The sequence below is a fragment of the Anoplophora glabripennis genome, unplaced genomic scaffold, assembly GCF_000390285.2.
Source record: "Anoplophora glabripennis isolate ALB-LARVAE unplaced genomic scaffold, Agla_2.0 scaffold253, whole genome shotgun sequence".
Taxonomy (NCBI): Eukaryota; Metazoa; Arthropoda; class Insecta; order Coleoptera; family Cerambycidae; genus Anoplophora; species Anoplophora glabripennis.
In genome coordinates, this window is record NW_019416337.1 from 273600 (window position 1) to 417778 (window position 144179).

General features: G+C 31.8%; 12 protein-coding genes and 1 long non-coding RNA gene across 19 annotated transcripts in view; 7 read left to right on the forward strand and 6 right to left on the reverse strand.

The window, feature by feature from the left end:
- LOC108912989 (CCR4-NOT transcription complex subunit 3) overlaps window positions 1-262 on the reverse strand; it is a 10616-nt gene extending 10354 nt beyond the window's left edge. Inside the window, exon 1 of the mRNA XM_018718432.1 lies at window positions 55-262. Within this exon, the coding sequence (XP_018573948.1) occupies window positions 55-79 (25 nt within the window). The 5' untranslated portion in view covers window positions 80-262. The remainder of the gene's footprint in view (window positions 1-54) is intronic.
- A 3608-nt stretch (window positions 263-3870) lies between these two features.
- LOC108912976 (protein PIEZO homolog) lies at window positions 3871-5566 on the forward strand. Its single transcript, XM_018718412.2, has 3 exons — window positions 3871-3976; window positions 4426-4523; window positions 5490-5566. Exons 1-3 carry the CDS (start codon window positions 3906-3908, stop codon window positions 5564-5566), a joined length of 246 nt encoding a protein of 81 aa, XP_018573928.2. The 5' UTR covers window positions 3871-3905.
- Window positions 5567-6668: 1102 nt separating this feature from the next.
- On the forward strand, window positions 6669-16684 carry LOC108912998 (uridine-cytidine kinase-like 1). Its single transcript, XM_018718445.2, has 8 exons — window positions 6669-6885; window positions 7032-7168; window positions 7224-7394; window positions 7459-7736; window positions 7790-8113; window positions 10486-10741; window positions 10799-10944; window positions 14401-16684. The coding sequence occupies exons 1-8, from the start codon at window positions 6830-6832 to the stop codon at window positions 14710-14712; spliced, it is 1680 nt and encodes a 559-aa protein (XP_018573961.1). The 5' UTR covers window positions 6669-6829; the 3' UTR covers window positions 14713-16684.
- Window positions 16685-17002: 318 nt separating this feature from the next.
- Window positions 17003-21701, reverse strand: LOC108912994 (threonylcarbamoyladenosine tRNA methylthiotransferase). Its single transcript, XM_018718439.2, has 6 exons — window positions 21603-21701; window positions 21410-21539; window positions 21128-21348; window positions 20227-20648; window positions 19847-20120; window positions 17003-19003 (listed from the first exon to the last, which is right to left on the reverse strand). The coding sequence occupies exons 1-6, from the start codon at window positions 21617-21619 to the stop codon at window positions 18430-18432; spliced, it is 1638 nt and encodes a 545-aa protein (XP_018573955.1). The 5' UTR covers window positions 21620-21701; the 3' UTR covers window positions 17003-18429.
- A 607-nt stretch (window positions 21702-22308) lies between these two features.
- On the forward strand, window positions 22309-27528 carry LOC108912985. The gene is made up of 9 exons (XR_001964597.1): window positions 22309-22357; window positions 22632-22719; window positions 23200-23273; window positions 23542-23708; window positions 24000-24044; window positions 24228-24310; window positions 24648-24705; window positions 26996-27041; window positions 27424-27528. It is a non-coding gene; the product is annotated as an uncharacterized LOC108912985 (long non-coding RNA).
- A 3217-nt stretch (window positions 27529-30745) lies between these two features.
- Window positions 30746-37593, reverse strand: LOC108912984 (tetratricopeptide repeat protein 27). The gene is made up of 3 exons (XM_018718423.1): window positions 36940-37593; window positions 33587-34414; window positions 30746-31760 (listed from the first exon to the last, which is right to left on the reverse strand). The coding sequence occupies exons 1-3, from the start codon at window positions 37508-37510 to the stop codon at window positions 30796-30798; spliced, it is 2364 nt and encodes a 787-aa protein (XP_018573939.1). The 5' UTR covers window positions 37511-37593; the 3' UTR covers window positions 30746-30795.
- A 557-nt stretch (window positions 37594-38150) lies between these two features.
- Window positions 38151-44806, forward strand: LOC108912983 (DNA ligase 1). 3 transcript variants are annotated; one of them, XM_018718422.1, is made up of 16 exons: window positions 38151-38265; window positions 38321-38374; window positions 38513-38584; window positions 38633-38716; window positions 39124-39186; window positions 39238-39458; window positions 40170-40278; window positions 40518-40690; window positions 40901-41124; window positions 41294-41562; window positions 42237-42438; window positions 42495-42698; window positions 43546-43762; window positions 43842-44077; window positions 44138-44335; window positions 44557-44730. In XM_018718422.1, exons 1-16 carry the CDS (start codon window positions 38246-38248, stop codon window positions 44728-44730), a joined length of 2520 nt encoding a protein of 839 aa, XP_018573938.1. In that variant the 5' UTR covers window positions 38151-38245. The 3 variants fall into 3 exon arrangements, with proteins under 3 accessions (XP_018573938.1, XP_018573936.1, XP_018573937.1); XM_018718420.1 differs by lacking the exon at window positions 38151-38265 and having other exon boundaries at window positions 38331-38584; window positions 44557-44806; XM_018718421.1 differs by lacking the exon at window positions 38151-38265 and having other exon boundaries at window positions 38331-38584; window positions 39244-39458.
- A 10080-nt stretch (window positions 44807-54886) lies between these two features.
- On the reverse strand, window positions 54887-101902 carry LOC108912987 (calcium-transporting ATPase type 2C member 1). 3 transcript variants are annotated; one of them, XM_018718424.2, is made up of 12 exons: window positions 101719-101902; window positions 67536-67678; window positions 66704-66949; window positions 64026-64287; window positions 63687-63924; window positions 63311-63603; window positions 62714-63236; window positions 60943-61258; window positions 58957-59098; window positions 58712-58903; window positions 58200-58437; window positions 54887-55195 (listed from the first exon to the last, which is right to left on the reverse strand). In XM_018718424.2, the coding sequence occupies exons 1-12, from the start codon at window positions 101803-101805 to the stop codon at window positions 55074-55076; spliced, it is 2802 nt and encodes a 933-aa protein (XP_018573940.1). In that variant the 5' UTR covers window positions 101806-101902; the 3' UTR covers window positions 54887-55073. The 3 variants fall into 3 exon arrangements, with proteins under 3 accessions (XP_018573940.1, XP_018573942.1, XP_018573941.1); XM_018718426.2 differs by lacking the exon at window positions 101719-101902 and adding an exon at window positions 88894-88977; XM_018718425.2 differs by lacking the exon at window positions 101719-101902 and adding an exon at window positions 73477-73662.
- Window positions 101903-102029: 127 nt separating this feature from the next.
- On the forward strand, window positions 102030-104070 carry LOC108912988. Of its 3 annotated transcripts, XM_018718427.1 has the most exons (3): window positions 102030-102120; window positions 102342-102474; window positions 102538-104070. In XM_018718427.1, the coding sequence occupies exon 3, from the start codon at window positions 102600-102602 to the stop codon at window positions 103929-103931; it is 1332 nt and encodes a 443-aa protein (XP_018573943.1). In that variant the 5' UTR covers window positions 102030-102120; window positions 102342-102474; window positions 102538-102599; the 3' UTR covers window positions 103932-104070. The 3 variants fall into 3 exon arrangements, with proteins under 3 accessions (XP_018573943.1, XP_018573946.1, XP_018573947.1); XM_018718430.1 differs by lacking the exon at window positions 102342-102474; XM_018718431.2 differs by lacking the exons at window positions 102030-102120; window positions 102342-102474 and adding an exon at window positions 102308-102341.
- Window positions 104071-105071: 1001 nt separating this feature from the next.
- Window positions 105072-105564, reverse strand: LOC108912980 (protein anon-73B1). Its single transcript, XM_018718417.1, has 2 exons — window positions 105273-105564; window positions 105072-105219 (listed from the first exon to the last, which is right to left on the reverse strand). The coding sequence occupies exons 1-2, from the start codon at window positions 105420-105422 to the stop codon at window positions 105118-105120; spliced, it is 252 nt and encodes an 83-aa protein (XP_018573933.1). The 5' UTR covers window positions 105423-105564; the 3' UTR covers window positions 105072-105117.
- Window positions 105565-106674: 1110 nt separating this feature from the next.
- LOC108912970 (uncharacterized protein C12orf73 homolog) lies at window positions 106675-107575 on the forward strand. The gene is made up of 2 exons (XM_018718405.1): window positions 106675-106765; window positions 107220-107575. Exon 2 carries the CDS (start codon window positions 107288-107290, stop codon window positions 107453-107455), a length of 168 nt encoding a protein of 55 aa, XP_018573921.1. The 5' UTR covers window positions 106675-106765; window positions 107220-107287; the 3' UTR covers window positions 107456-107575.
- Window positions 107576-110503: 2928 nt separating this feature from the next.
- Window positions 110504-119974, reverse strand: LOC108912974 (protein HIRA homolog). Its single transcript, XM_018718410.1, has 14 exons — window positions 119766-119974; window positions 119531-119707; window positions 118783-119096; window positions 118423-118710; window positions 118083-118364; window positions 116400-116737; window positions 115621-115752; window positions 115383-115563; window positions 114578-114677; window positions 113465-113728; window positions 111942-112038; window positions 111379-111626; window positions 111234-111322; window positions 110504-111138 (listed from the first exon to the last, which is right to left on the reverse strand). The coding sequence occupies exons 1-14, from the start codon at window positions 119800-119802 to the stop codon at window positions 111031-111033; spliced, it is 2655 nt and encodes an 884-aa protein (XP_018573926.1). The 5' UTR covers window positions 119803-119974; the 3' UTR covers window positions 110504-111030.
- Window positions 119975-144140: 24166 nt separating this feature from the next.
- The window catches only part of LOC108912982 (low-density lipoprotein receptor-related protein 2), a 254725-nt gene continuing 254686 nt past the window's right edge, over window positions 144141-144179 (forward strand). The window contains exon 1 of the mRNA XM_018718419.2: window positions 144141-144179. This exon is cut by the window's right edge and continues 289 nt beyond it. The gene's annotated coding sequence lies outside the window, so the exon portion shown is untranslated.

The window sequence follows — 144179 nt, forward strand, 5'->3', positions numbered from 1 at the left end:
TAAAGAACATGAACTAATATTTGAAGACTGATTGTACTAGGTACATTTTGTTACCTTGTAATTTTCTAGTAGCCGCCATGTCTAAAACTTCACTTCATGTTAAAATGTTATGAATACAACCTAGATATCCTTACAACTGAAAATAATATATCCATTCGATTGTACTAAATTACATTCACTTCTATGCCACAGTTTCAACAAAATTTACAATGTTTTAATTAAATATTTATTTTAAAACATAAATAATCTGTCGACTGTCGCTTTTACATTCCACACTAGAGATGGGTCGTTCCTGATCCTGCTGAACACAGTATACTATAGTATACTGTGTTCCTGAACTAACTAGAAAAACGAACGTTCTTTCACGCGAACTAAATGAACAAGTTTGCGAAATGTAAACGGCGGTCTAGTCTAGTTTATTGTGAACGAAACCCTTACAATTTAAAATAATAATTCGCGAACGAGTGTAAACTCATACTAAACATACTAAAATGCAATCGCGCCGCGCCATTATTCTATGGCTAGAAATTGGCCTCAATGATTTGGGATCGAGGGGGATTATCCCTCTTTATCCTGCCTCATCTCGTGTAGGCCTGGACAGCCTTCGTAGGTGGGCCCCATCCGTCGTCTACCCCGACCGCAAATGCGGCCGGTGTAGGCGCTTTGTGGGACCTCCTTTTGTCCTGGCTGGGCCCCGCCGGCTAGGGCCCTTTCTTCTGGCGCTCTTCTTGCTTCGCCGGCTCGTCTGTGTAAACCCCGGGGGTAGTGTCATGTTTATGTGTGGTATGGTTGGGTAGGGTAGTGCGGCTATGCAGCCTGGGATGCGCTTTGCTAAGGTGGCCCTTAGGCTAGCGCGGGAGGGGAGGGTTAAGGAGGGTATGGGGGGTGTGTATGTGTGTGTGTGTGTCGTTGTCTTCGTTTCTTGATCCTGGCTGTCTCTGAAACAGAAAAGGTTAGCGGGCAGGGGGGGGGTCATTGGGGTGGTCACCCAGGGTCAAAAAGTTGGTGTCTAGGTCTTTTGTGTTTGTCGGTCACGTCGGGTACGTAGTCAACGGCTTGCCTGAGGAGGGGATTGTCATGTCTAGCGGCTACGTCAAATCGTTTCTCCGCGTTTTGTCTTATTGTCTGTGTAGCGTTTGTGTATTGTAAGTCTCGTAATATGTCAGTGTTTCTTACGTACCAGGGCGCGTCGGTGGCCGTGCGGAGGGCTATGTTTTCCACAGCCTGTAATGACTTTAAGTGGCTTTTTGCCGCGTGACCCCACGCCGTGGAGGCGTAGGTTAGCTGCGGTTGAAGTACCACCTTGATAAGCGTTCGCTTATTCCTTAAACTGAGGGTGTTTCCACCTTTGAGTAAGGGATAGAGCCTAGCCCTGGTGGTCTTCGCTCGCGCCACCGTCTCCACGATGTGCGGTTTCCACGTGAGACGCTGGTCCATCGTCACGCCCAGGTATCGTGTTTGTCGATTCCAGGAGATAGGTTCCTGGGATAGTGTCAGTCTGTCGAGGTTTTGTGGGATTTTTCGTTTGGTAAAAAGGATAGCCGAACTTTTGTTGGGATTAATTTTGACTTTCCACCTGTTGCACCAGGTTTCAAGTTGGTCTAAGGAGTTTTGGAGGAGGGAGACGGAATATCTAGGATCTACGGATTGGGATGTGATTGTCAGGTCGTCGGCGTATAAGTATATGTTGGTGTTGGGGGGATGTGGGATGTCGGAGTTGTAAATGGTGTATAGGTGTGGGGACAGGACGGTGCCCTGGGGGACACCGGCCTCCATGGGACGGGTGGTGGAAAGGGAATCTTGGATTTGGATGCGGAATTTTCGGTGGTGTAGGTAGGATTTTATGAGTTTGGTAAAGGATATGGGATATTGGTTGGTGAGCATTTTCATCAGTAGGCCTTCATGCCAAACCGTATCGAAGGCCTTTGCGACGTCCAGGAAGACAGCACCAGTGTACTGTCCCCTGTTGAAGGCCGCCGTGATGTGCTCGGTAAGGCGAAGGATTTGGAGTTCAGTGGAGTGATTGGGTCGGAAGGCGAACTGCTCGTCTGGAATGACTTGCAGTTCTTGGGAGTGGGTTCTTAGACGGGTTAGGATAATTTTTTCTACCACTTTGCTCATAGCCGGGAGCAGGCTAATGGGCCGGTAGTTGGATGGGATGGTGTGATCTTTGTTGGGTTTTGGGATAAGGATTATGTTTGCTGTTTTCCAGCGGGTAGGGAAGTGTCTTAGTCTGAGTGTCGCGTTTGTTATGTTTAGTAGGGCCATGAGGCCCTTGTGTGGTAGTCGTTTAAGTGTCGTGTTATGTATATTGTCGGGTCCGGGGGCTTTTCTGTTTTTAAGTCTGCGTATTGTCAGTCTTAGTTCGTCAGGTGTTGCGGGGGGGATTATGTCATTGTCTGGCTCTCTGTCGACGCGTCGGGCCGCGCGCTCAGCCACTATCTCGAATTCCTCGTCTTCGTCGGGCAGCTGAGGCAGTCTACACTGCAGTTCCAGGCTATCGGCGAAAGCCTCGGCCTTTTCCTGGTTCGTGTAAACCACCCCCACACTACCGTGGATTGGAGGAATTTTACGGCGAGCGGTCTGTCGCAGGGCCCTGTGCGTTTTCCAGAGGCTGTTGTCTTGTGGATCCAGCGACTCCAGGTGCCTAGCCCAGTTGTCCTGGGCCAGTTCACCCAGAGCCGCCTTCACCCGTCTGTTAAGTACGTTTAAGTCATGTCTGTGTCGTGGGAGGCGGGTGCGGGTGGCAAGCCGTTTCGCATGTTGTCTGTCACGTATTATACCAGTGAAGTTGTAGATTAAGTACCTATCTACAAATAAAAACATCTTCTCGAGCCGTTAAGTTGTTTATTTATTTATTGATGTAAAATTAATAAACAACATAGACATATCATAGAAACATATATGTTATTTTTAATCTAAATTCTTTTCAGTAAACTAATCCGCGAGAACTAGTTCACCGAAAGAAACTGACACATCAGTAGGACACAGTGCAGATCAGTAGGAACAGTATAGGCAGATTAATAGAGGTAGAATGTTAATTTATTAATTAAATCCGCAAACCAAACAGTATGATCACTTATTTTTAATTTCTACTGGATTTTGAAGTAATATCTATCGAAATCTACTAAATCAATAGAAGAAAATACCAAATATCTATTAGGCCCCACTAAAATCACCAAAATGTTGTAATAGTAGGTAAAGGTGCTCAAAATTTAAATTCATCAGTTTGGTAATTTCAAAATAAGTTGATTTTTTATTTGGAAATATTCCCAGCGGGAAATCTCAAGATTTGAGACAGAAGCAATGTCGTTATTTTCAGCGGACATATCACAATTCTGAAAAATTTCCAAATTTAAAATTAGAATATATTATTCGGATAACCTAGCAAAATTAGTAATATTATTATTTATTTGCTTCACTTTACAAAAGAATTGTTGTCATAGGGTTATTTTCATATATATATGATTTAAAATAAAAATTCTTGAAATTACCACGTAACTTTGTAGCAAGAAGTAAAATTAACTCTCTACCGATGTCGCCAAAGGATTCAAACAAATTTCGCATCCATGTATAACAAAAATATAAAATGTGTAAGAACGGAAATTCGCTAAAAATGTGATTACCCCAGAGATATTATCTCTGCATTACCCCCACAAGCAAAGATACCCAAACTAGCTCTTTCTCTCTCTGTCACTCGTCTACACCGTCGCCGTAAGCATGCTATAAGAAAGTCTCACATAGTGAATTCGCCAAAAATAGCTTATTTTTTAGAAGAGAGTGAAATCGCAACACATCTCTAGTTGGTAGTATCTCCTTTAATTCTATGGCTGACAGTCAACACCATGGAGACTAGATAAGGAGCACGAACTCATACGGAAAAATTGACAAAATTTGTCCAAGAAATGGCAGAAGTTGAGGTGGCGCTAGTGTTCCATATGACCGAAATGAATGTAGCTTCACAAATACGAGTGAAGTAAGCAAATAACCAATTTTATTTTATTTATATCGAGTTTAGTAGATATATTGGGGAGCGGGGAGGTATACTAAACCTAAAAACTAGAAGTCAAGTCAATAATTATTACAATTTGTTTTTATAAATGGTAAATAAAAAGTTTCGAAAATAATTTAAATATGGTAATAGCACATATCTAGTAATAGTATGTGAAGGGAATGACTGTCGACAGATTTAAAATAAAACAGTACGTTTGTGATCTGCATTTTCAATCTGATGATGTCCAGCAGTTCTATATTACAACTTGACCGAATAGTGGGTTAATATTATGGCAAAAGGTCGAATAATTCGGAAGTTGGAAGCAGCTTCTTTGATTCTTAATACGGTAGAGAAATTTTTAAATAGAAAGATTTCATAAGTGAAAATATTGTATAATTGAATGATGCATTGTTTCTTTATATATTTTGCAGCAGCATCAACAGCAAGAGCATCCGCTACACCAGTATCAACAGGTGCAGCAGCTACAACAAGAGCAACAGTTACAACAACAACAACAACAACAAGAACAGCAAGTAAATTAAGAGCAATTAAGTTACGATGAGATTATACTAGAAAGTGAGCATCCTGTCCTGTATAATCTAATAAAAGAAAAGTTCTGTTGACGTGTGATGAGGTCTCGACAAAGCAACTATGAATATGTTCACATAATATTGACAATAGCAACAAAGTATACTTTATTTATTTCTACATATTCTTGTAATTTATATTACGTGCATAAATAATTAAATTCGTATCTTTCATATAATTCTTGCTGGTGACATCGCTATTATCATTACTGAATTGAATAAATCATTTCCAATTAGTTGCCGTTTCTTTCCTGTTAGTAAAAAACTGATTGAAATTCAGATATCATATAAAATTTAAAGAGAGGATACTTGTTTGATGCTGATCGATCTGTATTGGTAATTGACTACTTTTACTAAATATTTAAACGTGGAAATCAATTGCTTCATGAACAAAATGAAATTTTAAGAAGATAGACTGACACGTATTACTTATTTTTAAGTTGTTTTATTTGTAATATATATTTACTTTGTTACTTGTTTGTTATGAATAAATATTTATTTTATTTTAATTAGGCACAAATAATTTCGTTTTTTTTATTCAATTAATAAAACATTGAAAACTTTGGTAGATAAACATTTTATTTTTAATTTTACAAAATATGTAACAAAAATATAGAACATTGCTAAAATATTTCTTTATAATACCTTATTAATTTTGGTCTATACTCTACCTTGAAATAAGTCATGGAACCATGTTACGTTCGAATTAAATCAACAATTTTACGAAAGTAGAATTAAATTTTACAGCAATTTTAAAATATATACCCAGAAAACTAATCGATTTTAAACAGTTATAAAATATTTAGATTACCTAGTTTTTGTGACCTTTATAATGGAGTACCTATATTTTGTTAAAATTTTGGTATCAATTGGTTATGTTGTTTTAAGCTTCTTGACATTTTGAGAAGAGAGCGATATGACTCTCGAAGCATTGAGAAGTCTAAACCGACAACATGGCAATCAGCTTAGAAAAGTCCAACCATAATTTATCGACTTTCCATAGTCAGTTTTCAGTTACACTATAATATAGTATATTATTGGTTATCCAAAAAAAATATGGATTGTGATATACTCTATCTTATATGAATTCCTTTCCCATCAATTATTCCTATAACCTGCTCTGGAAATTCATATTGGGCAAAATATTGTTCGATTACAACTGCCTCATTATCTCGGCCATTCTATAATTTATGGAGACAAGTTACTTAGCAAGTATGTAACTTTTCTGGTTGTTGTAGAGCTTAAGGCAATGCAAAATTTACCAGAATCATGGGTGAAATAATTAGAAATGACAAATTTTTCTTCAATTCTGTTAGCTACTTCCCATATGCTAACACGGAAATGTTAAAAAAACTTGGCCACTATATTCAGGTACAATAATTTCAAAGTAGTTCTTATTTTTTACTCTATCCGTTTCTTAGAATAAATCTATTTCATCATCACTCTCAAGCTGGACAATACGTCTAATAAGTCATCTGAATCACTGGACTCAAAATCGGACATCTGTAATATTTTAAAAAGTTTATTTAAAACACCGAGTTTTTTTATATTCTATTTTTTATTACCACAAGTAAAAATTCCATATTAATAATACAAGAATTACTATTTTTTTAAAGGCAACTTCCTGTATAAAATGTGACTTTTACTAACATTAAACTAAAATCTTTAACAAAGTAATTATCAAAAACATAAACCTTACTTATAGGTTAATATTAACAAGATCACGTCATAAATTCCTTGAAAACTAGTTTCTTTTTACGAATACCAAATTCTTCTCATAAAGCTAATATTTTTTATTATCTATTTAGTTTAATTACAGTCCGCAATGACATATTTTCATGATTTATATAATTCAAAGTAGCTTACATTATTTATTTTAAAATTTTTAACACATTACAAAAATGACATGATTGATTTATAATTCAAACTGCCGCTTTTTATCTCCCCTCTCTACATATGGGACATATGGAACACTAGCGCCCTCTTATTTTTGTAAGATTCTTATTTACATGGAGTTCGGGCTCCTTGTATAGTCTCCATGGTCAACACAACAATAACAAAAGAATATAGAAGTCACTGGTCTGTGGTGGTTGCAGTGGTTGCACTGAATAAGGATTTACATTTGACAACAAATCTTAGTTTAAATAAATATAAACTAATAGATTTGGAATTATCATCAGCTTATCATTTTTGAACATACATAACTGCAAAATTCCTGATATATATTACTTTATTTTGAAATTTATACATGATGGCTGCTAAAATAAATACGTTAGATCCACCGTCATCAGCTAGTTCTGAAAGGTAAGAAAACCAATTCATTCTGTTTGACTAAAAATAGAACGAACATGTGATTTTATTATTTGTTTTTTTAATAATTACACTATTAATTATCAGTGATTTAAAAATCTGAATCTATGATATAAAGTCAATATTAATTTTTTTTGCAGTGATATTGAAGAAATGCAAGGTGACTTCTCAGAGGTGTTTCCAGATTGTGATGTTGACGAGGAAAAAAGCGGCGACTTTTATAATACCCCAGCATCACCTATAACAGTTCCTTATTGTCCCAGGCCACCATCGACAGGTTTTTTGATCTACATTATTTAATTTTTTACTAAATACTAATTTTTTTTAATTAGGGTCACAAAAGTCACCACGGTCTAGAAGGCAGCGAACAACATCTTTAAATCAATCTTCAAAGAAATCAGCTGCAGAATCAATGATTCGTACTCAGCATCGTACAATATATACAGCGGGCAGACCACCATGGTACAACAGCGAAGGTCAAAAAGTTGAACCGTTTGTTATTGGTATGTATTTTAACTTCTTATTGCTAAAATAGTAATCGAAATGTTACCTAAAATTGACATTTAGGAATATGTGGGGGCAGCGCGTCAGGGAAAACAACAGTTGCAGAAAAAATTATAGAATCGTTAGGAGTTCCCTGGGTTACATTACTTAGTATGGACTCATTTTACAAGGTACTAAATGAAAAACAACATGAAATCGCAGATCGAAACGAATATAATTTTGATCATCCTGACGCCTTTGATTTTGATATATTGGTATTGACCTTGCAAAGATTAAAGGAGGGTCGTAAGGTGGAAGTACCTATATACAACTTTGTAACTCATTCTAGGGAATCCCGAACCGTAGGTATTTTTATTTATCATTTTATACCATATTTTACCCGTCGTTGTTACAGAAAACGATGTACGGAGCGAACGTCATAATTTTCGAGGGTATACTAGCGTTTCACAACCCCAAAGTAACTGAAATGTTGGATATGAAAATATTTGTCGACACTGATGCGGATGTCAGATTAGCCAGGAGGTTGAGGAGAGATATAACGCAAAGGGGACGAGACCTTGACGGGGTTCTTAAACAGTATACTTCAATGGTGCAACCATCATTCAATCATTACATAGCACCTCTTATGAGTCATGCTGATATAATTGTACCTCGCGGTGGGGAAAATGAAGTTGCTATTCAACTTATAGTCCAGCATGTTCAAACGCAGCTTCAGTTGGTACGTATAACATGATTTAGTTGATAATGTTTTCGCTTCTTGGTAATTCCTATTAAAAATTTCAGCAAGTGTAAATCTGCATTAATTAAAATTTTTACAGAGTATAAGTAAGTTTTAGTTCATTTATTTTCTAATATGTCTGCTATATGCATAGAACGTAAAACATAGCTATTGTTCTAATTATTAACTATACACAATAATGTTATTGGAATTTTAAAATGACGTCAATTGTTAACGCCCATATTTATTTTTATTTGTTTTAAAGATTTTAAGTAAAAATTTTTAAATTTATTTCATTTATACAAACTTAAAAAAAAAACTTGTCCTATGGAAAAAATGTAAACTTTCTATTATTGTGAAATATTTAGTAGACTTCAAGACAATTGTTTTCCAGTTTTAAATAAATAAAATAAAATGTATCGATTTTGTAATACGAAGATAGTGTTGTGCTTAAATTTTAGCTCGAATTTTAGTAATCATGAATCTCTTAAAACAGAAACTTAACTTTTAGAAAAATATGTAGTTAAAGTACCCAAAGATATACATCATCCAAATAATCAGATGTATTAAAAATAATTTCCAATAATCCAATTTTCATGCACTCGATTGAAAATATCCAGATTTACCCTTATTTGATGGACAGCTTGTGTAACTTGAACGAATATTTTTCTGTTAGGGACGTGCCGGTGGGGAAAACGTCGACGGTAAATGCGTCGAGCCTCTCCATAAATTTATAACATATCGTGATACTCACATATGGTAAACATTTTAAAAAAGCAAGGAGAAACACCTAAGAAAAAAGGAAATAATGATACACAAAAAACACTCCGATACGGTCGAATTCCAGATACCAACTGAATTGCGTATTGCTGAAGAGCTGACAGCTTAGTACCTAGTGTTATCCGCCCAGCCGTTGTCACATTGCTCGATATGAATTTGATTGAATTTTAAATTTATTACAACACTAATTATTTTTTAGAAATAAGCTTAAAGATGTTCAAAAAAGTGATAAACATTATATTTTATGAATTGTATGCACACAGTTATGTCAATATTCCTTAATTAATTGAACTTTTACATCAAATTGGAGATTTTCATAATTTTTTCTTGGAAATGGTTGAGTTTAGGACCCACATCATATAAGGTTTTTTTGGTTATTTTGATGTATTCTATTGTCTGTTAAAATTAAGTCAGTCAAACTTCTAACACCCTTTGCAAAGATGCAGTCTAAAAAAAATTTTAAATCATTCCAAAGTTCCGGATAATTCCCGAGCATTGCCAATAACTCGGCAACGACTCATCTGTCCAATAGCAGGTTTCGGGAGTTTATTATACATGAATTTGAAAAGCATTTTCTGAAAGATTCCTCAGGTTAAAAAATTTACTGCAATTTTAAGAAAAACATCTATTTTTGCCATTTTTTTTTACTTGGATTTTATTACACAAAATTATTCTAGTGTAAGCCTTGTCCTATGGAAAAAATGTAAACAACTATGATTGTGAAACATTTAGTAAATTTCAAGACAATTGTTTTCCAGTTTTTAAATAAATAAAATAAAATGTATCGATTTTGTATTACGAAGATAGTTTTGTGCTCAAATTTTAGCGTGAATTTTAGTAATTATGAATCTCTTAAAACAGGAACTTAACTTTTAATCAAATTACGTGTTTGAAAAATATTTAATTAAAGTATTACCTAAAGTTCACGTCATCCAAATAATCATACGTATTAAAAATAATTTAGGTACTTGCCAAAAAGCAAAATTCAGTAATTTTTAAACGCACAAGTACAAAACAAACTACAACATATGCTCAAAATGTCCACTATTTTCGATACACTCACGACACCTTCGAATCCAATTTTCGCGCACTCGTTGGAAAACGCCTCAAGGAAATACAACGCTGATTATTTTTTTAAAATTAAGCATAAAGAAGTTAAAAAAAGTGATAAACATTGTATTTTATGGTATTCTATGCACGCAGTTATGTCAATATTCCTTAAACAAACTTTTGTACATCAAATTGGAGATTTTGAAAATTTTTTTCTCTTCAATGTATTCTATCGTATGTTAAAATTAAGGCTGTCAAACTTCTAACACCCTGTATATCTCAATTCAACTTCGAACATTGCAGTGTACTCAGTTTTTTTTAATGTCATATTTTTTTTAAGAAATGGCACAAACAGCACAAGGAAAACAATTCTTGACACTTTAAATTTTTTTTTATGTGTTGAATTTTATTCATAACGCTTGCCTAATTTTATAAACCTCAAAATAAACAAAGTTACAAAGAATCCCTACCATTTACCTGCAAATAACTGATACACAAAGAATGAAATTTAAACTTGTTTGCGATATTTATTATCTTTTCAGAGGGGTTTGAAGCTAAGAGAAGAACTGGCACAAGCTTATGCCGTTAACAAGCAACCCAGACCAGACACCGTAAAACTGTTGCCTACAACCCCTCAAATTCGTGGACTGCACACGTTCATCAGGAATAAAGACACTCCGCGAGATGAATTTATATTCTACAGTAAGCGGTTGATCCGACTTGTCATCGAATATACACTTTCCCTGATGACTTTTATCGATAAAACTGTTGAAACACCCCAAGGGGTGTTATATCAAGGTGATTCCGTTTCATAATAGGTGTCGATAAAGTAAAAAAGCTTTTATTAATTTATAGGGAAAAGGATGGCTACAAACAATATATGCGGTGTCTCGATTTTAAGAGCAGGCGAAACCATGGAGCAAGCTGTTTGTGATGTTTGCAAAGATATTAGAATAGGAAAAATATTGATCCAGACTAACCTCCAGACCGGAGAACCTGAAGTAAGTGTCGATGTCTAGATAATTTTATTCTACAATTGGGTTAAGGGCACATATACAATAAGACGGAGGAAAATGAGTCAATTTTTAGGAATTTTTTAAATTAAGAAATATTCATTCTACATTCATCGGACTGTAGGATATTCAAGTACAAAAAATTTTCTTTTGAAATCATTCATCGTCAAAATGGCAGAGCTGTAGTAGAGTCACAGCAAGGTTGCGGCGAGACTTTCAAAATGGTGTACAGCCTAGCTCCCGGTGAAATTCGATCTGCATCAAAATACAAAAAATTTCTTGTTTAAAACATGTAGTTTCTATGTGATGTTGAGAAAAATGGAAAAAATGCAAATGTGAAAAAAGGGCACGCATTTAAAGACAAGAATTGAATTTTCATGTGAAATTTCTACAGAATTTGTATAAAAAAATAGTTTATTTTCAAAATTTTCAATTTCCGTCATAAAGAAAGTAATAATGTTATTAACATTTCTACCAAGAGGGAACTCGATCGGTTCAATAGTTTTTGTGCAATAGTTTCAGAAATGTAGTTTCGAGAAAAACGGTAAATCTGCCTTCCTATTCTATCCTTTGCAGACGGAGTCGTTCGAGAAACGAATGTTGCTGTGGGCAACTATAAACTGTAAAAAAACTTATCCGGCTATTTCCCAAAACTCGTCCGAAAAACGTTAATTCTCCTACAAACATCTAGTCGACGAGTATACCTGTGTGCTCTTGCAGAAGCAGGTAGAAACATGTGGTGTGCGCTCTGAACCTGAACGGACATGCACAATGTTTACGGGCTATAACTTCCAAAGTTTTTCGAATTTCGCTTTGAAACTTTCAGAATATAAAAAAAAATCGATTTTCTGATTGTTGTAATTGTATATATCCCTTTAAGTTCTTTATTCTTTATCCTTAATAATTTTATAAATTTGTCCAATGTGCAGGGAAGAGTGTTACTGATCGATAATTTTACATCTTTGAATGATACGAGTTAGGTTTTGGGCTATTTGACCTATTTTCCATTCGCAGTTTTTTTTTATCCATAAAAAAAATAAAAACACTGGCAATTTAAACATTTTGTTTTCGCGCTGTTCGCGATAGTCGTGCAACAAAAGTACCTGGCAAATTTTAGAAAGTCGCTTCCTTCTGTAGTAGCCATCTGAATGGCATAGTTGGAAGTCAGCGTGACAAATGGAGCCGTTTGCGTTCCGCGTACAACAAAAATATTGTTAAAGTAGTTTTGATGCTACTTATACCAAATTAAAATTGACAATTCATAATTAGAGTGAATTCTAAACGTTTTTGAATTTTTTTTTTGCAAATATTGCATTTCTTGATCTCTATAAATCGTTATTTTATATGTCTGCCATCTTATGAGTGAATTTGTATTTGGACAACATTTTGACATGATAAAAATTACGTACTTGTTATCTATTGATTTCTCCACACCACCATTTGTGAAATCTAGAGTGTTTTATCATCTGGGATCCCAGTTAATCTCGCATAATTGACCATTCAGAATCAGAACAATTGTGAACGAAATCATAGCTAAATAAAACTATTATGTCCATTGCATTGTTCTTTTTGTTTTGATTAATTTAAAAATGTATAACGGCAACATCTGTGACAATTTTGTAGCTGTTTTATTACAGAGATTGTGTTAAACTACTTTATTTTCCGTTGATATTCTCGTAAAAATAAGGGTCACTGCTTGAAAAACACTTTTTATTTTTATTGATTTTCTCGCTATTTGCTTTAATTAAAATATATCTGTAAATTTTCTCCAAAATCCCAATTTTCTTGGAGTTTTTCAAATTCCAATTAAAATCGATCTTTATTTACAAAGTGCTGCCACTGAATGTCCCTACTAATTTTTATATCACCTGTCTGTATAGTTGTTATGATAACAATATGAATCTGTGAATCTTAAAGCACTTCTTTTGAAGTTTCTGCCTATGCTTTAGCCATAATCTGTCTCGTAATTTATACTCAAATAGCCATTGGGTGAGTCCGGTATTGGTGGACCAGTCCGCCTGATATAGAATCGACAGCGGCACGCTGGTCATCAAAAGAAACCTGTATTGGTCCACTAGGTCATAAATAATTTTTTGCATGGTATTCTATAATTAGTTTGGTGTAGAAGGTGGTTCACTTGGCTTTGCCAGTGCAGTGGAGAGCAGTGGTATATTGTTGCTATAATACGTATTATTAATTATTAGTTATTATTTGTTCATATCGTAACCAGTAAAGGGTAATAGTAATTAAAATAAATATATTATATGTAATTATCTAGTAATTTAGCATAGCTTTCTGGAGACTCTTTTAAAGGTAAGATAACGAAATAACCCGGGAAAATCCCCAAATAATCGAACGGATTAGCGAATTAACGAATATATCAAAAACGATAATTTATTGCATAATTAAAGGAGACGGTATTAATCACAGTACAAAGAGGAAACGGAAGAATAGAAAATTAAAGAATATTGACGATTTTACGAGAGATGTAATACGGGGCAAAATAAAGTTGCTACTTTTAACATGATTCGAGATAAATTAAGCGATTATCCTGATTATAATTATATATCTTCAGATATTTTACTACACGTTTTATTACAATGCGATTTTAAACATAAAAAACTTGACAATTGTATGGTAATTATGGAATCACGACGTATAGTCGCACTTCGGGAAGACTATTTACAAAAAATTAGAGAATATCGACATCTAAATAGGAATGTAGCTCGGAATATACTTTATGTAGACGATAGGATCATAGAATTTATGAGTTAAGTGTTTTTATGCGGTTCCAATTGAGATTGTAACAGCTATACCACCTGTGTCATATGTTTGTTGGTTTTTTAATATCTACTGGAGCAAATTTAATTTGCACTGTTAGATATACATTCCACCATTCAGAAAAAAATTAAAATTGACATGAAAAAATTAAGTAATTTTTTCAAAAACGTTGATTATAAAAAGAAACTATAGTAGGATCATATTTGATGTAAAGTAATAAATCATTACCTGTCAAGGGATCCAGTGCAATACGCTTTTAAGGGTTTTAGAAATTGAATAATTTCTTTATACATTATGAAGGGACGAAGGGATCAGTTCACGTCTGGCATCCTTGTTCCTACAAAAATTCCTTTATTCTCATAAACTATTTATTTTAAATGCAATTTATTATAAATCCAATTTTTTTTTTAAATTCCACATATGTACTACATTTTACCTTTGTACGCGCCACTGTTGTTTACTTGTATTTTGGAGGCACTCTCTGATTTACGACCAAGCTCGCCAGGTTAGTATTTGACGTATAACCAACCACTTTATACACTCGATGCACCTGGGCGACTACAGCTACTACCAGAACACAGTGCGTATGCAGCTGTTTTTTTTTTCAGTTGGACTTCAAATGACCCTAAACAGAATTAATATTTATATATATTTCCCTTTCAGTTATATTATTTACGACTTCCCAAGGACATAAAGGACTACAAAGTAATCTTAATGGATGCAACTGTCGCCACCGGAGCCGCCGCTATGATGGCGATAAGGGTTCTGCTGGATCACGACGTGCTCGAAAATAACATCCTGATCGTTTCGTTGCTTATGGCGGAGTCTGGTGTGCAGTCGATCGCATACGCTTTTCCTAAAGTTCAAATCGTAACTACCGCTATCGACCCCGAAATTAACGATAAGTTTTATGTACTGCCCGGCATCGGTAACTTCGGCGACAGATATTTTGGAACAGAACCTTCTGACTGTTAAATTTTTTTGTTTCGTTATCGATTTTTTATAGGGAGTCCGGTTTTTGGGATCGGGATTCAGTCAAAAAGAAAAGAATAATTGAATTCATTTTCCAAGTCTGTAAATTCAAGTTAATGGTATATATTGGGTTAACAGAATGCTTTTGCTATAGAAGTGACATCACCGTCACTTAGAAGCTAAATACAAAAAAAGGTAAAACCAAATACAAAACACAAAAAATAAAATACAAGAAAATATACAAAAACAAATAAAAAAATGATTTTAAGACTCCAAAATCCTGGGATTGGACTCGCTAATTTTTTATATATAAGGTTGTTGGCTGTTCCACATTACCCTTCTTTTTTTCGGTAAATATTTTTTAATTTATTGTTATCTGTGAGGGTTAGATTAGATTCTTTTCTAGTCATAAATTTTCTTAAGCGCCTTGCTGCCATATTTCTAACGTTTAACGAAAGGCCTTTATAGATTTTGGAACTGACCCCAGTGACGTCTATAAATTGCCAAATTGAGTATTTGAAGACCAAAAATAGTAACATATTATTTATAAGGGTACTTAAAACTGTGGTTGTGTGACTATGATGTATGTATTTATATTTTCTGGACTCGCTATTTATCGCTTTTATGTTAAAGTTACAATTTTTAAGTAAATGAAGTATTAAGGCAGTTTTTTTGTAGCGATGTCGAACTTTTTCGAACCATCGGGTGTTGTCTATATCCTAGGAGCAGTTCGTGGCAAAGCATTGACGAAAAAATTCGTTTAGTAAAAGTGGCCAAGAGAAATCGCTGGAAATTTTTTTTTAATTCATGGCTTGATAACGTAATATGCTTGAGCATCGATATTTCATACATATACATTTTTTTATGTAACTCTTCAAATAAGAGCAGAAGGGAAGGTAGAACATCGTTTGAAAAAAAATGGCTTCAGTAAACTTGTAAGTTTGGTCCCATTAGAAAGAGATGTTTATTATATAAAATTATTTTGGCTTTCCCAGTTCATTAAAAGTTGCATATATGTTGCTTAGTTAAAAAAATAACGAAGGAAATGTCAGTAAAAACGGCAGTTTGATATCTTCATTTAGAAAGAAAACTGGAATATACAGTGGCCCAAAAAATAAAATACTTAAAATTATACAGAAGAAAAAGATAACAAGGTGTTCAGTAAATATCTCTTTTAGCAAGGGGAAAAATTTTAAGCAAAAAGTTCCATTTGAACATAGGTCGTAGTTCATTTCTTTTTTGAGATACAGGGTGTTGAAAATAGAAAAAAATCACATTTTCTGAAATCTCTGAGGATGTTTGATGAATCTTTGATTTATCTATGTAGAAGTACAAACTAAGTGTACCTAAAAATATGTTAACCAGTGACGGAGGTACTAGGAAGAGTCGGTATTACTAGCAATGTCAGAATTTTGACACGAATGGGTATTTTACAAATTTGAATGGTCCTTTTTATTCCCAATTGAATTCCTAAGAAAAAACATTTTACATTTTGTCCGAAGAACAAACCGATTTAGTTTAATTTTTTTTTTATATTAAATGAAGTTACAACACAATAATGAAACTAATAATTATTATTAGTTTCAGAAAAATAGTTTGAGAATTTTTTTAATTAGAAATACATTTTAAATACAATGTAATGTGACAAAACTTCAAATAATTATTGGCGTAGAACTAAAAGAATTTCAAAATTTCTCCGCCATTGGTTTTTTGAACTTTTGACACTACGTTGAATTTAAAATTGTATTTTTAACTAAAAACTCCCATAAACAGCTTTTGTGGAAGGAATAGTTATTTTCGATTTACTTAACGCTGTTGTAAGCTCATTTTAGTCTAAGAAAAATCATCTTCCGAGCAAAATGTGAGACTTTTGTCATTACATTTCAGTTGGTAATAAAAAGCACTATAGTAGGATCATCTTCGATGCAAAGTAATAAATCATTGCCTATCAAGGGATCCAGTGCAATATGCTTTTAAGGGGTTTAGAAATTGAATAATTTCTTTATACATTATGAAGGGACGAAGAGATCAGTTCACGTCTGGCACCCTTGTTCCTACAAAAATCCCTTTATTCTCAAACTATTTATTTTAAATGTAATTTTTTCGGTGTATATAAAAACAATCCGACTGATATAATATAGTTTTGCGGTTTTATCCAACTAGTGTGGAAAGTTTTATATTCTGATAAGTCTTACTATTTTTAATATACAGGGGTAGGTTCGTGGAGGGTCAGAGGCAGAGAGTGGTTAGGTGATGGGACGGTGGGGTAGGCAAAAAGGGCCCACTTGTGGCCTAATTGCCAGGCTGAGGCTGCTCCTTTTACTACTACTACTAATATACAGGGTGACATAAAAGTATGGGAACCCAAAAAATCTCGCAAGATATACATTTTCCGAAAAAAACAAATATAGGGAAAGTTAGGATTTTTCCCTGGCTATTCAATGGTAATCATGCCATGATCACTGACCACGTGATTATTATGGGGTCAAGCCAATTTTTTTAAATGGGAACCCTCCTTTTTGACCCCGGAAATGGAAATAGTGGAAAATTTTACGTTCAGATATGACCTTGACCATTTAAAAAATTTCAAAACGGCAAAATCAAGATGGCGGACGAAATTTATGAAAGCTAACCCGATTGTCAGTAAATTTTGTATACGAAGGTTTTCGAGGTTGCTGTTCACGAATTCGAGGTCGGATTTAAAAATCAAGATGGCAGATCCAATATGGCGGACGAATTTTTTAAAAATCATCCGATTTGCACCAAAAGTTTAAAACGTGGGTTTTTGGGGGCGCTGATCACGAATCCGAGGTCAAATTTGCCAAATTCAGGATGGCGGACGAAATATCAAATTTGGTCCACTCTGATTAAATTTAAAAAAACCACCCACCACTTGAATTTTGAAAATCTGACCTCTGATTCATGATCAGCGACCTCAAAAACCTCCGTATACAAAATTTGGTGACAATCGGTTAACTTTCTAAAATTTCGTCCGCCCTCTTGATTTTGCCGCCATTTTGAAATTTTTGGAATGGTCAAGGTCATATCTGAACGTAAAACTTTTCGCTCTTTCCATTTCTGGGGTCAAAAAGGGTTTGGTTTTTCCAGAAAATGCATATCTCGCGAGATTTTTTGTGGTTCCCATACTTTTATGCCACCCTGTATAGGTCAGTAAATGAAACTGCATGAATACAATATTTTCAACAAAAAAAAATTATATGAATTTTCATAGCTTAAAAATTGTAATTTTTACATGCTCTGTCTTCTAGCTAGTGTCATGCCATGGCCATCTAGTTTTGCTTGGTATTTATTAGGTTGTATGTAGTTTATATTAAAATATAATTTTTTTACCTGCCAAAGTCAAGCATTGTTGTATTATTTATTTTCCCCTTGTTCAATTTTTTTTAAATGAAAATGAGGCGTTTCCATAGAAAAAATGTGTAGTGTTTTGTTGAAAAATACTAAATGCTATTCTACAATAAACCAGTACCAACAATTTTACAAGAAGTGTCCTTATTCAAGATGTTTACAAATTTCAAGTTTTTAATCCACTAATAATAGCATTTTTAATAATCGAAATTTTTAAAACTTATTGAGAACTTCTGGAATCGTCCCTAAGTTACATACTACATAAAAAGAGGTGAACCTTTTGGACATAAATGGTACGTTTTTTTTCTTATTCGATATTGTATTTTACTACAAAATAAACAATAAATATATTCATATGAAATTCCATAAAATTCTTAATACAATAGATATAAATAAAAATACGAGAGGAACGATCTTCATCATGTCCCCATAATCAGCCCTTTTTACACCCGATATTTCCCCTCGTTCAAGAGGTTCCGCTAAACCTGGCATTATAATTTCGTCTAACGGCTGCCCCAGCATCGAAAATTTGGTAGAAGACATAATTTTTACTTTAACCAGTTTTCCTAAATACTCCTTCTTCATTGGAATTAACACTTGCTCATAAAATTCATTATGGCCAACGTAATGTTTCTTATCATGCGACACTTCCGTTACTAAAACTTCTTGTACTTCGCCAATTTTGTGATCGTACGGTTGGTAGGTATAAAAGAGTTCGGTTAACTTTTTGGTCCTTTGTTTGACTTCTTGTGTGGGGATCCTTGGTAGCAGGGCTGCTGGTGTTCCAGGCCTCGGAAAAAATTGGTTTATGAATAAACTAGGAAATTTATACTTTTTGCACAAAGACAGTGTTTCTTCAAAGTCTTTTTCTGTCTCTGTTGGGAATCCGCATATAATATCTGTTGCGATGGTCATGCCAGATATCCTAAAAGATTCATCACAGTGCTTTGATACAGACAAATTAAATACATGGAAAAAAAAATTATAAAAATGCCACAAATAAATAATTACAGGCAAAATTGAAAATAGTCTAAGCTATACAGAGTATTATAAAAGACATTCTGAATGAAAGTTATAAAATATGTAAATTTGAAGAAAATTTAAATGGTTTAAATGAGCACCAATGAAAAAAATCGTCTTGACACAATGAAAATTGACAGAGCTATGTGCATTAGAAAAATGGCAAAATTTCGATGAAAATTTTAGTTGCGTAGTTTATATTGGGTATTCTACTCAAACAACACAGTTGTTGTTAAAGTCCAGAGTTTAAAAAAAAAATAATTTTTAACCCCTTGTAGAATATTAAACAGCCACAAATTATTTAACTTTTAGGTCAACCCTATATTAAGTGAAATTGTAATCCCTCGGAAATGATAGGTCTATAATAAACCATCAACAAAACAGGCCTATATTTTAATGATTTGCAATAAATAAAAATATGTTCTATTTAAGAAAAGTACAACTTTAATTCAGTATATTTTTAGTAGATTCTGTATAATTGAAACTATTTTTAATTTGTCATTTGGCTTGCAGCTTGCACACATCCAACGAATATACGAATTTGAAAAAGAAAACAATTAACTCACTATTTTCTTAATCACAGTTTTAAGGCTGCATTCTTCAAATTACTACACAATGCATAAAATATATTAATATAAACGTCCATAACGGACTTAGCAAAAATGAGAAAATAAAAATATTACTTTCAACAAAAAGTGAAAAATATTCCATTGACTAGTATCAACATTATAGAAAAATATAAACTCACCTTGTCCGAAGAAAATCTACAACATGTTCAAAGTCACTTCTACAATACTCCCTTTTCATATCTGCCAGTACCTGGTCACTTCCCGATTGAACAGGAACATGAAGAAAACTATAAACTCGAGGGTGACACATAATTTTTGATATTTCTTCGAGATGTTCAAGAATATATGGAGGATTTGTCATACCTAAACGTAGACGACACCCCTTTGGGATTACTTCAACTAATTGCCACAACAACTCTGGTAATGAAGATCCTATATCTCTTCCATAAGTTCCTGTAACAGAGTTTTTTAAATTTTATTTTGTTTTGAAAATCGCTCGCTGCAAATCTGCAGTGATTTTATTACAATAAATTAAATTTGAGAGTAATTAAAAAATTACCTGTGTCCTCCGATGTCAGCCATATCTCAACAACCCCCTCATCGAAAGCTTGTACAGCACGAGCAACAATATCCTCGGGTGGATAGCTACCTAAGTCTCCTCTAGCATGTTTAGTTTTGCAATAAGTACACTGATTTAAACATCCTGTGTTTATGGCAATGATTTCAATCAAGGGATTTCTCCTTACTTTCGGTAATAACAATGAAGCTCCCCCGACTTTTTTTCCATTTTCCTTTTTTGTGCCCAATAGCTTTACAGTGTTACCTTTCAAAGTTTCTTCGACCACTTCAACCACCCTGTCGATCTGTTGTACTCCAATAATGCTCAATCCCTGTATAAATGACGACTTAGGTGCCCCTTGAGGAACACAACCCGCCACTACAATGTATTTTCCTAGATTTTGTGCAGACTCAATTTCATTCCTATTAAAATAATTTTATACAACAATCGTTTTACCAAGTAGTACAGAGTAGTGGTTATAAATGAATCATTAATATATCTATTCTTAAATCGTCAAAATAACTAACGCTACATTTTTTTCTAAATACAATTTTTAATCAATTACCTACTCAACACTTTAAACTTGGTACAATGCAGTTGCCTATAACAGTTATGTAAATGCAGTAAAACGGCGGAGCAGAATTACAAGATGTTTGAGAGGTTTCGACTGTTAAAAACAATTATCTGATCAGTTAAAATGAATCTACTTTTACAGATTGTGACTATTTCAAACAACAAAAAAATGTATCTTTTGAGCACCAACACAATCTAGAAATTATTGTCCACAAGTGTTTTATACGGGTAGTTAACAAATCCACAATTTATCCTATTTTCCTTTATGAATGGAAACACTATAATATAATGAAGGTATTTATAAGTTGAATAAAAAAATGTAAGTTACCTAAAATGATCCTCAGCAGGACTTTTAACTGTACAACTATTAAGTAGCCAAAGATCTGCTTCATTTTTGTTTTCGGTAAGCTTATATCCATAAGCAGCCAGCTGTCCAGCCATATACTCAGAATCTGAACTATTGTGAGCACACCCCCAAGTTTTAACGTAAATTGTTTGTGTTCCAGGTATATTTACTCCCACTGGAATAGGTACATCATTATTGTCACCCTATTAACATAATAAACATTAAGTAAAAGAACATATACCTGAACAAGTTTTTGGTTCTTACATATCTTTTCCTAGCCTTAACTTTTATATTTTTTCTGCTACTATATCTTTCCTTGGGGGTTATATCTTGTGAAGATATTAGGTCTTCAATATCGTCAATAATATCCTTGCATACTGGTTCAGAAGTTTCTCTGAAATATTTTTTAATGAAACTTTTCTTAAATTTATATTACTTATCGGTGTATAATGCTTACACAATTTTCAAATTCATATTCAAAATGTAATAAAATTTATCATATAATTGATAAATTCAACATCAATCCAACACTCTGCAAAAAATAGGTTATTTTTCAAGAAATTTTCTTGACTTTTAAGACAGTTCGTTGTTCATTGGAGGATTTTCTGTGCACAGAACACTCTGTGGTTCTGTGTTTGTTGGTTCATTACTAGCTGCTTCCACTTGAAAAAGAATGTACTTCGAAAGCACTTCAGGAGCACCTCAGGTCAGGAAACTGAAAGGTGTGTTTTGGTTCCGAGAAACGCGGTTCAAATTAGTTGACCTGTTGATTTGGCAGAAAAAGTAGCTAATATCAACTGAACTGATGATATTTCTTATGCAGGGTAAAAATATAGAAAGTCTGATATTACATGAAATAATTTTGCCAAAAAGATTGACAAAGTTATGGTTAATCTGGAAGACCAGATGCATATTTCTCTTCTTTCTTATTGGTTAAACCAGTTCTTTTACATACTAAACAACAAAAACGAGGAAATACACTAAAAACAAGAGCGCAAAGTTTACATTTGCATTCCACTTTAATCTGTTCTATTTGGAAAAAAAACGTACATGACTGATGAAAACACGGCTAGTGATATTAGTTATTTTTTATTTTATTATTGGCTGTACTGATCGTACCAAATGAATACCATCGTGACGTGGGGGCTTGTAAGTTTTTGCTCTTTCTTTTGCGCTTTAGCTCTTTGAGAGTGTGCATCACGTCAGATTTAGGTAAGTTTCATTACTTTCACCGGTATTAAATTATAATTGATTATGTTTTTATCTTAAGAATCCTGCAGTAGAATGTATTTTTTATTGTCCTAGTTTTGCCAGTTTTTAAATATATTTATGATTTAATTTATAGTTTTTATGTAAAATGATGATTTATTTGTCTCGTTCGTATGAATTTTGTGATTCTATCATTATCGCAAGTCTGAACAAGAAAAATACCTATCACATTTTCATTACCTTCGGCATTAATAATTTAAATCTGTTTTTTTTTCAGGAATTTAACAGCGTAATTAAAGATGGTTTCTATAATCCTGACAAAATTATGGATGGTGGACTTGTGTTATAAAAATTCAATTTTGAAAGTAAGTTGTACTCTTATCAGTAATAATTATATACAAAGTTTACTTGAGGGTGTTAAAATTTTAATAGAAAATTTAGGTCTTTTGAATTTTAAATTTTAAACGATGTTTTTTTGGTTATCATGTTCTCTAAAAGAAATGAGTTTTTTGTGAATTTTTACATTTCTTCCAAGGGGAGGGAGCATGTTATTAAAATTCACCACAAGATTAAATGTCATTATCATACACTTAAAACTACAAAATTAATAGGACCTGTTAATTCAAACTTAAAAGCACTAAAGTAGTAAAGAAGTTTGCTAGAATTTTTCTACTTAAAATATGTAATTATTTTCTTTGCAAGTGTATCTGTATTTATGATGATCTTTTTAAGACAAGCATATGACTGAATATGTGTTGTGTAGATAATATTATTCTGATGCAAAATTATTCCATATATTTTATTTATCGTTCTAAAGGTTTCTAATTATTGTTACTTTGTTCTAGACGCAAAAAGTGTTAGTTGGACTAACAAAATGATCCATAATGTATGAATACGGAGTCCTCGAAATGACTTGCAGGTAAAAAAGCTTTATCCTTAGTGTTAGGTGTATGCTGAAAATTTTTAGAATTTGAATAGTTAATTTCCTTAAATTGATACAAAATAGTTAAAATAGGAACGAAGAAAGGAAAAAAAGTATTTTCCAACTGAAATCAAATTTAAAATTAAGAATTATACATTTACGTCGTTTATAAAAGGGGTAAATAATTGTTTATTTAATCGGTTGGAGTGTTGTAACTTCAACATTAAATATTCCTTAAACTGAAACTGAAGTAATTTCTTTGTAGTCATAACGGTCATATTTGGTCAGACAAAAATCCACACATTACTCGTCCATGCTACGCGATATGTGGTATATGAATCATGGTGCTCCAGCCTATTTTGCTTTTTAGACGAGGAATGCCCACATCGATGGATAGGGAGAGAAGGGCTTGTAAAATGGCGCTAAACAAGTGTAAATATGCGTTTTAAAATTTTTTTAATCATGTATTCGTATTTCACTCATTTTTCTCTATTTTTCTTAAAATTAATGACTTTCTGACCAAAAAAATTCGTATTACACTTTTTTTTAATGCATGATTAAAGAATGACAAGAATTTGTTTTGGACTTTTTTTAACATGATGAAAATTTCATAACGCCTCAGTCAATCTGAAATGCCATGATTATTTATGTTCTGATATGGTTTATTTTTTCTATTTTTTTATTTGAATTATTTTATTTTTGTCTAATTAGGATTTTTTGCAGATTCAAAATCTGTATTGGAGTTTATCATTTGGGATTGAATTACAGGTAATTTCTTTTTTACATTTCAGAGCAATATTATTCATTTTAATCAGTTTATTGTGATGAAAATAATTACCGTCTGATTATCTATGCTTATTAAATATGGCTGCATTTATTTCTGATTTTGCAATAGTAAAATAATTAATATGTTTGAAAATTTCCGTCTATAACATGGTCCTTCTTTTTTAGATTTAACACCGCAAGGGCAATGTTACTAGCACCTAGTAATAAAAACTGCAGTTCCCAGTATTTTTTAATGCAATTTGAATCTTGTAAGTAGACCTATATTGTTATCGTTATAACTCGTTTAATTTATAAAATTAGTATTTACAATTCAATTCTGTAAAGAACAAATCGTCTCTCTTATGACGTAGGGCCGTATAGTCCAAGAAACAGATATACACATATGCCTCTACGTGATGATAGGGATGAAATTTTCAGATTTTTTTTAACGAAACTTGGAAATTTATTTAATATTCTATTATGATGACCATTTAGTTATCCCTGTCATAAATGTAATTGATGATAACATAATATCTGACAACATATTTATGATTTCTTTAATAGTTCACAAACGTTCGGAAAATTGAAATTATTCTGTTGTTTTAGGATTAAGGTCTTTTGATGACTTGAAGAAGAAATTGGTACTCTCGAGAGAAAGAGAAAGGTAAGGAATAAATATTTTTCTTCACAATATTGTTTTTGCGGAGATTCCCTTGTAAATATATTAGTAATTTTATCCCAAATTAGTAAAACTACCTGAATCAATTCCTATAAAGATTTAATATTTTATACAAATTTAACCCTTTCGCTGCGCAATACACCTGAACGTAGCTACCGCGTGCGAGTATACTCGTCTGGAGCAGTTACACTACTTATATTTTCACATAGTGTTGTGATAAATTTAATTAAAATATGTCTAAAGGTTTCAAAATAATTGTAATAGATTAGTTACTAATATTTTATTATAAAGCATCCATCACTACTCAATCTCAAACTCGTCGCCGCTATCACTTCTCGCTAAAATTTCTTCCAGTTCTTTGTCTGTCAATTTTCTAAGATATTTTTACAATTTTATTTTAAATAAAATACAATATATCGACAGCCGTATTAAATAGAAACTGAAAGGGATGAACAATCTTGGCATTAATACCAGTACCTCCTTCCATAAAAATAATTGCCCGCCCGCAGTTTGAGTCCTATAAATTTTTAGCGAATAAACTCGTCTGGAGCAGTGAAATGGTTAAAAATGTACCAATTTCTAATATCACATTTATTTTGATTTGATTTTTTTTATTCAATTAATTTTTTCTTGTGTTGCAAGAAAAAATAATCGCAGTGTACCGAGCCAAGGGACGCGGAATAAGATTAAATTATTTAGATTTTGACTGAAAATAATTATACAATTTTTAAGATTGCACTTCAAAAAAATCAGGCTTGAGATACTATTCATTTGTACACTCGTGCGGCGCAAGTTTTTATAGCGCAACTATAAAATTGCGCATCATGTTTCCATGTAAGCAAAAATATGTCTAAAATTGCTACATGAATTGTGCAACCGAAGCTGCAACTCTTTAATATACGAATAAATTTTCATTATTCAGCATGTTGGTCCATATTTATATTGCGCAAGTCCAGTATCTTGAACTATTCATATGTAGCAATTTTTAAAGCGTACGCAACTTGAAAAGTAGTGAAATTTGTAAAAATTGCGCAATTTTTAAACTTTCAACGTTATTCTTACAGTGCAATACCAAAATGGCGCCATTTTCCAGGTTGTGTAATACAAAAAGTGTACAAGTGTGCCAGCACTTTTAGGATTTGCAAATAAACAAACATAGAATTGTCTCGTTCTGTAAATTATTTATGGTAATTTCTCATTGAAATTCATTGAATTGCATGGCTTCAAATAAGGATAGTCACAGTTTAGAGAATGGTAGAAATACAAGATGAGTGCAGTTGTTTTTGAAACTGAAACACTCGATTAAACATTTCTGTACTTTACAAGACATTATTTCATGTTTATTATCAAATAAATAGAGTTTTTGGTGGCAATTGAATCAAACTTGCCATCACCAAACCAAAATTGCGAAATGAACTCGTACCTTTATGATAAAATAAGAGCTGAAGTCGTAACGCCTGGAAAAAAATGATGAGTACAAATTAGTATAAAATTTTAATTCAGTGTGCAAGGTCGTTATGAGAAAAACCTTGCATTTGTACAGGGTGGGCAAATAAGCGAGGTAAGCGTCTGTATCTCAGAAACTAGTGATCGTAGAGAGCTACGGTAAAATTTTATAGGTAGAGTGGGCAAGGGAAAATGCTGGAAATTATTTTCAAGTTTCCAAGATGGCAGTCAGTGGGCGTTTCCACCATCTTAAATTACATAAAGTTACGTTTCTCACGATTTTCCCCAATGAATGTAACAAAAAAGTATTTGCGTTTTAATAATAACTTAAAGTCGAACATTTTTTGTAAAAACAATTTTTCTCTATCTTTCGAAATAAAGTGGTGGGGGGTATTTGAATGTTGTTTTAAATAAATGCCTGTAACTTCGAAACGGCTTAATGGATTTGGATAAATTCGGTATAATTGAAAAGAGCATTTCTTGGGCTTTTAGGTTTGCCATCACCAAATTTTAATTCTTAAAAACTTATTAAAAAAAAAAACGCTTCTTAAAACCTTGCATTTGTACATTGTTCATTTTCCGATACCAAGGTATTAAATAAAGAAATATGTTGCAAAAATGACTGGCGATTCCTGGTTTTACTGAAACATATTCTAAAATTACGATTATTTTTCCTACAGTCGAGATCCTTTGATGATGATTTTAACATATACGCTATAATGACGGCTGAGCTTGTCTGATTTCAACTTGCCCTCTCTGATTAATGTGTATCTTAGTTGTTAGCATTCCGATAGTTGTAGTTGTACTTATTATTTTTTTTCCTTTTCAGGTAAATTCGGTTTGTACTCTAGTTCATCAAAATGAATTGCATAAAGGTAAGTTTAGGAATCTGTCTAACTTTATCGTAAGACAAACACATTTTATGTTCTTCAACTAAATGACTAATGCAATTTTGGTTTGAAAAATATTAACGGTTTATATATCATCACTTACAAAGATCGATATTTAAATATTTAGTTTAATGTAATCCATAAAATTCCAATAAAATAGTAAATTCCTTCAAATTATTACACCTTACTCTTTTTTGTCAATGCAAATTTGCAGTACTAAAAAATTACAGAAAAGCACTAGTAGTTATAATGATGTAAATAAATATACGCTATGATTTCAATGATTAAAAACTTAACTGAATTATGTATTAATTACAGCATATTCAGATCACATTTTGCAATATAACATTCAAATATTTTCTTTCAGGAAGTTCTTTGTCCTTGATGTTTATTGGAAATCACCTGGAAGTACAGACTGGCATAAATAAGTTTGTGTTGTTTTATATTATTTATTAAAATTTTTTTAAAACATTGTATTTGTTTCATATCCCTTTTGCTTGCATAATGTATACATCGAGTTTCTGCGAAATTGTGTTTTCTTTGAACAAGTCTGTTTTCAAAATTTGGCCACTAGAATAACATGCATCTTAAACGATCAAATTTATTAAAATTATAGAAGTAATATAAAAAACTAAAGAGAGCATTTTTATGTATATTAAGGAATCTACAGAATGCTCTGCCCACATTTCAGGAAGTGTAATTTTGTCTACATTAAAAAACGATTCCAACTTTAAAAAAACGGGACAATGGAGACAATTTCATTTTGAGAAAAATCAACAAAAAAAAAACCTTTTTTAACATATACATGGACATGTCTAGAAATCTTCAAGAGCTGCAACCATGAGCTACATATTTACTAGAGATTAGGTATAGGATTAATTATGATTGATGATTTTTGGCACCAACACTTGGTTTTTGTCAAATGTGGCATATACAGAGTGGACCATTAGTGTGAGAAAGTAAAATAACCCTTGTTATTCATAATACAGAAAAAAGTTTATATGAAAGTTGTACAAAAAACAAAAAAAAAGGACAAAATTAATTTGAAACGGCTGAGTAAAAACGGGACATGCCAATTATTACATTTTTTAAATGGAACACCCTGTATATTTTTAAGCATGGATTTCTGAGAAAATTATATATATGGCAATATTAACAGTTTAGTGCAGGGTTGCCAAGTTATATAGAAAATTCTTCGAATTTTGGAAAAAACGTGACCTCGATGAAGTTGTATTAACTTTCAACTACTAACACTTGAAGCAAAACTGTTTGGCAGAGTTATAGGCAAAGACTCGTATTAGTTAATATAGAGATTTTATGCAGGGCATTTTTTATAATACGATCATTTTAAGAAAGTTTAAACTTGATTTTCTAAAATTTTTCAAATGGAACACTATTTTATTCACATACCAGTCCACTTCAACATTTAGTATGTTCTACACCTAAAGTTGTTAGTTTTTAAGATATAGCAACATTTCCGGAAAAACCTAATTTTTATTATTTTCGGTAATGGTTTTGGAAAAAACTATCACATTGTGTCAACTTGCCAGTTCATAATTTATCATTCCATTTTGAGTTCATTTTATTAGTTAATATTTATTTGTGGTATTCTATAAAATAATAAAAATTAAGTTTTTTCAGAAATGTTCCTATATCTTAAAAACTAACAATTTTCAATATAGAACATGCTTAATAAAAGTTGAAGTGGACCGATATGTGAATAAAATACAAGGTGTTCCATTTGAAAAATTTTAGAAAATTGAGTTTAAACTTTCTAAATATGATGCAGGAAGGGTAGGTAGTCTTGATGACTAGTTAAGAAAAAAACCAGTGATGTGTTTGGGATTGCAGTCAACAGTGGTAATAGTGCTAAGGGCTAGTAGAATAAGAACACGCTGTACTGTTGTCAAGCATTCAGAAAGTTTATTTCCTTTTTCATGATCATTATAAAAAATGCCCTGTATAAAATATGTATATTAGCTAATATAAGAGTATTTGCCTATAATTCTGTCAAATATTTTTGCTTAAAGTATTAGTAGTTGGAAGTTGATACAACTTTTTTGAGATCGTGTTTTCAAAAATTCGAAGAATTTTTTACATAACTTGGCAACCCCGTTCTAAAATGATAACCTGTTTATATTGCTATACCGGGTGATTTAGTTTGATATTCGCGACCCTGTATCTCTTTTATTTTAACAAATACCTATAACGAACCCTATATATTTTTAAATTGCCGCTCAAACTCCAAATGACATTATCAGATCATCTCCAATGTAACATATGTCAAAATTGCTACAGTCAACTGTTATTCAAATGGCACACTATATATTTTTTTATAAATTCTGGAAGATATTTTTTTTCTGCGTTCAGCTATGTAAGGAAGTCTATAGTTTCATTAGAAATATTGCTAGAAAAACAGCAAAAAAGATGAACCCTACTTTTCATAACTTTATTCTAAAAAATGATAACCAGCTGCGGAAACAAGTTATTATGTTTTTTAAAATAACATATTTTGTTTTTAACAAGATAATAATATAACAATTTAAAACTATGCTTATTTCAAATGTTCAAAATAACTTCCATTTGCTTCCAAACACAGAATAGCTCTGTTCATCACTCCCTCTCTACAAACATATTCTACTGTTTCTTCGTTTAACCTCGGACATTCTACTTTTATTCTGTTTTTAAGATAAATATCATTTAGGTAAGGCCAAAAAAGAAATCTATAGGGGTGAGACTCGGGAGATCTAGCAGGCCATTTAACATCTTTATCGAATGTTCTTCATCTCTTGCCCTTCTGGGTTTAAAAACTCTTCTTTTCTTTTGAAAACTTCCATCTGCCGTCAAATTCCTGGCTAACTTTTCGAAAATTTTTTCTGATGGAAGTTGTTTCTGCGGGAAACGATGTTGGCACCTATAAATACCTGGCAGCTTTAGAGTTCTTTCAGCCTTTTCCATAAATTAAAATCGTATCTAGTTTTTCTTGGTTACTGTAAGTATTCATGTTATACCTGTAATTATTAGTTATAGATATAATAGGTAGGTACAAAATGTCAATTATTTTGACAAACCGTTATTTAGAAACGTTAAAATTCAGTTGTTTCCGCAGCTGGCTATAATTTTTCAGAATAAAGTTAATGAAAGTAGGGGTAATTTTTTTTGCTGTTTTTCTAGCAATATTTCTAATGAAACTATAGACTTCCTTATATAGCTGAACGCAGAAAAAAAATAACTTCCAGAATTGATAAAAAAATAGAAAAACAATTGACTATAGCAATCTTGACACATGCTATGATGGAGACGATCTGATAATGTCATTTGATGGAGTTTGAGCGGCGATTTAAAAATATATAGGGTTTGTTATAGCTATTTGTTAAAATAAAAGAGATACAAGGCCGCGAATATCAAACTGAATCACCCGGTATATAGAATTTTCTTGGAAATTCATGTTTTAAAATATACAGGGTGTTCCATTTAAAAAATCTAATATTTGTCGTGTCCCGTTTTCACTCATCGTATGTATAAAATTAATTTTGTAGTTTAGGTTTCTTGATTATGTATAACTTTTATATAAACTTTTTTTCTGTATTATGAATAACAAGGGAGTTATTTTACATTCTCACACTAATGGCCCACCCTATATAAGCTGGAGCCAAAAAAAGTATTTAATAATGATTAAAACATCTGAATCAAAATAAAATGTTTATTAATGCTAATTTAAATATATTAAATATAAAAATTAAGTCCTACTTAGCTTAATATCAGATCCGCTGTTTTTAATTTTTTCCGTGATTTTTTCTAAGTGACCAGACACCTGTTCGACCAATTCCCTAGTTTCTTCCCAATCCTGTTTTTTTATAGCGGATATGGCAGAACTTAGATTTAACTTAATGGAATTGATTAAACTATCTTTCGGATCGATTTCATTGTCCAGGACGATTTCCGCCAGTTTCGTACATACGTACAGTACTTGTTGGCAAGTAGCGGGATTCTTCTCCCACGTGCCCTGGCTATATCCCCTATACGCTCGTTGAAGCCTCTGAGCTCTTAACAACGTAGCGGGAGCTAAGCTGGCATAAAGCTCCCACACGTATCCCTCACCGGGATATATTGCCGTCACCCTACCTAATAATTCCCGAGTTTTTTTAAGAAAACGCTGTGATGGCTGCCCTTCAAAATCATTGACGTCGTTACATACATTATACACTAACACATTCAATACTTCGATATTTAAGTATTTTTCCTTAAGATCTAGCAACTTATGATAAGCCCTGATTACATCAGAAAAATTTGATATATCACAACTAACAACTAGTAGATTTTCCCACACTTTCCAGTTCTCGAAGTTACATTTTAATGCTTCCAAAATAGCTTGATGGGCATTGCGTTTGTTTCCTATTTTAATGTAAGCTTGCGCTAAATTATTCCAAGCCTCGAACCCGTCTGGTTCCAACGTAGTGTACCTTCTATACGCGGTGGCGGCTGTCTGCCAATTTTCTGTTTGTAGAGCAGCAAAGCCGAGACGAAACCACACGACAGATTGTAGAGGGTTGATACTGACCGATTTCTCAAAGTGTGGAATGCATTGTTCATACTGTTTACGCAGAAACAGGTACTGACCCCAGTGCCTCTGTGCTCTATGACTTCTTCGTTTGGACATTTCCCATGCCTTCTCGTAACAAGTTACGTCATCAGTAGCATCACCTGTAACATGAACAAAAAATGATTTCGTTTACACAACGTTTCTGTTACAATCTGTCAAACTGAAACAGATGGTGTAGTAAATAGGAAAGTAGATATTAATAGTTATTAGGCTTTGGTTTTTAATATGGGCAATTGGCAGAGAGCGACCTGCAATTTCGCAAGAGCTGTGAAAGCCCCATCGCCCTACTGCCAACTAAATGAACCATTAGAAGTGTTATTTGGATCTAGGCTTGAGAAACCGAATAAGTCTAGAGTCGTAGGCGAGATTCAGAATAACATTTTGTGTGGTGACTAGCGCGTGTTGCCTTTTGAGGTTAACTTGATTCGGTGACCGCAATTTTAAGATACATTTTGTCAGGAATACTCAAAAGCGTTTGTCAGGCTTTGAATTTTTTCACCTTTATTCATGAACTTTTTCCCATATTCTCTACCAATGTACCAATGACCTGGTAAATATTGTGTTATATAGAATCTGTGTAGTTAGAAACTATCTTCATAAATTAAGATTTTCTATCACCCGTTTCAGTTTGGCAGATAAGAATTGGCATACTTTGTACAATAAATACAAACTGTAATAACAGTTGCTTTCGATTTGACTCTCAACTAAGGAGAAAATAACTGAGGTGAGGTAAATCACTCATCTCACAATTGTTGAGTCAAACGTAACATCAATTTTTGTTTTTATTTTTATGTACAATGTTCTGTATATTAATTTAAGGAGGTTCGATACTGAAAAAAAGGCAAAGTTTTCAAAGCAATTGAAATCTGTTAACAAATATGCAAACTGCCTCGTGTAAAAATATCAGATCGACTGCCAATGTAGTTTTTTTTAACTTGAGCAAGCATTTGCGATCTATGCATATTTTTAATTATTTGTCAAATAATTTGTAATTTCGACTAAAAATGGTAATTAAACTTGTCGGAAGGACAAATTGTATGGAATAGAGATAATGCAACAATTCTATTTCATAATTTATCAGTCTTAAGAGGAAATATAGTAATGAATAAAGTGGTAGAATTAAATTTCTCATGTTTGATTAAAAAAATATTTACTCAAAAGTAAAAATAAACAAAATATTTAATCACATATTCACCTCAAAATTCAAGGGTTTCCCCAACAATTAGAAACAGAAAAGTGTGAAACTGAATTAACGCAATTTTACAATTTTTTGTTTTTTGTAGATAACAACTGGGTTATACATATTGAGATATCATTTGATGTGTTTTCTTATTGATTTTTTTTTTGTGAAACAGTCTTGCTCCTTGCTTCATCTCTCCAAATTTGATAAATTAAAGACGATCATATGACACATCATTAAAAAAATTTGAATATTCAGAATTACAAACTTTTCTAATTGGTTACCACGAAAATGAATTAAAAAAAATTAAATATGTAAAAGGGGTCTCGGCATTATTTCAGATTTTTTTTAAACACCCTGTATAATGTGGAATGGAATACCCATCTGGACTGTTTCAGACTATATTTGATGTATGTAAGTATAAAAATATTAATCAATTTTTTACTAAAATTCTATAATAAGTGAAGTAAAAAGAATTTTCACTATTTGCAAACCGAGTCTTCTACTTTTCCAGCTTGTTAAAATTTTCAAAATCCTTTTCCTTGGTAACCTATAGACCGAATTGTAATTTGCTAAATAGAGAATCAAAATCCCTATGGTTCTATCCAGAAAATCAATAATGTTATAGAAAATGTATTTATTAATTAGATATGAACCGTAGAACATAATGAAACAAATAAATCTGAAGGTACTGAAACTTACTGAAATTTTTATCACTCTGAGTAGTATAATATGGCAAAAACTTACCTAATAAGCATAATAACTTCACAGTCGGTTTAACGTTCAGCTGTTCTTGGATTATTTCCGCAGCCTTGTGTCTTAATTTCAAGATGGTATAACAGACTATGACTTCTTCCCAAAGTTTAATTTTAAGATATATATCAAGAGCATTCTTTACAAGTCCTATGTTTAACAGCACGTCGGCATGTTGAGCTTCAACTTTCCACATCGGGGGCATACCTATTCCAAATATGTCGGCAACCCTGTTAAGAAAATGAGGACTCTCTCTTTTAAAACTATTGACTATTTCTTCACATTGAGCCAAGGACCTTTCTATAGTTCTCCTATTTTTACTCTCTAACTTGCATCTTAACAATAAAGCAATTACTCTAACCGAGAACGAATTTTTCTGATTCAAAATCAAATCTATGAAAGGATGTAGCTCTTCAGTTTGCAATTCATCTTGCGGTTTAGCGATCAACATTTCTTGAACGATAGTAATAAATAATTTCTGTTCTGTGACTGTAAGTGAAACGTTGTCCATGTTATCCTTTGAGGAAAATTCGACAGAATTTAAACGAACATCATCATTTAAAGGTATGTTCTTAGGTATATTTAAATCGCCATCTTCTTCGGGCCTTTGAATCCCATTTTTTCCTTCCACTGTTACTTTGAGAGATAACTGAGCTGTTTCCTTTTCTTGGTGTTTTGTTCGCTTGCCTAATGCCCCTATTAATTTATAATGGATACCCAATATTCCACTTGCCGACATAATGTGTTCCTTAGCTTTCGATACATGGCGAAATAATAAATATAGCTGTGCAACTTCAATATCAAGTAGAGCTTTGACATAATCTGGAAAAAAGTTCATTTATTAATTAGAAAATTGAATTTTAAATGATCGAATATGAAATTAAAAAAATTCTAACTAAAAGTAGGGATCAAAGAGTACGATTTTTATTCACCAATAACAATAATCAACTGATGTCGTTATTTTTAAGGCCATATTTTGGTAAAAAAATGTTTCCAAGAATACATAGATAACAACGGAGATATATACAAGTGGATATGGCAGATGTTTTTTGTGAAGTTTTAAAAGTTCTTTCATATAATAATAATAATAAGCTATTTTCCTCAAGACAAAAGACATTGTATAGGAATAGTCATACAGCAATATACCTTAACCTACTTACTACATACTAAACAATAGTTGCAATTTCAACATACATTAATTAGAAAAAAATTCATTCAATGTATAAAATGTACTGTTTACCAGATATCGGTACAGCCTATTTTTAAAGATTGTGAGACTTTGTGCTCTTTTTATATCCAAACACAATTTATTATAAACTTTTAGGCCCAGATATATCTATACAACAAAAGATGAGAAAAGATTGCTGATGGGTAGAGGTAGGGGATAGGAAATTTCCCAGCGTTCTGATGACAAATTCCACAAATAAATCAATATACTACATCAAATCAACAAACATCTTTAAGTATGAATGATACATTTATATGTTTATCAGATTAAATCCGATAATATGCTCATTCTTCTAGACGTTGTATGATAGACAAGGTGTTCGGCCAAACTTTAATGGCACGTTACACGTAACAAATTAAAAAAAAAGTTCGTTTAAACAAATGTCCAGAAATGTTTAGTTTTCAAGATATAAGGTGTAAAATATCGATGAAAATACATGGTTTATTTCAAATTGAAGGAAATAGATCAAGGAAGGATGTAAATAAATTTTATGTTATTCATGGACATGCCATAATACTTTTAGTAATAATAACATAGTGACATGCAGCAAAAACTTATTTTTGTATAGTCTTTACTGTGCTATATATACATGTATAATGTTTATCGAAATGGAATCAAGCACCAAACTGAAAAAAGTATATAAAATGCATCAATTTGCAAAGGAAGATCTATTTTATTTTGTGTAAAAATAATTCAATCTGATAATTCGATGAATGGTTCCTTTTCAATAAACATTATAATAATAGTTCAATTTGGAATATCTTTTGAGACAAAAAAAAATTGTGAGCAAGAGTTACTGCACATCGAATTTGAATAAAATTATTTAAACCATGATTTATTTTAAAATTACAAATTTTTTCAAGATCTTTAACATTGTGTATCTCAAAAACGATACCTTTCCCGACACATGTTTATAGGAACTCTTTTTGTTAATTTGTGACAGAATCATCCATTAAAGTTTGATCACCCTGTACACAAAATTATTTTTGGGAACGACTTTTTCCTCTAATAAAATATAAGTATACTCATTTATCAGCAAAAGTAAATGAGTGCAACTACATATTCAGTACCTTATTGTGGATTTCTTTTAAACTTCAACATAGTCTGCCCATAAAGGAACCATGTCTTTACATGGTAAGGAAAATATAAAAGAGATGCATTTACACACATCGATGCAATGCCTATATGTATAATTTATAATCTTTCTTTTTTTCCATTTAATAACTATGAAAAACAGAGATACAAGTACAATTTTGTGTCGTAGCCTTAGCAAAATTTTTTGATCACAAGTTATAGGAGTATTAAATATATAAAAACAACCTATCGCCTAATTAAACAATAACAATAGCATAAAATAACATAAAATAGTAATCAGAAAATTCCAAAATGTTTTAAAAATTTATAACTTTAGCTTAATTAAATTACAGAACTTTAAATTACAGTTTTATCATGACCTATTAAGCCATGAAACTTGTTCTTATTAATAAAATATTACAAAGAAAAATCTGCCAACCTCTAACAATATTTCAAGGGTGGGAGAAAAAAATTTGTTATATAATTCACTAAATTTACCTTGGACTTTTTCTCATTTCCACAGTAATGAGACTATTACATTATTTAAGCACACTGCAGATGAACAGTAAGGAATAGTAGATACAACATTTTGGGAATAACAATTACTACACAACCATGTATTAAATGTTATTTAAATATAAAAACCAAACACAAGATTTACAGTTACATCAACTTTTATCTACTGACACTACAGCTGCTGGAGTCATACAGTTGTGAATTGTGAAATGCCTATATTATTCTATTATTCTGATGGGACGATTTAAGTAAAAATGTTTCGTACAAATTCGCGACTATATGAACACCATTTTATTTAAGTAGTGAAAAGGATTTCTTGAGTTTCTCTTAAACGGGATACTGTTATCAATAAATAAAACCATACCATTCTATCGTTGAATTGAATGTTTGGACAATAATTGACAAATCAGGAATAACTTTGTTAACATTTTCACAACTCATTAAAGCTAATAGGTAATTCATAGTCTATACAACAATTTTAGTCCATAATTAATTTCTTATAGTTAATATATACTGTTATCAAACTCACCTTTTATATTAGGGTTTACTTGAATATGTTTATATAGACGATCTGCGTCTGAAAGAAGAGTTGGACTTAATTCATCGAGAACTTGCTGATGAATGATTACTGATCTCCAATACCACCATATATTTATGATAGTGTTGATGGGACACCATTCAAATATTAGTTTTGAGGCTGCTAGAAGCGCAGGGAATTTCGTGTTTCCATTTATATCTTCATTATTTACTGATAATAATTTGCTGAAAGCAATAGTTTTAAACTTATCCCCATTAAGGAATTCCTCAGTCGTTTTGTCAAAATCTGGTCCAGTAAAATTGCATCGGACAAAGTTTATTAAACAACCAATTCCAAATTTAAATATCTTAACACGCTCTTCTTCGGACTTGGAATTAAAATGTAGTTTTATCTGATCACTATCAAAAGATGTATCAAAAAATATTTTCCAATTGTCCTCGCACGCAATACAATCATTTAAATCCCATATATTTTTATCACTTTCCGCTTTATGTCCGCTACATTTTGGTAATTTGTCACATATTAAAAGATATTGATTTAAAAGATTCTCTATATTCTCCATTATGTCTTCTAATAAATGTAAAACTTTATTTATTAGTTAATAAAAACCATTTTAAAATTATTCACTTTTCTGTCACATGTAAATTAAAAACTGATAACCTCACTTATGAAAAAATGAAAGATAAAGGTAGTACGTAGTTCAAATGTCCAAATTATGTAGCGTAGGCTCAATGTATTCATTATTGAGCTGCCTGTTTTAGAGCTTTCGTTTTGGTACGATAGTAATTATTGCTGTTAGATTAGCAACCCAGATCACTAAAAACTGTACTATATTCACTCCAAGGATTAAAATCCTTGTATTCACTCCACAGTAGCTTTAAGCTTTATATTAAATATGTTTATAAACAAACTCGTGTTTAAAAGGTCAGCTTAAGAATGCAGAGTTTAAACGTAAATGTAAAAAAGGGCAAAACACCTCCAGAGCATCTAGAGGTTAATATCGAATTTGCCTTATTTTCATAATTTCATATCAAGTTATATCCTTAGAGCATGTACTAGTAGATGCTCTAAGGTTATATCCGTATATTATGATACCTTTGACACGATTAAGAAAATACACAGAAACGTATGCGGCTACTAAAAGTGTAGGTCTCCATTTAGCGGGAAAATGCGACATTTACTTAAAACTTTGATCTACTAACCTTAAATGTTTTTCTTTTTTATGTGTTTTGAATACTATTTGTTGTGCTAGGTTTTGGTTGAATATAAGTGCTATAAAAGATAACTAAATTCTGATATGTCCCAGAAAAGTATAACGTAAGAGTATTGTTACAACGAAACCATTTTTTTAAATATATATTTCTCGTTACAGTTCGTTTTTTACCCGTATTCCTAAAGAAAATTTGGATAGTTCTAAACAAAACGGGTACGTACTTTAATATTAATTATAAATTATGTATCGCATTTTAAGAATAATAAAATGTACTGTATTTATTAACAACTTTAAAAAGTGCAGTTCAAGTAATATTTTGTACAATAATTATCCTAATACATGTGCATATAGGGTCAATTTATCGGATTCGAGAGAAAGAAAACGAATCAGAACGTTAAGTAGTGATGATTCAAATGAGGATATGTAAGTTTAATATATTTTTTTAAATGTAAATCTAATTGTCAGTTTTAGATCTTCAAAATCTAACGATGAAGTAAAGAGAGAGAGCACCAGTGGTAAAACGGCTATTGGTACAATAAAATTGCCCGAGAATAGGTAACTTCATATTTTATTTATTTTTTTATTTAATAAGGTATTTCGACCATTTACTAGATGTTTTTACTCTTAAGCCTCAGTACTTCATCAAAAATTCTTTGTCTTAGGGGTTAACTTATTACAAATCTGATAAAAAGGTAATATAAAATCGTAAATATAAAAATAATTTTGTTATTCAAAAAATTTATTGAAAACTCATTTTTTACTTGCATTGCGTCAATAAGCATTTTGTTGCTGAAATACAGTAAAGCATATCTTTGAAACTTATAAGACAATTACAATGTTTTTAAATACATCCCCATACATATCTCTACACTTTTGAAGTTTGTATAATCCCTTGAGATTTCAAACGATCGCAATAATCAAAAATATGGTACTAATACACAAATATTTTCCCTCCCGTATAGCTTAAAGAGAAGAAGTGGAAAAAGATCACGTATTTTAAGCAGCGATGAGTCCGATGATGATGTGTAAGTAGAAAAAACATTTTTGAAACGAACTATCCTCTAAATAAAACACAGTTCTAGTTCCAAGCAATTGAATTTAAAGGACGAATGTGTTAAATCAGAAGTTCAATCTCCACAGAAGAGAGATACCAATAAACAGGTAGAAGATGTAAGTCAGGATGAAATAAAAAAAGAAATAGAAAGGCAGGATGATGCAGCGAGAGAAGATTATCAAGATGTTGATAAAAATGAAATAAAATCACCCGATAAGCCAAAGATAAATAATTTAATATTTGGTAAGAGAAACTTTAGCTAATATCATTAAGGAGGTTTATCGGGTACTGGGGTATGTCTAAAGTCTTACGAGAGTTTCTGTAGATTCGCTAGTGACTAAAGTAGTAAGCCTTTACATTTGGCAACGTTGGCTATCAAGCATATGGAGGTTAAGTTAGTCAACAACAGCAGTTTGAAGGAGAATTATTATAAATTATTTTTCTTACAAGTACCTAATCGATTTCTATGAGCTGTTGCGCATTCTAAGTGAAAAGACCAAAAAAAATTTGCGTTCTCATAAGACTTCGTACTAAATCATGAAAAATTATTTTATTAATATCTCGTCTCTTAGGTATCCAATCTAGTCATATTTTTTTTGAGGATTTTCTTCATATTAATAAGCTTATATTAATTTTTTTATGAATATTTGTTTGTCATTTCCAAATCAGATAAACCTCCTTAAGTTGTAAAAAAATTCTTTGAAAGTAGAAGTATGTTGTATACAACTATATTATAACATGGTGTTTCATTTTTTAGAAGCCAGAAAATGTACATTTTTCTTATGGCAATAATATGCTATCTATTATTCCAAAATATATTTTCAATTCTCGTGAAAGTGCTCTTTATCTTGTGCAACATTAAACTATTACTTGTATAATGTCATTAGTTTTAGTAGTTTTATTTTTAACTTAAAAATGAAAAGAAATGGTCTTGTTTAGAAACATTTTTTATAGGAAAACAGAAAACCAGTGATGATAAAAAGAAGAGCACTTCAAATGTATACAATCCCAATCAAGTTAATTATGATCCAATTAAACATGCGTCTTGGAAATATAAGGAAAGGTAAGCATTAGTGTTTTGTCCCAGTTTACTGTTTTTGGTGCCTTATTAAACCAGTTTTCTTTGTATTTTTACATGTATTATGATTTGTAGGTATTACTTATTTAACTTGGGAAAAAATAATTTTCATTAGAATAGTAAAGAATAGTGTCCAACTTTCTTTTGGAAAAAAAAATACATTTTTTATTGATTTCTGTAACTAAAGTTTCAGCGCAATTACAAAAAAATAATTTTTATTTTAGAGTTCCATATAGCGCTTTGGCTAGAACATTGGAAGAAATAGAAGATGTTTCAGCAAGATTAAAGATTATTGAAATATTGAGTAACTATTTTAGATCTGTAATAGTTTTAACTCCTGAAGATTTATTACCTAGTGTATATTTGTGTTTGAATAAACTAGCCCCTGCATATGAAGGTAAGTGATTTTTGTAGAGTGCCAGACGTGAACTGATTCCATCATCCCTTCATAATGCACTTATTCAATTTCTAAACCCCTTAAAACCGTACTGCACTGGACCCATGACGGGCAATGATGTATTACTTCGCATTGAATATGATCCTACTATAGTTATTTATTTTCATTTTATATTTTGTATATTTTTAAATAAAACATTGATCGATTCAGGTCTGGAATTGGGGGTAGCTGAAACCAGTTTAATGAAAGCCATAGCGCAGTCTACTGGCAGAAGTATGGCTCAAATTAAAGTGGATGCGAAAGAAGTGGGGGATCTGGGAATTGTCGCTGAAAAATCTAAGTCTAACCAAAAAATGTTATTTAAACCAGCGAGACTCATGGTAAAGGGAGTATTTGATAAATTAAAAGACATCGCAAAAATGACTGGTCAGTCGGTTAGTATAATTAAATATTAAATAACTTAAAAATTAGGTGAATGATAGTCAGTCTGCTTCAATTAATTAAAATAATTTTTGGATTATATAAAGTGTAAACAAATTAAAATTATCTTATAGTAACATAATATAACAATGCGATATTATTCTAAAAATGTATATATTTTAGTCGCAAACCAAAAAAATTGAGAAGATCCAGTCGATGTTTGTCGCTTGCCAGGATTCCGAAGCTAGGTTCTTAATTCGTTCTTTGGCAGGAAAATTGAGGATAGGCCTTGCGGAACAATCAGTGTTGCAAGCGTTAGCTCTGGCTTGTGCCATGACTCCTCCCGGTCAAGAATATCCCCCTAAAGAACTTAATGTGGCTAAGAAAATGTCTGCGGAATCATTTAAAACGGAATATGACAGTTTGGCACTAATATTAAAAACAGCTTATTGGTAAGTTCATCAGATTTTAATAAACACTGGAATCTAGTACACATAATAAAAAAAGTGATTATTTTGAATTACGAAGGTTTCACCAGTTTTATTGCCCAACATTCGGTTGGCAATGCCCGTTTAATTCATCAAGATTATTTTTAAACTATATCTTCAGTCCAGATATTCAGTCATATGTTTCCATATTTCTATGTTTAAAATTACACTATGGATTTGAAATATCTTACCGATTATTTTTATATTAAAGAAGCTTTTTATTCATAAAAAAAATATATACAGGGTGTCCAATAAATAATATGATGTATGTCTGCTTTTGACGCGGATTTACATAGGTCGGTTGTCTATCTTCTGTCATAGCTCCACGTTGGGCGCCATGACGCGGATTTTGCTCGGTTTCACTAGCATATGGTGGAGTTGACCTACTTTTATCTTCCCGCAGCAAATTAAGAGGGGGGTAATAAACCCTCCAAATGGGTCCAGAAGGAGCTCTGGGACGATTCTGTTGGTAGCTGCGATGTCTGCGGAGCTTCGCGAAAATTTTTTGAAATATCGGTGAAAAGTTGAATTGTTTTCTTATTTTTGGATGAGAATTTCACAAATATTTATTTTTACTCACTGTATAATAAAAATAGCTTATTAGAATTAAATGTGTGTGATGCAGAAATTTGTTTTAGTGAGTGTCCAAGTTACGATAAAATAATACCAGTTCTATTACAACAAGGAATAAAAAAATTACCCGAATTTTGCAAATTGACACCAGGAATTCCTTTAAAACCGATGCTAGCTCATCCCACGAAAGGTATACAAGAAGTTCTGCAACGATTCGAAGGGCATAAATTTACGTGTGAATGGAAATATGATGGTGAACGAGCGCAAGTAATAAAATACTATCGTAATTATTCTTGCTCGTTATTAACATACATACTTTGTAGATCCATATAAATGGAAAGGCTGTGCATATTTTTAGTAGAAACCAAGAAAATAATACAACAAAATATCCGGATGTTATTTCTAGACTTGACAAATGTACGTCAGATGAAGTGAAATCATGTATATTGGACTGTGAAGCTGTAGCTTGGGACAGGGAAAAGAGTCAAATTTTACCTTTTCAGATTCTAAGTACCAGAAAGCGAAAGGTAGGTGTTTTATCCTGCATCTCTATACTTTTCAGAAATTTGAAGGCTATATCAAACTATTATCAAGATATTAAAATAGTATTATTAACCTTATCCTGTAGTAATAATTTCCACAAAATTAGTAACTTAGACGATCTAATTATCTATCTTTCCAAATCAAATTTTTTAATATAAATTTCATATGCTGAAAGAAAAAAGACGAACTTATAAATATTTTTTTTTACCCATTTTGATTTTCTTGTGGTTACCTTTCAACCTTTCTGGATAAAAAGGGGCCCACGTGAAATAAAAATAAGTTTCGCGTTCCGTGGAGTGAAGCAAGAACTCGATCGTCGCAAGCCACCCATATCCGCAAAATTACCAACCGCGAACCTAGAAAAACGCTGAACAACATGGCGCCCAACGTGGGGCTCGCTCCGAACGAAAATATGGCGCCCAACGTGGGGTTCGATCCGAACGAGAACAATATCAACAATTAGACCAAGGGTCGGCAACTGGCGGACCGCGGTCCAGATCCGGACCGCGGAAGGTAAAATACTGGACCGCCAAAAATTTTTTGAAAGTATAAATTACTCAAATAAATTATTTAAAAAATGTTTTTTACGTTTAAGTGCCAATCTTATCATTTTTTCTAGTATTTTACAATTGTGTGAGTGTGGGAGTTCTTAATGGTTAGTAAGCAGGTTAAATTTGAGTCCAAATTAAAATAAAAAAAATAATATGAATTTTTTTTTGGACCTCGTTAAAAATTTTCAAAAGTATCCGGACCCCACACAAAATTACTTGCCGACCCCTGAATTAGACGAACGCTTTTGTCTTGAATATCTAATTTATTGTTGCCTTGCAGGATGCAAATGAAGCTGAAATTAAAGTCCAAGTTTGCATATTCATGTTTGATTTACTTTACCTCAATGGTGAATCATTAGTTAAGAAGCCATTTATAGAGAGAAGAACTTTATTAAAACAACATTTTAAAGAAGTAGAAGGGGAGTGGTTGTTTGCTAAGAATTTGGATACTTTTACCATGGAAGAAGTACAAGAATTTTTAGACGAAAGTGTGAAAGGTAATTGAATTAAAACTAATTTTGTAATTCCCGGTATTTTTCTTGTATATGTATAATATCGACATGTTAACTGTTTTAGGCAACTGTGAGGGTTTAATGGTGAAGACTTTGGAAAAGGATGCTACATACGAAATTGCTAAGAGGTCACACAATTGGTTGAAGTTAAAAAAAGATTATTTGGAGGGTGTTGGGGATACTTTGGATGTTGTTGTAATCGGCGGTTATTTAGGAAAAGGGAAACGAACGGGAACTTACGGAGGTTTTCTATTAGCTTGTTACGATAAGGATAGTGAGGAATACCAAAGTATATGTAAGGTAATTCTGAAAATTACTAAATCTTTTCTAATGGTTAAAGTTACATTGATTTTCTTTTAGATTGGAACTGGATTTAGTGACGAAATTTTGCAGACACATTCTGAATTCTTGAAGCAGCATGTAATTCCTCAACCTAAACCTTATTATAGGTATGACCCATCTTTAGAACCAGACCATTGGTTTGATGCCGTGCAAGTTTGGGAAATCAAATGTGCGGACTTATCGCTTTCACCCGTACACAGAGCTGCACTTGGTATTGTAAGTATCTTTTATTTATGGGTATTGGTAAACCGAAAGCTCGTGTTTGTTACAAAATATTTTAAATTATAATACTCTTCACATTCTGATCGGTAAGTGTTTTTTTTTACACCTTAGATTAATTAAAATGTTGAGAAATCGTCGAAATTGGTTTACCCTGTAGATATAATAATTTGGATTTCTTATGTAAAATGTACTAACAAAATTTCTTTAACTTCAAGGCGGATCCAGAGAAAGGTATTTCTTTAAGGTTTCCAAGATTTGTAAGGATCAGAGATGACAAAAACGTAGAGGACGCAACGTCATCGCAACAAGTCGCTTATATGTATTCCAATCAAGAGCAAGTGAAAAATCAACAGCAAAACGTAAAGTTTACCGAAGAAGACTTTTACTAATCAATTTAAAATTCTTTTATATAAAAAATGTCCATCTGGCGATTATTTTATTTGTAAGTAAACGATTTTTATAAAATTTTAATGTCATTGTTCCTTTATTACAATCTGATTGAACATTGAAAATTATTTCAAGAAAATCTTTTTCATATAAAGACGTGATGGTGACGCGAATGGGGAAATGTCTTGGATTTTGACACTTTTGAGTGGTTGGGGAGGATCGAGGTAACGTGGCATTGTGTTTAAGAGGTTTATCATCCTCAGAAACGGGGTTGGAGGAGAATCGGTCGGTGGAATAGATCAGAGACGTGTGTAACCCCTTCTAGAGTTGGTTCTTCACCATTGGGGGAAGAGGGGGTATTAGGGTGCAGATGGCGGGACAATATGTTCTTGGGTTTATTTATTTCCCTTGAAAATGGGTGATGAGCTAGATGTAGCTTAAAATTTTTAATGCCACGTTGTGATTTGGACAAATTAAAGATGACGGCACTGTATCAATCCATAAAGTATTTACTTTATATACAAATAAATACATATTCGATAACAAGTATTTGAAAACAAATAAATACGATTGTTTGTTAGTATGCTAATGTTTTCTGGGTCACTGCTCATGATTCCGAAGTCAAAATTTAAAAATTCAAGGTGACGGGTCCAATATGGCGGCCAAAACTTTCAAAATCTAATTTAGTTGACAAAATTTGATGGAAATGGGTTCCTGCAGGATTTCGGGGTCATCGATCACGATTTCGAAGTCACAATTTGAAAACTCAAGTTGGTAGATCCAATATGGTGGCCAAAACCTTCGAAATCTGATTTTGTTGACAAAACTTAATGGAAATGGGTTCCTACTGGTTTTCGGGGTCGCCGGTTCAGGATTCTGAAGTCAAAATTTGAAAAATTCGAGATGGCCGAAAAGGTCGAAACATAGAACTTTGTGTAGATTGAAAATTACCTGTTTATCGTTACATTTTAACATTGTTGCGAACTAGATTTTTGAAATAATGCGTAAAATCTTGCAGATCTTTGCCATCGGCATTAGGATAAACGATATTTTAAAATGTCAATGCTTTTAATGAAATTAGAAGATATCATACAATTCTTACAAATTGCAAATTATATTATAAGCTGGCAAATGAACACGAATTTACGAGATAAATTTTGAAAAATTAAAAGGCATTTCATCTCAACTACTAGATTGGATTCCTCAGAAAGGATCTAGTAGTCTTCCTTAGACGCCTACTGCAGATGGTGAACTAACTAACTTCCTGTTTTGATGGAAGATGCAAGTGGAAGTCAGTTATTGCCAGCGATTTTCATCAAGTTTCGTCAAGAAAATCAGATTTCGAAAGTTTTGGCCGCCAAATTGGATCCGCCATTTTGAATTTTCAAATTTTGACTTCGAAATAATGATCAGTGACCCAGAAAACATTAGCATACTAACAATCATATTTACATTGTTTTCAAATACTTGTTATCGAAGATGTACTTATTGTATACAAAGTAAATAGTTTATGGATTGATACAGTGTCACCATCTTTAATTTGTCAAAATCGCCAAGTGGCATTAAAAAGTAGATGTCTAACCAAAAATTTTAAGCCCAAAATTAATTATTTATCTAAAAATTGAGAATGAAAATACCGTTAAATTAAATGTAATAATAATTTGATATTAAGAATGTTTATTTTAAAAATTTTATATCAAACAGTTTATACATTAACATAAACAGTGGTTATTTAACATTTAAAGAGTGGTTTAAAAAACAATGTGCTCACAGCAAATAGTACCAGACATTAACAGAGAACCAACGAAACATTATATTAGCGGCATTCTAAATCGCTTCACATTTTTTTACCTCTTTCTTTGTTATAATCTTTAAACGTTGCATATACAAATGCAGGACTTGCTTCTGTTACTTAATTTCTAAACAGGTATTTTGTCGTCCACTTGATCTGATTGTGTAACGAGCCAGAAGGACATACAAGTTCTCTCGGATTTTAATCGGGAAAATTTTATAGGCGATAGAACTCACAAGAATAAAAGGAAAAATTCATATGAACTTGTACCTATGTTTTAAATCTCTGTTTTCGAGATACGGGGTATTAAAGTTAATAAAAAAATGTCATGTTTTTTTTTAATTAATAAGTTATTCCAGGGGTGGCGCTAGCGCATTCTAAATAGATATTTTAATGAAAAATTTGAGCACGAATGAATAGGAACGATAAACGCATTTAATTTTTTTTTCTCAAAAAGTAAGCAAAATACACAAAACAAATGTTGAAGATAACAAATTATATCTTTCTAAAAGGTAATATCAAACTTATAAAAAAGCAATGGCGTGCTCAAATTTTTATTTAAAATATGTAGTTAGGATGCCCCATCGCCGCCACTGGAATAATTAAACTAAATCTAATTACATCAAATTAAGCCTTTTACTTTTTACTAAAATCTAGCCAAGTTTTATCAAAATCGGCAAAGTAGTTTTTTATATCCAGTGAAAATCGGTTATAACGACCTTCAAGGGACCGTTTGTTTATGGTTGTTATAACCGATAGACGTAATAAGCAATTACATATATTTTTAGAATTTTTATAGAAAAAGTGATAAATGAATGTTTAAGTATGTACATGTACTGCTTTGTGTTCAAAAGACCATATTTGGACGTAAAATTTCCTGCTCTTTCCAAATCCGCAATAAAAAATAGGGGTTCCCATTTAAAAAAACTTAACTTGGCCTTCAAATGACCTTGAAGGCCAAAGTCAAGGTCAAATCCAAAGTCACCATCAGTTAGCCAGGGAAAAATCCTTACACTTTTGTCTGGAACATTTTTTCCCAAAATGCATTCTTCGAAAGTTTTTCTGCCCTACCGGAACTTTTGGATAGCCCTGTATATAAAAATGCGTCGCTAAATCCGAAATCTCGTTGTAAATGGTATCTTAGTAAACGATATTTTTAATATGGTAATTCTTCAGGATTAAATCGGGACTTCCAAATTCCGTCGTTATATCCAATATGTCGTATAAAGCAATGTCGTTATAATCAACTGTATTTCAAAAATAAAAAAGTTTTATTAATTTTAACACCTTGTATTTTGAAAACGAAGCTTTAAAACAAACAAGCTCATTTGAACTTTTCTTATTTCTACAAGTTCTATTGCTTGTTACATTTTCCCGATTAAAATCTGAGACAATGCATATTTATTTCTGAATATTTAGCACTGCCAACATTTTGGCAGAATTCCTTTTCCATGGCTACAACTACAATTGAAAAAAATAACAAATAATTACAGTTTAGAAAACACATTTTGTATCAGAAGATATAATATTTTAAACTAAACTAAAGAAGAAATTAATTTATAAGCAGTGACAACGCGTAAATTAAAGTGATCATATTTTTTATAATGAATTGTGAGACCCATATTGTTTTTAGGGGACGATTTTTAGGCCCACATAGAGAGCCTTCATGGCAAATAAATTTTGAACAAAATTTGCGAAATAAAAAATGAAAATAGCAGTGGCAGATCCTGAGGGCTTAAAAAGGGACTTATTTTTCTTAAAAATTTGAAAAAGTGGGATATTAATATTAAATTAAAATTTGGATATGAAGAAAAATTAATTTTGCAAAATATAAAGCAATTATTTTGCAAATATAATGTACAACCCTTTTTTAGACCTTGGGGTTTTTTTATTTCGCAAACATTTAAAATTTTTCATCCCTAAAGTTTTCTCTTAATTTTCGCGAACCGTTAGTGTCTGTAAGAAGTTACGAATGGTAAAAACAGCCGTCTTTGTGTTTCACAATTTAAAACCCTTTATACTAGAACGGGTATAATTAACCCCTCATCTTTGTTAATGTCTGATGTGTTATACCACTTAAAGCAATTTCTGCTCACGCTACAAATGTAAACGTTACATAAAGTGTATCACAGAACTATCAGAAGTACAAATAGGTATACAACTACAAATAATTTTGGGCACGGAAATGCTGGTACATTATTTAAGAGACACGTACATATTATATCCTAGCCATATAATATGAAGCAAACATTTTATATATTTAAGTGCGTTATGGGGATTTATGCATATAAAAATCTTTGTTCTCAGGAATCGATTAACTAAAATGTAATACTTTAATCCATTTTTGTTTATTAACCTGAAACTGGTATGAAAATATTGAAATACATAAAAGTATAAAATTAATTAACAAACTAGGTGTAATAAACACTCATACTTTTGATCACAATTTTAACATATGTACTATATAGATTACGATTGAATTGTTCACTAATTTCTAGTATAAAACTTTATATTCTAAGTGATATTCATATTTCCCAAGGGGGATAAAAGGTATTTCGTCCGTTTCCAAGCAAAGTATCGAAAATTTATTATACAAAATATTACTGTTAATAAGCCGTTAAGTTTTTTGTTCAGTAGTCGATTCTCTAGGAGTATGAAGATTATAGCCAAATGACCAAAATTTATGTTTAATGCGGCATAACGCATTTTTAAAATGTAGCAGATACGATACTTTGTCTGGAAACCTACAATTTTAACCCGACACTTTTTATGAAGAACAATGTACCTAAATGTGTCGTTTTGGTTTTCCCAAAAATGAAAAAAATGTTAAACAGAATAAGTTATTGAGAAGATTATTTATTATAAAGCATAAAAAATGCTTTTATTTTGATTATTGTTAATTACAAGAAAAAGATTTAGTACCTTTAATGAAGCATAATTTACATTTTGCAACCATAAGATAATTCTGAAGGAAATTGGTGGCTGCTAAATATTGAAGTAATCATATTTTGATAATGAAGCATGAGACCCATACTATTTTTTACAGTAGGTATTGTTTTTAGAGAATAGAGAATTTTTGTTACAAAAAAATTTTAAACAAAATTCGCAAAATGAAAAAATAAAAGGTTTTCTCCTCAAGGTCTTGGAAGATTGCACATATGAGCAAAATATCTTTGTTCGAAATCAACTGATTAATAGAATGAGGTATTTTTATTTGATAGTAACATTACATTTTTCAAACACCATAGCTTCTACTGTTAAGAAAAATTTAAATCTTGTGAAAAATTAGAAAATATATATTTATACAGGGTGTCCCGAAATTAATGCAACAAAATTTGGTCACAGATTCTTAAGACAAATGTGGTCCCCTCCTTTGAAATTACAGCCCCCTGAAATCCGCCCCTAAGAATAGTCTTTTTTTTATATTAGCGGTACCCTGTTGTACGAGAATTATTAAATTTGATACACCATGGTTTTATGACATGTGAAATCTGATAGTGCTATGCTTTTTAGCAGGGAATCCCCTTATGACAATTTTTCCTGGGCCCCGTTTGGAGCCAAAAAAATTTGGTCGTATATTTAAATTTCTTAAAAATTATGATTCCGTTAGAAAGCCAGTAAATTTAGAAACTTTTTTGTCACCTGATACTTTTTTCGTAAAACGCAATGTTTTCGAGAAAAAATATCAAAACGTGATCGAATGCATATTGTGATTCGCCATTTTTCTTAAAAACATTGCGTTTTACGAAAAAAAATATTGAGGAAAAAAAAGTTTCTAAATTCAATAGTTTTCTAGGGAACTAATAAATTTTAAGAAATTCAAATAGGCGACCAAATTTTTTTGGTTGCAATGACGGAGGCCCACAAAATAGTGTCTTTAGGGGGTTCCCCGCCAAAATGCGTAGCACTATCAGATTCCGCATTATAAAACCCCTGTGTACCAAATTTAGTGATTCTTGTACAACAGGATTCTGAGCTTTAGGGGCAGATTTCAGGGGACTGTAACTCCGAAAGAGGGGGCACTTCGCAAAAATAAAAAATATGGGTCCCCTAATTTTATCTTAAGAATCTATGATCAAATTTTGTTACATTAATTTCGGGACACCGTGTATGTACAAGTTGATTGTGAAAAAATAAGTATTTTGCAAATATGTGTGCAAACGTTTTCGAGACCTCAGGATTGGTAGCCCCCTATTTTATTTGCTACATTAGATATACAGGGCAACTTAAAGTGGTCATATTTTGATAATAAAGCCTGGGATTTGTACCATTTTTTTAGGGAATGATTAAATGATTTCTAGGTCCACAAAGAGAACTTTCAGGAAGAAAAAATTCGGAAATTTGTGAAATAAAAAATGAAGTCAGTGGTTGCCTACCTATTTTTTCCATAACTTCATAGGTACAAACAGCCCCTTTTTTAGTTTTCGCAAAATTAATATTTTTTACAAAGTTAACAGCATTACGACATTTGAAAAATAGAATGTTAGTGTCAAATTAAAACTTAAATAGAAAAACAGGAAAAAAACTTAATTATGCAATAAAATTACACAAACGTGTGTGAAACTTTTTATTTTCTTGATAATAGCAAATTTTTTCCACATAAAAGTTTTTTCTTGTGAGCATAGAAATCATTCCCCAAAAAATGGTGTGGGTCCTATGCTTTAGTATCAAAATATGACCATTTTTAATTTTCACTAGTGGCCACTGCTGCATAAGAGGGCCCGACTAATTGTTGACATTCCTGATAGTTTTAGAAGTTAGGCCATCGGCGGTCAGGGGGCAGCACAATCGACATCGTCAGAACTAAAAAAGCATGGCTCAAAAAGAGGCAAATTGTTACTTAAACTGTTATAGGATAATTTCTTATAAATGTTAATGATAAACGCATAATTTGTTATATCTGAGGGCGTAGATGCAGCGCCCCCTGGATCCTGACAGCCCACAAACGTCAAAATTTTTTTACACGAGTCAACCCCTGTATCTGAAATAAGTTTTTTATTTCACATATTTCATTTGAAATTTATTCATGATGAAAGATCTCTCTGTCAGCCTAGAAATCATCCTCAAAAAAAACTACATGGATTCCTTTTTAATTGCCAGTGTTGCGAGAAACAACTATTCTGCGGACTATATGCCCCGACTGGCATTGAATTATACTCGCAACAGCTAGGATCGTTAGTTTAACCCATCAGGCACAGACAAGTTTCGGACTTATTAGTCCTCATCAGTCTGTCATAGGTGAGACAACCGACGAACGATCCACTGATTGAACCATTTCGGCTCCGTGTACTATATGGTTTACACCTTTCATTTTCAAATTACGATTAATTTTCTCCAGCTGCCACCTTTACAAATTTCCACTCAAATACATGTATATAATCTGTCAACAGCACCATATTGCAGGACCTGCATTTGCTGGTGTAGAGAATATTTTCTCATACACAAATGATATCCTGTTACTAATTTTTAAAGTAAAATTTTGCGAAATCATAAAAGTATAAATAGTGCGTAACTAAATTTATTATCTCATAATTTGGTAACTAAAAATTTTAGATTTAAAAATGTGTTGATCTTAAAATCAGATCTGTATTTTTTTACTATACTAATTAGATATTAAAAAATTATTTATGCAAACACTTGGCATTCTAATTATTACTGATATGACGGCTTCCTAAGTGTCTCACTTAAGACTGCAAGGGAGGGAGGGTTATTTGCCACTTTTGAACAAGCGGCAGCGCAAATTACAAATTTCTTTACACCAAAAAGCAATTTGAGTTTCAAACTAAGTCCATTTTATAGAAAATCTGTGTTAACATGGGGGAAAGTCTGTTACTTGTGCTTTAATTCATACTTACAAGGAGAAGGCAAGGTAATCGGATTTTTATAGTTATAGTTATATTTCGTTTGTTCATAATTTTCGAGATAAGAAAAAGAAAGAAAGCCTTAAAAGTTTCTGCTTCCCGTGTTTCTATGATAACTACCATTCCGGTTCATGCCACATGAAGAATATTGCTAGATATACAGGGTATAGCAAAAGTACAGGAACGGCAGAATAACTCGACGGGAGAGCACTTCAGAGAAAAATGTTAAAATACAAAAGTTTCAGGATTTCTCCCTGGCTATCCGATGGTGACCTTGTCATTGACCTTGAAGATCATTTCAAGGTCAAGTGTGATTTTTCAAATGGGATCCTATACTTTTGACCTCAGAAATGAAATGAGCAGACAATTTTACGTTCAGATATGACCTTGAGTGACCCCTCCCATTTGACCTTGGGGCCTCTACAAGGTCAAACTAAGAAAAGTACAGGAACGGCAGAATAACTCGGGGGGAGAGCATTTCAAAGAGAAATGTTCAATACAAAAGTTTCAGGATTTTTCCCTGGCTATCCAATGGTGACCTTGACATTGATTTTTGTATATAACATTTTTCTCTAAAATGCTCTTCCGCCGAGTTATTCTGCCATTCCTGTACTTTTGTTAGTTTGACCTTGTGGGGACCCCAAGGTCAAAAAGGTGGGGTCACAAGGTCATATCTGAACGTCACATTTTCCGCTCCTTTCATTTCTGGGGTTGAAAATATAGGGCCCCATTTGAAAAATCACATTTGACCTTGAAATTATCTTCATGGTCAATGTCAAGGTCACCATCGGATAGCAAGGGAGAAATCCTGAAACTTTTGTATTTAACATTTTTCTCTAAAATGCTCTCCCGCACAGTTATTCAGCCGTTCCGGTACTTTCGCTATACCCTGTATATAAGTAGTTATTATAATATTTCGTTTGTTCATGATTTTCGAGGTGAGAAAAAGAATAAAAAAAACATGATGCGTTTTGAAGGGGGAAAAAAATGTAGCGCAACGAGACTCGAACCAGCGACCTCGTAGCTGTCGGACTCGAACGCTACCAACTAGGCCACACTCCCAGTTGAAAAATGTGTCGCATCTAATGGATTTAGCTGGCAGGTAAAACTTCAAAATCGATTATCTCGGTAATTTATGAACATTGCGTCGAACTACTTCGGAGAATTCTTATTCAAGTTCCAAACTACACGTACCATAAATATTAAAAATTACAAAAATCCGATTACCTTGCCTGCTCCTTGTTAGACAAACTGTGTAATAAAATCTATAACAATATATTGCTGGTTGCCTATTTGCTATAGCGCCCTTTTAACACAATTTATTTGTAAATATCAATTTCCATTTTTATAATTATTTTGATAAATCAGTGATTACAAGCCACATGACTATTGAGCTTAGGCAACCAACATTGTACGATTGGCACAGTTAACTAAAAAAATCCCTTATTTATTTCTCTTTTGATGACGATCAATATTAATGATTCGTTTACAATGAATAATGACAAACCGTTGCATCTATGCTACAGATAATATAATCGTCGAATGCTTGAATAAAATGTTGTGAAAATTACACCAATCACCAGCCGGTGAAACAGACTGTTGTGTTTCTATGTAAACTTGATCTTATTGTTTTAATTTTACTGAAATTTAATTACCAACGTGAAGGAAATAAAATTACTGTTCCGAACAAAATGACTGGTCATGTGGCTTGTAATCATTTATGAAAGTGCATTCAACGAAGGTGAATCCTCGGTATTATAAACACAATGAGCTCTATCTTTTGAGGTGAATTTAAAGTAAACGAGTCAAAAATTAAGAGGGCTCTATAGCAAATAGACAACCAGCAATACATTTTTATAGATTTTACTGCACAGTTTGTCTAAATATGAATTAATGCACAAATAACAGACTTTCCTCCATTCTAACACAGATTTTCTATAAAATGGAGATAGTTCGAAACTCAAATTACTTTTTGCCAGAGAGAAATTTGTAATTTGTATCTTAAATTACAAATTTCTTTACACCAGAGTCATTTGAGTTTCAAACTGACTCCATTTTATAGAAAATTTGCGTTACAATGGGGAAATGTCTGTTATTTGTGTATTAATTCATATTTAGTCAAACTGTGTAATAAAATCTATAAAAATGTATTGCTGGTTGCCTATTTGCTAGAGAGCCCTTTAAAAAGATTCAACAAGTGTTACAGTTTTAAGTAGGACACTGTATATGCCAATAAAGAACGAAATTGTTCTGTAAATCTTATAAATTTAAATTAACAGTCGATCTCAAATTCTGTTCTAAGATGCCACACAACACTCTTGGCAATCCACGATGTAATATGTTTCCCAATGAATTAATTATCATTTAATACCATATTTAATACGATACGTTTAGAAGTAGGAGTTTTATTGTTATCCGTAAGTACCTAATTACATTTTGTTCTTTTAATATAAATAAATTTGACTGAATAACAGTGCAATATGAAAGGAAAAAATAAATACAAAATAAAAATTATAATTTTATGTTGGTAAAATAAAATAAATAACATTTGTATATTAATCACTTCTAATAGAACGGCCAAAGTAAATCGCGAAACATATTACTTGCACATTCTAAGGGGGGGCCTATTACAGGGGCAAAAAAGAAGAAGCAATTAATTGCAGCGGGTCTTCGCCCCTGGCCCCCTGTCCTGTCATACGTATTCTAGTGGCGATCGTTTGCCCTTACATCTCCTTTCCAAATACCTTTCTAACAGTTTCTTAAATTCAGAAAAGATCCATACCGACGATGTTAGCGCCGTCAAAAATGCCATATCTGTAAAAAAATCGTTTGTTAATGTCAAACTTCATGTAAAATCTACTTATAACTAAGGCAGGACATTTTTAGTTCGTTTCCACTAACGTATGGCTGGGTAGGTACGCCACGCCGCCGCGCTGCTAGGAATAACAAATAAAACAGGAATCGGCAATAACCCGCATTCTAGTGACAGCAGTAGATAGGTAGTATCTGGTAGTTGCGTCGCAGCATATCAGATTTGTATTTTGTTCTTTCTTCATCGATGATATTCTTTCTGCTTTAAAAATATAAATACATAGGTATGTCGAAATTAAGTCCTAACAAACAACTGTTTCTGCACGCATTACATTTTGTAACAGAAACAATTCATCGGTGTTACCCAAGTAGTACAGTCATTTCACCTCCGAATTCTTTGAAACTGAACCGATCGACTTGGAATTTCGCAGATAGTTAGAGAAAAGGTCAATGAACATTAGTGACATAGCGCCGATTGATGTTTCCACCCTGTTGGGGGTTGACACCCCTTCTCGGAGGTGGAAATATTTTTTTCAAAAATAACGCTGGAACTCGATAGAGAAACAAATTCTGAGCAAAAAATATTCGAAGAATTTTTTCGAGAAATTAATTGTTTTTTAGTTATTCACGATTGAAAACTTGGAATTTTGAGTGAAAAAAAAAAACACTTTTTTAAAGTATTTTTCGCAAATAACTCAAAAACTAGTCATTTTTTTATTAAAAAAAAGTGTAATGAACAAAAATGTAGCTTGTAAATAAACAAAGAAAATAATTTTTTAAAAAATGGACGTCCTATATAAAGCGAAATATGGTTAGTGGTAGGGGACTTGTTTTGGAGGGAATACTCGAATCGTTGTATTCAACGTCAAATGACGGAAAAATTATTAATTTTACGTGTATAACGCTCCAGGAGTTTTTTTGTAGTACTCAAAAAGACCTTCAAAATGAGCACTTATAAAAGTTAATTAGAGCAAAATTGATGGAGTTATCGTCAAAAACAGATGGGTTGCTCATATTTTTTAAGGAAAAATGAGCAGTAAATGCTGTACCATTTCCATTAGAATTAAAATTAATCATAGACCCTTTAGAATTAGTTTTGTTTCAGTGTTTTTCATACGATCCTGAAGTTAGACCGGTTTAGAATGCATATTTTTTTAATAATGTACGGTAAAAGTTGAAAACGTATTTTTCATTATTCAAAAAAATTGCCTTATTTATATAACTCTGAGACTATGAAAGATGCGTAAAAAATGATAGACAACAAAAATGTAGTTTTTTTTTTCATCAAATATTTTGCTTTTTTTATTCCTATAGCATAAAAATAAAGGAGATATTGCCACGTGAAGTATCCATTTTAGTGAAAAAACGACCTGTCTCGAGCCCTTCGATCCTTTCCCTTTAAAAAATGAAGGACTTAAAAACTCTTGAAATTATCTTTAAAATGCTTTTTTGTAGCATACTATAGCTTCAAAATTAACCGAGTTATGGTAAAAAAACCAATGACATTTTTACGGAGCAAAATAGGCTTTCACATTTTTGGAGCAAAATGTTAGGATTCAAGTACACGTCAGCGTGTATAAAAGTTTATATGCAGCGTAGCAATTTTTTAAATTTTATTTTACATTAATATTGGTAAATGGGTAGTTTATAAGAGTTGAAAATGGCAAAAGTAAAATATTCTTTCATAAATATAAGGGAATTTTTATTTTAAATTATTGCACAATTATAGCATTCCAAGTTTTAAAACGTAATTTTTTATCACAGGGGTGATTTATAAGGGCTGAAGTGTTATGAGATACACATTCTTTCATAAGCAATGAGGGAATTTTTATTTTAAATTGCACCGTTAAAGCAATCCAAGCTTTTAAAAAGTAATTTTTTATCATTTTTGTCAATACAGGAGTGGTTTTTAGGGGCTGAAATTGAAAAATTCTTTTATTAAGTATAAGGTAACTTTTATTTTAAATAATTGCAAATCTTTAAAAAGTAATTTTTTATCATTATTGCATATGGGTAGTTTTTAAGGGTTAAATAAAGGGTCAAAAAGATCAAATATATCATAAAACATGTTCGAGAACATGGAACATTATTTAATCTTTGTACTTGAATAAGATTTTTATCAATAAAACGCTTAAAACTTAATTTTTTCAATTTTTTTCACAGAGGGGTAGTTTTTTCCCCTAAAAAAACAAAAAGCGTCAATCGGGCTTATGTCACTTTTAAACTTGAGCCTAAGATGAGCCTTATTCTAAATTTTCATGCAAATCCATGCAGTTTCAAAGAATTTGGAGATTACAGCTGATTTTCAGCATCATGACTGTACTAAAGGCAGTTTTTCTTAAAAGCCCCGTAAAAGTATTCGTCAATTCCACCACCAGTGTCCTGGCATTCCAGAACCTCCACAATACATTCTTACACAATGGGGGACATGGTTAGAGGCATCATTTTATTTTTTAAACATTTTCAAAAAGTAAAATCCGTAATTTTACAATTCGATGCCAAAGAATCCGCTGTGTATTCGGAAGAGCCAAATAAAATTTCAAGATAATCGAGTTAAAGCAGAGTTGGAAAATATTCACAATAATTACATTCCAATTGAGGACGCTATAAAAATCTTACAAAATACTGCATTATCGTTAGATAAATCACTGCAAATAGTAGATGACATTCAAACAGTGCTATATGCCTTAAGTGACGAGAAAAGTGTTTGCGCCAGACAAGTTTGACAATGTTTTAAGAAATCCAGATTTCTCCAGATTAAGACACCTCCATAGCAATTGTGCTCCCACGGATTCCTTAACTGCTTTTAGAGATTACTTCAAATATGTACCTATAACGTCATTAGATATCGACCAATCGTTTTCGTTATATACAATTTTTTTTCTCCGTTACGGACATCGCTTAAAGAATTATAACCTTGAATTTATTAATTTAGGAAAAAATATAGAAGAAAATTAAGCATATGCAATGTACTAAAAATACTAACAAAAACAATTTTGTTACTTACCCCATGCTGTAAGAGCTTCCGTCTGAAATATTTGCTGTAACGGGGGAACGTATACCACCAGCATCTGTCCAACCACCGACAAAGTGACAGCGATCAAAAACATTTTGTTGGTAAACACCCCTATCTGAAATACGCTTTTTGTTTGTGATCGGCAAGAAAGGGCATTCCACATATCGAAAAACACAAAGCAAGTGAATGTCATCGTCGTATCTCTCGCTGTAAGGCCTTCTGAACTCCTCTGAAATTGTAAAGATTTCTTCAGTACTGAAAAACGAGATTTGACAGCAATGTGTGACATAACTCTCAATGGGAAATGTGCTCGCGGCTAGCACACAGATTTATTTGAGGTTATACATGAAATTATAAAAAAAAGTTAAAAAAAATCCGTTCAATTCAATTAATTCAAGACGGAATTTCAGAAAACACATTTATGCGAAAGTATAAGAAATTGAAAATTAAATTTTAAAATACTGTGATCTTAAAAATTTGGATATAAAATAAGGTGTGCTTACCTCTTTCTGGAAAACCCACAGAGTGCCAGCAATTATGAATAGAGCAGATAGTAACACGTTGACGATAAGTTTCTTGGTAATCATGGGTTCCTTAGTATCTCTTGGGTTTTGTTTGAGGACATCCTCCTCTACAGGTTCCACACCTAAACTTTGTGCAGGCGGTCCATCCATTATAATATTAATCCATAAAATCTGAAAATCGGGCAATCAATAAAAAATACACGCTCGACAAAGCTGTTACGTACTTGCATAGCGTTGAGTGGATTTGGCATGTCCAAGAACGTCGATAGTGCTATCAGAGACAGTGCGGCTATTGATGTGGACAATTGAAACCTGACGAAGTTCCTGATGTTGTAAAATATACTTTTACCTTCTTCTATAGCAGCTCTGAAAAAAAGAATTATAAATACAACAGTTGTAATTTTGATTATACGGTAGAATCTCAATTATCCAGGTCGACCGGGACCGAACCGTTGCTGGATAATCGAAAACACGGTTAATCGAAATAACGCGCAAACTCGCCAATTTTGCAAAAAATAAGAACTTTATTACACACAACCTATTACATACACATGTACATAAGTGCAATAGAAAATAAAAAGGGTGATACATATGTATGAAGAAATTTTGCACGTGCAGGAACGAAATGCTAGAATGCGTAGGAAAATAATACATACGCGACAAATAAGCAGAGATTTGTCATTGTTCTTATTTTTGAGCGCTTTTTTCACCCCGCGCCGGATAATTCGCTCATGGATAGCGGATACATCGCATCACAGGAAGAATTCGCCGCACGGATTAGCGATGCACGGATAATCGAGGCTCTACTGTATTATTTGTTTTTGTCCACAAAGTTGTTAGCTTATAATAATTTCTAATAGAGTGTTTGTCACCTTTATACATATTACAATAAAATTTTATGAAATTATTATTTAACTTGCAATTTAAAAAAAATACAAAACTGTAATGAATTTGGAGGACAACGATCAATATATTATAATATATNTGAAAAGACACCCAAAATGAAGAATTGAATATTACCAATAAATATAAAAGCTATTAGCATGTGAATTTTTCTATCGAATTATTCTTGATACAAAGAAAGATTTATTCTCATGACTGAAATAAGCATGTTGAATTAGAAAATCCACCCTTAAGCGCGCTCAGGGGGTGGAATCATCCCCAAAAATAGAGAATATCAGAAATAATTGTAAAAATTAAAAAAAAAATATATTAAGATAATTCAGGGTTAGGAAAATATGGATTAACTATTCGTAGTAAGTTTCAAGAAAAAACTACCCCTAAATAAGAGTTGTAGCCACCCCATTCTCAAAAAAATACAGCAAAATTCATTCTTATTTTAATTTTCCTATAGAATAAATCTCAGAAAAATTCATACATTTTCATGACTGAAATGGGCATGTTGACTTCGAGACTCTACCCTCAAGAGCTCTAAGGGGTTTTTTACGACAAGTAATTTGTATTTTTAAGTACTTTTTTTAATTCATTGCGATTTGTGAAAAAAACGGGCGAAAATCACAGGTTTTTTGTGGTCACTCTTTATGGAATGAAAGAATCCCATCCCAACTCACCGAGACAAAAAAAGACACATAGGGGCAACATCAATTGTTTTTTTTTTTAATATTTGAGGGGTTATTCATATTGATTAGGTGCCTGAAGGTCAGACTGCTAACCAAGAGTGTTATAAGGTTTTAACAACTGCTTGTAATTAGGGAAAAAAAAGGTGAGAAATGTAGAATTATTCGTGGATCCCTCATCAGTGCAATCCGCCAGCGCACATGGCGTTCTCTATCTAGATTTTTCTGACGAAGCACGGAATTGTCACATTGGAACATCCACCCTACTCACCTGACATAGCTCCGAGTGACTTTTTTTGTCCCCGAAAGTCAAGTCTGTTTTAAAGGGTTTGTTGAGGATTAAAAGAAAAAAACAGCAAAGTTCACGAACGACCTCGCAGAAAAGGGTCTTGCAGTATTACTTCCAACAAAGAAAGACACGTACAGAGCAGTGAAGAGATCGGGCAAGGTACTATATTGAAAGGGATAATATGAATATTAAGTAATTTTGTTAACGATTTTTTTTAGAAGTTCGGTTATTTATAGCCGCTTAGAAGTGGCTCAAAACAATAAATGCTAGTTATAGATAAATGTAATGAGTATTAGTTGTCTGCAAATAACATTATGCTGTAATATACTTTTTAAAAATCTTACATAATTGTGTAGAAATCGTCATCCACTAGAATCATGTCAGCTGCCTCTTTACAAACGTCAGTGCCATTTTTGCCCATAGCGATACCAATGTCCGCTTTTTTTAATGCAACTCCGTCGTTAACGCCATCACCGGTCATGCCAACAATATGGCCTGTTCTTTGAAGAGATTTCACAATGGACAATTTATTTTTCGGAGAAACCCTGTAGAAAACGGTGACTCGAGGAATGGCTTCATCGAGTTCGGTTTCTGTGAACGTGTCCAATTGCTCTCCCGACATTACTTGTGAAGGCAATACTTCAAGTCCTATTAGTTGGGCTGAAAATTAATTACAATTTCAAATGTATTTATGTAAATTCTTTTTCAGGTATTACGCCTTATAAAGGGTGTAACTTTTTATGGTAAGGTAAGGTAACGTAAAGGTTGGGAATAAATTAAATGGTGAATTTTTTTTTTTTTTAAATAAATTTTTATCATATGAGGTTATGCTCTAAGGATTTTCTTTTCCAAGCTATAGGGCGTTAAAAAGTTACAAAAAATTTAGTTTTTCTCCAATAACTTTCGAATATTATAAGATAATGGAACGAAATTTTAGCCTTAGGTTAATTTGATAATCCGCTAGTAACAGGAAAAAGATTCACTTTGTACGTTACTCAGTAGCGTGCATACAGATTGCACTGTAAGGTTTTTCGAAGAAAATTGTGGTAAACCACTGGTAAAAACACTTTTTTAATATTTTTTTATGAACCATTTTTTATTTTAAGCAAAATTACCCTCTTGCGTTTTATTTCTAGCTCTTGTAATTTTTCCGTAAATAAAACTTTTGTAAATATGTACCATTTTTTCCCACTGCTAACTAACATAGGAAAATAAAAATAACAAAAACATTATGAAGTATGCTTTGACTCAGCCACCGAACATGGTCAAATAAGCGTTGAAAAAAAGACTTTTGCATTGAAAATGATATTAAAAAATTAAATATTTTCAATTTTTTTAGTGCCCTGCAGCTTGGAAAAGAAAACCCGTAAAGCAAAACTTTATATGATAAATATTTCTTTCTTAAAATAATTCCGTTTACTTCCAAGTAGTCATTATCGTTCTGAACGGGCAGATACCGAAATACCAATGAAAAAAAAATGTATATTACGCAAACAAGACTTGCATCCTTTCCACATTTAAAAAAATGTACAAAATTTTCAACCAAGAGATCGTGCCAGAAGATTGGGGTTTTGTGAATAGATTAATGCTAATCGTCAACTAGTTCCAATAATGCTTTTTACTGACGAAGCTGATACATAATTAGCACTCTAACACATAATTTGCATGTATCATTATTTTTAGACGAGTTTTTAACGGAAACGGTTACTCCTAGAGACTTCAAAAAGGTGTACATTCTTAAGTAGAAAAGATAGGAAAAAATGTTTTTCTGTTCCGAAATAACATACACCGTGGCAAAAAAAAGTTGAAGCGATTTAAAAGGATCCTAATAGTCGCTTGTGGCACTCTCTGGGAGATACAGCCAATCATCCATAAAACTTGAATTTTCCGTCCCAAGAAACCTCCGCATACAAAATTTCATGAATTTAACTCAAAGTAGTCGAGAGTTATTAAAGAAAATGTAGTAATTTTTTTTAATTTGACATCCTGTATATCCTAAACGAAGCGTTTTCAGACCTAAGTTCATAGGAAATTTTTTGCTTAAAATTGAACGTAGAATAACATACTGAAGTATGTACATCTCCTGAAACACCCTGTATATCTCATTTTACTCACCTATAGCAACTGCTGTGTCCACGGAATCACCCGTAACCATTTTAACCTGCACTCCCGATTCCTTCAATATAGTAATAGCTTCCCTAACCTGCGGCCTAGGTGGGTCGCATATACCTACAATTCCCACGTAGACCAGATCCTGTAAGGTGGTACCTTTCGCCATCGACATAACCCTGAGTCCTTTTTTAGCGATTTCGTGCGCTTCCGCCATAAATTCTTGCTGCTTAGCTGCAGTCAAAGGCGTAACGTTACCGTTCCAACTATAAGAAGTACATTTAGGTAAGATTTTCTCTATCGCGCCTTTTACGAAGTAAACTTCTCCCTTGTCGCGGTCATATTTCGAGGAACACTTAACTGCCATCATTTTCTGTTCGGAACTGAAGGGGTACTCCTGCAGCCGCACGTAACGATCACCAACGTTATACATTCCGTGTTTCATGGCGGCGGCTAACAACGCGCCCTCAGTCGGTTGACCTAACAAAAGTTCGTTTATTATAGAAGCGTTATTACAAACCGCTCCAACCTAAAAAAAAATATACGTTAAAATGTACTCCTACATTTAGTTGTGATGATTAACGACAAAACTAAAGCACTTGCCTCCAATAACTGGTGAACGCTTTCTCTTGCTTTGTCAGGAAAGTCGCATTTGTGTAACAGAACCTGGCCGTGGTCATTGTATCCTGCGCCGGTTAGCTCTGCTATGTATCCGTCTGAGGTGACAAGTACCGTGGCGGTCATTTCGTTTCTCGTTATCGTTCCTGTCTTATCGGAGCATATCACATTAACACAACCAAGAGTTTCGACGGTAGGCAGCTTTTTTACTATGGCGTTTCTTTTTGCCATTCGCATTACCCCCAATGCTAAAGTTACTGTGACGACGATCGGCAAACCTACAATTAAAAACCACGTTGATTATACTATCGGTTTCATAGACTACGCTATCAGTTAACGTAAGGCTTTGAAGCATACAAACCTTCAGGGATAGCAGCAACAGCCAAACTGACACTTATAGTGAACATTTCCATTATAGGCCTTCCTTGAATCCAACCGACCAGCATAATCAGCCCTATTATCCCAAATGAGTAAATAGAAAGCTGGGTTCCAAGACTATCCATTGATTTCTGTAATGGCGTTTTCGGCGCTTCTTCCTCTAACATCATTTTGAAAACCGAACCAAATTCACTGTTTGTTCCTGTGCTTACGACTATACCCTAAAATTTATTACGTTTGTTTAAAACACGAAATAACATGTTCATTAAAATTGTAAAACTAATTTACTTAAAAAATTATGCATATGTTTATTGCTTCTTACCTTACCATTCCCACACCGTACCAGTGTACCCATAAATGCTATATTAGTGTTTGAGGAATGTGCTCCGTTGGGTCTTATGACGGAGTCAATGTTTTTCTTCGCCGGTTCGGTTTCACCCGTAAATGAACTTTCATCAATGGTGAGATCATTCGTCTCGAATAAACGTATATCTGCCGGTACTCTATCGCCCACATTTAAGAGAACCACATCGCCGGGAACTAACTCTCGTGCGAGGAAACTATCTGCCGTTCCTTCTCTCAGACTAAAACATGAAAAGGAACTTTAATACTACACCTTTTCCAGATGTATTTCAAAAAGAGTGAATTTAGTTTCAGAAACATTTAATTTCAGAAATTATTAATCAAATGTTGATATTTATAAATTTCATTTCATTATACCGATATTTTGGGTCTTAATTTCAGCAAAAAAGCCATATATCATAGGCAAAATATTAAATGTTATAAAAATTACTAATTACTAATATGATATGTTAAAGGTTAGTACGATTAATTCCTTTGTAATAGGTTTTATTAATTAAGCCAGTATAAATAGTTCCATTAATATAGAGCGTATCCTTCTGGACGACCCACGATTTCCCCTCAAATTGCTTTGAATTCTCCATGAATTCTTGTCCCTTGTACACCATAGTTGCCCTGCAGTTACCCTGAATTTTTATTATTTTCTTTATCCACGTGAAGGGCATCCTTAATAGAATATGCCAGATATAGTTTTAGCAATGAAATGTCAGCACTTTTTTATCTCTATATTTTTCTTAGACACTGATTAGTAATATACTAATCAATGGATTTTTTTTATCTTGTAATTATTTTTCATTAAAGATAAATGTAGGATAAAATCATATGTATAGGTATATTAATGAAAATTATCAATGTCTATGTGTTGTCTAGAAGTGTCTAATTATGGTTAAAAGTCATTGATTTCAGATTACTGAAAAAAATATTTAAGTATGTCTCTATGTAATTATACATACAGTGTAGGAAAGTACCAATGGTCTATCTGAAGTTACGTGAGAGCGATAAAGTAAGCCATAGAAATCCATGCGATAGAGAAGGATGACTATAATGAAGGCCTCTCATAGTCACCGCCCGTTTGGCCCTTCCACAAATAAGATCCACTTCTTATTTGTGGAAGGGCGAAATGGGCGTTGACTACTAGACGCCTTCATTATAGCCATCCTTGTCCATCACATGGATTTCTATGGCTTACTTTATCGCTCTCACGTAACTTCTGATAGACCATCGGTACTTTCCTACACTGTATATTAAGATTATGTACAACCACCTAAAATGATTACTCCGACAACTTCTTCATTTTTGACTGTAGAGAAACAATTCCCTATAGTTGTGGTGTAGTTAGAAGTTTTCGAATATTCAATTTTAGAAAAAACAATGGAATATTACGGCTTTTAGGCGTAAGTTAGGAACAATTTCTATAACTCAAAAAAATACTTTAGTTGCGTATCACTAAAATAAATTTAAAATTTGCTCTAGATAATCTGCATTTATTTTCAAAATTTACTAAATTTTAAATTTCTTCAAGCAATAACACAAATACCTGTTTTGATAGAAATAACTGTTTAAAAGGTCCGACATTTCAAAGTATAAGCGATAGATGTTATGAAATATTACAAATACGTCCTCAATATGTAACTTATGTGCCCAGTCTAAGATTAAAATATGAATAAGAAATCTGGAACGACTTAGAAGATATCGCAAAGAACATTATAGTATTAGATTAGAGAGGAATATAGAAGCATTACATTGAAATATTAATGTGAAATATTTAAAATACACCCTCGTGCTCCTGAATTTCTTGAACTTGAACCATGTCTAAGTTTAAAATATGAAAAATATGATATCATCCCCCTTAAAGGATAAAAAATTTATATAAAAAGTAAATTTAGAACCTTGTGTTTCAGAAAATATAGTTTTTCAAAAAACATCAAACGTATTTCAAACATTTCATATAGTGGGTGTTTTTGGGGTAGCCAAAGATGAACACAGACATATTTCTCAGGCTTTTGTTTATTAAATTTTTTTTATAGGAACTTTAGCAAAAAGGTGTAGTTTAATTAGAAATAAATTTATTTAATTTTCATTGAATGATCCAAAAATTCAGATGTCCACAATTGACATCTGTAATATAAAATTGAAATTTATTTTTCCCTCCAATTTAGCAGTAAGTAACAAGTCTATTTTTTTACAGTAAATAAAGTGAAGTGTCACAAAGCGCCTGCATTTTATAAAAATCTCCACCGATAAAGAAAATATGTCAAAAAAACAAGACTCAGGTGTTCTTAGCGACATCTATATTTTAGGTAAGAAATAAGTTTACATTCATCTTTGACTACCCAAACAATCCAACAGCTTCCTAGAATAAAATTGAGTATACTGCAATACAGTTGACGTTTTCTATAGTCTATGCTGTGACCGAATAATACATTATTTTTTAGAATTCAGTTTATGGTTATACAACACATTTTCAGTTGCTTTTTGATTGTCGTGATTCAAGTATGACATATGTTACTTTCTGACGTTATAAAATAAACTATTTCAATAAAATTTACCAATCTATATTACTTAAATTTGAAAGAATTAAAAAGAGTGCTTGGTAAATAACTGATAGCAGATTAAAAATGCAAAGGAAATATAACTTACCAATGACATGATGGTGGAACGAGTTTCGTTAACTCTTGCAACGACTGTTCAGATCGATATTCCTGCACAAATGCTACAGTGACAACTATAACTATAGCTACGGTAATACTGATGGCATCGTCGAACTGAGTCATACAAGCTGAAACTACAGCAGAAGCTAAAAGTAATAAAATTAATGGATTTTTGAATTGTTCTAAGTACTTCTTCCATGGTGGGTCGCCATTTTTTACAGAAAACTCATTATATCTGTAATAAAATGTATAATATTTAACATTACTACGTCTTTATCTATACATGTGCAGGGTCATCGTCACGTAAAAATATTAAATGTGACCGTTTGTAACTTTAACATTGTCTTCATTAGTTTTCCAAGATGAATTCATATAAAAAAAAGGAAAAAAATCATACAAAATTGTCTTCTTGTAATTGAACACCCTGTACATTTGTATATATTCTGTTAGTACGTTACGTTTCCTTAAGAATATACCTTAAGGGGTAAAGCCACTCTAGAATTCTGAATCGATTTTTCGATAAATGGTTTAAATAATGCTTCATTATGTGAAGAATACAGGAAAAAAGTTTTAGGTGCAGAAAAATCGGGAACACGAGTCTTTTCGAGGTGGAGCGCAACCACTTGCAGCATATTGTAATTCGTGAATTTTATTTCCTTGAAAAATTAGTAAATAAATTATATAAATTTCTTTGGTATTTTTAAAGACAACAAAGTTACAGTCGAGTTTATTGTTTTTGCGTCACTGCCCTGTACTTGTATGCAACTGAGTGAAAATGTGTACGAATACTGCTACTACATATTTGTATATAAAATAGTTACCCTGCTATTTTTCGTCTGTCTGTCGCTTCTTGCCAACTTAGTCCTTTCCTTATATCCACTCGTAGTCTGTCTGACACTTCTTCATACCTCAGGCTACTGGCCTCGCTGGCCGTCAGCCACATCGCCTCCTTGTTGTCCTCTGCCTAAAAAAAAAATTATATAAGTAACGATAAGAAATTTTACAAGATTTCTTTCTTGCAAAAATGTACACCTTTTATACAGATTGTCTGATTAAAATTAATCTAAGAGCAATTGCATTGTTGCTAGATTTCTACCAGGGAATTGTTGTTGTTGTTGTTGTTTTACAGTGCTACGATGTGTGTAACCGTAAGAAAGAGTGATACCCAAATAAGTAAAAATAAATAAATATTCTGCTAAAAAAATAAAAATTCCATGTTATATCTCAAAAAGTGACAATCTGGCAACGATACAACTGCGCTCATTGGATGGGATGGAGCATGTCCTTTTATCACTGGATTCCAAATTTGACAATCAGACGACCCTAACATTAGCGGTGCGTCATAAAAAAAAATGTATAAAACAAATATTTTTCAAGTTATAGAGAACAGAAATATAGAAAAATGTAGTTTTTTTTATGAGAAACTATAATATATGAGAAAAGGGGACATCTTTTAGAAAAAAAACATAAATAAATAAACAAGAATAAACATGCTGAATTCTATATCAATTAATTAAATAATTGTTATTGATTTCTTATTAGGCTGTATGTACACATAGACACTGTAAGTGCCTAGATAACATCTAAAGATTATAACGCAGTGTATCCACTACTTAAGAGCGATAAGACATTTAATTTCCATCATATCTAAACATTTAAGTGTCTGAGTGTATCTGCAGCATTAGACATTTAACTGATGTTGAAAAATAGTTTTTTATAATGAGTAATGGTTTAAAAATAATAAAATTAATAAACCAATTTACATTGCCATATTTCCTACATTACTATATACTAACATATAATCATTTTAATCACTTTTAACTATTTAAGTGACTTGCGAATATTGAAAATTCATATCACGTTAGTATTTTAAATAATTATGAAACAAAAAGATATTACACTCATTTTCCTAGTTACATGTATAATTTACAAAGTTGCAAATAGTTACAAAGATATAACATAATATTTAAAACATTTACTTCAGTCGATAATACCCGGCTTTTTATTTAGTGTACATTACTAAACACGTACAAATGCGCTCTACTTAATTTCATTTATTTATAGCCACTTACTACATTTTATGTTAAATAAATTCAAATAAGTAGATACTTTAGTTTTGTAATGTTCTACTTAAACAGATAATTTTATTATCCTTTTAAAATAAACGGTTCAATGAATCACCTTATTAACTTGTGTTAACATAATTATACTGTTGAGGACAGTCGTTTTCTCAATTAAATAAATATGTACAATATAGTTTTTATTGTAATTGAAGCGATGCTAAACCACCCGTAACTGCAAATTAATTATTGAAATCTACTAGAACTCGTCTGATTTCACTGTAATGGATCCCTTGACTATAAGAGAAGTTTAATAAAATTTAGTTCTTCTATTTCACATGTTCAAATAGAATAATAATTACCTATATTACTACTACAATTTAAAAATCTATTAAAAGCTCTTTTGTTATACAGGGTGTTTCAGGATTAAGTCGACAAACTATAAGGAGATATTGCTCATAAAAAAGTAAGACAAAAATCAAGTAAGTATAAATTTTTTCCAGAAACGCTTCATTTTCGAAATATAGGGCGTTAAAGATTTTTAAAATAAATTCGAATTTTTTAAATAACTTCTAAATGAAGAAGGCTATTTAAGCCAAATTTGGCATGACACATCTTCTTATAAGATACCATTTTTCCATAGAAGTAGAAGGCCCGCAAGCAACAAGTGGCGGAGTTATGGGGACTCACTCATTAAATTATAAAAAAAAAATAATACGACCCTACTGAAAATAAAAATGATGCTGTTTTTAGATAGAACAGTTTGTTATTGGCAAAAAGTGTACATTCACTTTTTTTCCTAACTCTTACAGTTTCGTGGCAAAATTGATTTTTCCGAAGGGTGCTTCTGGATTCTGTCGATAAACTTTAGAAAGACGTTCCTCATAAATCCTAAACAAATATAGTACCTATTAAAATTGTTCTTAGTCTCGAGTCTGTGAGAGTCAAATAAGCCTTTTTGTCTCCCCTTCCTTTGGGTTTAACCAATAGTATTAAAATTATTTAGGAAATGCTTCGTTTTTGAGATATAGGGTGTTTTTTTTTTTAGAAAAAAAAAAGATGTTGACGAAAACAATAGAAATATTTAAGTACCTAACATCTAATGTGACTATGTCGTAATGCGACAACGTAACGACCCATGCAATACTCCTAAATTTTTTCAGGCGGTTTGTAGTCACTTCATTTACTTGTGTATTTTTAAATAAAATAAGATGGCAAACAATACATGAAAATTTGGACACGCTTGGACTATTAGCTGTCTTAGATCTTCTAGGGCACGGGTCGGCAAGTAATTTTAGGTGGGGTCCGGATACTTTTGAAAAATTTCAACGAGGTCCAGAAAAAATATTCATATTTCTTACTAATTTTTTATTTTAATTTGGACTCAAATTGAATCTGCTTCCTAACCATTAAGAACTCAAATCAGTCTCACAATTGTAAAGTATTAGAAAAAATCAAACGTAAAAAAATTTTTTTTAATTAATTTATTTGAATAATTTATACTTTAAAAAAATTTTTTGAAAGTATAAATTTTTTTTCTTTAATAATTTAATGAGTCTGAGTCCGCATAACTCCGCCACTGGTTGCTGGTATCTTATAAGAAAATGTGTCTTGCCAAATTTGGCCTCTTCATTTAGAAGTTATTTAAAAAATTCGAATTTTTTTAAAAATCTTTAACGCCCTATATTTCGAAAATGAAGCGTCTCTGAAAAAAAAAATTATACTTGATTTTTTTCTTAGCAATATCCTTAAAGTTTGTCGACTTAATCCTGAAACACCCTGTATATTTATTTCAAATGTCGGTTCGAATTAATTGCTTGCTTTAAATATGTAGTTACAATTATAGGTACAGATTTATCTCTCAATGCTAAGCCGTTAAAATAAACCTGTTTCAATAAACGTGTGAAAAGTTATAGTTTCACCTTTACCTACTTGCCGTATCAATATTTTTGCACAATTTAAAAATAGTAAAATATTTGCTGGAAATATATGCATTCTGATACAATGGTAAGTAAATGAAAGGTCAGATGTGTAGTACAACAGTGACTGACACCTAGATTCCGTTCTTTGATAAAATTCAGCAGATGCATATTCATTTTAGAGGAAGTGGTAACTTTAAAACTAAATTAATCTGGAATCTACTAATCATTCAAAGACAAACATTTTGATGTAAAATATAAAAGAAGCAAAATTAAAAGCATGCTAACAAAAATATCCAATAGGTAGTCAAAAAGTAATATGGATGCAGGTAAGGTACATTTTTAATTTGAAATTCAGGAGAACCTTTTCTTGTTGGGATACTTGAAAGACAAAAAATAAGGAGGTACATGTTAGCCATGAACAGAGGCAAAAAGGAAATAAATTAATTATTACAATATTTATCATATAAGGTGTACCCTTATGAAATGTAAAAATTTTGGGAATCCACAGATAATTTTATGTTGAGCAAAATAGTTCTTACGAAGAGAGGGTAGTATTGAGATCAAAATCAGCCCGATTGGTTGAAAATTCGAGTTTTGGTCAGTTAATGTTGATTTTATAATGGCATATTTGGTCCACAAGGTATTTGCAGAATACTTTTCGGAATAAATTGGAAAATTCAATAAAAAACATGCACAAAATCAAATCAAATCGAACATACCAGCTCCTGAAAGTAAGCTAATATGATTTCGTTAACACAATCATGTTATTTTATTTCTCAATTCCTATTCAATATTCTTTGTCACATGGTTTTAACCGGTAATAAATTTTCTGCATTGTCTCTAATATTTTCCAGTACATCCATTTCATAAAATGTCTGCACACTGACAACCATAATCAATAAACGTCAAAGTATCAATAACTGTCAAAACTGTTAGATAAGTGGTTTAAAATGGACCAAACTTATTTTTCGTTGAAAAAATCCATGTTTAATGTCAAAATGACTGAAAGCTAATGAATAAAAAATTTGGGTTTTTTGGTTTTGTTTGTCTACCTTTCACAAAGATGATATATGTACAATATATATTGTTATTATTTTATTATTAATGTTATTACATAATTACACTTAGTGGTCGAATGCATATCGTGATTGGCCATTTTTCTCAAAAACATTGCATTTTATGAAAAAATATCGAGACAAAAAAGGTTCTAAATTCAATTGCTTTCTAGGGAACTAATGATTTTTAAGAAATTCAAATATCAGTATCAGATTCCACATGTTATAAAAACCCCCGTGTACTAAATTTAGTGATTGTCGTACAACAGAGTTCTGAGATATAAAAAAGACTATTCCTAGGGGCGGATTTCAGGGGGCTGTAACTCCGAAAGAGGCGGCTACTTAGCAAAAATAAAAAATACGGGTCCCCTAAATTTGTTTTAAGACTCTATGACCAAATTTTGTTGCATTAATTTCAGGATACCCTGTATATTGTAAACACGTTATTAATTTTTGTAAAGCCAAATAATTCCTATGAAAATAAAAAATAATAGATGACCTTACTGTTGTAAATACATATTTATTACTGAATTTAATTTTTTTTCTATATTATTATGTTTATTGATGAAAAAGTGAAAAAGGTCGCCTCAAGGTCGAGAAATATTCGAGGTAGGTATATTATGTACCTATATGCAATAAAATTTGGTGATTTCTAATTAGTAATTTTTTTTAAACATTGTTTTTATACAAAATGTGGGAACATAATCTTCCATGCCTAATAAAACAAATTAATAGAGTTTAACTGTGGGAGAATTAAAAGAATTACAAATTAATTTCATTACATAATTTTTCTCTTTATATCCTCGTGATTAGGTTTCACGAATAACTTCAATTATCGTCCTTAATATTCCATGAAGATGTTCAGCTATAACTTCTGTTTTTTTATAAAAAAATTAATAAACAAATTCTGTATCAGCCTATATTAATAATAATAATAATAAAAATTAATTAATTATTAAGCAAAAAAAAAATCCATTGCAATTTCTATAAAGATCTATTAATTTGTTAAAAAATATATATAATTAATTTTTTCTGAATTAATGTAAAACGGGATGATTTGTCCTTTTAAATGAATAATTTATATATGTTTTCCATACGTAAAAAATCACAATAGACTAAAACAATTTATTAGATTCCGGATAAAAAAATTCCAAATGCAATTTTTCAAAAAATGTTTTAAGAGCTGTATGATTAAAAATATAGAATCTATTTTTTACTTATTATGTTAATGACCTAGCTGTACATCTACAAATCATGATATACATATATCTTATTTATTTTGTTGGTAGATGTTTCATTCATATTGTTAAATTAAACTTGTGGAAAAAAAACTTACTTTTAAGGTATTAGCGATCTTCAGATTCTGTTAAAAAATGCTCATAATTATATTCGGCTATCTCAAAAATCGCCCAAATAGTGAAAAGTGAAATAGAATATATATTTTTGAAAGCACATAACTTTTTTTAAAGAATCAAAATTGTACTTGATCTAAATCGATTTATTTTCATCCAAGGAAGCTACCCTTCGTTAGCGGACCTTGTACATCTATAAATCTATAAATTAATTTATTAAAAGTGTTAAGATTTGACTGTGGTAAATATCAACGATACAAGAATGTATTGACCAAATAAGCCTATAAATAGCATTTAGGTTGAGGCTCTAACCTATCACAATTGCTGCGTAAACAAAAAAATTCCCCTAACCATTAATAAACCAAAAACTCACCTTGTCTTCATTTTTCTTCCGACAGAAGCACAGAACTTTCGAACACTGAATCATACCTTCCATCAAACATTAACAGTCAAGGGTTATTTATTAATGACCATTATTTATTATTAGAATATCGGTATTTCTCAAATGAGAAGTAGGAGTACTTGCTAGAGGTTGCGGCGTTTTTACAAATCCAAAAAAAAAAAAGACGAATAAAAAACAGGCAATTATTTGTATTAATTATCGGAAAGAAAAAATGTTTGATTGACTGTTTCCTCGTCGTTACAATTTAACTTTGCCACTGCTCGCTGCCGTTCGCTGCGGTTACATCAACAATAAATAAATTGCTGTACGGACTAGTGAACTCATTAAGTAGATAGGTACAATTATAAACATAACAAACATGTACATATTTCCCAAAATTCAAATAACAGTGATTGTTAATGTCGGAAAGTTAAGGTATAATAACAGATGTTGGAGAAAAGAATTATAAATGAGATAAAATATATCTAATATATTTAAAAAATGCTTATATCAAAAAATAGTATATTCAATTTGTGTTTTTTCACAGCATATGTATGTATAAGCGAATTTAATGGAAATTATATCGGAGTTTACTGAATACGTTTAATATAAATAAAAAAATTAATGTTTATTGAGGAATGTTATATCGACTTATACATTTGCTTACCGGCAAAGTATGACTCATTTTTTCTGATATAAACAGCTGTAAGTTGCTGGAATCAAACAACGCTACAACTAAAATAAGCTGTAGTTAACTTTCAAACAATAAATTATAAAGGTAAGTGCATATTTTTAAGTGACATGACTGTAATTTTTGTGTATACGAAATGATGAGTAATAATTAGTTAAGAAGTATTTAGTCAGCAATTGATTAATGAATATTTTATTATTTCAGTAAGTTATTTTCTTTTACAGTGTGTCCTCAACTGGGGTAACGCACTTTTTACAGGGTTAGTCACTATAATCCGACAACTTATTGCGAGTTTATTATTTAAATTACAAAAAAGTTTTTAATACAAAAGTTTTTAGTTTTTATGAATTTTTATAATACATTATTAGAAAAAACAATTGAGTAATGGAAATCGCTAAATTCCGAAATTGAAATTTTAATTAATATTTCGTTTAACAATAATTTTTGTGACATTCTTGTAAATTAAAAAAAATTAAATATGTATGAAAGATGAATTTTTTCTGGGGTTCAGGGCTATTCTACGCATTCGTAAATATGTTCATTGTTATTTTTTCGTCGAGCTATCCCAGTTAAAAAAAAAAAAGAAGTTTCTACGATGAATAGAAGATATAGCCGAGATATAGCAAAATTTTACTTTTTTCGCGCGCGCCACTCGCTTGGACGAGCTTCCCCCATCACCACGCCCGCCGGACAGTTTACTTAGTAACTACCTTCTCTTTAAAGGGCTCGTGAGTCGCTAATTTTCCACATTTTTCAATGCAATTCACGGGAAATCATAGTTTACGTCGTAAACTTTATTTTGCGAAAAATTCAAGTCTTAATGTTTATAAATAATTGCGCTACGATTTAAAAAAAAATCTTATCTTGGCTCCTGTTGGTCGTAGAGGGTGCTTTAAAAAAAAATTGTATTTTATTTTTTTGCCAGCTATCCATTGAATCTATTTTCGGTAAGGTAGCATAAATAGCAACAATTTTATTCAAATTGTTTATAAACGAAAAACGCACGGTTCTTTAATACACAATTTGAGAATGTTAATGTCAAAAAAACGGTGATATTTTTTAATAGGTCGCTTAATTGCGTCTTTAAGATTACAATGACGCTTTCAGAATCATGTTTGATTGAAAATTAACGTTTGTACAGAGGCTTAAAGTTCATAACTTTTGGAGCCTCCGCTATAAACAAATAGAATTGTGCGAAAACTATTGCACCTACAGCGCCCACTTTTGGCACACTTTTAAAGTATGACAAAACCCTCAACTTGTCATAGGTTTTATAAAATTTTAACAATAAATGCGATAGTTATAAACAAATTAAAAAATGGGCACTTTTCTTGTTTTTTTGCAATAACTTTTTTGTTTATTAACCGATTTTAATTTAACCAGTCTCATTTTGTAGATAATTTTACTCCCTATAAGCTGTCTGAGAGTCACTTTTCGCTAAAATTGATGGTTTTCCCTGCAAAGTGAAAAAACCGTTTTCCTCACTTATTTGTTTAAATAGAAAAGTTAGCTAATAAAATTTTTTGACTCACGAGATGAGAGATGTCTTGTTCCTTTAGACAATTTTACAATAATATCGTGGATAGGAATTTTTTCGAGTTTGTCTTTTTTTTTTCGCTAATTTTCCTGGTCAAATATACAGCCCTAATATATATACAGGGTGTCTCATTTTAAATTACGCACCTGAATATCTCGTCAGAGAAGCCATCAATCCGAATAACCCCTACGAAAGTTGTTGGGTTCGAAGGAGAATATCAGATGGTGACCCTCAATTTGACCTTGACTTTAACATTCAAGGCCATTTGAAGGTCAAATCTAATTTTTTAAATAGGAACTTCTATTTTTTACCCCGGATTAAGAAAGAGTGCAAAATTTTGCGTTTAGATAGGTACCTACTTTAGATTTTTGTAAAAATTGCAAATACCAATAAATCTCGAGATACCAGATAATTCATTAGTTATAAAACTGATGACGTAGATACTATGTATTACCCCACGTCGACGTATTGATAATAAATACTTTTACTTGAAAAATCAGCAAAAGAACATAAGTGTTATTAAATTCTCAAATAATAACTTTTATTATTGTATTACACCTTCTAAAATAAATTCATAAACAACAAACTTTTATCGCCGCTAACCAATCTACATCTACTTCGAATAAGATCTGATATATCTCTTTGAAGTTTTTATCTGAGTTAAATTAATATTTAAAACTAGTACGATGGGTATTTTGAAACATATTTTTTTGTATCACTTGAACTGATCTAAAACTATAAAAAAAGATTAATCTTATTGCTGCATAAATCTTGACAAAGACTACTTCAGATGTTATACAGAGAATTGCAAATATAACAGAAATGAAGCTCAGATGTGGAAATAAAGATTTTAAAGCATGTTTCTTTTAAGAAATAGAATTTCTTCTAAATATTTTGAGATTTATATAAAAATCGGTTCAAATATCAGATAAAAATGTCAAAGCAGAGTAAACAAATAAAGGTTTCCAAACTAAAACAATTAAAAGGTTTTAAAGAACGAATTGAATTGAAAACTTAGGTAAAATTATCCATAATATTCAATGCACGAGTGGTATTTTATTAGAAAATTATGTGAATCAATAAACTTAATTTATTGATCTCATGCGATTGTCACTTAATATCACGTTGCCACTTGTCACACACAACTACTGTAAACCGTTAGCAAAAGCAGGAGGTAAATAAAAATCGATTAACAAAAATAACAAGTTACCGAAATGTCAATTCAATAAAAACCCATTTACAACTAGACACACATAAGGCTTTTTTTCGCGAGTGAAGTCGTATGTTGTAGTATGTGTAGTATGAGTGAATATTACGTTTTTGCGAGAATAGTCAGTCATTTAAACTACTATGTGACGTCACAAGTTTAGATCAAATGACTGAACTCTTCACCCTTCAGCTGAATATTCTGTTGGTATATTCAACTAGTATTGTCAGCTGGTAACTTAACCTTTTTCTTTTTGACATTTTGTTTGAATGAGTATAAAAATCGTTCAGCAAAATGATGGATTCTGATATGGTTGTGGAAGTGGCCAGTTTAAATTTAAACTCTAGAGGCACAGATGTTTTAGTAAACATAGACGTTGAAACAGCAAATATTTTACTTGATGGTGAGATTAATTTTTTATTTGGGACATATTTGCAATCCACTTTGCTTCAGGATTATCCTCTTTTTTTTTGTGACCTAGGCCAGAGATAATATTGGTGGAATCATTTGTAATTCAAGTCTTTTTCGTATGAATTACATAAAAAGCCGACCTAACCTTCCATTCTCTTACGATAACGATTATGTCGAATATTCGCATATCTTGCAACGTCAGAATCTACATACTTTTCACGCTTTTTAAATTTGCCACTTAAAAATATTCCAAAGAAAGCATTGATATATTCCTTCAGTTTTATTTGAAGCAAATACATATATTATATAGTGAGATATAACACCAATTCCCACAACACTAGATTACTGGAAGCAATAAATGATGACAAATTATGGTTACTGGTTAGAAGTTAAAACCCATATGTCAAAGTCGTCAAAGTACATACTACATATCACTGAATAGTGAATATATACATTTTCGCCATCTGTTCAGGTTAGACAAGGTTAGATTAGAAATAAGATTAAAAGAGATAGAAACAGTAACTACAAGTCAGACGTATTCACCAATATTCACTCGCGAAAAAAAGCCTATACTTCCATGAAGAAGTAGTAGGGAAAATGAAAAACCGTGATCGCAAAGACATTGTGTTTCTTTACTTTCAACTTCAGCTTCAAGAAACATAATTTCTGAGAAACTTCTAGTAGTAGAATTATAAATTTTAATAATCATATTTTCAACTGCCAAAATTTTAATGGTTAAGTTTATATTCTAATACTGTTAGATATATTAATAAAAGTTACAAATTGCATTTAGTTGTTTATTGAAGACCGAAAATTTTGCACTAGTGCAGAATTCTGCACTAATGCAAATAATGGATAATTTGCACTAGCGCATAATTGTTGCCTAATTTCAATGTTTCAAGGCAACAATAAAAACACGTAATTTCTTTGTTCAAATGTTAAATTGTGTAACTGTATTTTGTTAATGTTAATGTTAATAAATTTTGAGTCGCCATCGTTTACCTTTCAGAAGACATACAATTAGGTAATAGGCATTTTAATTTTTTTCTACAAAAGCCATCACCATTATTTGAGAATATATTTAAACCATTAGGTATTTTTTTTAGGAATTACTAAAGTCAGTTTTTAACATCAATGATTAATAAACTATCTATTTTCGTATACAACCGATCAGGTGATTTTTGGCATTTTATCATTTAAGGAAATCTACATTTTATACATATTTTGATAAGGATAAAAGATAATAACAATTTATGACACGTGGATAATTAACATTTTTATGATTATAATCCTAAAAACAATTTTTCAGATTGATATTTGAAAAGGAATAGAGATAAACAGCCCCATGAAGTAAGCAATAAATTTTTGAGTTAAGGTTCCATTTTAAAAGAAAATGGAGGGGAATTTAAATATCTGAAATCACAACAAAAAGTCCAAAATTTTATTCAAAATAAACGGAATGCAATAGAAGCAATAAATTATCTATCTTAAATATTGGTAAATGACGGGAATATGTCAAAAATTCGTGGATATATTAAAAAAAATTGAGAAACTATAAAATCACGGAGGTTGGACATGATTAAACATTGCACAAGAATGAATAGAATCCCAGAAAAGTTTAACATGCAATATAGCTACAAATATGACTAATATGATAACATAGTGAGACTAATACTTTGCTATGTCCAAAGGGAATAAACCACTATGATACATTTTATTTAAAATGTAGGTAGGAAGGTAGGTATGTATATTCAGAAACAATATTTCGAAATAATCGGTGCGCTTATATTAACAATAACAATGCATAATTATTTAATCAATTATTTAACTACCTCTGTATATTGTATATTACTATAGTACTATTGTGTATTGTAAGTTTTATATAATGCATAATGAACAATATAAACCTGGGTGAAAACAGTGGTCTCTGTATATAATATTATGCAGTGCATGTATTGATCTGTAATACAAAACTACATAAACAGAAATGTAGGCCAGACATTAACTATTCTCGTTACATCGATTTACCGACAAAAATACAAATATTCGCCTGGTACTATTATATTTACTAAAAACCTTGACATCGCGGTTCTTCAAATTACTACATCCTAGTGCTGCTAATGCAAAAACACCGGATGTCTATTAAACACATTAATCGGTATAAATACAGATCATTCGGTATGTTTTCTCACATATTTTATCTATAGCACATTTTTAAAACGTAACTGATAACTAACCGAGAATTAAACATTCATTATCATTAGGTCAGCCGCTTCTGTTTTGTATCTTTTTTCATATTTTTTAAAGCTCAGCCATCTGTAGCAGGATTATGGCACTTAAAAGTAAAAAGTAAGGTTATTTGTGCATATACAAGGCTTGTCTATGTTTCGGGAATATAGAACAAAAAATGAAATTAATGATAGTATATGGCTTTATTGTTTTTCAAAATATTCTTCGTAATAATAATGTAGTTTTGCATGAGCTTTTTCAAAATCTGGATTGCAAAATTATTATGCAAAATCTATAGAACCGATTTTGATGAAATTTGGTGTGATGATTTTACATAACATGAATATTTCTTGAGCGAAATATGAAGATCCTATACCCAACTTAAAGACCCCACAAAAACTACCTAAAAAGTAATGTTTTTTAACCCCAATTTTGGCGATTTTTTCGATTTTTACAATAATAATCATGATTCATTCGATTTGTAACTAGTCATATTTTATAAAATTTAACTACAAACATTTTTTTCCTCTTTCAATTTCGCCTAAAATCAACTCTTGAAAAGATACATAATTAAATAGGAAGAAAAATATGACATTTTCGAATTTTTTTAACATATTGTGCCGCCAAAAGTTAAGTTCAAGTTTTTTTTATGCGCATAGAAAAATTTTTCGTTTCTAGTGATATTTTAATGCCAAAAAACCAAAAATCTCCGTGGATATACGATTCACTCAAATATGGACTCTTTGAAACAGATACCGTCTGGATTATGTAAAATTATTACTTTCTCATATCATAAATTATTAATGTTGCGGTTAATTAAAGGAAGCTTCAAACGATTGAAATAACTGGTTATTCGGAATGTTTGGAATTGTTAAAGGCAAACTTTAACAAAACAACCCCACAAATACTGTACCTTAAACTTTCTTATTAACGATATACACATTTTATGCAATATCCCCTCACAATCTATCTAATGCGTGAAAAAAAATCTATTTTTTAAAAATACCTAATTTATAACAAAAAAATTAAAAGAAAAAAATTCAATTTATAAGCCATTTACACACAATGATTATTAGCAATTGATGGAATCGTCATCAAATGGGGGTTGAATTTGTTGAAGATGCCTATTTGTTGCTACTACTATTTAACTACTTTATAATTCCTTGAGTTGTTTACACCATTTAATCCAAGCGTGAAAACAATGATATATTTTTTTAATTATTGCAAGAAAAATGCAGTGTTATTGAAGCTGTGCAACACAAGATATAGTAATGTGAAAAAGAATTAAAATTAAGAGGTCATTATTTTTATTCTTTATCTCGGTTATTTTTGACATTTTTATTACATATTGCAAACATAGTTGAAACTGGTTAAAATGATAATTTAATAGTAATAAGTAATCTATAATGTTGTCAACCGATTAAATCAAATCATAATAATTTATGGTTTAATTGTGTTGTGACTAATCTTGTTTGTGGTATTTTGAGAATTTAAAACTAGTTTTATAAACGGAATTTCCTTAAAATATTTTTTTAGTAAAATAATTTAAATTTTCCACCAGCAAACAACTTACCCATCTATAGTTTTATTCTTTCTTTTGGTGTTTTGTTATTATTTTTTTTATTAATATTTTTGAAATCATAACAAATGACAAGTTCACTACATTGCGCGATAATCCCACTAAAAAAACTTGAATAGCAACACTTTGAAGGTATATCAGAATGTCAAGTTAACTAGTTAGGTAAAACAAGGAGTTCTAGAAGTATACTCTACTTTCTGGCGATAAATTACAAGATGGATGTAGACGACATACGGTTTTAACAAAACGGTGCCATATGCCATACAGCATACAGTCCAAGAAACAATTCAATTACTGCACGAATCATTTCCTGGTCGTGTAATTTCTCGTTTTGGCCGTCCAGATCATGCGATTAACGCCTTTAGAGTTTCTTCTTTGGGGTTTTTACAAAATTTACAATTTTTAATAAAAAACTTGTGTTTTCTATCAAAATTACTTCTTGCCTGAATCCTGAGATCCTATATATGGTGCTATAGAAAACACTTCGGTGTAAAACAGAAGATACAGAAGGAAGTGTTAAAAAATGAATTGGATGGTAATGCACAAATTATTATGACACATTAGTAACTTTACAACGTTTACATAAATAGATGTGTCATGAGAATGAATGACAACTTGTGTGTATATTACTAGAGAGCGGACAATGTGTGTCTTTAACCCGAAGAATAGGTCAAATTTTGGTAGAGATGTGTACGAGTTCAAAAATATATTGTGTGCAAAATATAATTATTATGTATAGCAAATATATCGTATTATCCTCGCAAAGATTTGTACCCTTTATTTAAAATCCATAAATCATGTGAACAGGTTAAATAACGAGAAAATAATTAAGTTAATTTAGTTCTAAAGAAATGAAATGACACTCGCGCCCATCTCTAGTCCGTTCGTCGACATCGGTTGCGTTTATCGAATTCCTATTGGTCAGAATTCAAACTGCAGCCCTGTTATGAATGGAGCGTGAGTTGGACTATTCTATCATGTGCGTCACCTGAGGATATTCGTTACATTGACTATTGACCTAATTTCCAATTAAAAGAACGACACTATTTTTTACCGAACTTTATTTAATAAATATGTAGTATACAATTTCTGATTTTCTAAATATTTTATAACCTAAAAATGTATGTACCGTGGAATTTTCGCGAATTATCACGTAAATTTCCGATGTATACCCGACACGCCACTGCGTCATGGATAATGTATCTAGGTTTATGAATGACATATCTATGTTCAAGGTTAAAGACACAAATTGTCCGCTCTTTGTATATTACATTTACATCTATAATACGAGGGTGGTATGAAAAGTTTCCGACCTAACAAAGATACAAGACATTTTTTCATTTTTTTTTATTTTTCAACATAGTCTCCTTGTAACTCTACACACTTCTCCCAGCGATGCTCCCATCTCTGTAACTCGTCCAAATAGTACCTACTCGGCGTTTTTCTCTACAAAATAATTGTTCACGAAGGTGGTTGCCTCTTCATTTGACAAAAATCTCTGTCCTCCGAGCGCAATTTTTAGATGAGGGACCAAAAAGAAGTCGCTTGGGGCTAGATCTGGTGAGTAAGGCGGATGGTCAAGCAGTTCAAACGGTAATTCGTGGATTTTCGCCATGGCAACCGCTGACGTGTGAGACGGTGCGTTGTATTGGTGAAACAGGATTTTCTTTTTCTGCAAATGTGGCCGTTTTTCCGCAAGTTCTGCCTTCAGCTTGTCAAGTAATGATGCGTAGTATGCTCCTGTAATGGTTTTTCCTTTTTGAAGATAATCGATTAAAATAACTCCATGACTATCTCAAAAAACAGTCGCCATCACTTTCCCAGCCGAAAAAACAGTTTTTGCTTTCTTTGGAACCGGTTCCCCCTTTGCAGTCCACTGTTTGGACTGTATTTTTGATTCGGGCGTATAATGGTGTATCTAAGTTTTATCTACAGTAATTAATCGGCGCCAAAACTCGGATTTATTGCGCCTAAACTGCGCCAACAGAGCGTTGGAAATGTTCATTCGAACACGTTTTTGGTCTAATGTGAGCAAACGCGGCACCCAACGCGCGGACAGCTTTCTCATGTTTAAATGTTGATTTAATATGTGACAAACACGTTCTTTTGACATGTTCATAACCTCTGCTATCTCTCTCACTTTAATTCGGCGGTCGTCTAGCACAATTTGGTGAACTTTGGCGATGTTTTCGTCGGTAGTTGCAGTTTTTGGACGTCCCGAACGTTCATCGTCTCCCAAGCTCTTAAATTCAGCTGCTCAAAATTTCACTGTGGTAAATGATGGTGCAGAGTCCCCATACACAGAATCCAACTTATCTTTGATTTGCGTAGGCGTATTGCCTTTCAAAAACAAATATTTAATGACAGCTCGATACTCGATATTGTCCATTTTCATAAAAACACTCACATCAACTCACTCAAACGACTGTTAAATAACAACTACGCGTCCAAAATGGCTGAAACTTTGGTGAGTAACTGTCAACAGATGAACAACGAAATTCACTAGCTTTGCTTTTATTTACGAGTGCTGCTATCTTCATGTTGAGGTCGGAAACTTTTCGGACCACCCTCGTATGTTTCGTATTTAGTCACACGTAAAATTTATTCTTATTTGTTTATCATTTCCTTCGTACTTGTAACGACTCTTAATAATTGCTATTAACTGCCATTTCTATATAAAAACATTAACATACATTTTGCATTTTTATGCAGGTTGTATCAATATACCCTGCAATCAAAACTGACTTTTTGTATAACTTCCATTAGAGTGAACAAAGGCTGTGCATAGTGAATTTTAAACTGTTCATTTAAAAAGTTGTAAATAAACAATCTGTACACTAACATTTCGTCAAATAAATTATGCCATCTATTTTCAAATGTTAAAAGAACAACAATAACTTTAAGGCTATCAGATCGCTGTAGTGACAACCCTTTAAAGCTGATTCTTCTCAACAAAATAAAAAAAAATAGTAACGATTTTTCCCAAAACAGTTAAAAAATCGTTTAATGATAGGCGTGAAACAAAGTCGTTGAACAACCACTTGGTAAATTGGTTAGCTAAACGGTCTAGCCGTACTTTCATGGCGAAACTGCCCCCAATAGGAACCTATTTTTTATATTGTAGAGGGCGTTAATAGTAGTTGATCGAGTAGATATTAGCTCTATATCTTAGTTAATTTAGGAGCAATTTGAAAAAAAGTGTCAATAGACGACTTTTTTTTCAAAGCGATATACATACCTTAGTTAATTTCAAAGCTAAGAAAATAAATGTAAATGGCAGTGTTATGGTACATTTTGCAGTTTATTTTATAGCAGTTCCTATGGGCCAAGCCTAAATAAAAGTATTAAAAAAAGGCAAATAAAAATTTTGTAAATCGATTTCTATCAGATCTAATTAACTACCACTTTGAAAAAAATATGTAATAATTGTCTATGTCTTGCCTAACAACAGGCTAAGTTTAATTGAAATCCAAGGAGAGCAACATTTCGAAAAAAAATTTAAAGGGACTGGACCACCCTACGACGACTATGTTGACGCTTTTAATTTGCATTATATTGCAATAATCTTTGGAAAAATTGCGTTTTGACAGCTCATAAAAAGTATATCAACGAATCGAATTTAATTAAGTTTGAGTTAAGATAAAGAATTCTTAATACCAAAAGTGTAGTTTTATATATAGAATTAACATATCTACACTGTATATTTTAAAGTTTTAAAAGAATAGATAAAAATATACATACATTGTTATAAACCAAATTAGATAAGTCCTGTTGAAATGTGGATATTTTCAGTAAACTGCTGGTGTTACAATTAAATATTAAAAATTTACGACCTGAGATTTGCGATTCTAGAAATTAAAAATGGTGTTTATCGTGGCAACGAAGTTAAGAATTACATAATCCTTTATCGGCTGTTTCGACAGACTAGTATTACAATAGGCCCATTCAGTAAAAATTTTTTATTGCATATTTCAAAAGTTTACCCTTTAATTAGTTAGTATGCCAAAAATCAATTTTTTGTTTCAACGAGAAATGTGTGAAATAAATTAATGAAAACAGAGCGCGGAAAAACGTTGAGCAACCATTGCTGACGTCATAATACGGGTACGGGCGACTGGCAGAGCACTCCGCTCGCCTGTGTTAATACATACGATATGTGGATCGATTCGCAGTTTCGTTAATTATTGTTTTTATGTCTAAATGGGTCGAAACCGAGGATTGTACAAATATTGTATAGTTCCAGGCTGCAAAAGTACCTCAGGATCGACTCCGAATAAAATATTTATTTCATTACCGAAAAATGAAAAGTTTGTGTGATGTTATCCACGGTTTCCCCAGCCACGGTATGCAACTCAAAACCACCTTCGTTTTTCTTTGGATGCACGTCTAGGGGGTTGTAAAATATTATTATTTGAACATTTAGAGCACAATTCTCAACTTTATGCCGGAAATAAATTCTGCCCCATCTAAATGTTCGTGTTCACAAAAAATTCGAAATACGACGGCGACAGGGACCTATAAGCAGTTAAGAACCACTCTAGTTTTTCTTTGGTTTTCCATCTAGAGGGTTTTAAATATTATTATTTGAACATTTAGAGCAGAATTATAAAATTTATGCTGGAAAAAATTTCTGCCCCATCTAAACGTACCCGTTCACAAAAATTTCGAAATACGTCGGCGAGAGGGACCTATAAGCAACTCAGAACCACCCTCGTTTTTCTTTGGTTGCCCGTCTAAGAGGTTATAAATATTATTATTTAAACATTTAGAGCAGAATTTTCAAATTTATGTCGAAAAAATAAATTCTACCCCATCTAAACGTTCCCGTCCACAAAAATTTCGAAATACGTTGCGAGAGGCACCTATAAGTAATTTATTTAAATAATAATATAGACGGGCAATCAAAGAAAAACGAGGGTGGTTCTGAGTTGCTCGCACATACACGTCGTCGCATACATCCACAAGTACCGAGTCTAGTACGTTGGGTACATTTGTACAAAAATGAAAAGCAACAGAAAATGTAGAAAAGCGAACCATTTACGTCATTGAGAAAAATCCGAAAATGTATTTAGATATTCCAAGACATTCTATGTTTATAATAAATATGTTGTGTGAAAAATGCATTTCAACAAGACTTGATGTATATCTCTTATACACTCTCTATTTATACACTTAAAAATATAGGTATATAATATCGATAAAAGTATAGCAAATATCTACACATCTCTCCGTCTGCTCGCGACTTGATCGCCGAGTGGCCGGTATTGTGACGTCATTAGCTGTTCTCTCGCAGCGTTGACCTTTTTAAGGGTCTTACAAATTCAGAATTAAATATATCACTTATTAATCCTATTGACCTAATTTTTTTAAGATATAATTAGGTGGGTAAATACTATCAGAAAATTAAAGAAAAAGTTTAAAATTAAATATCACTGAATGGGCCTATTGGTTGTCCCGTATATCTATAATGGTATTACAAAGTCAACGTAATCTAACTGATTGTAGTTTTGGCTTAAGGAACGAACCCTAAAGTTTGTCGTTACGTCGCTGTTCCACCCTGTATAATCACAGCAGGTTAAATGGTTTACTCAGTTTTATACGTACATATTTAAATTATTTAGTTTATTTATTTTTTTAACTTATACTGTCACCGATTAATCTCGCATAACTGGGAAAAACAGTATTCGCTGAATTAGTTATCGCTACCGTATCGCTGTTATTAGGAATTTGTAATAAAGTACTATTTTCTTCCTTCTTTCCTTTCTTCCTAGTGGGTGATATGTTTACACTTTCTGTTAATTTATAAAATAAATGCGGTATTTATTATTTACTGTGACATATAATATATAAATTGACAAGACATATGCATAACAAAGAATTTGCAAACAACATTAATTTAATATATTCTACCAAGTTTGTAATATCATGAAGGAATTTCGTGATTTGTTATACCCGACATCAAAGATGAAGGGAAAGAAAAATGCGGAAACACTCCGACTACTTTTAAGGTGGTCCAGATGTATTCAAGTTTTTGTCGATTTTTATGATTACATATTTCTATTTATTTATTTATTTTTTTCAAATGACCCATATTAATTGTGATGGGTGAATGCAAAATTGAATGCCCTTTCGACTGATATAAGGTTGTCTATACTTATCTCTAATAGTTTTCCAGAAAAATCAAGTTCTTTTCTAAAGTCCGAAAAAGTAGCTATGTAACAGCGTCAAGAAGGCCTTGCAAAACCACTATTCTCTCACATTTTATCAGGCCTGGGACTGACAGTGTCAATATTTACTGGCATGTTTAAAAAATGGTTTGATAAACAAAAGTAAACCACTAACAACAATTAAAACTCAAAACGAAACATACTCGGAACACAACAAGGAGAAGAATACTTAGACAGCTGATTCATATTAATTGCTCAAAGTGTCCTTTATTTTTAAAAGACTGTCCCACATGATTCCAGACAACTTTTATTAAAACCTTTTTTTACAGTTACAGAGTTACAGAAGAATCCCTTTTAGGTGGAACACCCTGTATATATATCCGAAATTCAACTGTTTTTTATACGCTTTTTTAAGATCGCATGAAACTTTCCGAAAATTTCCACTATCCCCCAGATAAATTCATGAAATGAATTCCTGAATAAATTGCAGAAAGATTTTTCTGCCGTTCTTTGTCGTAAATAATCATTTTATTGGTATGATTACGAAGACCAAATTCTTGTAATCCAAGATTATTTTTACATTTCGGTAATAGGTATTTTAAATTACATCAGAACGATTGATGAATTAAAAGTAACATAACTAATACAAGTCTATGTGAATAATAATAATATTTTTCAATTTAATATATGTATACACCGTATCCACCTAGTGCGCGTAAGTCCAATATCTAGGTTAATAAAAGATATAACTTAATTTTTTTTTCGATAAAGGAACGGGAGCAAATCCGGTATTTTACATAAAAATGTTTTTTTTTGCAAAAACTACGCAACTTAGGTATAGGGACAGCTATTCAAAAATTGTAGGGTCTACAGAAAGGCTCTAATGGAATCATAAAACACAGGGTGTTCTATTTGAAGAAGTCGCGATTTTTCAAATTTTTAAATTATCAGGTTTGGCACGATTTTTCCGTTAAAAAAAATTAAGTTGGTACCTGCCCAGGAAAAACTGAACACCCTGTATATGCAAATATATTTTCATTTTGTGCAGGTCGGGAAAGTAGGCAACTCTGTAGAAAAAAAAATAAGATATCTTTTATTAACCTAGATATTGGACTTACGCGCACTAGGTGGACACGGTGTATATGAGCAAGATTTCGAAAATATGTTTTTCTCAATAATTGGTCATTATTTCTGTTTATTGTGTTATCAAAGCATTTAGTTATGAAAATAAGTACTCAGGGTCGACAATTAGTTGAAATTTTTATAAAGAATACCTCATTAAAAATATCACTTCAGATAATTTTAAAAAGAAAATGTTTCTTTTAATATGACCTACCTAGATTACCTAATCTCTAAAGGTTGTCAATTAAGTGCAGCTAATAAATTTAACTAATTTATAAACCAGAGTTTCAATTCCATTCAATATTTTTTTATTTAACAACACCAAAAGATAAAAATCTTGTTGTGTACATTGCTATTACTTCTTGTTGGTCAGAAAATAGTCAATTTTTATCACTATCTCTCAACAAAATCTTAATGAACAGAATTCAGATCATTTCCTGCATTATTTCATTGAAAAAAACTTACCACATTTTTTGTTGGGTTTTCTTGAGGTTCTGAAGACATTTCATTGAATTAGTGCACTAAGAAATGGGGACCTCGAACTATGAAATCACTAAATCTAAAGTATTTACCTACAGGGTATAACAGTTATATATTATCGCACAAAATACAATAAGAAAGACATGCGCATATCATGTACGTGTAATCTTGCCTTGGCAATGCTCAAACATTGTAAATTTTGCTAATATTTGAAGGATTAAAAACTTTGCGCGAAAAAGACTGTATAAACAAGCAAGCTATCTCGTTTCATCTTGGGGAGCCTATTTAAGATATCACCTGTAACCTTTTAAAACAGAAAGTTATTTATAAAAAAACACGTGAACCACAATTCTGTTTATAAAGCTAAATATAAAATTTATCATCAGTTTCATCATCATCATCCATATTCATCCTCCCCTTATTGTTTCGAATATATACCCTTCACATTATTAAAAAGACAATGCAATCTTTAAGTATACATGTATTCATAAAACTGCATGTCACTAAAAGAATACCTTAAAAATTTACATAAAGTTCAGCGTCCAATAATCAGTTTTCAGCAGAAATTTCTTCCTATTTGTTTGTGTAATTAATACGTGCGTGAAAACTATATATTTTATTTTCCGTAAAAGGATTATACATGAATTACTATAATCTTTATTCAAACTTTAGTAATATAAATGAATATCTTTTTATCTTCCTCGGATATTAAAAATCTAAAAGAAAATACGTTCTCCATTATCATTTGTTAACACTGCATTCTGTCTTGCAAAAACCTACGGATAAAGATGTGTTAAAGCCATCGTTGATGCTATCTAGCACGTTTTGATAACTATAATTTCACCGAAAATTTGCGTACACACGAGTATGAGGCAATGGTAAAAATAAACATTTAATTAATATGTGTTTATCAGTGCACCCGGTAGGTGAGTAAGGTAAGCTAAAAACTCACTTGTTACTGGATATTCGAAAATATACATATGACGTCACATTCATCAATCAGTTTATATCTAATAACTTATAAATAAAAGCGACGTCTTCACTTTTTCTTTTGTAATTTGTTTAAAAAGATTTGTGTAGATTGTTAGGTTAGGATCGTTTTGTACAAAAAAAGTTTTAAAAGTATTTAATTTCGAGCTTCAATTCAATTTTATTTCATCTTGTCGTAGTACGGCATAATTGGCTTTTCCATTTGAGAATATAGTTCAAGTTCTCGTGGAACTATACGATCGGGTATTGGCTCCTGGATGATGGTCTACGCTCTAATTTAGAGCCGAAGATACACTTTTTGGGGTTTCAACTGACCTTGAATATTTTTTGCACCAAAATTTGGATTTAGATTGTACTTACCGTCTACTTCAAAGTCGACCCTGTGCCGAGGGTTGCTTTTTATTTTTTGGGGGTGAAAAATATCCCTATTCGAAAATAATTATAGAATTGTAGAATCGAGCGTGTAATAGGTTGAAATCATCTTTAAATAAGTAATTATGTTGAATTGAAAATTGTCAATCCATAAAAACCACCCATATGACAGTAATCATAAAAATAATGTTGAAAAATATTATTCAGCAACTTGGAATAATTTAATCATATAGTGATATTAAATTAAGATTTCTTTACTGTTTTAATTTTTTATTATTTATTTATAAGTTTCAACCCTTATAAAAATCACCCCTTGCAATAAAAAAGGGAATAGTTAAAAAAATTTTTAGTTCAAAATATAATACAATCTTTTTATTATTTAAAATGTAATGTATTTAATTATTTTCAAACCTTAAAAAAAACCCTACTGAATCTGATTAAGTTAAATTTTCTTTCAGCCTTTATTTTTGTAAGGATTTGAGCTGAAAGGGCTTGAACAAGTTGCTATTTACGAACATATGCAAACTTTAACGGCTATATCTTACTTAATTTTTATCCTACAGAGAAAAAACAAAAATTTTCAAAAAAGCAAAACCTACAATTTTGTACTCTACAAAATTTTGCGTATCATTAATAGTTTTTGAGTTATTTTGAAGAAAACACAATCTTTTCCAAAATTAACAAAAATTCTCTTTTCACTTCAAGCTCAACTTCTTTCAAAACTAAGCACTTTAAACCGGTCAAACTTCTAGAGCATATTACAAGTACATAAATAAAGTAAATTGTAAAGTGGTAGCGATTATTTTCAATTGGGGTGGTAATTAGCGGGTGATTTACACGTTTTTTGTCGCCGAAAAAAATACGGACCAACATTATTTTCCTCTTGTCTCGCTTAGGTTTGATGCTAGGGACTTTTATAAAAAATAAAAATAAAGGTTTTTTTCAAGCACTTTAAAAAAGGTTCTATGAGTGTTCCCTGAAAAAGGCATTGCTTTTTGGTTATTTCACGTTCAAACTTTCAATTTTAGCGTTTGACGAATAAGAACCAACATTCATCAAGCTATTACTCCGTTTGTATTGGGTCCACAGACACCATAAACACACCATTCGTTTTGTTTTTATAAGCTAAATTTTTTATAAGAATGATTTTTTTGATAAAATACTTACTTTTTGGGTTATTCGCGAAAAACAGTCGAAAAAGTGGTTTTCTTGGTTAAAAAATGTACACATTGACACGCGAATAAGTCGAAAAGTATCGACTTTCAGAAAAAAAATTATAGAACAAAAGTTACTTAGAATTAGTCAATACATCCATTCCCGGAGTTATTTTCAATTAAATTTTTCACCCCCGAGAAGAGATGGCATTCACCCCCAGAGTAAAAGCAACCCCCGGTACAAGGTCAACTTTGAAGTAAAGGGTAAGTAGAACCTAAATCCAAATTTTTATGAAAATCGGTGCTGTTTGGCAGGATTATACGGGAAAATGGTCATTGACTGGACTAGTAGAGCACCTGTAAGCTTTAGGAGCTTTTTCCACTGCGCCTCGCTGGAGCGCTAGTGTATGCTAGCTTTAGGGCTGTTGGTCTTTGCAGTGTTAGAGCTGTGTACCCTCTGAGGGTCTTCGTCGTAGGCCGTACGAACCTAGAAGGATACCTTGAGGAGGTATGTGATCTTTAAGCTCTTTCTCTTGAGAATATATAACTCAAATATGGAATTTTATAGTTTTGCTTTATTGTTGACTTTTGAGGATATTACAATGTTTGAAAACAAATAATGGTTATCGACATTTGCATATAGTATACGTAGTTATAAAAATTTTGATCATACGGCAAACACTGGGCAGAATTCCGTCCCTGCTACTACTTCAGATTCCCATGGCAATTTCTACGGACGTCTCTCGTGTGGCCTTCAGTACGGTGCGGTTTCTGGCTGGAAATCGCGATGTTGGTTTAAGCATTCTCAGAATGTACTAGTTTTTTGAGAGGACTAGAATAATGGTATACTGGGTGTTCTCTTTCTGTAGGCCCGAATTTCGTTGTACTCGGAGAATTTTTAGTTTCCGAAATTCGGACCTAAATTGGCTTCATGGTCCTCCATTCACGCTGTTGGGGATTAATTTATTACTGAATATTTCTTAATGGTTGTGAATCCATCCCATGGAACTGATTAGATCAATGGGATCGAAAAATCTGATTTCTAGAGTAGGAAGAACTATCTACATGGGAGTAAATCAGAACTTCTTGCGGACCATAAAACTGCCTCATTAGAAGAGCGTTAAAATAATGGCATTTGTTTAGAACAAGATATATATAAGTTCTGTATTTGCTTTGACAGTTTGCACACTAATCATACTATTTTGGTATGTTCACTGACAATCACAATAGTTGTGACTGAACAAAACTAAGCAATTATTTTTATAGTATTAAAACTGATATTTCCGAGTGTAATGTTTCCTTTGAAAAGAAAATACTTAAAAGAGTTTTATAATAAACCTAATCTAAATCTATTCTAAACAAAAGATATTCTTTAACTCCCTTATAAAAGGTCAATTTTATGTTCCACAAGAGATGCTGAAGTAGTTATTTCTATGGAGGATACTGGAAGATAAAGTAAATCTCTCTTTTTATTGATTTATTGTTGTTCATACTAGCCTCCAACAGTTTTGGAGATATTCGAATTTTTTTCTCATGTTAAACTGAAGGAAGAATTATAAAATGGAATAAATATAAATCAAGTTGGATAGCGCCAAAGCTAACACAACAACTCTTGCCTTATAAAAAAGTATTGTTCTGATTGGCCAAATTAAATAAAAAAGTAAATCTTCCCTTAAATCAGCCCGCCACAATGAACCCTTTTAAATGAACGAATTATATATTATTATTATTTACTTTTTAATTCACGAAAAAGTTTAAAAGTTAGTTTTAATACAGTTTTAATCTCAAGCTTAATATTATTTAATCAATACAATAATAATCCTTCATTTCTTCTCGAGATGGATAGGTAAATTATTATTATAACTTTTTATACTATCTCTTAGATATGTAGGTACTATTTTAAGATCAAGGTGATCTTCAAATTTAACACTGGACATTTTACATAACCTTGATGGTAATCTAAGGTCGGTCCCAGACGATAGGTGTATTTAGCAACATTCAAACACATTTTACAGGCAAGAAATGGCACTTTTAGTAAAAGATCATACTGAAAGATCACGGAGAACGTGTAAACATCAGAAAATGTACTTTTCCTGTTTTGTCCAGCAAAGAACCCCGCACCAAACATATGGAAATTGAACACCGGTCAATTTTTATGAAACTTCGTATTTTGATAGTCCTCGTCATGCTGATCAAAAGTCTCAATGAGCACGAAGCTCTACAACCCCTTCCAACCCCCCAAAATCATCCCCAAAGATCAGCGTAATGAACTTGACAGATTACAGGTCAATTGGCTTACCGTAATATTTCCCTACTGTAGTCGAACCTACAGTCAGGGTTTCACATCCCACAAATAGCAAAAAATCTTATGGCAGATTTTGGTACCTTTTGTGGGTTAATAGTATATTATTCAACGAGCGTATAATGATGGGTATTATTCACGAGGTGAAGTTTACGGCCACGAGCCGCAGGCGAGTGGCCTAAATCACCGGATAATAGCCATTATACGGTAGTAGAATACTATACTTTATCCACGACTACTAAATATTTTTGTTGAAGTTTTTTTTGTTTTTAGTTCGTTTTTTAACACAATTTAACACAAAATATCAAAACACTGAGAAATCTATGCACACAAACAATAATGGTGACAGGTTTGAGTCAAATTTGTTTTGTTTTAAAAGCTACTTAGATTTATGAAATGTTTCGAAAAACATGGTATGTTAAGCAACAGATATACGACACGCACAAACGAAGTCGCTAATGGCTCAGTGTCTCTGGTTCTCTCGAATCTGGTCTAGGAAAATTCACTTTTTTAATTTTTTTTTTATATGTACAGCACTGAATTGAAAATATTTAGTGGTTTACACGATAAAATTTAAAAAAACCGACTGTTTGTAGCAGAACAATATAATATTATAGCTAAATCAAGGAAGCATCTGACAGTAGTGATTAATGACTCATTAATCACTGCCGTGATTAATGGGTATTAATAAGGTCGAGCAAACAGACGTATAATGGGTACATTATACAATAGTCGTGGATAAAGGCTATTAAACAATAAGATGGGTGTAGGATGGAATTCAAGATTGAACGGTTTCATAAGCCGTAAGCAGGGAAAAGTCATGTCAGGCTTCGATAAGAACTGAGGTTGGTTCGACCCCAACCGTGGGATTTGGGTTGGGCTGGGTGGTTCAATTGTCAGGGGTCGGCGTCGGAGAGTATAGAGTAGTGATCGTTTAGGTGGCTGTGAGATGGAATTCACGATTAAACAGTTACACAACCAGTAAGCAGGGAAAAGTCGCATGATAGGCTTTGGTAGTCGGTGGGGAGGGAGAGGGGGAATGGGGGGGGTTAAGTGTTTTGGAGTTAGTAGTCTTAAGCCTAGTTTTGGTGGCTGTGGTGTTCGACTGCAGTAGTAAAATATTTCGATAGTTTTATTGACCGTTAATCTGTCAAGTGCATCCCCCTGACCTTTGGGGGTTGGTGGGGGTCGTAGGGCTCGGTGCCCATTGACAGCCTTAAGCTTAGTTATAGTATAGGTGTCTGCAAGTTCGACTACGGTAGTGAAATATTACGGTAAGCCAACTGACCTGTGATCACCTAAATTTCGAAAACTCGAAATTCCCCCATGAAGCCAAAAAAAACTCCAAAATCCATCAGCTGCACCAGACAGCGCTGACAACGCAGGCGACGAAACATGGAAGCACTTCTGACAGCCCAGGAAGAAGCGAAAGTATTCACCACTCTTTAGAATTTTGGCAAAATTTTGTTAAGTCCAAATATTTCAAAATTCAAACTACAACACGGCTTTCGAGTCACCATTAATCTAAATAAGTTTTAGCTCAACCACAAACTACAGAGGGACGTTATTCTGAAGTGCCAATTTCTAAATTCTAACGCGGACCTCGCTACAGCGGAGCCAGTGTAGTGTTCGAACGTCTACCTAGACCAGGGGTCGGCAAGTAATTTTAGGTGGGGTCCGCATACTTTTGAAAATTTTTAACGAGGTCCAGAAAAAAATTCATATTTCTTATTTTTTATTTTAATTTGGACTCAAATTTAATCTGCTTACTAACCATTAAGAACTCAAAACACACACAATTGTAAAATACTAGAAAAAATGATAAGATTGGCACTTCAACGTAAAAAACATTTTTAAAATAATTTATTTGAGCAATTTATACTTAAAAAATTTTTGGCGGTCCAGTATTTTACCTTCCGCGGTCCGGATTTGGACCGCGGTCCGCCAGTTGCCGACCCTTGACCTAGACCGTCTGCAGTTCAATAACCAGTGTCGAATCCCGACCAGTACTGGTACGCTGCATATAAGTTCAAGTATATACAAATGTTGCATGCCATTTATTTTTAATTGCAAAAATTGCAATAAATCTCATATTTTTTTTTATAAAAAATCAAAACTAAGTCGAAAAATGTTATCTAAAAAATTTCACGAGCTCACGTAGCACTGCCACCCTGAGGTAAAAATCCTAAGTTCTGAAAGATTCCACACAAGCACCTTGTTGAGTTATGGGGAAGAAAATAATAAAATGTAAACTGAGTAAATAGTTTTAATTAGATTTTTATATAGCTTTTATAGCGTTACACTTAAGTAGACTGCATATAGACTAATACTTAATAGGACAAAGATACTTTGGTTTTTATATAAGCATTTCTGCTGATCAGCGTATTTAGCCACAGCGTCGGCTTCGCTGGAGTAAGTTTAACTTAGGACTATAAACACTATTACAACGAGTTTAGTATACAGAGTGTTCGACTTATTTTATTTTGCGTTTATCCAATACACCTAAAGCTTCCGTATACAAGCCATCCACATTATTGTAGTAAGGCCTATACAAAAACACAAGCTCCCAAAGTATCCATACAGGCGTTCTAATGAGGCCACACACACATAAACTTTAGTGCCTTAGCCCAGCATTCAGACAGTGATAAAGAGACACCAAAGTACCGTACAAAAACAAAATTTACATATTGCAGTGTAAGTTAGATAAAAATAGACTGTGAATCGTTATGCCAAGGCCCAGCAATTTCGTGACAGAAAGAACGGTAGCATCGACGTCATCTAATCCATATGTCCATGAAGGGGAAACGTCCGAGGCCCTTTGTAGGTGATCAAGCGACTAACATCCCAGCGCCGTAGGCGAATACGGAGAACTGCCGCCTCGTCGCTCAATCCGATAAAGGTATGGAGGTGCACGGCCACCTTTATACGACAAAGGATAACCCAACACAACAAATTCCACAACACTACTTTATGCGCTTTGTTGAAGTCAGGTCAATGGTTTTCAAGTTAAAAATTCACACACATTTCAAATTTAACTTAATTTCTGGTTTGTTCGCAAAAAAAAACTATTAATTACATGTCCTGTACAGTAAACTGCACCACTACTTAAAATATATGTATGTACATATTTAAAGTTCATCCTGTATAGGTAAATTGTTCAGAACAATATTTTAATTAAAAAATGTTTAAGACAAAAGACCAAATACGAAAATAAACAGAATAAAATTATTATTGAACTGTTGAATCAGAAGTATGTGAGGAAAAATTTAAAATTTTTGGTTAAAATAAATCCTTTAAAACTCGGTTTAGGGTTTACTAATGAAAGGTTAAAAGTTTAACTGTAGCCTTGATCTTAAAATTTAAACAAAACTTACAGACTTAAAGGTCAGTTGCAAACTAGAGACAAACTACTGTTGGAACAAGTTTCTAATGCTACGCAAAGGACCCCAAATGACGAATGTTTGCTAAATACAATGGAGACAAAATAAAAGCTAAATCGTAAATATACATTGTGTCCAGAAAATGGTGGACAAATCTGAAAACAACAATTGATTCTTTATTTAACAAAAGAAATGCATAATATCAAGTGGCCTTTGATATTAAGTAAGTATTTATTTTGCCGCGTAAATAACTAATTTTTATTTTCATGTAGGTATAGGGTTCCCAAAGTAGATATCGGTAAATGTAATAATTAGTAGGAGTTGCTTAAAATAACAGCTAAAAATTATACAAATAGAATGAAAAACAAAAAGTTCTAATATATACAAACTTGAGGTTGCCCACCATTTTTTGGAACCCTGGATACAATTTCGAAGATCGCTTTTTTCTAAATGTGCTAACTCTACATACCGGGTAGGAAAATACCGATGGTCTATTTGAAGTTATGTGAGAGCGATAAAGTAAGCCATAGAAATCCATGTTATAGACAAGGATGGGTATAGTGAAGGCGTCTAATTGTCACCGCCCATTTCGCCCTTCCACAAATAAGAAGTGGATCTTACTTGTGGAAGGGCGAAACGGGAGGTGGCTATGAGACGCCTTCATTATAGCCATCCTTCTCTATCGCATGGATTTCTATGGCTTACTTTATCGCTCTCACGTAACTTCAGATAAACCATCGGTACTTTCCTACCCGGTATATCTCCTACCATTTGTATGATCTCGGTGGTAGCTAAAATATATAACTATTACATTATAGAATTGAACTAAAATGAATAATTTATTTATCCAAGTACGTTCAATGAAATATACATGAAGAAAAATTTGTTAACCTTGATGCTGGATAAATGAGGTGAAAAATATTCTAAGGTTGTAAATATAATGCTAAATGCTAATCAAAATGCCGTCTACGTTCTATCCTCGGAAAAAAAACTTAAAAAAGCGGATACCGCTCGATTTGTGATCCGAACAAGATGATGCTCTTAAGTTATAAATAATTTATGAAACTTATGCAACCTAAAATAGTGTTAATCAATCTTGTTTCGTAAATAAAACGTGTGAACATTTTCCAAGCACAAAGCTTCTTAAATTAGATAATTAAAATAACATGAAACGAAACTAATGAATGAATGTAGCAAAATACACATAAAATGGTATAGTACGTACGAAGTCTGTTCAGAAAATAACCGAACTTACGTGCTAATGGAGATATTTAGTGATATGCGATTGGCAGCACTGTGTTGCGCAAAACCTCCTCTGTAACTACATGTTCTTGGATCAAAGCAAATTCATCACAGATATCCAGGACTGCTTCATGAAATGGAAAAACCACTGGAAAAAATGTATAAATAGGGGAGGTACTTTGAAGGAGACAAGGAGCAATAATGTATAAAATTAATAATAAATTTTAAACAAATAAAGTTCGGTTACTTTCTGAACATACCTCGTATAAACAAATGTTCCCACATGGAAGCATAGAGTATAATTTAATTTAATGAATAATGACAACAAAAAAATTAACCTTATCTTTTATCATTTAGTAATTTAATGGAATTAAATTTATTATTCTATTAATCAAGCAGATAATATACACCGTGTCCGAAGTACGCCTATTATGGAGATATTTAAAACGATGGAAGATGGAAAAGTTGTTAAGGGTATAGGTACTTTTATTTTTTGTGGCGTTTTGCAAAAAAACGAATTTTGTTTTAGTTTTTTCCGAAAATGGTCAGTGCTACAGCATAAACAACATATTTTCAAAAAAATCTGTAACGATAGATTAAGCACATTTCGATTTATTTCTTTTCAAATAACGAGCCGCATTTAGAAATGTTATAAATAAAACTTCTGAGGATGGCTAAAATGTATCCAAAAAGTAGTTAGACTTGATATGATCAGTGATCATAGAATTAAAAATACTTAAAAAGTATGTATTAAAAAAAATTTAAGTTGATGATATGGTATTTTAATGGGAAAGTTCTTGATCTATCTTTAATAATAACGACAAGAAAAAAAGAGTTTTAACAAAATATCTCAAAAACTCAAACTTGATGTATGTTTACGCTTGTTTACGTCTTCTCAGTGATCTCTACACAGTGCATTTTTTTTCTTATTTGAGCCACTCTATATCTTTCACCATTTTCGATATCATTCATCATGATAGACTGTGTAATAGATACACTTACCTTAGACAAGTTGTACATAGTAGAATTATTTATCATCTAATTAAACATTACTTGTAATTTGATTTTTCTTTCGCGTTCCTAGAATATTTTAAAATACAGATATCTCGACATGTATAGAAAAGAACACTGAAAGACATTTTTACCTACAGGGCGTCACAGAAAACGCAGTGGTAATACAGCAACCATAGACAACTGAGATAAAAACAGTTGAATTTAAGACAACTATCGACATTTGTTTTTCCTATGCACCATCGGCCTATCGTCTTTTGTTTTTAAAATGCAGGGTGTCAGAGATGACTTTTTAAAATCAAATTTTAGAAGTATCTTTTCCAAAAAACTATATAATGCAATAACATTTAGTACAGGTAGTTTTCGGTGGTGCTAAATACGTCAGTGTAATTAGTGTTTGACCATCGCTAGTTACGACCTATATTTTATGATGTAAATTTTTCGAGGTTGGGCTTTTTACAGAGTATGTATGTCTTCGAGTATGTCTTACTAATGTAATTTAAAATTTCATTTTACACAAAAATGCAAAAATGTTGCTAAATCGCTGATAGCGCACCGTTTTTTTATGAGAAAAACGCAAATAATTGCCTCCAAAGTTTACCACCAGCTTCTACTCCTTAGTATACAAGGTATCCAGAATCGAATTGACTCTAATTAAATGGCAACTCCCTGGTATAAAAATAAACCAGCTTAAATCAAAATATCCAAGTACAATTTGGCTGCCTTAAAAAGTTGTTAGTTATTAGTTAAACGAACAAAACATTTTTTTAAGATCAATAACTTTCTAAGGAAGCAAAATTATATTACAGCAACTTGATCTAAATCGGTTTATTTTCATCCAAGAAAGCTACGATTGTATAATAGTATGGTCCATTCGTTTCTGGACACCCTGTATATTAAAGAATAGAAGTTAGTTGACATTGGAGCAGTCAATTTTATTTTTCGCAAAAACGGTGCGTGTCCAGCTATTTTAACAATAATACTTTTTTATGTCAAATGAAATTTTACATTATACGACATAATCTATAAAGAACATAACCTCAAAAAACATATGTCACATAATGTCACAAAGAGAATCGTAGCTAACTATCTCCAGCAGATGGTAAAAATTAACATTAAGGGATCTAGCACTCTAAAAAACTTGCTTAAACCAACGTTCAATGCGTCCAATGTTTTTAATACAATTAATTTTGCACACCTTGTATCTCAAAAACAAAAGACGAGAGGTCCAAGGACTACAAGATCGTCGTATTTTTTAATATTCTACCTTTTTCTAAAACACCCGGTATAATACCTAGTTATAAAAGATAATTTTTCATTTAATTTAGTGTTGCTTTGCCAAGAAAGAAGAAAATACTTATCTAGGTACTTACATGCTTTAATGCCAACATATTTTGTAATTTAGCAAATTTTTTGAATTAAAAAATAAGAACTTTAAGAGGCATTTATAAGTAATAAAAATAACCTTGATTAATTTCAATTTATTACTGTCTATTTAATCCAAAAATTATTTAAAAAATTTTACAAACTATTTTTCCTAAATTAAATTACGAGTAAATAAATACACATTTTTTTTCTCTCACGGTTAAATTACATGATTGCGATCTTCACCTTCACAAGTCTTCACTAATAGGAGAAATGATAAACAATTTCAAGACTTTCAGACTTTCACCACAGTAAAATGAATTAAAGTATAGATACGTAAATATAGTACATATTATTTGGTAGAAAATAAAATATATAAGTAGGTCTCGAGGAACATTATATTTTATTTTAAATTAGGAGTAAATAAATACACATTTTTTTTTCTCTCACGGTTAAATTACATGATTACGATCTTCACTTCACAAGTCTTCACTAATAGGAGAAATGATAAACAATTTCAAGACTTTCAGACTTTCACCACAGTAAAATGAATTAAATTATAGATACGTAAATATAGTACATTTTATTTGGTAGAAAATAAAATATATAAGTAGGTCTCGAGGAACGTTATATTTTATTTACATGCATAAAGACTTTTTTTCAATTCACCATGATATTACCTACCACAACTTTAGAATAAAATAAATATTGATTTGTTATCAAGAATTAAGTTACAGCAAAATTATTAAAGTTATGTATTATTAAATTTGAATTTGATTGATTTCATTTGAAAGTTTTTATATTGGTTTTTAATTAACTAGTAGAATTATCTAGCACCGCATATCGATCGATGATTTTAGAGGGTCAAACGGTCACATTATAACCTTATTACACTATAAAAAGAATGTAGACAGAAAATATAAACAAGGATATATACGTTTATTCATAATTCGGTATTTTTCATTATATTTATATACTATAAAACTTGTCTCACCGTTCGGTGAATTAAATCGTCTACATCTTTGTATGGATACTGGGGCAATTTTTCATACTTCGCATTTGTTAACAAAGATTTTTTCATTATTCCTCTGTTCCAGTGAATATTTCCTGGGTAAACAAATATAACAATCACATCACATTCACATTATAACAAATTTTATTATACCGAACTAACTGATAGATTGACGTTTACCTCACGTCCTTACACGAATGATTTTTGACGTCTGAGAAGATTTTTGTCGAATGAACACGTTCACAATTCACAAATTTTGCTTGTTACGAGTGGAATGCGGTACCATGACAACAGTTTATAAACTATGGCGGTGAATATGTATAAATACAAACGTAAAATATTATTATAATAAATTCTCACCAATTGTAATTCCTCACGTAATACGTAAGAATTATTTTTTCTAATACTTATTAGCAAATCGAATTGCAATTTACTGTATCGAATTTAGTTAAATAATGGCTAAATTGTATTGTACATTGCGTATGTACTGTGTAATACGGTTAGATTAAAAGATATTGCGTTATCAATCTAGTTTGTGTCATTTCATTAAACGATACCCTTTCAATTTTAAATAAATGGCAAATAACTATAATTTGTGTTACCAGGTAACTACGTCCTTAAATAACCGAAGCAAAACGCCAAATTGTCAAATTCCAGTTCCAACAAAAATTTGACAGATCATTTAAATTACTTGTTGAAAAATAATTAGTTTGAATAATGTTTTGAACTACTTACTATGTAAGATATGCTGAAGTAAACAGTAAACAAATTTTAGTAGCATGAACCATTATTTTTTTTTAGTGATTTACCCCAACCAGTCGTTTCTACTGAAAGTGTAAGTCTACCACCTATCAGTTGTAAATATGGATACTACAGTAAAAAGTTCCACTGTTAAGAAGTTTTACCCCACTGTGGAGGAATGTAAAATAAATAATTTAGTCAAATGTACCGAAGATGGATGTTCAAACGTGTTCACATCAGAATCTAACCTCACATTGCATTTAATGAAAACGCACAAAAAATCTCATCTACTAGATTCAAATTTGAGTTTAAAACAATACTATTGCCCAGAGGTGGGATGTATTTACAATAAGAATAAATTTTTCAAAAATATGAAATGCTTGCGCCAGCATTACGTGAAAGTACATTGCACTAAAAACTTTCAGTGTACTTTATGCCAGAAAAATTTTCCTACTAAAAATTTTTTAAATAACCATATTGAATATTGTGGAATTAATTTTGAGTGCTGTGATTGTCAAGCAACTTATTCCTGTTATGAAACTCTCAAAACACATGGACGACGCAAAAAGCATAATATATTATTTAAGTCCGAGTATAAATCAAAACTTGCTATTTCTAAAAGTGAAGACGTCATCCCTAGCAACAAAAATCGTGTAATTCTCCCTAAACAGTGTATAAGTTTAGTAGTGTTACCTACTATAAATAAGTCTGTGACAAATCGTGAAATTCAAACAGAAGAAGAAAAACCAAAATTGAGGAGTAAAATGACCCAAGTAAACAGAAATGCAGTACTAACCTCTCAAAATACTCAACAAACGCAGACTGAAATGAAACAAAATTTGCTTACCGTCGAAACACAAACCATGGGTGATTTTGTTAACATAAATCGAAAACAGTTGGATGCATTAAATGAAGCTAACGATCAGAAAACTTCAATTACACAGACAGATATTATTGAATCAAGAAGCACATCATGTAACACATCATTTAACTTAGATGATTTTGAATTTTCATTAAAAACTGAGACTGAAAAAAATTCCTCTGGCACTCAAACACAAAGTAATGATATTTATTCAATTTCCACAGCCACTCATGATTCGATACACACAGATACGTCAGATTTATTCGCAGAAACATTAAATGCAAATATGAGCAGCTTTGAATTCTTTAATTGTAACATGGAAACCCAAACTGATTTTATGCTAAGCGATGAAATGTTTAATTGTGATTATTATATGAGTAATATGTACACTCAGACTTGTAACGAAATATTAAATGATTTGGGATTCAGTGACATACAAACACAAACAGTCTTAGATGATGTTCTGCGATCAGTTGAAAGTCAAACGATGGTATCCCGTGGTAGAAAAAATGTAATTTGTAAAGATACAAGTCATATGGAAACACAGACTGATATGGAATATTTGAACATGTTGGAAGTTATTAATTCCTGACTATAGTTCTTTTCTATAAGTACGTCCAAAATTCCATAGAGTATTTCTAATATACACTCACCGATTTAAAATTTAATCCATAGAAAATTTTGAGAAATTGTTGAGGCCATTTTTTTATTGTCCAAATCTGATATTTTTGCAGATAAAGATATCAATTTTCGAGATTTATAAAATGAATTTACAATGTACGGGGGAAAGATTGAGAAAAAAAATGGATATCTTTCCCCTGCGTACCTATTGCATGTTATAATTCTTTTTAGAAAGTCTGATGAACGGACTTGAATAAAAAATATTCATTGATCTCACAATAATTTTTACATGGATTAAATTTCAAGTCGGTCAGTGTGGAACGTGTTAAAAATAAATTATATTGTGTATGGCTATATCGTTGTTTAAAATATTTGCAATATGTTCCTTATAGTAATTAAAAAATATAAAAGAATTATATCTCCATTTTATTTTTCAAATCTCTCCCAGCTTAATCTGTCTAGTCTTTCGGCAAATAAATGATAAGGGAAGGATAATGGGTAAAAATCACCATGAATATTTTTTATTAAGAAAGTGGTTTATTGAAAGTAAGAATAAAGTTTTACCTTCAGTACAAGGAATATATTTTCAATATTGGGACACCCTATATTGTATAACTGTTGGAAACAAAGCTAAATTAGCTAAATTACAATGCGCATATACAAGATGTCTTAATATTCCTTCAAAATGAAATTACAACAAATTTTTGGAGTCGAATTAATATGATCCAAAGTTGCTTCGTTTAGCTGTTAGATAGCTCTAAAATACTTTGTAAGATATATCTGAAATGTTGTTTTTTGATACAGTAACCGAAGTAATCTTATTTACATAAATGAGAAATGGAAAAAATAACTAGTTACCGAAGCAAAACTATCAAGATAAATTGTATTCAAGTATTATTTAGAAACTAACAAAATATATTTCCAGGAAAGGAATATGCATAGGTACAGCTATATTTCCATAGATGCGACTTAAGAAACAGAAAAAAAAATATTTTTTTTTCTGTAGAATTCAGACCGGGTTCACATAATTTGTAATAAACATCCAATACTAATATATTTTTTGCTTATTAAAATTAGAAATCAGTACTATAAGCTCCAATAATTGATAAAAGTGTCAAGAAATAATAATCACAGAAAATCATCAAATTAGATTTAGATTAACGTCTTTTCTTTTTCTCCTGCTTTCGGATTCTATGATGGGGCCTTCGAGGAGTATTCTGAGGTGTACTTTGTTCAGAACTTTCATCATCACTGTCTACCTACGAATAAAATGAAATAAGAAATGAATATCATAATTGTCAATTACGCTTACTCTAGAACCCCAAGAATTATCTTCTGCTGAAAGTGGCATGAAAATGCAAGCTGCAAGACAAATTATTTGAAAAACTGCTCCTAAATATAAACCATATCTAACTATTGTTGCAGTCATATCTTCCACACCAATGTTAATTGCTGCGTTCATTTTATATTAGGTATAACAAAAAAATAGAAAATGTTTTAATCTGTTATATTCCTCGTTTATAATTCAAAATAATCAATAACAACAATCAACACACAGAACAGATTAGTATTAGTAGCTATGCTATAGGTTTTATAGATTGGTAACTATAGTTCCGCCATCTCGCGTCACAACAGCGCCTCTTTTGACACGTTTCCGCACTCTAATAAGAGAATGAACTTCACAAGTGTACTACTAAAACTAAAATCATTATTTATCATATTATATATTATATATATTATATTATATATATATATTATATTATCATTATTTACTATTATTTTAAATATACAGGTTGTTCCAATCTACAACTTTCAAGCCATTAATGTACTAAGTAAAAAACAAATGATGATAGACTATTTTTTTCTAAAACGTCCCCACAATGGTGTATATTTGGAAACAAGTTTATTTTTCAATCAGTAATCATTATAAATAGAAACAATCTTTACAGTTTTAATTCGAGGATTCACGTATGTACATACCATGCACAGCTTAATCTTAAATACTCATCCCTTTGTCCACTAAGTGAACAGAGAACGGCATCGAATTGCAGGTTTTTCTATTTAATTTTATTAATTAAAATCTTAACGCAGCACCTTACGGTGCGTTGCCATACTAAAACACAAACTGTCAAAGATGGGAGAGTACTAAAAGTGAAAGTACATTTTCTATTTTTTGTTAAATCTGTGGCATTGAGTGATGAGCATAGACCTTATATAGTTATTTTTAGGATGTCCCAGAGCGAGAAGAATATTTCGTATGTTGGGCTATCTGTCTTATTAATCCCTCTCGGCGTAAATCCGAAGAAAATAAAATCTCTGAGGATATGGGAACACCCAGACATACCACACGGCAAATCCTCCGAGAAAATTTTAGAAAAAAGTGTGAACCTGGCCAAATACATCTAAATGTACGGCATTGTACGGCCATCAATTGAGAAGAAGAAGAAGAACCTTATATAGTTAAGGTCTATGCTGGTAATGAGGTTATGTTGGTTAAATACGCCATGGTGAAGACCAAAAAAAGAAGAAGTAATGAGGTTATGTCTGTGTAAAATTGCAAAATATATCAATTTTAGCCCGTATAAATTAAATTTGTAACGGTAATTTAAGGATAACGTCGAATATTTCACGTATTTATTTTCGAATTTTTCATGAAATTTTATAGTTCCCCTTTAAAACAATTTCTGGATAAATGGCCGGGAAAAAAATATTTTGGTATATATAGATTTCTTCCTATATTTTTTATTCTCGGAGCATCTTTAGAATTTTCAATGATAAATTGGCAAGTAGGAGAAATAAATTTTTGTAAGTATGTATTGTGGTATATTTGCTTTCCACGTGTTTAAGCGCCTTTGTTGTAATTACAAGCTAAAATTTGGTATCTAATAGTATTAGATTAATATTAAGATCTATGAATAGGTAAATTATAGATTGCTTGTCAAAACTGTATTACGGAAGCAATAAAAATATAAACATTTTTCTTGGCATAAACATCTTTGCATGGGCAGTAGTTAATTGTTGCACAGTTTGCGAGCTAGTTGCAACATTATAGATATCTTCAGGGTTTGAGAAGCATATTGCTCTTCTTCATACCTCTTGAAACATCAAGAACTCTAAGCCAACTCAGAAATTGTTCAACCCCATTTTTATTAATTTGTACATATATTATGTCTATATTGCACCTGCGCTAATGCCATCAAGTTGTCGATTGAAGAAATTCACTACTATTTTGTAAAGTAAATTATTCTCTCTTTTTTAGATAAAACCTTCAAAAAAAGGCAGGCTAAAAATTTTGTTGAAAGTATTCATGAACAAAATTCCTAAAAAATGCCGGTAGGAGTATCTTGGAGAACATACTTAACTTTTGTGACAGCAGCCATGTTATCAATGCTTGCAGGCTCTCAAGCAGTACACATGTACTATAAACCTCTGAACGACTTGGATAAATATATAGAAGAAGAGATGAAGTTACAAAAAAAAGAAGGTACAATGTGATATATAATTTTTATTAATATGTAAAAAACTAAAAATTACATATAAATTGCTATGTAGGTGTACATGTTCTTCTAGATATTGTAATAGTCCATATTAGAAAATAAAATTATATAAAATGGATTATTTTCTGTATTATTTTAATTTTATAAGTATTCATATTTTCAACTTTGGTAAGACTTTTAATTTGTCAATTTTTTTCTTGGAAAAAAGATTATAATTATAATAAAAAATTACTTGCAGCAAACTCTTTAGTTTATCCAACGCACTAGTAATATAAATACAATTTTTATTAAATAAAATTAAAGATTGCGATATATTTTACCATTTTTATGAAGTATTTCAGAAGGTAATTGTGATGCCACTTTAAGTGTAATTATTCTATGCCCATTGGTATCATGATATACGTGTCATCAAATAGAAATGGTCCTATAATTTAGCGAGTAATAATTATCAAATCAAAATTTGGATTTTATCGTTATTTTAATTCATTTGAAGATCTACATGGAAATAAGAAACATTTAACTTCCCTATCTAAATTAAATTATTTTACTTTGCATCTTCCTACCATCTCCAACTGTTCGAATCAGCCATGAAAAGTTAACTCGCAGTAAAAACGGTATTATATGTATTATAAATGGAAAATGTATTTGTGAAAATCAACGTATCCCACTTCTGATATAATCCTGACAATTATGTCACGATCCCAAATCACAAAATATAATTTTTATTCGCTGAGCAATCACAAATAGAACCATCAGATGCATCTGCAGATATAATTTTAAACAGTTTCCACTAGTACGATAATTTGCTGATTATGAAGAAATTTTTCAGTTTGACATCTTATTTGAGCAGTTGGAAGCACAGCTTAGCAACTAAAGTGCTCCCCTAATAGAACATAAGATGGATTTGATACAGAAAATATTCTGCATATTTTAATAAGATTTGAGATATTTCAGTAGTATTGATTACTAATACAGCGTAAACTCTTTATAACATTGTTTGTTATAACGAAAAACTCCCTATAACATAGAAATTAGGTCAATTTGGTTGGTTTATGTCAAAACCCACACATTAATACACTATAGCGCAACAGCCATGCTCTATTACGAAGAAATATGTTCATATTTAGACGATAGCAAATATTTACAGAAGTATTTAATAGTGTAATTGATTTTATAATCAGCTTACAAAAGGTTCGGACTAAATCTTTGAGGTGCTGAAATTTCTAAGAAAGACACCCTGAGGTCGCAAACAACTGCCTTCCTTTTGTTATTGTTAATTGCCTCGAACACGTGTGCCATTACTCATGGATTACATTGTTTCTAGGAAATTTTGGTCTCAGTTACTAAACGCACTAGGCATCTATTGTTTATTATCAGTCGTATACCAACTTTGAAACTGTCAAGATAGCCAGTAAAAGAAAAGCGTTGTGTTGACGAAAAAGTTTGTTTGATACGTGTGATAGAAAAAGCAGAAAAGAAAAGTGATGTTGGAAGACGTTTAGGCCTCAGTCCATCTACTATTGCTACCATTTAGAAAAACAAAGAAGCAATTCTATAGGCGGAATTGCAGGGAGTGTCTACTAAAAAATTAAGGAAGCCAAAATTTGAAGACTTAGATCAAAAAATCCCCGGTCCGGTTAAGATTCGTTAAAAAGAGTTTACACTGTATTGTTACTGTTATTTTGTGTCTATTTCGGTATGTAATTGGTGGTTTCACTGTTGGACAAATAAATTCTATAAATAAATATACATCACATGATTTTTTTAGAGTATACACTTTTCAAAACACTTCCGATATCCTAAACAAGACTGGTGTCCCATTGATCGAGAATGATGTACAACTTATTTTAGCTGAACTGCCTTTGCTGGTAATATATAAGCTGGGTTTGGAAGTTCAACTTAACTTACAATTTACGTTTCGCGATGAAAAAATTTCTGACGAAATTTGTGCAAAATAAAGGGTGTTGCCCAACATTTCGATTTTGAAAAAGTTCCATATGTCTAAAAAATATTTTTTTATTATAATTTACTGATGGATATAATCAAGTGTTTCTTTAATTTTAATAAAATTTTCATATTTTCTAAAGTAGCAGCTTTATGAAGTGAGAAAAATGGAATGTCACCATTAAATTAAAATTTAAGTAAAGAAAATATTATTTTAATTTAAAAAATACTTCATATTCGTTAGTCGATTATGGTAATAATTTAGTTCAAAATTGTTTTATCGCGAAATGTGTGTCTAGAAATCATTCCTTAAAAACAGGAGGATCGTTATATACAGGGTGTTCTCAAAGTTGAGTCATTTATTTTAACACCTGGTAGAACTCATAAAAAAGTCGATTTACCAAAAATCGTTTATATAAAAGTTGTCAAATAAAGCAATTATTAACAATTATTTAAAAAAAATTGAAATTTAAAAACTTTATAATACAAACCTGATTTATTGTAATTTTCGACCACAGGATGTCATGCTGGAAGATAAACTGTTTGTTTACTAACATGGACCTAGTGCTCGTTTTCGACAATTCCTAAAGTTTCTTCCTCGATCTCCATCATTTGGCGTGGAGGAGGTCTTCCATCGTGACCTCCTCGTTGTTCCTTTAAATACTCTGTGTCGCGTAGTCTTATAACTAAATTTACATACATTTGCGGAGCTGGATGATTTCGTAAAGGAAACCTTTCCGCGAACAAGTGACATGCTGCAGCTGCATTTTGTTGACATTCTCCATAAGTTAATATTATGTCCACATTGTTTTCATAAACATGTACAATTTTTATTGTACAAAATACCCACAAAACAAAAATAATATTATCGCGCTATTTAGCACTGTCAAATCGAAAAGCGTACTCAAAACCGTGCAACTACAAAAAAAAGACTCAGTATCAGTAGTACACAAACAATTTATGTTTTTACAAGGAAGTGCTTGAAAATGACAATAAATCAGGTTTGTATTATAAAGTTTTTAAATGTCATTCTTTTTTTTTAAATAATTGGTAATAATTGTTTTATTTCACAACTTTTATATAAATGACATTTGGTAAATCAACTTCTTTTTTGACTTCTACCAGCTGTTAAAATAAATGACTGAACTTTGAAAACAGCCTGTATTTTGGGAAATCAGTTTTTCTTGAATACGATTTAAAGATAATTAAATTCTGAAAACGGTGTCATATTTTCAGTGACTGCACTGAAATGTTGGCAAAAATAATTTGTTATACAGTGTGTTCACTTCGAATTAATATAGAGTCATAGCTTTCTTCGCTTCACACTCAAAAAAATATTTGTTTCTGAGAAAAAGAAATTACCAGAGCATTCGGTCACTGAAAATATAACATTGATATCGGAATTTAATTATCTTCAACTGTTTTTGAGAAAAAAGTGTTTCCCAAGAACTATTGATCACCCTGTACAGCTCGTTCTCGGACCTTGCTTAGTGATCAGTCATGCACAAGGTTGTTTCAAACTATCTCCTTGTGGTTTTCATCATTTCTGTATTTATTAAAAAATAAACTTATATCTATGACTTGTATAAAGATTCACTGAAAACTATCCTAATTAAACTTAAAAATATACTAAGGATCGGAAAGCTGTTCACTATATTCTTTATACAGTCTTTGCCAGGGTAATTTGGTTTTGATAATTGCTAATACTTCGTTTAGGAGCGTCCTATTGGTTCCTTCCTGCAAAAATAAGATTTTCCAAAAAATATTCTCGTACATAGCATACACCAAAAAGGTGATCACATAAAATGGAGAACTAACAATGAAACTCTTACCAATCTAGTATCCATTTTCTGTTTCTTCGATGACGTGTGATTCGGACCCATAAGATCATCCAACACGAGCCGTAACCTACATTCAGGACCTGAAATAATAATAAGAAATACCGAAAGTTTTGGAAGAATTACTTCACGACGCTACCTTTATCAAGCAAATGGTTGACCGTGGCAATCAACCAATGCCTGTACTCAGCGGCTGACTGTAGCACACTCGTTGCGGTAATCTGTGATTCGAGAAAACTTAATGTCACTCCTGGTGGTAATGTATCCATGCACCTCTGTACCGGCATGTGTCGCTGCAGTGACGCCAACGGTAAATTAGCCGGAACGCGTCTTATTAAGTTTCCTCCCGTTCCGCTGACAGGATCTAGAGGGTTAGACAACTGAACCCTAGACGAAAACGACTATAATGTAGCGATGAAAAATGAAGGTTCTGACTTTAATATTAAAAAAATTTGTGTTTTTTTTTACTTCTAAGTTATAATTAGTACAAAGTAGAATAGCAGTTTTGTATTTTTTTTTTTAGAAAATGTGATTGATTTTGGATATAATTTAATTTTGAGTGCTATATTTTGCTAATTTTTGGAATTCTAAAGATAGTTTTTTAATGAAGCTTTCAATGAAAACATAATAGTTATGTAGATTGGTAAAATGTAAAACCCACTGTATATTAACGAATGTAAAAATAAATATCTGAAAAATTACCATGTCTGCAGATTCATACAATAAGAATAAGCTCGTCCATCTGATAAAGTTAGAACTGGTTGATTGGTTGAACTTAAACTACAGCCATTCACAGAACCTAAAAATCATAAATACAAAGGAGTTCGATATTAGAGAAATTCGAGCCACACGTCAAAACTAATCAAATAGTACTGATTTTTTCTTTCCGAAATTTCCTGTACTATAAAGTTCCGGTGAGGCAATTGGAATTTATGCGTAGAATTTTTTCAAAATGGCCGAGTAATCTCTAGCCTCAAGCTCGATCATAAGAAATTTGACATATTCGGTATCTAAAAATGAAAAAAAAAAAAAAGGAAAATTATGTACTAGAGGCTGCCAAACAAAAAAAAAATCATACCCATTAAACATATTCCTGAATCAGACCCAAAACATAACCTCAAATTTATAAATCATAAATCATATATTGTAGAACGTCTTTTTGAAGCAATCAAATCCTTTGTTGAAGAAAATATATTGTTTCTGTGGGTTTTCAACTCAATTATTTTGGATTTGAGGTTAGGTTTTCAGGTTGCACACTCAAAAGTACCATTTTTATGGATTTATACTCACAGGTTTAGAAAAAATTGAGTATGTTCGTTTTAGGTTACGATTTATAAATTTGAGGTTATGTTTTGGGTCTAGATTCATGATTTAGGAATATGTTTAATGTTTATGATTTTTTTTTGTTTGGCAGCCTTTAGTACATCATTTTCCTTTTTTTGTTCATTTTTAGATACCGAATATGTCAAACTTCGTATGATCGAGTTTGAGACTAGAGATTACTCGACCATTATGAAAAAATTGTAAGCATATACTCCAATTACCTCACCGGAACTTTGTAGTACAGGTAATTTCGGAAAGAATAAAAAAAAATCAGTACTATTTGATTAGTTAATATTTCCCACTGTGCGGCGCCCCTCCTAGTAATTTTCATTGTTAAAAAATAAAAAAAAAATTGTAATGTGCAATCAATTCAACTCGATTTGCAAAACTGAGTCTGTGGGTTGTGCGTAGCTCGTTCCTACATCTGTAAAGTGTTTACAATGGTGGTCATGGTTATCGTCGCGAAGTAGTGAAATACATTGCAATGTAACTTTCTTTAGTGTCTTAAAGAAACTCCATCGTAAATATATCTCTTTACTGACAAAATGTGTGTTAGAACTGCATCTATCGGAAACACAGAATCAAATGTAATTTGAGCATTTTTCTTTTTAGGGAATTTAAATATTAAAAAAATTTGGGGAAAACAATATCGAAGGATATCTATAAATATTATTTTGCAAGAAATACAAAGAACTTTTGACTAATAGAGAATAGGTGCACAATTTTTTTGGGTAGTGTCAGTACATGTCAATACAATGTGTCATTAATCTCAAATTGAAATGAAACATAAATAAAAGAGTAAACATGATATTTACCGATCTAATTTTATATCCAGTACAACAATAGCAGACAGTAAAAAATTGATGTAAAAACAATATATTTAATGTAAGACAACCACTTACCTTTCCCCGTCAACAAACTTCGCACTGAGATGCGGGTTAATAAACTTTTCGAGTTCTGTAGATCCCACATATGTAATAATCCGGTTTTGGTTAATACCAAACAGTAACTATTCTGGGAAAGACTAAGAGAAGAGACAACGTCTTCGATTAATAAAGGTGGCAGTGATCTAGCACCAGATTTGAGATCGTAACAATTTATCGTTAAGTCTTCGCAACAAGCTACTATTGTCTTTCTATTGCAAGCCATACATCTTATGGATGAGCCTGAAACCCAGCAGAAAAAATCAATAATACTTTAACAGTTACTGATTCTGTTAATGGTTCCTCAAAATTGAAACCTACCGGAATGCGTGCTGGTTATATGTCTAGTAAGTGATTCTGAGAGAGTCTCTTTTTGAACGTATTGCCTCTCTCTATCAATACACTCAAAAGGAACAATGTTAACTTTAATATCTCAGAAATTAATAATTTTAGCTATGGGGAATGCTATATAAAAATGAAAGAACATAAAGTGTATTTTTAGTTTTTAAAATACAATACAGGACGATTCATTTAAAAAAATTGAGAAAATGATGTGCTCGAGTTTTGGTTCGCCCTATATTCAACTGTTGCAATAATACAGAAATAGCACTTTCTCGTAAAACTGTGCCAATATCAAAAACTTATGCCTGCAAAAAATTATTGTTAGGTTGTTCTGTTTAGGGGAGTCCCATTTAAAAAATAGTATGTTTGGTTCACCCTGGTAACACGTAACACTCTGTATATATATGAAATGTTTTAAAATGTGCAGTTTTAAGTCGGCTACAATTTTTGTAAATAACTTTTTTTGATATCTTCTATAATAACGGAGATATCGTATTTCGACGCACTAATGCCGCACCCTGTATAAATAAGCATTAATTATTTGCTCACCATAGATGAAGATTGCTATTTATTTCAAATTTTAATGTCAAAATGTACCTTAGGATTAGTTTCAATTGTTTTTTTAGCTTTTTGTTCGATTAAGATCATTTTTTTTTTTTTTTTTTTGGGTAAAGATGGCAACCCTGACAGCGCACGTTCTGGTAGGTTTAAATTTCGATTACACTGCTCTACATGAATTAATTTAATTACCTAAATATGTGTCCCACTTAGGATCCTTATCATTAATATTCTTAAAAACTTCTATTCTAGATAATGAACCTTTTGGTGTTTTATGGCAGTTATTTGTAACCTAAAAATATGACGACAAATTATTCATATTGTTCGAAACACTCTTTGAAAAGTAAATGAGAAAGCAGGCAAGGTTCTAATATACAACGGGACCATAGCTTATCGTTAAGTAAACTTATGGATAAAAGACGTAAGTTCACGATAAACAAATAATTCTGTAGTCAGTCACAAAATAAAATAACTTTGATGTCCGGTATTTTGTATTTTGAACCACTGAATACGAATTTGACAACACATTTCCGTCATCCGGTCAGAATTTTTTTTTAACCTCAAAAAATAGGTCGAAATAGCAAAAATGGTACTTATTTTTGATTAATGCATGTAATAAGTTAATAAAAGTTAGAATTCCAACCTAACCTTAAAATAATGAAAACATTCTAACCTAAAAAAAAAAAAACAGAATTTGTACCTAACTTCAAAAAATCGCATGAACTTAGTCAAAATTGTGGACGGCAAGTTTCATGCGTTCAAAACTAAACCTCAAATTATCTAAACCAAGTAACTGGAGGGCAGCGAATCTTACACCCTGATTTTTTTGAGGTTAGAAAGTTGGTCATTATTCTCGTGTAAAATTTGTTTTTAGCTCTTTAAAAAATGTGCTAGAGAATTGTTCTGTCTAAATTTCGATACAACTTAAACGTATTGAATGCTTTCATTCAAGTTTTCAAGGTTAAGTAACATCAACTGCAATTTGTGACAAAAATACCTGTATTTTCATCGTTCCGCATTCCTTCGTAACAGTCACTCCAGGTGGCATTTTTAGTGGATCAAGGACGTTTATAATTTTAATGATAGGTTCGTCGCCAGGCACCTCACAACACATCAGTTGGTTTATTTGCGTTCCAGGCGGTTGTACCACAACTTTGTGGATCTCGTTACCACTTTGGCTGCAATTTAGTATTTATGAAAATCGTAAACGAATTTGCTGGCAAATAATGACTTACAATGTTTTCAATTCACTTGACGTTTTTGGCTTTTCTTGAGGTTGTTTTATCGTTTCGACTATTATCTGACTTTTCACTGGTGACGACTTACTAAACGAAGTTTGAGAGGGAAATTGGGTGTCACTATTTACACTAAAAAAAAAAAAAAGTAAAAATCGTTAACTAGTATTTAAGGCTGCAATTTTTTTTAATGCTGAATCTATAGGTCTTAACAAAATTTTAGACGGGTTTAGTTAAACCTATTTTTTGTGAATTTAGAAAATTGTGTTTCTATTGTAACTTTTTCATGAAATTTACATCTTCTCATTTTTTTGGTTCACCTTTTGCCAAAGTTTGTTATCTATCGAGATGTTGAATAAGTTTTCGCTGTTTTTTCATGAAAATTAATGCTTTATTTAAAAAAAATCGTTTTTTGCGACAGAACATGGTTGCCGTGAGTCTCAACAAGAATTCTTTTGAATAAAGTAGTACAGTAAATTTTCCCACAAATACTCTTTTTTGGCACGAAATTCAACATGTTTAACAAGTAGTTTACACTTCGCGAAAAACATGCATTGAATTTCAAGTTTGCTTATACTACTACTTTTATAAGTGCGCCACCATCTTAAACTACACGCTAGTAGTTTTGGTTACGCCATCTGTTGGCGAGAACTTATTAAGTGTCACTATTATATTTCTGTCATGTCATAATAATTCTGAAATTACTATTAAATTTTTATATTATTAACAATAATAAATAAAAAAAAATTAAACTATTGCATAAATGTTTTATAACTTACTTTAAGTGATCAGCAGAACTGTCTTTGTTTGTGTTTGGCACTGAAGTTAGCAACATAGGTGTAATTCTTCTTTTACCCGAAGGCAATCTTGTCTCGAGCTGTTTATTCGCAGGAACTAATATGCTTTGATTTAATTTTGGCGACTCAAAAGCTACATCCTTAACTACCGGTTGGGGCTCTTGGAATTCTATTTTGTTTGCAGTCGATGTATCGTTTTTTTCATTTATTTCGTCTATGGCACTAAGTAGGTCAGGATTCTCTACGACTTGAGTCCCAGTGAAACTCAAGTTCCAGTTTCTTTGTAACGATTTGTGATAAACCGTTTCATAAAGCGCATTCTAGAATACAAATTTAATGTTGAGACATTTGACCTATTTTGTTTTGTTTATTTGCTATCGACAAAAAACTGAAAATTTCGATTAAAATTTTTTTTTTCGACTGAAAATCAATGATATACATTTACAAAGAGTGATTTGAAGACAAAACACTAACGCCTCACTGAAAATGAAATCTTGACAGTCGAGTTAAATTTTCATTGATGTCACAAGTTTGAGAATTAAACATGCAATATTTAATATATATTTTTTAATTAAATAATAAGTTTGAAGCACAACTCGCTCTTTTTCATGTTAAAATTGCATTGTTGTCTAAACCTTGATGTTATTGAAGATTTAGTTGAACTGTCAAAATTTTGTTTTGAGAATGTTTTTTTTTGTTTTCAAAGCACTCTTCGTAAAAATGAACAATTTGTTATTTCCATGGAAACAAAAAAGTGAATCAAGTCATATGATACTATGATAATAGGGCGCATAAAAAATGCAAAAATCTAACATGGTGCCCATAAGAACAACGAAATTTACAACGCTACAACTAGTATGACTACATATTATTTGAATTTTCCAAAAAATATGTCCGAGTTTAAAAGGTCCACCTTTTTCTGTTTAGATTAAAATAAAGAAACGAAATAAAAATGCAAATTGAAATTTTCAGTTTGTCAATAACTCAATAAAATGAAAAAAAAACTGCTTCGGTAGGTTATTCCTTATCCAATTCTACAGGGTACTTTTAAAATGTAGCACCAAACTAAATCGGATGATAGGGAACATAATCGTTTCCTATGAACCCAAAAATATTTAAAAAGTTACAGAGTAATACATCTGCACTGCCAAAACCACATTTTTTTAAGTAACTCGAAAATGGCTGTGAAGATACAAACGAAACTCCAGATTATACTCATAGATTGCAAAAAAATTGTTCATGGCATTTTCAATGATTTGGTTCCAAAGATCACTTTAAGGACAAAAAATATGAAGATAATCAGCATCATTTTCAAGAAAATTGGAAATGAACATTTTCAAGCATTTCAATAATACAGATTCTGGAAATCAAAAGTGCCACTATACAAAAAGAAAAAAAATGTTAGCAAGCAAATTGATGACGGAATCTAATTTGTATCCATATTTAAGGCCTTTCGATTGTTGGGAGCTAATGAAAAAAGCTAAAAAGCTATCACTTATGCTAATTTTTCACTGCCTTCAACTGCGGCTCCCACCAATTGCTCGTCGGAATTTTTCTAAAATCGTAAGGAGTTAACACTTTCCTTCACTTGTAACACAATATAGAATTTTATGAGTGAACTGTTAAAATAGCATTATTTCCAAAATAAATAAATAAATAAATTACCTTTTCGTCCATCGATAATGGTGTCCCGATTTCTTCCTGCGTAAAAGTAACGCACGCCACAGTTCCATCCCAGGAACACGCCAGCAAATACAAACCATTGCTGCTCCATGATATGTCAAGTACGCTGTCATCAAATAGGTCCTTGATCACAACTAAAGGCCTTTTTAGAGAAGTTAACCATACACTAATAGATCGATCTCGTGACCCTATCGCGCAGCAACAATATTGCGTTGATTTCGGACTACTTGACGTTTGTTTTTTTAATATATTCGAATTAAACCTCTGAAAGTGGATAGCGATGGTTATAAAACGGCATTATTATATACTATGTTTCACTTACCACACACGTAATCGCTTTTCTGTGTCCCACAAAATCTTTGTCTTGCCTCCAGCCTTCCCTTTCGATAATTTGTGCAGTCGGACCACCACCGTTCATTGCATGAGCCGATACTAAGTACTGTCCATCGGGAGACCAAGACAGTCTGAGGACGTGCGTTGTTGCCGAACATTCAACAAATGGGTCCGTCACAACCTCTTGCTGCGCCCAATCGGATGTCCTCCATATCCTTAAGGATTTATCATCTGACTGACTTGCGATATACTTGCCTACGGGGTCCCATGTTACACCCTACAAGTGAATGTTTAATTGATAAATGATTTTTTCTAAACTGACGTTGAACCGATGTAAGATATAACTTACTTTAACCATTCCTGTGTGACTTTTTAAAACGGCAACTTTCTCCGGAAATTTGTGTGCATTCCATATAATCACAGTATTATCTACACTACCGGATGCTAGCCAACCGTCATGGGGCGCCCACGCAATATCCAAAACGTCTCCATTATGAGAGTTCAATGTATGCATACATTTCCAAGTTTCCACATTTACTTTTCCACTGCCAAATACAGAAGAACTCCCTTCATTGGTTAACCTCCATATCATTACTAATTTATCGTCACCTCCCGAGGCTAACAAGTGACCAGCGTTGCTCCAACGGACAACATTCACACAAGCTATAAAATGGGTTTGTTCATTCAGTTAATATGAATACTTGGAAATCAATAAAATGTTTGTAAATGAATAAAAATATACGGGGCGTTCCATTAACGAATACATGTCATGCCTCTATCTCAGTAACACGATGTTCTATTGTTTGTCAACCTCAAATCTTCCCTAACTTTTACACTTATATACTTTTTTCATATCTTGAAATATAAAGGCGACAATGAGGAGAAAAAATTTTCATGTAGCTAAGTACCTACTCTGTATAATTAATCAGGTAATTAAAATTCATTACACTGCATTTCAATAGAATCAACTATTTATGAAAGCAGATTTGTAGAAACTGTTGTTTCATGTTAATGTTTTAAATAACTCCTCATAAATAATTTATTCTTTGACACTAAGCATTTCCCGATATATATGTATGAAATAAATAGCATTTTACCTAAGTGATTATCCATTTGACATAACATTTTTGGAATTTTGGGATCAGTTTCCTCATGTTCGTTAATTACTGGGCCAATATTCCAAATAACGATTCTTCCACCTGAAGCGCCTTGGCCTCCTGTAGCAAACCTACCCCCATTAGGATGTATATCCACGGAAAATATTGGTTTATCATCTAACACACATAAAATCACTTATATTATTTATCTTTGTATAAATAAATAAAAATTTACCTTCATGATTAACCCATGAGGGCTTCAAAAATATCATTTTATTTGTATTAAGGTTTAACTTAACGTTGAGTTTTAATGGACGTTATACATTTTGCAACAGAAAATACACCTTTTTTATCACGTTTACTAAGAACAAATATATTTAAAAATCAGAAAACAGTATTTATTTACACAAATTGATATTTTCAAAAAAAAGCATTAAGGTTAGGTTAATGGAAGTCAAACAAAAATTAGTGATGGGACTACTCGAATGAAAATTATCGATTATATCGATTATGAAAATCTCTCGAGATATCTCGAGTGATCATAAAGAATCATTCGATTATTCGGATACGAATGACAGTGGCCACAGCGTTACTAATACCTGCACTACTCGAGCGAGTGCGCAGATGTTTCGATTGTTCCAACGCTCTAACGAGCTACAACATCTCGAGATAAGACGGCCGAGAGGATAGATGAGACAATCGAATATCACCGCACCGACATACAAGAAAAAAGGTATGCAGGAATTTTATGAGTGGCATCGCGGGGGGTTAGATGGGAGCTTTATTTAGCGGGGATAAAAATTCATATGAATGAAAATAATACCAAATTATGTTTTCTATATAATTTTTTTTTTCAAAAAAATCCCAAACAATGGACCTCTTTAGGCGGCGACTACTCATTTTAAACACATGCTGCTGAACCACTCAACTGGCAACGAAGAAATATGGAAGAAATGCCCCAATCCGCGACAGTCATTCATTTACCTAACGTCAACATGTTTCGCATATGATTTGGGATAGACCGGAAATTTTCAAAGTGAACTTTCGATTATTCATTCGAATGATCATTCGATTATAAAATTAATTCGAATGGTAACCTCTCGATTATTTAATTCATTCGATTATTCCCATCACTAACAAAAATATAAGAGAAAAACAGGTTCCAATATGTATATTAGAGCTTAATTCACAATTATATCGATAGATGTCTCGTCTCATACTAATAAAAAAAAATATTGCAAATAACACACCCAATGTTAGGCTAATTCTACACCTCTACTCTACACTCCTATAAGCAGTCTTGTCATAACACCAATATTTTTGTTAGATACTAGGTCTAGTTACAGTGCCTTTATAAATTATAGCAACTGTAGGTTTAGTATATTGTACGTTTTACTAGATACTTAATTGAAATTTTCAATTAGATTTAACACAAAATAAATATTTAATTTGTACTAATAGGCAGGAAATGAACAAAGGAGAAATTTTATTATAGAGGAAATCATTAATTGGACGGTACAAACGGTGTTCAAGATCAACTATAAGTAGGTACCTACTTAATATAAAAGCCCAAGTAATTAAGGACTTTACCACAAGAACAGGCCCTAGATAGGAGATTCTCTATTAATTTTACTATTCATAAAAATAAAAGGAGACAGGGATTTCAGTCGAGCGGGACACACATATACAGAATCGTGAAATAAAGGATACGCATTACAGCTAGAAGTACCAAGGAGCTGAAGGAAACAACGGTCAGAATGGGAGAAGAATAGAAGAAGCTAAGAGAGGCCTACAAGACAAACCAAGAGAAATACCTATCTAAAGTGATGAAAATAGGGGGACCATGCAATGAAAATCACTAAAAGTTTGGAAACAGTGAAATTTGAAGAGTTTAAGGTACCTATCTGTCATTTGGGTGGCAGAATAAAAAACAGATACAGAGTAGGAGAAAAATAAATAATAAAAGCAAATAAATATGTGAAAGTGTTGAATCATTTGCTGAGGGCTGGGGGCAAATCAACTATCTAGAAAATACGAAATTCCGACTTTATAAAACAGTGGTAACGACAACAGAAATATATGGATGTAAAGCATGGGTGTGGAACGAAAAGTATTACGATCGAAAAATATTGGGAGGTAAGAAAACAATAACATTGAAACGAGAATAAATAAAGAAATTTATGAAATATGTAAGGCACTAGCTATAGTTGAGAATTAAAGCGGGAAAATGCAGTGACTGGACCACACTGAACAGCTGTCTCTGGAAGTACCCAAAAGGCTGTAGTCTGGAAAACGAAGACAAGAAGAAAGGATGACCAATAAAGCGATGGTGAAAAGTGGTTTCAGAAGATTTGGACGAAATAGACATATAGGTAGAGGTCTTTTAATATCTCATGAGCCGCGAAATGAGCGAAAGGCGTGGCGTATCCCCATAATTCTTATAACAAGCACGTTGTGAAAACATTGACTCAGAACTAGACCATGTGCATCATTACAAGTAGACATGAACTAAGGCGCTTGGGCATCAATAAAGTCAACTGGCGAACGTTCGTTATATATATTTTTATTGTTTAAATTAAAATAATAAAGAATAGGGCATTTTATTATGATATTTGTAATCGGATCAAAGGCTTGTTTACGCTAGAGCTCGAGAGAGACTGTGAATAATACGTGTAATGTTTTTAGGACGTAGAATAATTTAGGCGACGGTCGGAATTATGTTTCTGCGCATATGAAGGTCAAAGCTCATAAGATTTTAAAACATCTCTACTACTGCGCATGGTGTCAGTTTCTCACCAAATCTCACCACCCACTACGCATTGTCGTTTCCCCCACCTGTCAATCATCAGTTGCAGAAAACGGCAGTCTTTCGGTAGATAAATTTCAGTCTTTATTATCTCTATCTGTTCCAACCTCTTTGAAAAAAGCGTAAGATATTGGAAAGTTAAAGAACCAACAGTGAAGAGTAGAAACGGAACTTTAGTATTCAGAAATATTCAGAAACATTTATGTATATATGAAGGTTACAGCTCTCTTCGGCGAGTCATCGTTGGTAATCATGGGCGTAGCCACGAAGTTGTCCAGGAGGGGGTAGAACCACAAAACATATAATAGAGTAGAACCTTGTAGATTGTGCGCGAACCTTATAGAAAAATAAAAATTTAACTTTATTCACACACATTCGAGAAACCTTCATCGTTAGCCACCTCAGATTCCCAGAAAATTTTTAAAATGTTTCTAAGGCTTACGAAGAGGGACGTGGCTCCAACCTCTTGTGAATTAGCTTAAACCTTTAAAATAGAATAAAAAAAAAATGTTTTGCTATAAATTCTGATGTAATTAATTACTTTATACAGAAGCTCTTTCTAATATCCGGATTTCATGCATTATTGACTAAAAATTTTGGTATTGGCAAACAAATACGTGTAATTCAAATAAGCAATTCATTCTTTTCTAGTACAAAGGTAAATACTGATCCTCTGTTGGCAAATACCAAGAGATTTTGTGATCTTATGTCTGTTAGCGAAAGTTATCTTTTATCACTCTGTCTATAATGCTTTAAAACATATTTTTCTATTTTTTTTTGGAAAATAGTATTTGTTAAACCGAAACACTGTTTAGAAAGAAGGTATTTTTGTTTATTACATTACTTTAATGGTATTAACAGAAAATAATTGTAAATATTTTCCCTAATTTTTATTAAATGAAGCTACAGATTCTAATATGTTTCAAAGTAGCTATAAGTATGCTAATGAAACAACTTAGCATGCATATACAGGGTGTCCCGGTAAAGATACAAAAAAGTCGAGTACAAATAGATGAGGTCAAAATAATATCAGTTTTTCATATAATTTTTTTCCATAATGGCCTTCGTTAATAAGTTACGGGCCCTCAAAGGTGAAAATTACAAAGTTGTTTTTATTTATAGTCTCTAAACTATCAACTTCAGCATGATGCAAATTTAGTGATCGATAACACATGAAAAATAATTTACTATGATTACTTACATTTACACTTTCATGAAAAAAACACATTGTCTTAATAGAAATTATGAAATTTGATTAATATTTCACATAGTTGGTAGACATTCTATTTTTGTTCTTAGTTGCGGCTGACCACTTTTAGTCCAATTAACTAAGCCTTTAAATCGAAATTTTGTCAACTTGGCTGAATTTTTGATATGAGTTAGTTTAAGGTATATTATAACAATAAGTGAGAATAATTTTTTGTTCAACCCCCGGCCAAGGGTGGAAAAAGATAAAACAAAGGGCTTTTTCAAGATAACTCAAAAAGGGTAAGAGCTAGAAAAAAAATTTAATTTTGTTAAATCATTAAAATTAACGATTAAAAATTTGATTTTTTGTTATAACTTTCTTATTAAAAATTAAAAAATATATCTATTTCTCTGAAAAGAAAAGTTACATATTTTAGAGCAGATTGAAAAAAAAAAATTACAAAATTCAATCATTTTTCTGTTATGATTTTTTTTAAATTTCTGAAATCTTCCCTTAACTTCTAGCCTCCCTAACTCTGTTAATTATAATAGTACAAGAAAAAGTTAAGAGGCCATTTTTATGTAGAATTGTCTGCTTTACAACTTTCATGCTCTTACCCTTTTTGAGTTATCTTGAAAAAGCCCTTTGTTTTATCTTTTTCCACCCTTGGCCGGGGGTTGAACAAAAAATTACTGTCACTTATTGTTATAATATACCTTAAACTAACTCATATCAAAAATTCAGCCAAGTTGGCAAAATTTCGATTTAAAGGCTTAGTTAATTGGACTATTTTGGGCAAAGATTCATATACTTCTGCATTTTAAGAATTGACGATGAACGCAAGTTATTTCTGAATAACTTGTAGGCTATGCCGTTTACAAATCCATAATCTAATAAAAATAATTAATTTTTGGGGAATTACTAGAAATATAAATTATTGGTAAATGGGATACAGATGAATAAGGATGCAAATAATTTTATATTTATGACATTAAATATTTCTCAATAATAAATAACGATAAAAGTAATTATAGGTCAGAACGTCCACAGAGTTTCCTCGCTAGTGAATGCTTCGTGGACAGTCAGTCGTAACGGACTAACTGTTTATTGTATAAAAGGTATAGTTGTGACACACTTTATGCCATATAATATTAGTTTTGTTATATTTGGCACTTGTGAGTAATCGTAGTAACCAAACTGGTATGATTGTTTACATTGGTAGTGTAGATCTTTTGTTGCATTGCATTTTTGGAGGTTTCTGTAATATTCTAGATATCTGTTCGTGTATAAATGAGACGCGACACAAAGTATGTAAAGCCTTTCTCTAAGGGAGCATCTACTATACTATACTATCAAAATGGTCTAGAAAATAAAAATGTACAGGAAAAACAGAAATATATTTGACGTATCGTACAACAAAAAATTCGGAAAAATAAAGGTATTGAAATAAAGTCTATTCAAATTAATGGAGAGATAATTCGTGGTAATTACGAAATTTCTAATGTTTTTGAAAATTTTTTTTCAACTAATGTAAGAAATATAATAGAAACACATTTTAATGAGATTCCTCTTGATAATTATACTACAATGTATGTTAGTGATACGTTTTATTTTACGCCTATTTCATCCATTTAGATAGTGTGACTTCTACAAAAGCGGTAAAAAGGTTGGGTCCTGATATTTCGTGTGTGGTGGCTGATTTGATAAATGCCTCGGTGGTGAGGGGTCCCTTTCCAGCAAACCTTAGGGTAGGCATTGTAACGCCAGTGTTCAAAAAAGGTGACCATCTCAACTTGGATAATTATCGCCCAATAACGGTACAAAGCGTTTTATGTAAAATAATTGAAAAATGGGGTCAGAGAAATAATGGTGAAAGTTTGTGGTCAGCGATCTCTTCCCAACTGTGTGGATACAGGAGTACCTCAGGGGTCTATTCTTGGCCCTCTAATCTTTTTATTGTATGTTAATTATCTTTCGAATTACGTTAGTACAAGACACTTATTTCTATATGCTGATGATACCACTTTGGCAACAGATGCTGAATCTCTGAAAGATCTTATTACGAAAATGAATATTCTCTCCAGATAATTTACCACGTGGTGCGGTAGAAATTCGCTGATTGTAAATGCTGCTAAAACCACTTGCATGTATTTTGGCACTGGGACTGTAGTTCCTGATTGTAGTAGGATCCTAGTTAATAATGTTGACATTTATTTTTCAAAAGCTACAAAATTCTTAGGTTTGTTTGTAGATAGCAATATAAGTTGGAATACAAACATAAATCATGTTTGCAAAAAGTTAAATAGAGCTATTATGCAATATTAAAACTGAAGAATATCTTTACTACAAATCAATTAATTAATGTTTACTACGCCATAAAAGATCTGAAGGGATGAATAAATATTATTATTATTATTATATGCATTTGACTTTAGGTACTTTTGGTCACCATTTCTTTAATAAAAAAGGTATGTTAATATTTTTCTGAATGTCTGACAATAAAAAGAAATATTAATAATTTGGATAATACGGCTTCAACTTCTAGCTTTTGCTCCCAGAACAAAGGACAACGGTATCATCAAATCAGAAATTTGTATGGTCTATTTTTATTTCTGTACACCCCCTTTCCACTGGCTTTCTGTGGAAATCTGATTAAAAAAAATGTCACATATTCAAAGGGAAGGTAATATTGTACTATTTTTTGACAGATATATTTGTAATTAAAAATTGTAAAATTATTCTATTTTGAATTAATTATACTGAAATTATTTGAACTCGCTTTTAGTTTGAAAATTTTTAAATAAGCATGCAGTTGTCTCAAATATCTTTCACTATGCGGATTCTGTTCTTGCATATGACTGTCACTTGGTTCTAATTCCTACAATATTTATTTCCGTAAAACTTTTCACATGCGCCCTATACTTATTCTTCATCAAATAAAACATGAATATTTTGTTAAATAGTTGATTAGATATTTTGGTTTCTAAATTACAATGTCACGAACTGTACGTTTTATCATGGTGACTGACGTACAATTTAAATCATTTCAGATTTACTTTATTTTGTTTAGGATTACTTTATCGACGCACTCATGGACAAAACCTTTCTCTGTGAATATAATTCTAGAAATATATTGCATTTATTCAAATAAGCCAAACGGAGAACAATACCCTAGGCCATGCTGTTTACCGGAAACTGACTCACACCAACCGTTACCTTCACATTGAATCGAATTATTATCTTAGCATAAAAGTTTCTTCAATAAAAAGCGAGACAGACAGTTGATGTTGGTTACTCCAGTTAGCTAGGTGGCAATTTTTCATTGCTTAAGTTAGAAATTTAATTTTTTGGATGAGTAAATAAATGATCACACGGTAGAAACTATTTTTAGTATACAGAACAGCTAATAGTTCACTTGCATCCCCACCATGGGTTGAGTGCTTACTCTTTTGGATCCATTCTAGCCGCCCATAAAGAACCTGTCCTTTGAGATCTAATGCTTGATACTCCCTCAGGATGATATATTTCTGTTGCCCTGTTACTGCTCTGTATTCAGTTTTCTTTGTCAACAACCCTTTGATGGAAATCTGATCGAGTTGGCGTCTGAGAACGTTGACTTGGAAGGAAATTTGCAGTTTGTAGAATAAATACCATCAACTACTTTTCAACTAAGGGTATTGTGAGAGCCAGCACTGAATTACACCCCCACCCCCCATTATTAGTTATGAGTTTATTTCGCCTATAATAGGATCGCATACGATGCAAAGTAGAGCAAAAAATTGTCGGCCTTTTATGAAAGGAAAATCGTGTCATCATTTTTAGGAGGCGTAAGATAAATCATTTCAAATTTAAAAGGAAATTCAATGTAAAATCTGAAATACCGCTGCATACGCACTGTGTTCTGGTAGTAGCTGTAGCCGCCCAGGTGCATCGAGTGTACGAACTGGTCGGTTATACGTCAAATACTAACCTGGCGAGCTTTGCCGTCAATTAGAGAGCGCTTCCAAAAAACAAGTAAACAACAGTGGCGCGTACAGAGGTAAAATGTAGTACATATGTGGAATTTAGGAAACAAATTGGATTTATAATAAATTACATTTAAAATAAATAGTTTATGGGAATAAAGGAATTTTTGTAGCAACAAGGGTGCCAGACCTGAACTGATCCCCTCGTCCCTTCATAATGTATAAAGCAATTATTCAATTTGTAAAACCCTTAAAAGCGTACTTCATTGGTTCCCTTGATAGACAATGATTCATTACTTTGCATCGAATATGATCCTACTATAGTACGGTACGACATGCGTCATAGGAGGTACAGATTAGGTCATTTGGTCTCAGTAGGTACAAATGCCAGTAGACATAAAGACCTAGGCTTTGTACTTTATAGGTTACATCTCGCCAATAATCTTCAAATACTTGTTATACTGTTGCATTGTTACAATATAAATAAATATTTAAGTAAATATACAAGTCTAAAATAATGTTAAAGTTATCCATTAGCAACTGAGCAGATCAGATTTAGGATTCAGGATAGAGTAAATGACTGCTAGTGACGTGAATTATTAGTAAAAAAATCTGCACCATTTAAATAAATTTAAAATTTGATACCGAGAATGACTAGATAAAGGTGTTGGCAGTAGAAACACGATATTATGCAAGAATTCGGGGGACACTTTACAAAAAATGGAGAACGGGAATTCTAACCAGAGGATAGTTATTTCTCGAGTAGTACGTGGAATCTAACTTTGAACAATATTCGGACGGTGTGAAAATCCAATTGTAACGGTTATGCATGGTCAACCACGGAGATACTTGTCTGTAGAGCGACAAGAACGAGATAACAATAGTAGTGGCGTCGGATCATTTTTTAAAGAAGTTAACAGAATGAACAGCGAAAGATTAGGAGAAATTGGGTACCAGCTTCCTTTTCTCTTCTTAATTATTTATTTGTAACCTATTCCACCAATTTTAACTCTTTGTATTTATTAGGATATTTCACCAATTTAGAAAAAATTAAGACATTTGATTTAAACGTATGTGTTTTCTATTTTATTATCGTTTACTTCAAAGTAATTGCTAAGATTACTTCAAAGTATAAGCGAGAGTGAGTTATTAAATTTGAATATGTATTTTTTTTAGTAAGACGTATCGTAGAAGTTTTTTAGAGGCGAACAATGTAGCGATCAATACCTACACCTACAGATTTTTATAAATTGTCAGCGTATCAAAAGTGAACGTCTTTCGAATTTCGTTCTACAAGCCGTATCTATTGTGTTACTAACTTTGTAGGTGTGTACGACCTGCACGAGGTAATTGACCACTGTTTAATTTTATTTTTAACTATTTGCTAATGTAACATTTGCATAACGCTCTTGGAAAGCCATTTTATATATTCTTGTACAGGGAATAACAGCGACGTTGCGACAAGTTTTTAGGATTGATATCTACCATCAAAATAAACAACAACAAAAAAAAACAATAGTAAAATTTTTTTTCTAAAACATTTCCTGCAATTCATCAAAGATTGGGTGTCAAACAGTTTTTTCTCAAGCAATTTACGTTGAAGGTAAATTTCAAACCAACTAAATGCAGTTACCTCATAAGTAAGGCTGTCAGAGAGAGCTGCAATTCAATGGCGTGCCAAGCGGGTCACCAGAGACATACGTGAGCCGCTGCCTTAGAATGCTTTTCACGTTCATGTCACGTTAGTATACTGTTGCTTTGTTATAGTTATTCATATCCTTTGGTGTTTGTGGTGGTGTATTTTAGACTATTTAATTTGTTGCTTTTTAATAAATAATGCGTACGCCTATGTCCCGCGGCTCAGTTCTGACAGCCCTACTCATAAGTCATAAGATAAGTAAACTAACCAATGCAGGTCTAGTGCCAGGATATTTACCGTCTGCATAGCAAAATTAAAAAAATATTCTACTGAAAAGAAATGATCAAAGGTTATAAGATATGTACATCTATAAAAAATATATTAAGGGACGTTCTTTGTCAAACGTAAAATGAGTAATCGAATGTAAGCATTTGATTTTATCAATTTTCGACGATTTTTGGGTTTTAGCCGAAATTTTGGATCCGCCATGTTGGATTTATGATATGTAATTTCCTGACGTAGTATAAAACAAACATTTGACGACTTGTAAACGGTGAATATGATCGTCTGAGATTGTTTTCACTTGAATTCCACAGTTTTTCACCGTTTTTATTACATTTGAAGAACGTTTGGAACCGCCATATTGGATTGTCCATTTCTAAAAATCCATACGTGAAATATATACTGAAATTATAGCATCTGAGATCAGAATAAGGAGTTTAAACGGTACAATCATAAGTTTTGGTCTTGATTTTTATCAATTTTCGATGGTTTTTCAGTTTCAGACGCCATCTTGGATCCGCCATGTTGGATTTCGCCTACCTACCTATGCAACTTTTTAGGCCTGTTAATAACAAACATTTTGCAGCTATAACCCACTGAATTCTGAGGCATTTTTATTTTTAGCTAACGCTTTACTTCAAAACCTTGAATTTTCCCTCATTTCCGACAGCCATATTGAGCCGCCATTTTGAATTTTTTGAAAAGGCCACACTGGCCCATGAAGAGGGTTCAATAACGACCATTTTAAGCCCAAGATCATTAAAATCCATTTGCTCAAATTTTGGGCAGAGCTTTGTTCCGTTTGACAAATAACGTCCCATTAAATATTCCGACAAAATCTTTGTAGGACAATTTACTTTCCATAGGTATAACAAAAATCTTAGATAACTTAATTAATTAATTAATTTAATTACAATAAAAAAAACAAGAAAAACCTTATAATAAGTCACATTTTGCGTTGTTACAGTCATCATGTTTTACTCGAAATTGCCAATAGGGTCATTTCCTTAGGTGAGATTCCATTTATAAACTTATACAGGGTGATTCAGTCATAATGTCACTAATTTTAAGGAAAGCTAGGGAAAATGAGTAGAATACGAATACGTGATTAAAAAATTTAAAAAATGCACATTTAAGCTAAAAAAAATATTTTCAAATCATTAAACCTTTTTTGAACCGTTCCTGACCCACAAAGGTTTATCGAGAGTGAACTTTGACCTACCGTATTATTCGATCAGTAACCTAGTTTTACATCGTTTTTAATAACTAGTGAACGAGAAGGAGTAAACAGATCTTTTTACTTAGACACGTGAATGAATAAGATATTTTTTTTACATTTTAAATACACTACTATCGAAATAAATAAAATACACCCCTGAGTTTGGAAACCGATATTAAGAAAACGTAGGGGCAAACAAATTTGAAATTTGGACCATATATAGCCTCACTATTACTCTATTGTGTGCTAAAATTTCAGTTAATCTTGTTATCCCATTTTTTTTGTTATTAATGAAAATCTTGAAAAAATCACGGTTTTCTGTCTATAAAATTGATACCTCTCACTTTAACTCAGCGTAATTTTTTTGTTAATTGATAAGAAAATTCCAAATTTTTAATGACGATAAGCCGAACTATTGTCTTTAGTACTGTGAAGGTCATTTGTCTCAAAAGCTCTTCTTTTTTTTATTTTTAAGCAAAACAAGGGAGTGCTATCACCGTAAATATTGCATTCTGTAAAAAAAGAAAAAAACTGACTCAAGTAGTAAATAATTGTAATAATTAAGTCTACTGCACACTGATTTTTAAACGAATTGCAAAATTCAAGACGACTGGGGAAATCAGCTGTTTCGTTTCAACATTCGAACGAATATATCTATTTTCGCTCACAAAATTACATCTGAATTTTCTTTTTAAATAAATTTGGTTCGGCAGAGATTGTTTTTACATTTAACTAGTTCTTTTGACACAGGGATTTATTTAATTAATTATTATTTTTTCATACGGGACAAAATACCTAAATAAAAAAGGAAAAAATTAAAACTAATCCACAAATAACTAGCTTCAGATAGCAAGTAGGCACAATAAATATTAAAATAGCTTTTAAAGACTTCGTGGTCGACAGCAAAAGCAAATTTGACTATTATATATTTTTGTTTATAAGAAAAAAACTTCATTGTTTGCTAAACAATGAATGATATTTCCTTTTATAATGGACGCAGATCTCATCAAACAGTAAGTAACTGTTTATGGACTTATTATAATATAATTGAATATTTAGTCACTTATCTAACTGTTTTTGATCTAAAATTAATCTAAATTATATGAATTCATTCATCGTGATGCATAAATTCCCTATTGCATAAATATAAATTTATAGTAGTAATATATAGCGAAATAAAATAACTTGTAATTAAAAATATGACATAAAAACCATATCCTGTTATTGAAGTTTGAAGTGTGCTCCAACAAAAATTTCATCCCCTTTGTATGTACAGAGGGGATGAAATAAAACAAGGGACAAAAATTTTTATATATCACTGACAGCAATGATACTTTATTTGAAATGTTCTTTTTCTACAGAATCATGTCTTCCTTAAAATGACAAATATTTTAAATTTTTACCAGAGTGAAATAAAACAAATCTTTGATTATTCGTTCATTTAAACAAGGAAGGAACAAAGAGCTTCAAATTAATATGCACATTTTTTAAAATGAATTAAATTTATCAGTAATAAGTGCAGTCTATTTCAAAAACCACAATGACTTTAAAAATAACTACATAAATGCTACTGATGATTATTTTGAATAAGACTAATGTTAGTCTGGAGCTTCTAGTTCCATTTTAATAATTTATCCTATGGCAAAATCACTTATTTTACTTAAAAAAAAGAAATTAGTATTAATATGAGGCCACTAAATAAGTTTTTTGGTAAAGCTAATGTTATATTATTAATAGGGACGTATTTACCGTTAAGGAAAAGGTTTTGAAATTACCAATGAATTTCAATTTTTGATAAAATATAGAGGAGAGTCAAAAAATAATCTTAAGGTGGCCATATCCCTAGCCGAGAAATAGTCAAATTCGTGGCGTTTTTAGGTAAGTACTGAAATCTTGAAAAGTAAAACGTGTAGAACAAAAGTAAGCACAAAAATAAAATCATTGATGTTCTGTTTATTCATTGTTACTATTTAAATTTACTCAAATAAAATAATAACCAAAAAAAAAGCGTTTGTAAAACATGCGTTTGCTGTTATCCTAACCCCACATTTTAAGAATTATTTTCACGTACTTATAAATAAAAGTAAACAATTTCATATGTAGGACTATGCAAGAAAATGTTATAAGAATATATACATGTGGAGTTATATATATAAAAAAATTAGTATGTTGGTAGGATTCAAAATCGAATATTTAAATTTTAATAATTATTTGCAAAAACACTCCGGCTACAAAACCAATCCAAATGGTTTTTTGAACATTTGTACTGTTAACATATATCGATTAAAAAAATCATAATAATGTTTACTGTAAATATAATCTAATTCAATATATTGTAAAAAGAAAATTTAAATTTGAAGTGTTATTATAATTTTCTTTAAAAGATTTTTTTTACTCACTTTAGACCTTCAATAAAATGATTGACCCATACCAGAAAAAATATATCTTAAAGTAGAAAATCTACCGATTATTATGCTTTTTTTTAGAATTAAAATCTGTTCAGTAGTTTTTGAGGAAAAAAAATCCGAAACTTTGTCGATTTCGTCACTTTTTTCACATTAAATTGTAAATATCTTGGAAACGAAGCATTTTTCGAATTTTTGTCAAAGTACAAAATGCGTTTATTTTGGTACATTTTCCTATTTTCAGTCATTCGGCGAGTAATTTTTTTTTACAACTTTTTTGTTTATAACAATTCACTGACCACGCCGAAAAATATAAAAAAATATGTAAATTATCAGAAAAATACACTTTATAAAATAAAAAAGCTTCATGCTGTAGGTTTTTGTTTTAAAAATTTAGTCGGTTCATGCTTTATTTTTTAGGGGTGAACCACTCGCCTATTTAAAAGAAACATTGAATGTATGGTAATTCGAATACCTGTAATATATTTGTATTCTTTATTGTTATGTCATTAGCTTTGTGAAATGTTCTGGAATTTATGTTTGGAGAATTTTTATTGAGCATATAAATAAATGAGAACAAATGAGCATAAACGAGAACGACGACATTCTATAATTTATGATCCCTCCTATGATGAAATTATGATAATAAAAATTTATATGTTTTTAAAACACTGTAAATACTCATTATTTCCAAACTTTCTCGTGAAAATTCTAGAAATGTCAAATATTCTCGAAACCGCAATATTTAAAAAAGTAATTAAAAAATATTTATATAAAGGAGACGTCGGAGAATATTCTCGTACAATGGTCGACAATATTCACAATATGCTAATGAATGTGGTCGATTTAGATATGTATGTACGTATATCTTATTTTTGTGATATAAGCTTCATAATATAACTATTTTATTTATTATTTATTTATACGAATGAATATATGTCCATGTATTTATATTGAAGCTGTCGTAGAATTGTTCTTTGTTGAATGTTTGGATTATAACACAACACGAGAAAGCTGTGGGAAACAAATAAAACACTTTCCAAAGTCCTTCGTGTACGCATCTACACGTATTTCATCAGAGAACGAAAGGATGTTGGGCCTGCGGACATTTAATTTGGTAAAACATGTTGGGAAGATTTGATTACTTTTTAAACGGAAATTGTCTACTTATTTGGTGTAGGAAGTAAATGTATTGGGTTTCTTAAACTATCACTATTACTATATTTATATCTATTCACTTTTTTATTAAGTTTGCTTTACAAAACAAAAATATAGGTAAAATATAAGTACCTAGGTACATATACAGGGTGTTTTTAAATGAAGTAGCAAAAATGGGACCAGCCAAAAATAAGAGGATTGAAGTAAAAATACCTTATATGAAAGTTGCACCCCTGAAGCGATATACCCTCTTGAAGCAGGGGATTGAAATTCACATTTTAATTTTTTCTTTAACATGAGGAATGTTAGAGACACGAAACTTGGTATAAGCATCCTACTAATAAAGAGACTACTTTTGTTCGATCATTGGCGTATTTTATAAAGGAGTGAAACAGCCAACCCCATTGCAATATTTATTAGAATTTTTTTATATGAAGCAACCTATTTATTTAATCAAAAAAATAGATGTGTCATCGTTCACTAAAGGGGTAATTGTGAAAATTTGTAAAAATAAATTAGGCGGATGTCATAACAAAAAAATTGTTATTTATCATATTAATAAATTGACACTTTCTTTCAATAAGCTGGTAATTTAATAATAACGTTAAGAATAATTTGCTATTAATTAATGAAAAATGTTTGATAACTTATGACTGGGACATGTATTAGGTAAAGTTATGTATCTGAAATAAAATTTAATACAAACGAAAAACAAGAAATACAAAATTAAATTTAAAGAATATTCTCGAAATAATTTCCATTCTGTTGCAAGCATAACCATACGTCTGTTGAAGTTATAACGCACTCGCACAAATAGTTCTTGGTTATTGCGAAGGTCATTTGCTGCCTGAAATATTCTTAAGCGTAGTTCTTCTAAGGAGGCAACAGGAGTGGCATAAACAATACTTTTTATGAGTCCCCACAAAAAGAAATTCATAGGCGTTAGGTCAGGTGAACGTGCAGGCCAACAAACAGGGGCATCACCACCACGACCAATCCAGCGATTCGGGTAATTTAAATTTAACCATTCTCTAACGGCAAGTGTACTATATGCAGGCGCCCCATAGTGCATATACCACATCACCTGACGTGTAGCGAGGGGTACATCCTCAAGTAATGTTGGAAGTTTTTCGTTCAAAAATTGGCCGCTCCAAGCCTGTGTGGAAGAATACAAGGACCTACTAGAATATTTCCTACAATTCCCATCCAAACGTTTAAACTGAAATTATGTTGACATCTTGAAATAAATATTTTATGAGTATTTTCTTCCGACCATGAATGAACATTATGAAGGTTTACTGCACCTACTCTAGGAAAATTTGCTTCATTGGTGAAAAGTATATTCATTAGGAAATTTAAGTCATGCCTGGAGATATTAATGTACCATTGACAAAAATGCACCAGGTTAGGTAAATCAGGGTCATTCAATTCTTGCACGGGTTAATGGTGAAAAGGGTATAAAAGATTTTCATGAGCTAGATTCCACACAAGACTGTGAGAAACTTGCAGTTGCCTGGAAACCTGTGTTGTGCTTGTACCACAGTCTTGTTCTAGATGTTCCAGTATATCTTCCTCAGTATCAACAGTTCGGACATAACGCCTTCTTCCGGCACCATTGGGCTGAATTTTATCCATTTCGAGAAGCCTTCTTTTTACCGAGGCCAATGTTTGTCTATGAGGAATCAGTCGGTTTGGATATCTTTGGTGGTATAATCCTACTGCACGTTACTATTTTTTCTGGATTCGAAAAACACTTGGAGCATGTCGACATATTCGTCATTGGTACAAATATTATTTGCCATAAGTATTCTGATAATAAATTAGTCAATTGGTACTAATTATTGGTTGACAGAAAGTGTCAATTTATTAATATGATAAATAACAATTTATTTGTTATGACATCCGTCTACTTTATTTTTACAAATTTTCGCAATTACGCCTTTAGTGAACGATGACGCATCTAATTTTTTTACTAGAAAACTATCGGTTTTATCGAAAAATTACAAGAGGTAAAAAAGTTGCGCAATAAATCAGTCTTCCCAATAAATATTTTTAATTCAATACAATAATCACTTTAATTTTACATTTAAATCGTAATTAAATAGCTAACAAAATATTGAAAAAAACAAATTTACTTTGCCTTAATATGTAAAAAAAGTAACTTTTTTTAAATAAACGATAGTTTCACTAATTTATTTAATAATAGTAAAATAATTCCGAAATTGAAATTTTAATTAATATTTCGTTTAACAATTTTTGTGACATTTTTGTAAATTAAAAAAATTTAAGTATAAAAGATCCATTTTTTCTGGGGCTATTCTACGAATTCGTAAATATGCCCATTGTTATTTTTTCGTCGAGCTACCCAGTTTTTAAAAAAAATAAGTTTCTGCGATGAATAGAAGCCGAAATATTGCAAAATATACAGCGCGCACTTATTTGAACTTTCGATTTAATTTTTCTCGCCCGCGCGACCACTTGGACGAGCTTCCCCCACCACCACGCCGCCGGCCGCCGGACAGTTTACTTATCGAGTACTTTCTCTTTAAAGGGCTCGTGAGTCGATAATTTTCCACATTTTTCAATGCAATTCACGGGAAATCGTAGTTTACGTCGTAAACTTTATTTTGCGAAAAATTCAAGTCTTAATATTTATAAACAATTGCGCTACGATTAAAAAAAATCTTATCTTGGCTCCTGTTGGTCGTAGAGGATACTTTTTTTTTATTTTAAAACTGTATTTTTTTGCCAGCTATACATTGCACCTGTTTTCGGTGAGATAGCATAAATAGCAACAATGTTATTCAAATTGTTTATAAGCGAAAAACGCAAGTTTTTTTAATGCATAATTTGAGAATGTTAATGTCAAAAAAACGGTGATATTTTTTAATAGGTCGCTTAATTGCGTCTTTAAGATTACAATGACGCATTCAGAATCATGTTTGATTGAAAATTAACGCCTGTACAGAGGCTTAAAGTTCATAACTTTTGGAGCCTCTGCTATAAACAAATAGAATTGTGCGAAAACTATTGCACCTACAGCGCCCACTTTTGGCACACTTTTAAAGTATGACAAAACCCTCAACTTGTCATAGGTTTTATAAAATTTTAACAATAAATGCGATAGTTATAAACAAATGAAAAAATGGGCACTTTTCCTGTTTTTTTGCAATAACTTTTTTGTTTATTAACCGATTTAATTTTAACTAGTCTCATTTTGTAGATAATTTTACTCCCTACAAGCTGTCTGTGAGTCACTTTTCGCTAAAATTGATGGTTTTCCCTGCAAAGTGAAAAAACTTTTCCTCACTTATTTGTTTAAATAGAAAAGTTAGCTAATAAAAGTTTTTGACTCACGAGACGAGAGATGTCTTGTATTATGTTCCTTTAGACAATTTTACAATAAACTCGCGGATAGGACTTTTTTCGAATAAAAATTTAATTTGCTTGGTCTAGAATGAGCCTCAGGGACGACGAAATAAATCGAGTATTACGAAGAAGTCGAATCCTACCTAATAATCATTAAAACAGGTGTATTACGTACTGATTTACGGAGTGCGACGGCGGAGTGGGGAATTGACCGAGGAGTGTAGCTGGTACGGCATGGCACCGATACCGACTTGAAAGACTCGCGAAGGACATTACGGCACACCGGAGTCGGAATACCACTAATGTTATGGAAGAGTGTTACTGCCAGGTTACTGCCGTCGAGTGCGGAGAGATCGATGCTGGATGATTCTATATTGCACTGCGCGAATTGGGTTGACTTAACGTAGCCCGAAGATATTTATGTATTTGTAATACATAATAAAATTAGTATTCTCACTTGCCCTTGTTTGTAATTAATTTGTTTCTCTTGAACACACCTCAAGATCAATAGAACTTCGAACGTTAAAATGTGTAAAATAATATGATTTTTTTTAATTCTCAGAAAATTAAGTGTCATCTGTAAAATTAAAGTATAAGATCATTTATTTTTTAAAAATGTATGTTTTATTATTAGCTCTCGAATTTATTTTATTACAAAATTATTAACTAAAATAAATTCAACCATGTTTTTATAATGTATATATAAAAAATCTAGGTACTTATGAAAAAGATATCAACCTCATAGATAAAATATACAGGGTGTCCGCAAATTTCACCGACAACGTTTGACTGCATATTCACGACGATAAATAAATAGGATCTACGAAAAAAAAGTTACAGGCCTTCAAAGTTGTCAAAAATAAAACTAATTTAATTAATAACTTCATAACCCTTTTACTGATCGCGTTAAAATTTGGCACATTTATTTGGACTATTATGGCGTATTATTTCTTAAAGCTTTAGTCAAATCGATAAACTGGGTGATAGTTTTCTCCGGTTACCTCTCCCTTTTAGCGGTCAAAACTTTTACAATAATTGTATTTTTTTAAAACTGGCAGCAACATTGAAAAGGTCGTTTATTTAATAAAAATATTGTCTCTTGAAAGAATCGCCTGTATTGTATTTCAAATTGTTTCACGTACTACGATTGTGAATCACCCTGTACAACAGTAATATTCTATTCCAAGATTTCCAAGTCTGATTGTTTCAGCCCGTTTTATTATTTTTAGTTGTAGAATGCTCCGGCAAAATATTGCAAACATAATTCAACATTATAATAAATGGAGACATAGTGTCTTAATAGAGTGTGTCTGTTAATTCCACTGTAAAATTTCTATACTTAATCGTTTCCTGACCAAAATCACTTAAAAAAAATATAAAATTCGTTTGTTCTTTAAAAATTTTGACTCATGGCAACTGAAAAATTTTAAAGGACGTGTAACATTAAAATGTCAATGATGTTCGCCTACAATACAAATAACAAATAAGTGTTTCTAAACAGTAAATGTGACTAACTATTTGAGATGATACATTAATTGTAAGTATACATTAGTATGTATTATATGTTAAAATATACTTCACACAAATATATAATAAATATATTTTGTTTACAATTTATTTTCCTTTTTTTATTAAGCAGTTACCTACAACTCGTTAGTGGTCTTAAGTAGTCATCTCTAGTGACTAAGTAACATTTATAATATTTATATGGGGTGTTCTAGAAATAAGTGCTATCATATTTAACTTATCAAGAGCAGCAGCTTTTGTCTAATAATTTTTTTCGAAACCTTACTTGTTTGTCCAGGGCATCTATGGATATACGTACATATCTAAGTAATGTAATAACTGTTATTTTAATGAGTAAAAATACTGGACAAATATGTAAGATTTTGAAAAAATTATTAGACAGAAAGTTGCTGCCTTTGATGGGTTAAATATGGGATATCCTATATCTAAAGACAAGTATATTCTTTCTTCTTACAGGATTACAGCGATGTAAAGTTATGGTAATCTCTTACAGTAAGGAAGATATGACCAAAAGAGTATAACAACCGCAATGGGGTAAGAAAAAATATTTGATTTTTTAGCAATTAGTTGTTTTCAATTTTGCTTATGATCCTTTATAAAACAGGGTTTTATTAGGTCTCTAAAGCTTTCTAAACTGTTTAAGGTTGAACCCTATTTACACGCTCATGACATGCTCTTTTGGCCACGTCTCCGTTGGTTGTAATGTAAATTTGTGACCGTAAATAAGTTATTTATTTATTAAAGGATGTCCATTAAAAAATATACGCGCAAATGTTAGCTATAAGCTTTATATAGACTAATCGACCTTGATCGCTTTCCAAGAAACCAAGACTGTTTCAAGAAGACAGAAGAGACCAAATTCCCTGTAAAGGCGAGTTTATATAATTTATTCATTAACTAGTCAATTTACTGGTGTTTGTATAAGTAGTTTCTGCTGTTTATTATTCCAGCCAGATCCTTTTCTACCATAGATATCAAAAGAGTTACTGGAAAATCTTCGAAAACAACGTTTTATTTCAAATAATGATGACGTGTGGTATAAAATGATAAATATTAGTTCCAATAATACGAAGAAATGTCAGTAAAAATTAAAAATATGTTTATAAAAGATCCGATATTTAAACATAATACTCTATTATACAGAGTCAAATTTCAAATAGCTTCATTGGATGAAAATATACCAACATGGATCAAGTTATCGTAACAAGTTTTAGCTCTTAAACAGTTAAAGGTTTTTTTTCAATTTTTAAAACAACTTTTTAGATATTTCAATGTAATTTGGTAGAGGAAGGCTTTAGGGTGTTTTTTTACTTAAAACCTATATAATTAAGAATATTTAAAACAATGTAAAAGAAAATAACCAAATCGGTGAATGGGTTGATTTTATAACTAAAGAACACAAGACATACTGATCTACCATTAGATTTGCTTGATTGTGAGGTAATTTAGTCTAAACCACAAATAATGTTTACTATGCGTACAAATTTAGTTTGATTTGACAAAAAATCAGCTATCCATAATTGACAACAGCAGGTGAAAATTGATATCCATTTTTCTATGGAACTATGCATGTTACATAAAAAGTATACCCTCTTTCCGTAGGTATCATGAAGTATATGCGACTTCTCAAAATTTTTGTAAAAATAAAAAATATAATAAAAAAAAAACCAAAGGCCATTTCAGTCATTCTTATCGACATCTGTGTCGATAAGGAGGTAAAAAGGGAGAGTGGCGTCTTAACAAAATAAAAGGCCCTTCACTTTTTAAGATTGGTTCTATTAGTGAATCTATTTAATTTTTTTATTGTTACAGAAGTCTCTTTTTTTGGAGGTTATTTCATTTAGTACATTTCCCTTCTCCCATTTCTTTTTTCAGTTGCGCCACTGACACTGCTTACTGTTGACCAGAGTTTGACATTTACGTGCAAAATCAGTAGCGTCACTAATTGTAAGAAACATAAAAATAACTAAAATATTAAATAAATTAAAATAAACTTACTAACACTTTCATTCTCTTGCAAGTAAAAGGTGAACCTCAGCATATAACTAAGTATCACAAATAATGCTCTTACGAATGAACCATCATATGCGATCATATGGATCACCCATAGATTTTCCAAATTGGCGCTTTAGTTATGCATCGAAGTATCGGACTCTACTCATGATTTGTGGTCGTTCAAAACTAAAAAAAAATATAAAAGAAGTTGATTATCATATTTGCACTAGAAGTAATAAATATTGTTTACTAAGAGACAAAGATCCATTTTTAGAAAAAATCTATGAAAGATTCATGACTACATTGTATCCCATTTAGCCCATGAAAAAATGAATTAGGTTTTAGATTATAGATAACCAATAGTGTAGAATTAATATAGATATAAAAGTACTGGGAATTACAGTGCATTGAAGAAATAATACACATAAAAAACCTTCTTCTTACTACAATTTTTAATATCAAGAAAGAATCCCGTTATAAGGTTGGTCAAATGCTTTGCATAATGAAAGTAAGAATGTTTGCGTATCAGTTCTATTATTAAGAAAGTATACACTACTTTACTGCCACTTACTTTTTAGTATACTTACCATATAATGTGAAAAACCATAAGTAACTAGTGAGTTATAAGTCATAAGTCACTAGTAAGTTATGACTTATAGCCCACTAGTGACTTATAGAAATCATAAAAAGACAAATGTTTGGTTTATTTTTCTAGTTTTTATTAGAAAACCAATCTGAAACAGTAATAAGTCAACAAATAACCTAAAATGCTACAAACTTACAATCTACCTACTTATTAATATTAACATTAATATTTATGGTAAAGCCGTAATTTGTTATTTTGTTTTTAAATGACTGGAGTCATTTTGTGGTAAATTTATAGAACAGGTTGCCCCTTTACTGTGCTTGCTTCAGGAGTCTGCACCCCTTGTATTTTTTTTAGCAATATCAATTTTGTTGTAAATTGACTCTTCTATATAACCTTCTGCCACGGTAGATGACTTCCATCCACCGTGGCGTTTGAGTGTTGTAATATCCCCTCCAGCATCGACCAAGAGAGTTGCAGATGCGCGACGCAAGCCATGCCTTGTATATAAATTAGAATCTGTCAAGCCCAAAAATCGCGCAACAACATTATGGATTTTTGATAGCTTATTAATACCAACACATTGATGTCTGCATTTTCTCATTTGAAAATTGCAAAAGAACCTTTTATGCTGCACGTTTTAAGGCCTTAGCTTAGAATATTCTCTAATGAATTCAATTGGATTAACACAAAATCCTTCATTTAACACAGCGAAGCTTCTTGGTTTGTTCATTTTAGTATTTGAAATCATGATGTGGATATACCACCCTCTGTCCTCTATATTGTCTATGCTTAGATGGGTCAATTCCTCGCAACGGCAAGCGCCAAAAACTCCTAATATCAACGCCACCTAGAAGCAACAAATTTAATAAATATAACTCAGTTAAACTATTCAGTAGAACATACCTTATTCATAAGGTAATCTTCGTCTAGGGCTTCACGCAAAAATGGTTCGATTTGTTCTCTTTCGAAGACCTTGGATGTTTTTGGTTGAAAATGTTTGTGCTTAGACTTTAGAAATGCCCTAGTCTTCCGAATTTAGAAATTTCAATGTTCTTCTAAACTCTCAAAGTTGACTTCCACATGGAATATTTAGTCCACAATGTGGATGGAGCTAATTTCTTATTTAAATTGAAAAAATAAACCAGCAAGATATCTTCATTTACGCCTTTTACCCTTTTTTTTTGGTTTTCCAATCTTGAAATTCCTTCAGTTCTTTGTTGTATATAGATTTTGATTTCTCCAGAATGATGCTTGCAGTAACCGCATTAGCTTTTTCTAAAATTTCAGATGGAATTTCCACATTTTCCATTTTTTCAGTCTTGGTTTTAGGATTTCAACGTGATTTCAACTCAAAAAATATTGTTTGCTTACTGACAACTCTTGGTTACAGACACAATTTATGTTGACACTCGCTTCCTTTGTAATATTTAAAAATACATTAATTTCGTTAAATTTCCTTTTATTGAAACCAAATTCTATGAAAGTGTTGGATAAAATTTTGTATGGCACTCGTTTGTTATCGTATATAAGTAAGTATATACCGTAACACACTAGTACCATAAATAACTAATATTATTCTTTTTTTTTTCATGTAATTGTTCAAATTGAAACATTTGGCGCTAGAAGGTCATAAGAACATATTTTTGAGAAATGAGACTTTTGCAGAAACAGATTTTACAAATGTATGTTTTGGTCTGGTGCAAATATGGAATCTGCAGGCTTCATAGAAACCGAACTCTCAGGTGTTCCAAAATTTAAGCAAAATATTTGAATTTTGCGCCATTTGCGGTAAAGTGCTGGTAACGAAAAAAAAGATAGTGTGACAGCTGACAGTTCAGAGTTACAAAAATGAAACGCTACACGAAAGAATTGGATTGGCAGCTAGAATTCGCAATTTTCGGACAAAATCTGGTCAGAATGGTTGAAAAATTCAGGAAAATTGGATCAATTAGTAATCTTAAACACTCTGGTCCTTCAACAAAACATCGAAGCAGTTCGTGAGAGTGTTGCTGAGAATCCAGGAACATCAATTCGGCATTTATTTTTATTTCTTTTACAAAACATTAGATTTATGTATTAATGTCTCTGATACAGCTTTTTGTGGGGCTGTGTAGTAAGTATATGTTTTTAAGAAGAAAAAAAATAGGTTTATGATTTAAAACCCATTTAATAACTTATAATAACTATTAAATTATATCTTGTAAAATGCCAGGGATGAATTTATTTTTCGCAGACAGCAAAATGTCTCCTCTTAAGCTTGAGTTTTCACCAAGATCTTTTCGTTACGTCAAACATAAAGACGATGAAACGTATCAGTTTCTGGTTATTGTGGTCCAAAGTGTAAGAAGTTTTAACATTGTGTTCGAAGCCCCACAGAAATTACCTGTACCAAACACGGAGCAAGCGCCGCAGAAATTCACTAAGTGGTTTGAGTGCTTGCTTGTACTCTTGACATCGACTGTAGTCCGCGAGCGCACGCTGAGCAGGTGGTTGGTGTTCCGGAATA

Coding starts and splice junctions, on each gene's coding strand:
- LOC108912998 (XM_018718445.2), top strand. CDS start 6,830: ATGATGGCTGCTAAAATAAATACGTTAGATCCACCGTCATCAGCTAGT. Junction 6,886..7,031: donor TCATCAGCTAGTTCTGAAAG/GTAAGAAAACCA, acceptor TTTTTTTTGCAG/TGATATTGAAGAAATGCAAG. Junction 10,742..10,798: donor CCAAGGGGTGTTATATCAAG/GTGATTCCGTTT, acceptor ATTAATTTATAG/GGAAAAGGATGGCTACAAAC.
- LOC108912983 (XM_018718420.1), top strand. CDS start 38,403: ATGTATCGCATTTTAAGAATAATAAAATGTACTGTATTTATTAACAAC. Junction 39,187..39,237: donor GATGAGTCCGATGATGATGT/GTAAGTAGAAAA, acceptor AATAAAACACAG/TTCTAGTTCCAAGCAATTGA. Junction 44,078..44,137: donor AATACCAAAGTATATGTAAG/GTAATTCTGAAA, acceptor ATTTTCTTTTAG/ATTGGAACTGGATTTAGTGA.
- LOC108912988 (XM_018718427.1), top strand. CDS start 102,600: ATGGATACTACAGTAAAAAGTTCCACTGTTAAGAAGTTTTACCCCACT.
- LOC108912984 (XM_018718423.1), bottom strand. CDS start 37,510: ATGGAGAATATAGAGAATCTTTTAAATCAATATCTTTTAATATGTGAC. Junction 34,415..36,939: donor AGTAAACCCTAATATAAAAG/GTGAGTTTGATA, acceptor ACTTTTTTCCAG/ATTATGTCAAAGCTCTACTT. Junction 31,761..33,586: donor GAAGTTATTATGCTTATTAG/GTAAGTTTTTGC, acceptor TTCATGTTACAG/GTGATGCTACTGATGACGTA.
- LOC108912987 (XM_018718424.2), bottom strand. CDS start 101,805: ATGAAAAAATCTTTGTTAACAAATGCGAAGTATGAAAAATTGCCCCAG. Junction 66,950..67,535: donor GACAGACGAAAAATAGCAGG/GTAACTATTTTA, acceptor ATTTTATTACAG/ATATAATGAGTTTTCTGTAA. Junction 59,099..60,942: donor GACGATTTCTACACAATTAT/GTAAGATTTTTA, acceptor TCTTTTTTTCAG/AGCTGCTATAGAAGAAGGTA.
- LOC108912974 (XM_018718410.1), bottom strand. CDS start 119,802: ATGATATTTTTGAAGCCCTCATGGGTTAATCATGAAG. Junction 118,711..118,782: donor GTCACACAGGAATGGTTAAA/GTAAGTTATATC, acceptor ATTCACTTGTAG/GGTGTAACATGGGACCCCGT. Junction 111,139..111,233: donor AGAAAATGGATACTAGATTG/GTAAGAGTTTCA, acceptor TTATTTTTGCAG/GAAGGAACCAATAGGACGCT.
- LOC108912980 (XM_018718417.1), bottom strand. CDS start 105,422: ATGAACGCAGCAATTAACATTGGTGTGGAAGATATGACTGCAACAATA. Junction 105,220..105,272: donor ATAATTCTTGGGGTTCTAGA/GTAAGCGTAATT, acceptor TTTTATTCGTAG/GTAGACAGTGATGATGAAAG.
- LOC108912994 (XM_018718439.2), bottom strand. Junction 20,649..21,127: donor CCTGCTGAGGATCATTTTAG/GTAACTTACATT, acceptor TTATTTTAATAG/GAATGAAATTGAGTCTGCAC. Junction 20,121..20,226: donor GCTGACATCGGAGGACACAG/GTAATTTTTTAA, acceptor ACTCTGTTACAG/GAACTTATGGAAGAGATATA.
- LOC108912976 (XM_018718412.2), top strand. CDS start 3,906: ATGGCAGAAGTTGAGGTGGCGCTAGTGTTCCATATGACCGAAATGAAT. Junction 3,977..4,425: donor GCTTCACAAATACGAGTGAA/GTAAGCAAATAA, acceptor TATATTTTGCAG/CAGCATCAACAGCAAGAGCA. Junction 4,524..5,489: donor CAACAACAACAACAAGAACA/GCAAGTAAATTA, acceptor CATTTTGAGAAG/AGAGCGATATGACTCTCGAA.
- LOC108912970 (XM_018718405.1), top strand. CDS start 107,288: ATGCCGGTAGGAGTATCTTGGAGAACATACTTAACTTTTGTGACAGCA.